This window comes from Tinamus guttatus, unplaced genomic scaffold (genome assembly GCF_059628265.1).
Source record: "Tinamus guttatus ecotype Peru unplaced genomic scaffold, ASM5962826v1 Tinamus_guttatus_pri_ptg000616l, whole genome shotgun sequence".
Lineage (NCBI taxonomy): Eukaryota > Metazoa > Chordata > Aves > Tinamiformes > Tinamidae > Tinamus > Tinamus guttatus.
Window position 1 is genome coordinate 130,347 of NW_028289150.1, and position 140,699 is coordinate 271,045.

Below are 140,699 nucleotides of genomic sequence, written 5' to 3' on the forward strand. Positions count from 1 at the left end.
CTGTGATTACTGGAATGATCTTTTGAATTTAGCATCTTCCCCAGCTGGGGTGGCTCTCCCAGCTTCTCTTGCTTGGAGCTGGGTGTGCTTTGGAGCAGGGATTCCCAGCCAGACCATCAAAGGGACCGGGCACCACGGCTGCCTTCTCCCTGGGATAGGGCAGGGGTGTGAAGCCAATGAGTGCACCCAGGTCTGCATGGGCTGCAATTCAGAGCAGTGTCCCTGTGCCGCAGGGTGCTGTGTCCCCAGGGCACTGCCACCTGCCTGTGACTGCAGCACTAACCCTGCCTGGGATATCCCCATGGTGCTGCAGGGAGAAGCTCTGGGTGTGAGGAGAGACTCCCATAAGGACAGGTTCATTTTCTGAAAGAGCCTTTTCAAGAGGACAGTGAAGGCAGTGTTAATGTCTAAGATCAGGAGATTTCTTGTGTCTGCTTTCCGAAAACCCGGGGGTGTATGGAAAGGAAATGTCAGGTTAGAGCAGGAACCTGACACTCTAGTCCTTTAAATGGAGAGATTTGTGAGGAACCTCAGAAAACCCCTGCCCCCCTCCCCTGATTGAAGACAGCACCAGCATCACCTTCTCTGGCCTCACCAGGGCTTGTCTGACCTTCTCCTTACTACCTGCAGAGAGATGTCCCTGGACAGCGCCCTGCTGCTGAGATACTGCTGTAGGGCAGAGTAAGTGTCCAGGGGGTGGGATGGGTTGTGCGGCACTGACAGGGAGAAGACATGGGCAAGAGCAACTGCTGCCATCAGGAAAAGCTCCAGCAGTGGAGATAAAATCAGCAAATGGGAGGGAACTAGAAACATAATCGCTGTGGGAAGGGGGGATTTGGATCACTCCCCACCAGTCAGTCCTTGCAACACAGATGTCTTCCTCTAAGCAAAGCCCCGTGTCCCCTCTCCCACCCCTCAAGGCCATGGGGTCCCAGCCATGAGTACTCTCCTTGGTAGAAGAGGGGCTGTGTCTCTACTGCAGCCTGGTCCTTTCCCACTGCAGGAGAAGAGGACTGAGAGGGACTGTCTGGAGATGTTGCTCTCTGGGAGGTGGCTTGCACAGCTTGGGGAGGGGAAGACTTTCCCCAGTGCTCCTCTGTCTGTTACTCCTTCCTGTCCCTTGGCATAAGGTTCATAGTGTTGCTCTACATTTCTTCACCTCTCGTTCTGGTCTGGTCCTTGCTCCCTCGAGCTAAGGACAGGGAGTCAGCTGCAGTTAAGGCAGAAACTTCCCTCTCCCACTGCATTGTGTCAAGCAAGAGTGAAGATATTAAGATGCTTAGAGGACAGGGTCCATTTCAGGCACTTCTGTTCAAAAGGGTAAGCTGGAGATGAATCCTTCCCCAAAATTTTTTCCTTCAAAAAGAGCTGTCATGAGTGATGCCATTTGCACAAGAGTAATTAGAGAATATTGCTATTGAGTCACTGGATCAAATCCCCTTCACTCAGTTCATGGTGCCCATCCCCTGGTCTCCTCACCAAATACATGAGGCAGTTGGACACCTCCATTTACACCACCCACAAGAGCAGGACTGACTGACACAAGCACAAATGAAGAGCACACTCAGCCAGCACAAACCAGAGGTCAGACAAGGGAGCTGAACAAGGTAAAGGAGAGAGGAAAATGTGGCTTTACTAAGAGGAGTAGAAGGAGTTTTGCTCAGAGAAGCGTATTCTAATGTGTTGATGCTTTTTCCTCATTGGACAGTGCTTCGAAACAACAGCAACTCCTTCAACGAGTTCCTCCTCCTGCCATTCGCAGACAGGCGGGAGCTGCAGCTCTTGCACTTCTCGCTCTTCCTGGCCATCTACCTGGCTGCCCTCCTGGCCAACGGCCTCATCATCACAGCTGTAGCCTGCGACCACCACCTCCACACTCCCATGTACTTCTTCCTCCTCAACCTCTCCCTCCTCGATGTTGGCTCCATCTCCACCACTCTCCCCAAATCCATGGCCAATTCTCTGTGGGACACCAGGGCCATTTCCTACTTAGGATGTGCTGCACAGGTCTTTATGTTTGCCTTTTTCATTTCAGCAGAGTATTCTCTCCTCACAGTCATGGCCTATGACCGCTACATTGCCATCTGCAGACCCCTCCACTATGGTATCCTCATGGACAGGAGAGCCTGTGTCAAAATGGCAGCAGCTGCCTGGGCATCTAATTTTCTCAATGCTCTCCTGCACACTGGGAACATATTTTCCATACCACTCTGCCAAGGCAATGTGGTGGAGCAGTTCTTCTGTGAGCTCCCCCAGATCCTCAAGCTCTCCTGCTCAGACTCCTATCTCAGAGAAGTTGGAGTCATTGTCGTTAGTCTTTGTTTAGCTTTTGGATGTTTCATTTTCATCGTGGTGTCCTATGTGCAGATCTTCAGAGCTGTGCTGAGGATCCCCTCTGAGCAGGGCCGGCACAAAGCCTTTTCCATGTGCCTCCCGCACCTGGCCGTGGTCTGTGTGGTTGTCAGCACAGGCATGTTTGCCTACCTGAAGCCTCCCTCCATTTCCACCCCAGCTCTGGATCTGGTTGTAACTGTTCTGTACTCAGTGGTGCCTCCAGCACTGAACCCTCTCATCTACAGCATGAGGAACAAGGAACTCAGGGATGCACTAAAAAAAATGATTCAGTTGGTAATATTTCAGCAGCAATAAGCTGAAATCCCATCCTTCTACTCAAGTGATATCTAATTTCTCTCAGACAACTCCTGTGATTTTGGCATTCTTGCTTTAATAATGAGGTTTCTGCACAAGTTTCTGAATTCATCCTACTTCTCCAGAGGTGTTAACCGTGTCTTTCTGACCCAGAGGTCTTTTTTAAATGTGTCTACCATTGTGTCAGAGCTGTCGTTCCCCTAATTAAAGGGCATGTTTTCAGTGCATCTTGTAGATTGGGCTCTTCTTCCAAAGCTGGTGCCAAGAATCTGCTGAGAATTTGCTGAATTTTCAGCCTGAAATATGCTTGTTGCTTTTCTGTGGCTCTTCATGGGCCCAAGGCAATGAGCTCCTGGGGGGATATGTTAGGGAATAAGGACTGGATTCAGTTCTCACTTGTGAGTGCTCGGTGCTCCTGATAGTGATGAATGGCCAAGTAGTATATGACTGGGCCTGTCCCCCGTATGGTGGCCTATGAGCATATAGGGGACCTTGCAGGCACAGGGAAAGGAACTTCAAGAGCTGCTCACAACAGCTTATACCTGAAGTCATGTTCTGGATCTAGGGACACATGAACACAGCTGAGCCATTTTATATGCCCTGTGATTGCTCAGAGCATCATCCACAGATAGAGGCCCCTTGATACGGTGTTCTCAGGTACAATGATGCCTGTCCAGCTGGGTCTGTGTCCAACCATGACCACAACAACTGCAGAGTGACCCTGTGCCCCCAGAGCACCACAGCCCACTCACTCTACAGAGCAGCACCAGCATCTCGGGGTCCTGCAGGGAGCACCAGGAAGGCTCTAGGACCTTCCAGGCAGACCATAACTAAGGAATTAACCTGGGGAAGGGTTTTCCAGGGAGCAGGGATATCCCTGGGGAAGGGGAAAAGGAGCAATTGTGCTCTTAGAAGGAGGAATAAATGGGGAAAAGAAATATATTTCTCTGCATGTCAGCTAAGGGATGGCTGCTGTGTCCCTGGCAGCAGGAGGTGCCAGCAGAGCCCCAGGGCAGGGAGCCTTGTGCTGTGCTGGAGAGAGTGGCTGGCATGGGGGCTGCAGGCAGCCCGGGGTAGGGAAGCTCTGGGATACAGGAACGAGAGGCACAGAGTGTCCCTGTCCTCTGTGTCCATATGGGGGCCAGTTCCAGCTTGGAATGGATTGATGGGGCACCTGACACACACAGCCCTGTCCCCTGGAGCTGCTGTGCCCACAGTGGGGCTTGGGCTCTGGGGTGAGTGCCCTGCGGGGGGCACTGCTGTGGGGCCACCCCCAGCCTGGTCTGCTCTGCTGGGTGGGCTGGGAGAGGGCAGGGCAGGTGGGGAGAGCTGGAGAGGGGCTGGGCTGGGCTGGAGAGGGTCCGGAGAGGAAAAGGACGTTTGCTGAGCTGGGTGTCCTTGGTTGCATGGCCTGGCTGTGAAGGGGCCACAGGGCATTTGTCACAGATTGGTCTGTCACTTTGGCCATTTCCAGCACTCGTCCGACATTGGACATTCACAGGAGTCAGCAGGGGCAGGTTGCAGGGGGTGGCTGCCCAAGCAGGAGGGCTGTGGTGGGCTGAGATACCAAGGGTTGTTGCTGGGTCCATGCTGGGGAGACCTTTCCCCATCCTGGAGTGCTCCCTGCCCCATGCAGTGCCTGCACATCAGGACCATGGGACGCTTGTGGTTCCTTCGGGATCTGAGGCTGACTTCTTGGCCTGTCTCCTGAAGCAAGAGCCATGCAGAGATGCGGCAGAAGCAGGACATCTTCTTTGGGGGAAGCTGAAGAGAGGGCTAAAGCAGTGAAGCAGGACTGGGGTGAGCATGTGCGTGAGAGCTGGTTCCTGCAGGTGGTCATTGGCCGCAATGAGCCAGGCTGTTGGGCGCACTCAGCTGCTCCCCGTGTGCCGCATGACTCCCGCTGGGCCTGGCACTGCTGCCTTCCATCTCATCTGCCAACAACCTCCTTGTCTTCTTCCTTGCTTGTCCTGCTTGTCAGGCACCATACACTTATTCCCAGCTCCATAAGGGAGCAAGAAATCCCACAGCCTGGCATTGGAATGGATGCATATTGCTGGAAAAGAACCATTGTTCCTTTGCAGGCCTGGCCTTGGAGGCTCCCTTCCTTTCCAGAGAGCAATGACTGCTCTCCTAGGATGAGCTTGTCCTCTCCTGGCACTGCTTCAGTGCAGGCATTTAGAAGGGGAGCGCCTGAGTGTTGAGCAGAGCTGCGATCCCCGCTGCCGGTCGGGAATGCTCTTTGGCTTCATCATGTCCTACACTCTTTTTCTGTGCCACAATTTCCAAGAAGGAAAAAAAAAATAAGAAGAAATAAAAAGAATTGGAAATGGAAAGAAGAAAGGGAAAAAGAGAAAAGAAAACAAAACAGCATTAGGAAAAGATTAAAAGGAAAACAAAAAAAAAAAGAAAAGGGAAAAGAAAAAGAAAATGAAGAATAGAATAAGTGAAAAAGAAGAAGAAAAAAAGCAGATGGAAAACTGGCTGGGACATCCCAAAGGGCCATGTGTGAAGAAAGTCCTAGAGGGAAACTTTGCAGGCCCTCCCTTGCTCCTAGGGTCTGAAATCTTAGCACTACACACACACATCTTCAGTGGGGATGATTTTAGTGCCTGACATCACTTGGATAAAACATACAACACTAAAACAATGATACAGGAATATATATTTAAACAACAACAAAAACAGAACAATATATTAAACGATAACAACAACAATAATAAAAACAATATCAATAAAACTAACAACAGGAATATCAACAATATCAACAGGAACAAATACTACTATAAAAGTCTCTAATGAAAAATCTAGATAAGAAGTTATTGCTGCAGTCCCTGGGCCCAGTGCTTCCCAGCAGCAGCCAGAGCGAAGGGGAGCTTGGTCTGCAAGGGAAAAGGAGGCGTGAGCAGGGCCGAGGAGCGGCTCAGGGGCTCCCGTGGAGCAGAGGCTCTTTGGCGGCTGCGCGGGCTCTTTGGCAGCAGCGCTGCCGTCATTGGTGCCCTGGCAGAGGCTTGGCGTGGCCAGCGCAGCCCAGAGGCCGGCAGAGGGGCTGAGGCAGCAGGTGCCCAGGCCTTGGGCGCTCCTGCGCCCTGTGCAGCTCTGCCCCGGCGCCGCGGCCCGCCAGAGCGCCCGCACACCTGGGCCAGGCTCCCGCGCGGCTGCTCCCCAAAGGCAGCGCGGAGCAGCGCCAAGGGGCCGGGCACAGCCCCAGCTGTGCCCGTGCAGCCGGCAGCAGGGGCCATACCTGGGGGCTGCAGCTGGAGCTCTCCCAATCCATCGGCTCTTCTTGGCTGCAGCCGACCAGGGTGATGCTCCCCACGGTCTGGAAGAGAGGAGGAGACCTTGGTGGGGACGGTGTGTGGGGAAGAGGAAGGGCAAGGGCATCCAGGGGCTACGGGGGCTGTACCTGGCTGCTGCCGTAACTGAGCCACTCCATAGGCTCAGGGTGGTCCCCTGAAGGCCCCCTATCCATGTGCGGAGCCTGTAAGAGAGAGGGAGGCATTTTCAAGACAAGTCCCAGAGCTGGGGAGTTCTGGCCCCAGGGCCCCTCTTCCTGCAGCGAGAATCAGGAAAGCGAGAAGGGGCCAACCCCATCCCCAGCTGTCCATGTGCACCCGGCAGCAGCAGCAATACCTGGAGGGCACAGCTAGAGGTCTCCCACTCCATAGGCTCTTCATCCTGGCTGCATCCAGCCAGGCTGTGGGTTCCTGGGCTCTGGAAGAGAGCAGGAGAGCATAGGGGGACAGTCATGGTGGCAGATCTGGCTCTGTGCATGGGGCCTCATTTCCCCTGCGTACACGGGGCAGGCGGTGCACAGAGCCAGGGCGCCAGGCTCAGGCAGCAGCCCCCGAGGCCTTGGCCGCTCCTGGCCCTGGCGCAGCTCTGCCCCAGCACCCAGGCCTGCCAGAGCTCCCTGCCACCTCTGCCACCAGCCCTGCGGCTGCTCTCGCAGAGCCAAGCGCCAGCCGTCCCCGCACAGCCTCTGCCTGCATGCACAGTACCTGCACTGAGCTCTCCCATTCCATTTCTTCGACTTCACATTTATCCATTTTTTTCACTGTCCTGAGTCTGCAACGGAATGGAATTGTTTACATTTGCAGCCATGAGAGCAGGGATCTCTGTCCCAGGAGCCTCTTGGCATCTCCATGTGCGGGAGCAGTGGGGCACAGAGCAGGAAGTGCTGGGCCAGCCTGCATCACTCCCCTTGCCTCCAGCAGGCCCTTTGGCAGGTAGGCGGGGAGCCCAGTGCCAAGTGGAGGAGAGAAAAGGGCAATGTCAGCGGTGTGAGCGCCAAGTGTCGCGCGGTGGCTTTGGGGCCTCCCCTGGGAGGCATCGCGCAGGCTACCCTGCAGCCCCGCAGCTCCCCTGCATCTTGTGGGCACCACGGGTGGCCCCTGGTGCTGCGCGGCCCTGCTGCTCACCTGGCCTTGCTGCTGCGTGGCCAGCACTGGGGCCACTGTGAGGCGCAGACCTGGGAAGCATCCGTGTTCCCGTGGCGATAACTGCCCCTCTGGGATGTTCCACTGCTGCGTGGGGGGAGGAGGGCAGCGGCAGGGGCCAGGGGGGCCGCCGTGAGGAAGGGTCTGCGTGTGCTGGACTCCCCCTGGCACTGCTGAGCCTGGTGGCAGAGAGCAGTGCGTGGCCTTGGGCTTCCTGGGTGCCAAGGAGGGCTCCTCACGCAGCCCCATGGTGCTGCTGGTGGCTGCCTGCCCAGAGGCCGGACTCCACTTGGGGCTCTGCTTACACCCCTGCAAGCAGCCTTGAATGCCTTCATCTTTCTTCCCTGCTCCACTCCTGCCCTTACCGCCTGATAGTCTCGAGACAGCTTTCTTTTCCATGCTCTAGACATGTTCCTTGGCAGTGCAATGAGTGCGAAGGGCAGTTGTGCCCAGGGCCGGGTGTGCATGTCCTCAACAGAGCCCTTGTGAGTTGGTGGTGGCCTGGGAGCCCCTGGTGCTGCTGGGCTCCTTCTCTTGTCCTGCCGTGCACCTTGCAGGTGCCATGTGCTGTGGCTGAGAGCAGCCTTGGTGCGGCTCCTGCACTGCTGCCCCTACCACGGCCTCCTCGGGCTGCAGAGGGCAGAGCAGGCACAAATGTGCCCTCAGCAGCAGCAGGGAGCTGCAGCTGCTGCAGCTCTGCCCAGCACTGGGCTACAATGCTCACTTGCTAATGGAGGTGATTTCCCAGCCTTTGGGTAAGGACAGGAAAGCCAAGGGCAGGTGGAGCAGGAGATCCCCCTCACGCAGAGGAAAATCCCTCCAAAATCAAGCAGTGCAACCCCTGCACCGAAGTGCTGGAGCCCAGAGGAGCATCTTGCTGCTCGCCAAGCTTGCTTGCTGGCATGCTGAAAGGGGCTCCCGCTGGACAGAGTAACCTCCTTCCTGGTCCCCAGATCTTGGCATCTCCCATGCCGACAGAAATGTTCTTCGCATCCCTGACATCACAAGCTCAGAAACAAGAACCCTGCTTATCCAGTGTCACCTTTTTCTAATTAAAGACCAAACTTCATAAATATATTTTAAAATTGCTGACTTTCCCAAGTATGGAAAAGCTGTGCTGTGCTTGCTGAAGCCAAGGTGCCTTCCCCCTTAACTCTACTGGTGCTGGGAGTGCAATTGCAGGCTGAGTGTTTGGCTCCAGTTTTATCTGGGGCAATGGGCCAGGGATTATAGACAAAGGGGATTTACCCTCCTCTCCCTCTGCCTTCCCCTTCCCCAAACACTGTCTCAAAATACAGAATTGGGATCGTGTCAAACCCTGGTTCCTTTGGTTCCAGCAGCAATTCAGCAGCACACAAAGAGTTAAATTATGGCATGAGAGTTTGGCCATGTGTTGAGAGGCCACTCTGCTTTTAGCGGAGGATCTCTAAGCCGTGCGCCTGTTCCTGTGCTGCTCACGGCGGCATCAGGGAGGCCGGTGCGCAGGACAGGAGCTGCTCCCTGGGGCAGTGCAGCCCCGCGGCGCAGGGGACAGGGACACTGCATCCTGGGCACCTGTGCAGAGCAGGGGGGGTCTTTTCTCCCCTTTGGAAGCAGCTTGGGAAACAGCCAAATACAGGGGTGGAAAGCAGGTTTGGTTGAACTTCCCAGCAAGTGAACAAACTCCCAAGAGCTGAGTGCTTAGCTCTAGGTTAGGGGATCAAGTGCAGCACGGGCAGGTACCAGGACACGTAGCCTCTCTTCCCCCGCACACCTCAGCCCCAGCCCAGCGCCCTCCTGCCAGCAGCCCGTGTGCTTGCGGTGCGCTCCGCGAGCCGCCGTGCCGGCCTCTTGTGCAAGCGCTGTGGTCTCCAGGGCCTCCGCTCCAAGGAGCCCCATCTCTATTGAAGCCATGGATGAGAAGCCCTGTGTCCCTGTCCACGTGGACGTCCATGGGAAGCCGTTGCTGTCCTTGGGCAGCACAGGGACACGCTGTCCTCACCAAACAGAGTCCCCACAAGGGGCCGCAGCACCCGCTCCCCACAGCCTCTGCAAGGGGCAGTGTGGGGCTGCTGGAGCAGCGCAGCAAGGTGTGCGGCCAAACGCACCCGTCTGCCAGCCAAGGCAGGCGCCCTCGCGCAGCGCCTCTCTGCAGGAGCACCGGGGCATGGCCTGGTACCAACTGCCGCCACCATGGCCAGGCCAAGCCCAGCATGCAGCTGCCACTCCTTCCTTCCCACCCATTTCAATTGCAGGGTTTTGGTGATATATCAGTGGAAAACAAACCTGGTGTAAATGTTTTTTGTGGAGCTTAACAATCTCTTTGCAAAGTTCCTCATTCCTTGAGCTTAAAAGAGCCAGGTTATTAACCACCATAGCAGCATTTCTAACCAAAACACTACGACTTAAGCAGGCCAGGAGTGCCAGGAGCTGCTGTCACTCTAACCCATTCCTGGCGCCCAACGCAGGGCTGGGACCGGCCAGGTGATGCCTTGAACTGCAGCTCCCCCCTCTTGAGAAGCAGGTGGAGGTGTTTAGGATATTCACCAAACTACAGCTGCTTGCAGTTAAGAAATGATGAGTTATGTGTGAAACTTATGCATTGATTCTTGGACAAAAGCATCTTGCAGCAGTTTGAAGGAGGGTGATCCAGTCTAGAAGAGACATGGTGTTATTGGAGTAAGTCCAGCTAAGGGCCCCTTAGATGATTAGGGGACTGGAGCCTCTCTCATATGAGGTGTAGCTGAGCGAGCTGGGGCTGCATAGCCTGGAGAAGAGAGGACGGTGGAGAGTTTTATCAATGTGCTTAAGTATCCAAAGGGAGGCTGTGATAAGGACAGGTCCAGATTTTTTTCAGTGATGCTCAGTGACAATGATGAAAGGTAATGGGCACAAATTGAAACACAGGAAGGTTTTTCTGAAAATAAGGAAGGTGTCTGAGCATAGGAACAGGCTGCAGAGGAAGGCAGTGGAGTTTCCAGCCCTGGCAATACTGAACAGGTGTCTGGGCAGGGTCTTGGGCCGCCTGCTGGAGGTAGCCCTGTCAAAGCGTGAGGATGAACAAGGTCTCTGAAGGCCCTTTCCAATCTGAGCCATCCTGGAATGTTTAAAGCTAGAATATATCCTTCATGCAGGCTACGTGGAACTTCAGTGTTTCAGAGTGAAACTGATACCCGAGCTCCTGCGTTGATATTTGTCCAGTGTAAGATGGTTATTGCAATCTATCTTATGACCTTGGCGTTTGCAAAAGTTTTGTTCTTTTCTTTACTTATTTACTTATTTTTCCTGGCCACGTCTGTCTATGATGTATGCTCTACCCCTTAGAAAACTCCTTATAGTCCATGAAAATGCAAATATTATTTTCTAGGAGTTCTCTGTAACATGACAAGTTCTACATTTTTTTTTATTTTTATTTACTGATTTTTTTTTCCTTACACTGACCAAGAAACCCTGAAGTGTTTTGACTTTTCTTTAGGAGGCCAAGGCAGGATGCCCCACACTGCCTCCTGAGGAGCTCTCAAATTGACTCAAACTGTCTCCTTATGTCCGCTGTGCAGCGCTTGAGGAGATACTTCCCAAGAAGCAGCTTGATATTCCTGACAGAACAGGAAATGCCTGCATGTCCCGGATGGAACCTGCCTCAGTGGGTGGATTCACATGCCACACTTGCCACCGTGTGCTCTGCTGGTCACTGACTCCTTGAGAGATGTTCTGCAGGTGTCCTCACTACTCCTCTAACTGCATCAGGGGGGAAAGGAAACAACGGAATCCTACCAAGCACTTAACCTGAGCAAACTCTGTGTCTCCTGGAAGTCAGGACATTGAACAGCTTCAGCAAAAGGTCTTCTGCTGTGCTGGAGAAGCAGATGGTGCCTACAGTGATGATCTGGAAATCACAAGAGCACTAGGACCTGCCATAGTCCCTGTTCCCCAAGGGGCTGAGGGACAGAGCAGCCTCCATCGTGGTCCCCAGTACGGGGCCCTTCCTGGCAGCAGCCCCTTTCTGCACCAGCTGCCTCCGGGGACACTGCCCCCCGTGACATGGTCCCTGAGCGTGTCCCAGCCCTGCTGGGCCCTGTGTCCCCCAGGGGCTCGTGGAGTTCGGCCCTGCATCTCCAGGCCCCGTATCCCTGGGGCGGGACAGCTTCCCTATGCCTGTGGCTTGCGCCCTGAGGGGACCCATTGTGTGCGGCACCCGGAGAGTTGAGAGCTGCCCCGCGGTGGGGCTGGGGGTTCTTTCCATTTGGGCATCCTGTGGGACACGTGTGCAGGTCAGGTGAAGGAAGGCCCTACACTTAGGGATTAATAGCAGGTTGATTTTTAATTGTCCTTGGTATAAGAATCTAATTTGACACATTTTGAGGATGCCCTGAGGCCTTCCCAAATCTCGTACACAGAATTGCTAGCATCATACATGAGGGAAGCACTACTTGTACGTGGTAAATGCTAGGACATTTCTTCCTGAATGTTCAGAGGATTCTCATCCTTGCAAGCAGTTTCCTTTAGTGCAGGGTGCCGGGTTAAGGGTAAGGGAGGGATTCTGGCGGTCCAGCCATAAGTGTTGGTCAGGTGTCATTCCCGATTCCTGCTCCGCTTATCAGTGCTAGGCCCTGTCATTTATACAATTAGGTGGAAGAAGACACGCCCATGATATGGTCATCCTCATAAGGTGATCCTTCCAGAATCTGCAGACAAGTTGCGTAAGATTCTCTACTCCCTGCAGCATGAGTGAGTGGCATTGTGCACTGCCAGTGGGTGCCTCTGCAAGACTTTCCAGATTCTTATTTGAGAAGTCCTTGAAAAGTGCATGCAAACTCCAGCATATGTTCTTGCTGCATCAGTGTCTGTGTGTGCCTTTTTGCTTGCTCATTCCATATGTATTGTTGGAGGGTGGTATTTGAGTAGGGCAAGTGGATTACTCTAGGCCTGAAGAGAAAAGTGTATTGTTGACAGAGATTTTATGTGGAATGTGTGGGTGTTGGGGACAGCTTTTTAGTAGGGAAATGCTGCAAAGGGAAATGCAGCTGTGGTGCCTGTGCTGGGAATGGATGAAAGGAAGCAGGGGCAATGTTTGGAGGCTTCGCTAAGCATGCAGTGGCTAGTGATTTTAGCTGTGAGGCCTGTCTTTTGTGGGAGGTGATTGAGCAGGGTGACCATGCTGGTAGCAAGGTGTGAGAATTGTGGTGTAATGGTTGGGAGGGAATGAAGCAGAGCAAGCAAGCGTTGTGAGGCTGCCCTCCTCATAGAGAGTGAAGGCTTTGTTCTGTCAGTCATTTACATATAAATCCCCCTTGCCGGTGCACATGTGCAGCATGAACAAAGAACTGTGTGAATGAAGCATGCAGCTTCCTGAGTGCATGAATGAAGCATGCAGCAACATGAATGAAGGGCAGCATGAATGAAGGACTAACATCTCTACATGTGCTTTGGTGAAATCCTGGCTCCAGAAATGACTTCTCAAGCAATCTCTCTTAAGCAGCTCTGTGGAGGGGAGTTTGGGAGGTCTGCTTGACAACAGGTCAAGCAGGAGGCAGCAATGTGCCCTTGTGTCAAGGATGGCCAGAGGGATGCTGGCCTTCACGAGGAGGAGTGTTGGCAGCAGGTGGAGGGGGCTGATCGTGCCCCTCTCCTCAGCTCTGCTCAGGCCACACCTGGACTCTTGTGTGCAGAAATATTGTGGGCTGCCCAGGACAAGAGGGATGTGGAACTTGCAGAGAGTGACCAGCTCAGTGCCACAAAGATGATGAAGGAACTGGAGCGTCTATCTTATGAGGAAAGAGTAAGCGATTTGGGCCTGTTTATCCTGGAAAAAACAAGAGTGAGAGGGGAACTTATCAAGAGGTACAAACAGCTGAGGGGAGGATGTAAAAAGGACAGGGCCAAACTCTTCTCGGTGGTGCCCAGCAATAGCCCAAGAGCTAAAGGGTGTAGATTGCAACACAGTTACAATGGATGCAAATTGCTACAAACTTTCAATGTGCATATGAGGAAGGGCTTTTTGACAGTTAGGGTGACGGAGCACTGGAAGCGGGTGTCCAGCGAGGTTGTGCAGGCTCCTTCTTTGGAGCTCTTCCAAAGCCTCCTGGGTGTGATCCTGTGCAACGCGCTGTAGGAGTCCCTGCTTGTGCAGGAGGGGGTTGGACTGATGATCTCGAGAGGTCCCTTCCAACGTCAACCCCTGTGTGACTGTGTGACTTGGGAGGGCTCCGTGGGCACCCAGGACGGCAGTGATGTTGGAAGGGCAGTGGTGGGGTTTTGTCAGGCCGGAAGGCCTCTTCTCTTGTGGCACTGAGTTGTCACCATGAGCAACTGGCAGATGGCCCTGCAGACGGCAGAGGGACAGAGCAGCCTCCATCGTAGTCCCCAGCACGGGGCCCTTCCTGGCAGCAGCCCATTTCTGCACCAGCTGCCTCCGGGGACACTGCCCCCCGTGACATGGTCCCTGAGCGTGTCCCAGCCCTGCAGGGCCCTGTGTCCCCCAGGGGCTTGTGGAGTTCGGCCCTGCATCTCCAGGCCCCGTGTCCCTGGGGCGCGACAGCTTCCCTTTGCCTGTGGCTTGGGCCCTGCGGGGACACGTTGTGTGCGCCACCCAGAGAGTTGAGAGCTGCCCCACAGTGGGGCTGGGGCTTCTTCCCCAGGGCCACATGTGAATGGAATTCCAGGAAGGAATTTTTTGCTGTTGCTCCCATGCCCCTGGTGCACACAGGGCTCCACACACACACCTGCGGTGGGGATGGTTTTTTGTGCCTGAGCTCACTTGGAAAAAACTGGCAACATATGAGCAATGATACAGGAATATATATTTAAACAAGAGCAAGAAAGAATAACAAAAACAATAATAACGACAACAATATCAATAACAGTAACAACAACAATATCAAAAACAATATAAACAATATCAACAACAACCAAAAACTACTGTGACGCTACATAGAAAAAAATCCAGAAAAGAGTCCAGGGCTGGAGTCCTCATGCCCAGCGTTTCCTGGTAGCAGCCTGGGTGAAGGGGAGCTTGGTCTGCAAGGGAAAAGGAGGCATCAGCAGGGCCAAGGAGCGGCTCAGGGGCTCCCGTGGAGCAGAGGCTCTTTGGCGGCTGCGCGGGCTCTTTGGCAGCAGCGCTGCCGTCATTGGTGCCCTGGCAGAGGCTTGGCGTGGCCAGCGCAGCCCAGAGGCCGGCAGAGGGGCTGAGGCAGCAGGTGCCCAGGCCTTGGGCGCTCCTGCGCCCTGTGCAGCTCTGCCCCGGCGCCGCGGCCCGCCAGAGCGCCCGCACACCTGGGCCAGGCTCCCGCGCGGCTGCTCCCCAAAGGCAGCGCGGAGCAGCGCCAAGGGGCCGGGCACAGCCCCAGCTCTGCCCGTGCAGCCGGCAGCAGGGACCATACCTGGGGGCTGCAGCTGGAGCTCTCCCAATCCATCGGCTCTTCTTGGCTGCAGCCGACCAGGGTGATGCTCCCCACGGTCTGGAAGAGAGGAGGAGACCTTGGTGGGGACGGTGCATGGGGAAGAGGAAGGGCAAGGGCATCCAGGGGCTACGGGGGCTGTACCTGGCTGCTGCCGTAACTGAGCCACTCCATAGGCTCAGGGTGGTCCCCTGAAGGCCCCCTATCCATGTGCGGAGCCTGTAAGAGAGAGGGAGGCGTTTTCAAGACAAGTCCCAGAGCTGGGGAGGTCTGGCCCCAGGGCCCCTCTTCCTGCAGCGAGAATCGGGAAAGCGAGAAGGGGCCAACCCCATCCCCAGCTGTCCATGTGCACCCGGCAGCAGCAGCAATACCTGGAGGGCACAGCTAGAGGTCTCCCACTCCATAGGCTCTTCATCCTGGCTGCATCCAGCCAGGCTGTGGGTTCCTGGGCTCTGGAAGAGAGCAGGAGAGCATAGGGGGACAGTCATGGTGGCAGATCTGGCTCTGTGCATGGGGCCTCGTGTGTCCTGCGTGCACAGGGCAGGTGGTGCAAAGAGCCAGGGCACCAGGCTCAGGCAGCAGCCCCCGAGGCCTTGGCCGCTCCTGGCCCTGGCGCAGCTCTGCCCCAGCACCCAGGCCTGCCAGAGCTCCCTGCCACCTCTGCCACTAGCCCTGCAGCTGCTCTCGCAGAGCCAAACGCCAGCCGTCCCCACGCAGCCTCTGCCTGCGCGCACAGTACCTGCACAGAGCTCTCCCACTCCATCTCTTCAACTGGAGAGTTGTCCATTTTTTTAAGTCTCCACCAACTGCAAAAGAAAAGGAGTCATTGTCATTTGCAGCCGTGAGAGCAGGTGTCTCTGCCCCAGCAGCCGCTTGGTGTCTCCGTGTGTGGGAGTGGTGGGGCACAGAGCTGGGCCTGCCCGCGGCAGCCTCCTTGTTCCCGGCAGGCCCTTTTGCAGTTGGGGAGCCGAGTGGCAAGTAGAGGAGAGAGAAGGGCAATGTCAGCGGTGTGAGCGCCAAGTGTCGCGTGGTGGCTTTGGGGCCTCCCCTGGGAGGCATCGCGCAGGCTGCCCTGCAGCCCCGCAGCTCCCCTGCATCTTGTGGGCACCACGGGTGGCCCCTGGTGCTGCGCGGCCCTGCTGCTCACCTGGCCTTGCTGCTGCGTGGCCAGCACTGGGGCCACTGTGAGGCGCAGCCCTGGGAAGCTTCCGTGTTCCCGTGGCGATAACTGCCCCTCTGGGATGTTCCAGTGCTCCGTGGGGGGAGGAGGGCAGCGGCAAGGGCCAGGGGGGCCGCCGTGAGGAAGGGTCTGCGTGTGCTGGACTCCCCCTGGCACTGCTGAGCCTGGCGGCAGAGAGCAGTGCGTGGCCTTGGGCTTCCTGGGTGCCAAGGAGGGCTCCTCACGCAGCCCCATGGTGCTGCTGGTGGCTGCCTGCCCAGAGGCCGGACTCCAATTGGGGCTCTGCTTACACCCCTGCAAGCAGCCTTGAATGCCTTCATCTTTCTTCCCTGCTCCACTCCTGCCCTTACCGCCTGATAGTCTCGAGACAGCTTTCTTTTCCATGGTCTAGACATGTTCCTTGGCAGTGCAATGAGTGCGAAGGGCAGTTGTGCCCAGGGCCGGGTGTGCATGTCCTCAACAGAGCCCTTGTGAGTTGGTGGTTGCCTGGGAGCCCCTGGTGTGCTGCTGGGCTCCTTCTCTTGTCCTGCCGTGCACCTTGCAGGCGCCATGTGCTGTGGCTGAGAGCAGCCTTGGTGCGGCTCCTGCACTGCTGCCCCTGCCACGGCCTCCTCGGGCTGCAGAGGGCAGAGCAGGCACAAATGTGCCCTCAGCAGCAGCAGGGAGCTGCAGCTGCTGCAGCTCTGCCCAGCACTGGGCTACAATGCTCACTTGCTAATGGAGGTGATTTCCCAGCCTTTGGGTAAGGACAGGAAAGCCAAGGGCAGGTGGAGCAGGAGATCCCCCTCACGCAGAGGAAAATCCCTCCAAAATCAAGCAGTGCAACCCCTGCACCGAAGTGCTGGAGCCCAGAGGAGCATCTTGCTGCTCGCCAAGCTTGCTTGCTGGCATGCTGAAAGGGGCTCCCGCTGGACAGAGTAACCTCCTTCCTGGTCCCCAGATCTTGGCATCTCCCATGCCGACAGAAATGTTCTTCGCATCCCTGACATCACAAGCTCAGAAACAAGAACCCTGCTTATCCAGTGTCACCTATTTCTAATTAAAGACCAAACTTCATAAATATATTTTAAAATTGCTGACTTTCCCAAGTATGGAAAAGCTGTGCTGTGCTTGCTGAAGCCAAGGTGCCTTCCCCCTTAACTCTATTGGTGCTGGGAGTGCAATTGCAGGCTGAGTGTTTGGCTCCAGTTTTATCTGTGGCAATGGGCCAGGGATTATAGACAAAGGGGATTTACCCTCCTCTCCCTCTGCCTTCCCCTTCCCCAAACACTGTCTCAAAATACAGAATTGGGATCGTGTCAAACCCTGGTTCCTTTGGTTCCAGCAGCAATTCAGCAGCACACAAAGAGTTAAATTATGGCATGAGAGTTTGGCCATGTGTTGAGAGGCCACTTGGCTTTTAGCGGAGGATCTCTAAGCCGTGCGCCTGTTCCTGTGCTGCTCACGGCGGCATCAGGGAGGCCGGTGCGCAGGACAGGAGCTGCTCCCTGGGGCAGTGCAGCCCCGCGGCGCAGGGGACAGGGACACTGCATCCTGGGCACCTGTGCAGAGCAGGGGGGGTCTTTTCTCCCCTTTGGAAGCAGCTTGGGAAACAGCCAAATACAGGGGTGGAAAGCAGGTTTGGTTGAACTTCCCAGCAAGTGAACAAACTCCCAAGAGCTGAGTGCTTAGCTCTAGGTTAGGGGATCAAGTGCAGCACGGGCAGGTACCAGGACACGTAGCCCCTCTTCCCCCGCACACCTCAGCCCCAGCCCAGCGCCCTCCTGCCAGCAGCCCGTGTGCTTGCGGTGCGCTCTGCGAGCCGCCGTGCCGGCCTCTTGTGCAAGCGCTGTGGCCTCCAGGGCCTCCGCTCCAAGGAGCCCCATCTCTGTTGAAGCCATGGATGAGAAGCCCTGTGTCCCTGTCCACGTGGACGTCCATGGGAAGCCGTTGCTGTCCTTGGGCAGCACAGGGATGTGCTGCCCTCACCAAACAGAGTCCCCACAAGGGGCCGCAGCACCCGCTCCCCACAGCCTCTGCAAGGGGCAGTGTGGGGCTGCTGGAGCAGCGCAGCAAGGTGTGCGGCCAAACGCACCCGTCTGCCAGCCAAGGCAGGCGCCCTCGCGCAGCGCCTCTCTGCAGGAGCACCGGGGCATGGCCTGGTACCAACTGCCGCCACCACGGCCAGGCCAAGCCCAGCATGCAGCTGCCACTCCTTCCTTCCCACCCATTTCAATTGCAGGGTTTTGGTGATATTTCAGTGGAAAACAAACCTGGTGTAAATGTTTTTTGTGGAGCTTAACAATCTCTTTCCAAAGTTCCTCATTCCTTGAGCTTAAAAGAGCCAGGTTATTAACCACCATAGCAGCATTTCTAACCAAAACACTACGACTTAAGCAGGCCAGGAGTGCCAGGAGCTGCTGTCACTCTAACCCATTCCTGGCGCCCAACGCAGGGCTGGGACCGGCCAGGTGATGCCTTGAACTGCAGCTCCCCCCTCTTGAGAAGCAGGTGGAGGTGTTTAGGATATTCACCAAACTACAGCTGCTTGCAGTTAAGAAATGATGAGTTATGTGTGAAACTTATGCATTGATTCTTGGACAAAAGCATCTTGCAGCAGTTTGAAGGAGGGTGATCCAGTCTAGAAGAGACATGGTGTTATTGGAGTAAGTCCAGCTAAGGGCCCCTTAGACGATTAGGGGACTGGAGCCTCTCTCATATGAGGTGTAGCTGAGCGAGCTGGGGCTGCATAGCCTGGAGAAGAGAGGACGGAGGAGAGTTTTATCAATGTGCTTAAGTATCCAAAGGGAGGCTGTGATAAGGACAGGTCCAGATTTTTTTCAGTGATGCTCAGTGACAATGATGAAAGGTAATGGGCACAAATTGAAACACAGGAAGGTTTTTCTGAAAATAAGGAAGGTGTCTGAGCATAGGAACAGGCTGCAGAGGAAGGCAGTGGAGTTTCCAGCCCTGGCAATACTGAACAGGTGTCTGGGCAGGGTCTTGGGCCGCCTGCTGGAGGTAGCCCTGTCAAAGCGTGAGGATGAACAAGGTCTCTGAAGGCCCTTTCCAATCTGAGCCATCCTGGAATGTTTAAAGCTAGAATATATCCTTCATGCAGGCAATGTGGAACTTCAGTGTTTCAGAGTGAAACTGATACCCGAGCTCCTGCGTTGGTATTTGTCCAGTGTAAGATGGTTATTGCAATCTATCTTATGACCTTGGCGTTTGCAAAAGTTTTGTTCTTTTCTTTACTTATTTACTTATTTTTCCTGGCCACGTCTGTCTATGATGTATGCTCTACCCCTTAGAAAACTCCTTATAGTCCATGAAAATGCAAATATTATTTTCTAGGAGTTCTCTGTAACATGACAAGTTCTACATTTTTTTTATTTTTATTTACTGATTTTTTTTTCCTTACACTGACCAAGAAACCCTGAAGTGTTTTGACTTTTCTTTAGGAGGCCAAGGCAGGATGCCCCACACTGTCTCCTGAGGAGCTCTCAAATTGACTCAAACTGTCTCCTTATGTCCGCTGTGCAGCGCTTGAGGAGATACTTCCCAAGAAGCAGCTTGATATTCCTGACAGAACAGGAAATGCCTGCATGTCCCGGATGGAACCTGCCTCAGTGGGTGGATTCACATGCCACACTTGCCACCGTGTGCTCTGCTGGTCACTGACTCCTTGAGAGATGTTCTGCAGGTGTCCTCACTACTCCTCTAACTGCATCAGGGGGGAAAGGAAACAACGGAATCCTACCAAGCACTTAACCTGAGCAAACTCTGTGTCTCCTGGAAGTCAGGACATTGAACAGCTTCAGCAAAAGGTCTTCTGCTGTGCTGGAGAAGCAGATGGTGCCTACAGTGATGATCTGGAAATCACAAGAGCACTAGGACCTGCCATAGTCCCTGTTCCCCAAGGGGCTGAGGGACAGAGCAGCCTCCATCGTGGTCCCCAGTACGGGGCCCTTCCTGGCAGCAGCCCCTTTCTGCACCAGCTGCCTCTGGGGACACTGCCCCCCGTGACATGGTCCCTGAGCGTGTCCCAGCCCTGCTGGGCCCTGTGTCCCCCAGGGGCTCGTGGAGTTCGGCCCTGCATCTCCAGGCCCCGTATCCCTGGGGCGGGACAGCTTCCCTTTGCCTGTGGCTTGCGCCCTGAGGGGACCCATTGTGTGCGGCACCCGGAGAGTTGAGAGCTGCCCCGCGGTGGGGCTGGGGCTTCTTCCCCTTTGGGCATCCTGTGGGACACGTGTGCAGGTCAGGTGAAGGAAGGCCCTACACTTAGGGATTAATAGCAGGTTGATTTTTAATTGTCCTTGGTATAAGAATCTAATTTGACACATTTTGAGGATGCCCTGAGGCCTTCCCAAATCTCGTACACAGAATTGCTAGCATCATACATGAGGGAAGCACTACTTGTACGTGGTAAATGCTAGGACATTTCTTCCTGAATGTTCAGAGGATTCTCATCCTTGCAAGCAGTTTCCTTTAGTGCAGGGTGCCGGGTTAAGGGTAAGGGAGGGATTCTGGCGGTCCAGCCATAAGTGTTGGTCAGGTGTCATTCCCGATTCCTGCTCCGCTTATCAGTGCTAGGCCCTGTCATTTATACAATTAGGTGGAAGAAGACACGGCCATGATATGGTCATCCTCATAAGGTGATCCTTCCAGAATCTGCAGACAAGTTGCGTAAGATTCTCTACTCCCTGCAGCATGAGTGAGTGGCATTGTGCACTGCCAGTGGGTGCCTCTGCAAGACTTTCCAGATTCTTATTTGAGAAGTCCTTGAAAAGTGCATGCAAACTCCAGCATATGTTCTTGCTGCATCAGTGTCTGTGTGTGCCTTTTTGCTTGCTCATTCCATATGTATTGTTGGAGGGTGGTATTTGAGTAGGGCAAGTGGATTACTCTAGGCCTGAAGAGAAAAGTGTATTGTTGACAGAGATTTTATGTGGAATGTGTGGGTGTTGGGGACAGCTTTTTAGTAGGGAAATGCTGTTAAGGGAAATGTAGCCGTGTTGCCTGTTCTGGGGAGGGATAAAAGGAAGAAGAGACAGTATTTGGGGGCTTTGCTAGGCATGCAGTGGCTAGTGATTTCAGCTGTGAGGTTTGTATTTTGTGGGAGGTGAACTCTCTCAGCATGGGCTCCTTCCCTTGGGCAGGTGGTGTGAGGAGCCAGGCGCAAATACTTGCTGAGCAGGAGGTGTGTGAGCACAGAGGTGTGCTCAGCAAGCTGTGCCAAGAGGCCGGCAGGAGCCTGCTCGCACTGTGCGTCAGGACTGCTTGCTGCCGGGTGCGAGCGCAGTGCCCGTTGTGGTCTGTGCAGAGCTGCAGTGGCCTTGCTTGGGAAGCTGCAGTCCTGCTGGCTTGCTGCGTATGGCAAAGGGGCCAAAGGAGGCCCTTGCTCCCTGCAGCTGTGGAAGATGAGGATATGGGTGGGTGCCTTTTGTTGTGCCTGGGGTGCCTGAAGAGAGGTCAGTTTGTGCCAAAGCTGCTCTCCTCCTTTCCCCTGGCCTCAGTGGTCCTGCAGCTCAGGTGCTGCTGGTGCTTTGCTTCCAAGGCCCAGTGTATCCCTGTGTTCCAGGTTGCTGGAAGGAGTTGACCTCATGCCCCACCCAGGACACTTGTGGTTCCTTCAGGATCTGAGGCTGCCCTCTTGGCCTGTCTCCCGAAGCAAGAGCCATGCAGAGATGCGGCAGAAGCAGGACATCTTCTCTGGGAGAAGCTGAAGAGAGGGCTAAAGCAGTGAAGAAGGACTTGGGCAAGTGTGTGCGTGAGGGCTGGTCCCTGCAGGTGGTCATTGGCTGCAATGAGCCAGGCGGTTGGGTGCACTCAGCTGCTCCCTGTGTGCAGCGCGATTCCTGCTGGGCCTGGCAGAGCTGCAGTCCCTGCTGCCTGTGGAGAAAACTCTTTGGTTCGGTGATGTCTTACACTCCTTTTCTCTGACACAATTTCCTCCCAGAGAACCATCTTGGAGGAAATAAAAGAAAAAAAGAGGTAGGAAAAAAAAAATAGGATAAAAACAAATTAAAAGAATTGCAATGAAAATAAAAAGAGGAAAAAATGGAAAAAAAAAAGAAGAGGAAAAGAAAAATAAGGAAAGATAAAGAAGAAAAAAATGTAAAGAACAAGAAAAAAGAAGAGTAGAAAAACAGGAAAAGAAGACATGAAAAAGGGTGGAAAATGAGTTGCGGTATCCGAAGGCCAATGTGTGAAGGGAAATCCTAGAGGGAAACTTTGCTGGCCCCCTCTTTCCCCTAGGGTCTGAAATCTTAGGGCTACACACACACATCTGCAATGGGGATGATTTTGTGCCTGACCTCACTTGGAAACACCACACAACAGTGAAAGAATGATACAGGAATATATATTTAAACAACAACAAAAATAACAATATAATAAACAATAACAGTAACAAGAAAAATTAGAACAATAAAATCAGCGATAACGACAATAAAACCAAGAACAATATTAACAAGAATAAATCTTAATATAAAAGTGTACAGAAAAAAATCCAAAGAAGAAGTTGCTGGTGTCCCTGGGCCCAGCGCTTCCTGGCAGCAGCCAGGGTGAAGGGGAGCTTGGCCTGCAAGGGAAAAGGAGGCGTGAGCAGGGCCGAGGAGCGGCTCGGGGGCTCCCGTGGAGCAGAGGCTCTTTGGCGGCTGCGCGGGCTCTTTGGCAGCAGCGCTGCCGTCATTGGTGCCCTGGCAGAGGCTTGGCGTGGCCAGCGCAGCCCAGAGGCCGGCAGAGGGGCTGAGGCAGCAGGTGCCCAGGCCTTGGGCGCTCCTGCGCCCTGTGCAGCTCTGCCCCGGCGCCGCGGCCCGCCAGAGCGCCCGCACACCTGGGCCAGGCTCCCGCGCGGCTGCTCCCCAAAGGCAGCGCGGAGCAGCGCCAAGGGGCCGGGCACAGCCCCAGCTCTGCCCGTGCAGCCGGCAGCAGGGACCATACCTGGGGGCTGCAGCCGGAGCTCTCCCAATCCATGGGCTCCTCTGTGCTGCAGCCGACCAGGCCACTGCTCCCCACAATCTGGAAGAGAGCAAGAGACCTTGGTGGCGATGTTGCATGGGGAAGAGCAAGGAAAGGGCATCCAGTGGCTGCGGGGGCTGTACCTGGCTGCTGCCATAGCTGAGCCACTCCATGGGCTCAGGTTCATTTCCTACTGGCCCTCTGTCCATATGAGGCGCCTGCAAGAGAGAAGGAGGCGTTTGCAGGGCAGGACTGAGAGCTGGAAGTGTCTGGACCCAGGATGTCTCCTTATGCAGTGAGAAGCAGGAAAGTAGGAAGAGTCCAGGCTCAACCCCAAATCTTCTGTTGCAGCCGGCTGCAGGGTTCAATACCTGAAGGGCAGAGCTGGAGTATTCCCACTCCATTGGCTCCTCATCCATGCAGCCAGCCAGTCCTTGTGTGCTTGCAGTCTGGAAGAGAGCAGGAGATCTTGTGGGGACGGTCATGGTGGCAGCGCTGGCTCTGTGCGTGGGACCTCGTGTACCCTGCATGTGCGGGGCAGGCGGTGCACAGAGCCAGGGCGCCAGGCTCAGGCAGCAGCCCCCGAGGCCTTGGCCGCTCCTGGCCCTGGCGCAGCTCTGCCCCAGCACCCAGGCCTGCCAGAGCTCCCTGCCACCTCTGCCACCAGCCCTGCGGCTGCTCTCGCAGAGCCAAACGCCAGCCGTCCCCACGCAGCCTCTGCCTGCACGCACAGTACCTGCACAGAGCTTTCCCACTCCATGTCCTCAACTTCACCATTATCCATTTTTTTCAGTTTCTAGGAACTGCAAGAGAAAAGAAGTCATTGTCATTTGCAGCCATGAGAGCAGGGGTCTCTGTGCCAGGATCCTCTTGGCGTCTCTGTGCGTGGGAGTGGTGGGGCACAGAGCAGGCAGTATTAGGCCTGCCCGCAGCAGCCTCCTTGCCCCCTGCAGTCCCATTGCCATGCAGGGAGCCCAGTGCCATGTGGAGCAGAGAAAAGGGCAATGTGAGAGGTGTGAGTGCCAAGTGTCGCGCGGTGGCTTTGTGGCCTCCCCTGGGAGGCATCGCGCAGGCTGCCCTGCAGCCCCACAGCTCCCCTGCATCTTGTGGGCACCACGGGTGGCCCCTGGTGCTGCGCGGCCCTGCTGCTCACCTGGCCTTGCTGCTGCGTGGCCAGCACTGGGGCCACTGTGAGGCGCAGCCCTGGGAAGCTTCCGTGTTCCCGTGGCGATAACTGCCCTTCTGGGATGTTCCACTGCTGCGTGGGGGGAGGAGGGCAGCGGCAGGGGCCAGGGGGGCCGCTGTGAGGAAGGGTCTGCGTGTGCTGGACTCCCCCTGGCACTGCTGAGCCTGGCGGCAGAGAGCAGTGCGTGGCCTTGGGCTTGCTGGGTGCCAAGGAGGGCTCCTCACGCAGCCCCATGGTGCTGCTGGCGGCTGCCTGCCCAGAGGCCGGACTCCACTTGGGGCTCTTCTTCCACCCCTGCAAGCAGCCTTGGATGCCTTGATCTTTCTTTCCTGATCCCCTCCTGCCCTTACAGCCTGATGTAATTGAGAAAGTTTTGTTGTCCATGGTTGAGACGTGTTGCTTGGTAGTGTGTGCCTGTTGTGACTTTTTCAGATGTTAACCCTTTACTCACCCCTTCCATATGTATTGTTGGAGGGAGGAGGTTGAATAGTACAGGTGGATTAGCCTGGGCCTGGGGAAAAATGTAGCTGTTGCCATTTTCATATAATGCGTGGGTTTTGGGGAGAGTTTTTTAGTAGAGTAATGCTGCTACGGGGAATGTGTGAATAGCCGTAGTGCCTGTGCTGGGAAGGGATGCAAGGAAGCAAGGGCAGTATTTGGGTGCTTCCCTAAGCATGCAGCGGCTGGTGATTTTTGCTTTGAGGCCTGTATTTTGTGGAGGGGAAAGAGCAGGGTGACCATGCTAGTAGCAAGGTGTGAGAATTGTGGTGTAATGGTTGGGAGGGAATGAAGCAGAGCAAGCAGGTGTTGTGAGGCTGCCCTCCTCATAGAGAGTGAAACTTTTGTTCTGACGTCATGCTGCCTGGGACACAATTAAGCAGAATGACACTCTAAGTAGCAAACGCTAAGCAGACATGCTATAAGAATCAAAAGGAAGAAAGAGAGGAGAATGAAAGAAAGGACAGATATGGGCCTGGGTTGCCTTGGGAAATATGTGGTGGTCTTGGTGTGTGAGATGAAAGGCTTGTGATGCCTGTTTCCTGGGGAAGATACGTGAGTAATGTAACAGTCCTATATGTAAATGTAGGACTAGCAATATGCTAGACTCTCTCCATGCGTCTCTGAGCAAGTGCCCAGCAGCTATCCCTGTCCCTAGCAAGCAATCTCCAGTACTGCAGATGGGCCGTGTGTGGGTGAGGTCCTCCCCTCATGTACCCAGCCAGGAATCCCAGCTTCCCATCCCACCCTGGATGGGCACTTGCCTTCAGGAGCTTCCTCTGCACCCATCTCTCCAGCCTGTCCAGGGCTCTCAGAAGGGCAGCCCAGAGCTCTGCTGTAGCAGCCATTCCTCCCACTTGTACATCACCATCCCCCTCGTGCAGGGGAAAACCCTCCAAAAGCAAGCAACGCAATCCCTACACCAAAGTGCTGGAGCCGAGAGGGGCATCTTGCTGCTGGCCAAGCTTGCTTGCTGGCATGCCGCAAGGGGCTGCTGCTGGACAGAGAAACCTCCATCCTGGTCCCCAGATCTTGGCATCTCTCATGCCAACAGAAATGTTCTTCGCATCTCTGACATAGCAAGCTCAGAAACAAGAACCCTGCTTCTCCAGCATCACCTTTTTCTAATTAAAGACCAAACTTGGTAAATATATTTTAGGTGATTGACTTTCTCAAGGAAAACCTGTGCTGGGCTTGCTGAAGCCAAGGTGCCCTCTCCCATGATTCTGTTGGTGCTGGAAGTGCGATTGCAGGTTGAGTGTTTGGCTCCAGGTTTATCTGGGGCGATGGGCCAGGGATTATAGACCAAAGGGGATTTAACCTCCTCTCCCTCTGCCTTCCCCTTCCCCAAACACAGTCTCAGAATACAGAATTGGGATTGTGTCAAACCCTGGTTGCTTTGGCTCCAGCAGCAGTTTAGCAGCACCCGAAGAGTTAATTTATGACGTGAGAGTTTGGCCATGTGTTGAGAGGCCACTTGGCTTTTAGCAGAGGATCTCTAAGCCGTGCGCCTGTTCCTGTGCTGCTCACGGCGGCATCGGGGAGGCCGGTGCGCAGGGCAGGAGCTGCTCCCTGGCGACAGGGGGACAGGAACATTGTGCCCTGGGCACCTGTGCAGAGCAGGGGGGGTCATTTCTCCCCTTCAGAAGCAGCTTGGGAAACAGCCAGATACAGGAATGGAAAGTAGGTTTTTGTGGACTTCCCCACTAATGAGTAAATTCCCAAGAGCTGAGTGCCTAGCTCTAGGTTAGGGGATCAAGTGCAGCACGGGCAGGTACCAGGACACGTAGCCCCTCTTCCCCCGCACACCTCAGCCCCAGCCCAGCGCCCTCCTGCCAGCAGCCCGTGTGCTTGCGGTGCGCTCCGCGAGCCGCCGTGCCGGCCTCTTGTGCAAGCGCTGCGGCCTCCAGGGCCTCCGCTCCAAGGAGCCCCATCTCTATTGAAGCCATGGATGAGAAGCCCTGTGTCCCTGTCCACGTGGACATCCATGGGAAGCTGTTGCTGTCCTTGGACAGCACAGGGACACGCTGCCCTCACCAAACAGTGTCCCCACAGGGGGCCGCAGCACCCGCTCCCCACAGCCTCTGCAAGGGGCAGTGTGGGGCTGCTGGAGCAGCGCAGCAAGGTGTGCGGCCAAACGCACCCGTCTGCCAGCCAAGGCAGGCGCCCTCGCGCAGCGCCTCTCTGCAGGAGCACCGGGGCATGGCCTGGTACCAACTGCCACCACCATGGCCAGGCCAAGCCCGGGACGGAGCTGCCGCTCCTTCCTTGCCATCCATTTCACTTGGGGGGTTTTGGTGAGCTGTCAGTCCTAAGCAAAGCACATGTAAATGCTTTTTGTTGAGCTTAACAATTTACCTGTAAAGTTCCTGATTCCTTGCAGTTAAAAGAGACAGGTTATTAACCACAAAAGCAGCATTTCTATCCAAAACACTACCAGGGTCTTATGCAGCCCGGAGTGCCGGGAACTGCTGCAGCGCTAACCCACTCCTAGCGTCCAAAGCAGAGCTGGGATGGGTCCGGTGTTGCCTTAAACTGCAGCTGTCCCATTTGGAGAAGGAGGTGGAGATACTTAGGATGTTCACCAAAAAACAGAGCTGGTGAAAGTTAAGAAATGATGTATAATGTGCTGTTTTGGGTGGAGGAAAGAGTCTTGTGGGAGATTGAAGGGGGATGATCCAGTGCAGGAGAGATGATAGGGTGTTACTGGATTGAGTGCAGGTAAGGGCCTCTGAGAAGATTAGAGCGCTGGAGCCTCTCTCATACGAGGGAAAGCTGAGTGAAAAGAGGATGGAGGAGAGTCTTATCAATGTGTTTAAGCATCCAATGGGAGGCTGTGGTAAGGTCCGTGCTGCATTATTTTCTTCTTCTTCCCATTTTCTTCTTCCCCTTTGGGCTATTGTGAAGGGAAGTCCTAGAGGTACCTTTCTGCTGGCCCTCCCCTACCCCTGGTGTCTGAAATCCTGGCCCTCCACACACACACGTGCAGTGGGGATGCTTTCTGTGCCTAAGCTCGCTGGGAAGGAACACGCAACACTTAAACAATGATACAGGAATATATATATATATATGTAAACAACAACAACAACAATAACAATAACTATAACAATAACAATAACAATAAAAAGAATAACAATAACAGCAACACTATCAATAAAAGTAACACAACAATATCAACAACAATATAAACCATATCAATAATAAAAAAATACTACTCTAACACGCTACAGAGGAAAATCTACACAACTATCTAAGGTCGGAGTCCTCGGGCCGGGCGCTTCCTGGCAGCAGTCAGGGTGAAAGGCACCGTGGTCTGCAAGGGAAAAGGAGGCATCAGCAGGGCCGAGGAGCGGCTCGGGGGCTCCCGTGGAGCAGAGGCTCTTTGGCGGCTGCGCGGGCTCTTTGGCAGCAGCGCTGCCGTCATTGGTGCCCTGGCAGAGGCTTGGCGTGGCCAGCGCAGCCCAGAGGCCGGCAGAGGGGCTGAGGCAGCAGGTGCCCAGGCCTTGGGCGCTCCTGCGCCCTGTGCAGCTCTGCCCCGGCGCCGCGGCCCGCCAGAGCGCCCGCACACCTGGGCCAGGCTCCCGCGCGGCTGCTCCCCAAAGGCAGCACGGAGCAGCGCCAAGGGGCCGGGCACAGCCCCAGCTCTGCCCGTGCAGCCGGCAGCAGGGGCCATACCTGGGGGCTGCAGCTGGAGCTCTCCCATTCCATGGGTTCTTCTTGGCTAGAGCCGCCCAGGCCATTGGTGTCCATCCCCTGAAAGAGCAGGGGACCTTGGTGGGAACGGTGCATGGGGAAGAGGAAGGACAAGCACATCTAGCAGTTGCGGTTCTATACCTGACTGCTGCCATAATTTAGCCATTCCATGGGCTCAGGAGTGTTGGATGCAGCTCCCCCATCCGTGCAGGGAGTCTGCAAAAGAGAAGGAGGCGTTTGCAGGGCAAGTCCCAGAGCCAGGAAGCTCTGGCCCCAGGGCCGCTCTTCCTGCAGCGGGAAGTCGGACAGTGGGAAGGGGCCGAGCCCAACCCCAGCTCTCCTCATAGAGCCTGCAGCCGGGCAATACCTGGAGGCTGTAGCACGAGCTTTCCCAATCCATTGGTTCTTCATTTTGGATGCAAGCATTCATGAACTGGGTGCCAAGAGTCTGGAAGAGAACAGGAGACTTTGCGGGGGACGGTGATGGTGTCAGCGCTGGCTCTGTGCGCGGGGCCTCATGTCCCCTGCGTGCGCGGGGCAGGCGGTGCACAGAGCCAGGGCGCCAGGCTCAGGCAGCAGCCCCCGAGGCCTTGGCCGCTCCTGGCCCTGGCGCAGCTCTGCCCCAGCACCCAGGCCTGCCAGAGCCCCCTGCCACCTCTGCCACCAGCCCTGCGGCTGCTCTCACGGAGCCAAGCGCCAGCCGTCCCCGTGCAGGCACAGTACCTGTCCACTGCACCACGAGCTCTCCCACTCCATGTCCTCAACTTGATATTTATCCATTTTTTTCATCCCTTAGTTCTGGAAGAGAAAAGGACTCGTTGTCATTTGCATCCCTGAGAGCAGGGGTCTCTGTCCCTGGAGCCTCTTGGCATCTCTGTGCACGGGAGCGATGGGGCCCGGAGCAGGCAGTGCTGGGCCTGCCCGCAGCAGCCTCCTCGCCCCCGGCAGCCCCTTTGGCAGTTGTGGAGCCCAGTGGCAAGTGGAGGAGAGAGAAGGGCCATGTGAGAGGTGTGAGCGCCAAGGGGCGCGCGGTGGCTTTGGGTCCTCCCCTGGGAGGCATCGTGCAGGCTGCCCTGCAGCCCCGCAGCTCCCCTGCATCTTGTGGGCACCACGGGTGGCCCCTGGTGCTGCGCGGCCCTGCTGCTCACCTGGCCTTGCTGCTGCGTGGCCAGCACTGGGGTCACTGTGATGCGCAGCCCTGGGAAGCATCCGTGTTCCCGTGGCGATAACTGCCCCTCTGGGATGTTCCACTGCTGCGTGGGGGGAGGAGGACAGCAGCAGGGGCCAGGGGGGCCGCTGTGAGGAAGGGTCTGCGTGTGCTGGACTCCCCCTGGCACTGATGAGCCTGGCGGCAGAGAGCAGTGCGTGGCCTTGGGCTTGCTGGGTGCCAAGGAGGGCTCCTCACGCAGCCCCATGGTGCTGCTGGCGGCTGCCTGCCCAGAGGCCGGACTCCACTTGGGGCTCTGCTTACACCCCTGCAAGCAGCCTTGAATGCCTTCATCTTTCTTCCCTGCTCCACTCCAGTGCCACTGCGAGGCAGAGCGCAGCTGCTTCGAAGGGGCTGGTGCCAGATGTGAGCAGAGGGCTCTGGGTGGCTCCCAAGCAGCCGCAGGGCTGGTGGCACGGGGAATTGCCGGCAGGCATTTGGCTGCTGCCCTGGGAATGCTGGAGGGGAAGTGTGAAGCAGAGCAGTGTTCCCTGGAGGGAGGCGCGAGCAGAGGGCTGGGCAGCCAGCTCAGCCCCGTGGCTGTGAGGGCAAGTGCTGGGAGCCCCCTTGCCTGCGCGCGTGACGCCTGCAGAGCCCAGGCGTGCGCAGTGCTCCCATCGGCAGGAAAGGCGCTGGGAAGCCCTTGCCCCATGCAGGTTGCTTGCAGAGAAGCTGCGGCTCCTCTACCCCTCCACCTGGGCACAAAGGCCCTTGCAAGCAATGTGTTTATTCTGTGCCCAGCTACTGCCCTCTCTCAGCACTTGTGTTGCCCTGGCGTGTTTGTCAGCGGCTTTACATAATGTGGGTCTCCACTGGGTCCCTTTCTGGGAAGCGGTGTTTGGAGGTGCAGGAGGGATGTGCTGCCTGGAGTCATGCTGAGCAGTGGAGGGGAAGAATCTCATGTGCTCCCTGTTTTCGCCTTTGGTAAAGTCAATGAGATATGGAGAAGGTAACCTCCCCTGCGCCAGAGAAGCTGCTATTGTCTGCAGTGATCAGGTGAAATTCTTAAAAACATACAAGAATGCTTGTTTGTAAAAGGTGGGCTGTGAAATAAGCTGCTCATTCCCATCATCTCCTGTAACATTGTTGTAGGGATGCTGGGAAGCTCAGGCAGTTTGATTTGGTTAAGTGCAGAGTGTGTCCATCAAGAAGTGGCTGGATGGCCAAGCTTAAAGAGTTGCTATCAGAGGTGCTGAATCTAGTTGAAGGCCTTTGGCCAGTGGTGTTTCACTGGGAAGAGTGGAATTAAAGGCAGGGGCAAAGTCTTTAAGATAAAGACAATCAGAGGACAAGATCTAAGGTCTATCATTCAGAGAGTGGTTTATATACATCTAGTTGTAGAAAATGTACAAAAAGCTCCATGATCTGAACAAAGAAGAAAGAATCAAGGACCATGGACCATAAATACATCACCTCAGAAAGCTGAATTGCGTGTTTTAACACAGACTCTGGAGTTACCTGAAGGAAAGTGGGCCAATATCTATGTGACTTGAAATAGACCTTTGGGGTTGTGCATGCACTTGCGGCCATTTGCAAAGAAAGGGGATTGTTCTCTTCACAAGGGAACGATATAATAGGGTAGAGAGATTAACGTTGTTGATAGAGATTTCGTGTACAAATGCTTGCTGAGCAGGAGGTGTGTGAGCACAGAGGTGTGCTCAGCAAGCTGCGCCCAGAGGCCGGCAGGAGCCTGCTCGCACTGTGCGTCAGGACTGCTTGCTGCCGGGTGCGAGCGCAGTGCCCGTTGTGGTCTGTGCAGGGCTGCAGTGGCCTTGCTTGGGAAGCTGCAGCCCTGCTGGCTTGCTGCATATGGCAAAGGGGCCAAAGGAGGCCCTTGCTCCTTGGAGCTGTGAAAGATGAGGATATGGATGAGTGGCTTTTGTTGTGTTTGGAGTGTCTGGAGAGAGGTCAGTTTGTGCCAAAGCTGCTCTCCTCCTTTCCCCTGGATTTGGTGGTCCTGCAGGGCAGGTGCTGCTGGTGCTTTGCTTCCAAGGCCCAGTGTATCCCTATGTTCCAGGCTGCTGGAAGGAGTGAACATCATGCCCTGCTCAGGACACTCGTGGTTCCTTCAGGATGTGAGGCTGCCCTCTTGGTCTGTCTCCCAAAGCAAGAGCCATGCAGAGACGCAGCAGAAGCAGGACATCTTCTCTGGGAGAAGCTGAAGAGAGGGCTAAGGCAGTGAAGCAGGACTGGGGCGAGCACGTGCGTGAGGGCTGGTCCCTGCAGGTGGTCATTGGCCGCAATGAGCCAGGCTGTTGGGCGCACTCAGCTGCTCCCCGTGTGCCGCGCGACTCCCGCTGGGCCTGGCACTGCTGCCTTCCAGCTCATTGGCTGTGGCAGACGGTGCAGCTTGAGATGGAACAGCGCTCTCCCATGACCTTGAGGGACCAGTGTATACTGGTCCTCCATTTGCTATTCCAATGCAAAACTTAATTCAGGGAGTAAATGGAGATGACACGGAGTCAGCCTGCTACTGGCACGTGTCAAGCCACGAATCCATAGCTGATGGAACGATCTTGCATGTAATTAGTTAGAATGCTGGCTCATTTAGCAACCGTCTTTGCATGATTTTTGCAAATAAGGAATTATATTCAGGACAATACGGTATGTAAGTTGTATCTGATGTTCAATAAAAGGTCTCTGGTGCATTACACTGGAGTCCATGCACATCATATGCTGCAAATGGAGCCCAATGTGGGGCATGAACAGGCAGGAAGCTCACGCAGTCTGAACTCATCAGCGCAGTCCAGGTGAACCACGAATGGAGCAGAAAGAGCTGCAGTGTGCACCCATCATGTGAGCGGCCTGGGAACCCTGGGAGGTGGAATGTCTCAAGAGCAGAAACACAGCCTGGATGTGCTGCAGCGCATGGTGTGCAAGCAGAACCGGGAAGTCTCCAGGAAACACCTAACAACTCTGTTAGAATGGATCCAGGATAAGGTACCTATCTTTCTGAAAGAAGGCCCATTCCAGCGAGAGGCGTGGGAAGATCTCGGAAATTGCCTTAAGGAGGCGATGGCAGATGGTGATGCAGCTGCAGTAAAACATGTGACCACCTGGTGGCAGATGATGCTTACCCTGAAGGTGGCGGGAGGCCCCCTCCGAGTGAGAAGAGTGACCAGAAAGAAACACCACCACCGTGAGCACCACCATATGAGGGGGTGGCTGACCCCCCAAGTGATGATCCGTTTGACCTTAGCTCTGAGGGCTTGGAGGAAGAACAACAGCTTCAAGCGTGGTGGAGACCTGTGACCTTCACCCACGACCAGGTCCTCAGCACAGTCATCACTAACGCACGGACAGTGGCGGATGTCACCATTGAGAAGGTTTACCCCATTGTAGCCCTGCAAATTAACACCAACGAATCTGTGCTCTAAACACCCACGTCCCTCTCTCCCCCCCATTCCCTGGACCACTGAATGTGGGCAAGTGTGTCTGATAAAAAATGCTAAAGAACGGCAATTGATAGATTTAGAAGCCTGTGTTTTAGTATCAGAGCTGGAGTTCATATGCGAAGATGATGCCCTTAAGGCGAGCAAAGTTTGCCTTGATACCAAGGAGGGCGTGTGCCATTTTGAGATCAATCCATAGAGTAATAATAAAACAGCACTAGCTTATGCAGGGAAAGGATGTGTGTGTTGTAGACCAATGTGTAAATGCTTGCTAATTAATTAATGAAATTTATGACCAGACTGTGTTTAATGACTCTAATACGTTTGCTTGCAATGTAGTTATTGTAGTTATCCTGGTGCTGTTTATTTGCGGCTGACTAAAGACGACTTTGTGGTATTAAATAGGAAATTCTTATGGATGCATGCGCTCTGGCTGATTATTTAAATGAGATACATTATACACCTGCACGACATAAGCTGTTACGTTCCCTCTCTCAAACTGCATTGCAGCCAAGGATCCCATGTGTTCCTGTTCCCGTTAAAGGTGCACATACATTGTTTCTGGACGGATCAGGGAAAACACATAGAGCTCTGGTTGTATGGAGACAAACAGATTCGTTATACTGGCAATCATCTATTTTAATGTTTGAAGGATCCACATAAACTGTTGAACTATCAGCGGCCTTGCATGCCACTGAATTGCTTTCACCTGGACCACTCAATGTTGTTGCAGATTCTGCATATGTTGTAGGTATTGCTCAACACATTGAAGATGCAATGATAAAAGAGGTCACTAACAAACAACTTTTTCCCTTGCTGCTGAAATTAGCTACGTTGCTTTAAAATCGTGTACGTTTATATTTTAAAACGGATATACGGTTCCATACTACTCTACCAGGAGCAATAACTGAAAGAAATGCTATGGCAGCAGTACTGCCATGCAGTTTTGAGCAAGCCCAATTATCTCACGACTTCTTTCATCAAAAGGCCTCTTCCTTGCATAAACAATTTCCACTGTCCCAAAAGCAAGCCTGGAAATTGTCCATGCATGCCCTGACTGTCAACGTATTACACCAGTATCATCACATACAGGAGTGAACCCTTGAGGTTTACAAGCTAATGAGTTGTGGCAGAGCGATATCACACATATATGGACATGGGGCAGACTGCATTATGTGCATGTTAGCGTGGAAACCTTCTCAGGGGGTCTGGTAGCCTCTGCATATACAGGAGAAGAGGCACACTTTGTGAAACACCACTGATTTTTTGCTGCTATGGGCCCTCTGAAAAGAATAAAAAATGATAATGGCCTTGCTTATGTTTTACAAACGATATCTACTTTACTACAACACTGAGGTATACAACATGTTACTGGTATCCTGCATTCTCTCACTGGAAAAGCCATTATCGAATGTGTCAATGGGACTCTCAAGGCTACGATAAATAAACAAAAAAGAAGGAATCCTATGGACCATGTTACTCCACAGGAACAGTTAGGCAAAGCATTATAAGTACTTAATTTTTTGAATCGTTCTGATCGTCAGTTATTTGCAACAGCAGCTGCCCAACAATTTGGGTGAGTCCCTCCATTTGTGGCTCAACCAAAGGTATGGTATAAAGAATGTGGGGAGTCGCAATGGATCAGCCCCATAGAACTAATAACGTGTGGAAGGGGATATGCATGTGTTCTTCTTCCCACAGGTCCTCCCTGGTTACCAGCAAAAACTGTAAAGCCTTACTTGACGACAGAGGAGTCACAGCCACAGGAGAATTGCAGCCAAGCACAGGAGTCGAAAACCAATGAGCCATTGGAGTGAATCATGGATCATTTTTCAACATTTGGTGCAGTAGGGAATAGATGTGGTGATGTTTGCAGTTTTATTCTGTTATGTACATTGATCTTAACCTGTATAATTAACAGCTTATGCTTTTATGTATGTGCATTGATCTCAACCTATATAATTAGTAGTTTATGCTTTTAACCTGTATGATTAATATGGATATCCAATATAGAATATTATGGATGTTTTTATGTGTGATGAGTATACCTATAACCTTCACACAAATTTACTGGATTCATAGTGGGATCTATCCTCTCCAATTGAGATGGCATATGGATTAAAAAAAAAAAAAAGAAAAATGTTCTCAATTATTGACTAATAGCAACCATTCTGAGGCTAATTTGAGCATTCTTCACACTCAGAAGGTTATGATATGCATTTCACATCCATGCATTTTTTTTTATTAGTACATAATCTGAGTATCACAAATTGTAATTTTTTTTTTTTGTGTAACAAGTAAGTATTAATCATAAAAAAGCAAAGAATGTGTATATGAATAAATATTATTATTCATATGAAGCATATATATTATGAATAGATATATTTTATATACATGGACAAATATAATTACTAATATAAACATATACATTATGAATAAATTTTATTATTAACATGAAACATATATTACGAATATATATGTAGGAATATATAGATAAATATAACTATTAATATAAAACATATATACTATGAATATATATACTTAATGAGTATGAAGATATATATATATATATAAAAATGCAAGTGTACATATATAAATAAGGTATATATATATATATATGGGTATGTATATGGAGATATGAGAAAATATATATGAAAATATATATATTCATATATATGTAAATCATATATGAATAGATATGAATATGTATGTGAATATATACGAATAAATAGAATTACTCATATACATGAAATATGCAGGCCTAGATGAGAAGACTGCAAAAGGCTGAAGCCCAAATCAGGGCAGCTCCTTTTGTCAGCGGCCTGGCTAAACAAAACAGGGGGAGCCGTGGCAGACGGTGCAGCTTGAGATGGAACAGCGCTCTCCCATGACCTTGAAGGACCAGTGAATACTGGACCTCCCTTCGCTGTTCCCATGCAAAACTTACTGCAGGGAGTAATTGGAGATGGCACGGAGCCAGCTGATTACTGGCATCTGCAAGGCCACAAATGCATAGCTGATGGGATAACCTTGCATGTAATTAGTTAGACTGTTGGCTCATTTAACAACCATCTTCACGTGCTTTTTGCAAATAAGGAATTATATCGAGGACAGTACGGTATATAAGTTGTATTTGATGCTCAAGAGAAGGTCTTTGGTACATTGCACTGCGTCATATGCTGCAATCTGCCAACATCCTCCTTCTCTTCCTCCTTACATGTCTGGTTTTGCCAGACACCACACTCTCATTCCCAACTCCATAAGGGAGCAAGAAACTCCACTGCCTGGCATTGGAATGGATACACATTTCTACCAAAGAAACATTGTTCCTTTCTGGGTGTGACTTCAGAAGTTCCCTTCGTGTCCAGAGAGTGATGGAACAAATGAAAGGAAGGAATGGAAAGAAGAGTAATGAAAGTAATGGAAAAAAGGGAAGAAAAACAGAATAATAATAAAAAAGGATACAAATAAAAAAAAGAAAATAATGAGAAAAAGAAAGGAAAAGAGAATGGAAAATAGAAAGGAAAAGAGAACGAGAACAAGAATGAGAAAAAGAACGGAAAAGAGAAAGGGAAAGAGAAGGAGAAAGAGAAGGAGAAAGAGAAAGAGAAAGAGAATGAGAAAGAGAAAGAGAAAGAAAAGAAGAAAAAGTAAAAGAGAAAGGAAGAGAAAGAGAAAAAGAAAAAGAAAAAGGAATGGAGAAAAAGAATGAGCAACCCTAGTTAAATATGAGAGTTTTTATAATAATCTATGACCAAATACGTGCTCAAAACTGCCGTGCATCAATTTCCTTCTGGCATCCAGACTGAGGAGTGAACAGCAGCAGACGGTCACAGTGACCCAGACTCTTGTGTCCACTCGTCTGGTCAACATCGGAAGGGCCCCAAGGGCCTGGGAGGCCGTTTCACCTCTCCCGGGCTCTCCAGAGCCAGGAGCCCAGAGCCGACCAGATCCATACGGAAGGTGATCGTGTGATTAAGGACCTCGAGCTTCTCTCTTATGAGGAAAGACTAAGCGAGAAGAATGAGACGAGATCTTCTCCACATGGACAGCTAGGTTAGAATGTATAGAGGATGGGGCAAACGTGTTCTCTGTGGTGCTGAGGGAAGGACACCTTCCCCCTGCATGTGGACACCTGGGCGGCTGCTGCACGCAGGGCCCAGCTGCACCCTGGGGACAAAGGTGCCTCTGGAAGCTGGTGCAGGGCAGAGAGCAGCTGTGGGAGACGCTCTGCCCTCGTGCGGCCCTGCAGCGCGGGGCCCTGCTCTTGGCAGCTCCTGCCTTCTCTGCGTGGCAGGGAGCTTGCAGCTTGCTTTGCTGCGCTCTGAGCCCTGCGCACAGGGAGGGCCCCTTGGCAAGGGCAGCTCCTCCGGCCCAGCGCTCACATGCAGTGCTCAGCACGGGCCTTCCTGGAGCTCTTTGTGCTGGAAATGGCAGGCGGCTCAGGCCACGGAAAGGCTGGGAAGGGCTGTAGGCAGCGCAAGGACAGGAGTGTCACAAATTGAGCAGAGCAAATGGCCCCTGCACAGGAAATGCCAGAGTCACTGTGGAGCTGGAGGACCTTCCTTGGTGACCTGGTCCCTGTTTCCGAGGCTGCCGAGGGACAGAGCAGCCTCCATCGTGGTCCCCAGCACGGGGCCCTTCCTGGCAGCAGCCCATTTCTGCACCAGCTGCCTCCAGGGACACTGCCCCCGTGACGCAGTCCCTGAGCGTGTCACAGCCCTGCGGGGCCCTGTGTCCCCCAGGGGCTCGGGGAGCTCGGCCCTGCATCTCCAGGCCCCGTGTCCCTGGGGCGCGACAGCTTCCCTTTGGCTGTGGCTTGGGCACTGCGGAGACACATTGTGTGCGGCACCTGGAGAGTTGAGAGCTGCCCCGCAGTGGGGCTGGGGGTTCTTCCCCTTTAGGCATCCCCAGGGCCACTTATGAATGAAGGTCCCAGAGGGACCTTTTTGCTGTCCCTCCCCTGCCCCTGGTGTGTGAAATCCTGGGGCTTCACACACACCTGCAGTGGGGATGGTTTTTGTGCCTGAGCTTGCTTGGAAACAACATGCAACATGTGAACAATGATACAGGAATATATATTTAAACAACAACAACAACAAGAACAACAACAGTAACAAGAATAACATTAACAACAATAATATAAAAAGAATATCAACAGTATAAACAAGAACAAATTGTAGTATATAGCTATCTGAAGAAAAATCCGGAAAAGACGTGATGAACTAATTCCATCTTCCTCAGCACTTCCTGGCAGCAGCCAGAGTGAAGGGGAGCTTGGTCTGCAAGGGAAAAGGAGGCATCAGCAGGGCCGAGGAGCGGCTCGGGGGCTCCCGTGGAGCAGAGGCTCTTTGGCGGCTGCGCGGGCTCTTTGGCAGCAGCGCTGCCGTCATTGGTGCCCTGGCAGAGGCTTGGCGTGGCCAGCGCAGCCCAGAGGCCGGCAGAGGGGCTGAGGCAGCAGGTGCCCAGGCCTTGGGCGCTCCTGCGCCCTGTGCAGCTCTGCCCCGGCGCCGCGGCCCGCCAGAGCGCCCGCACACCTGGGCCAGGCTCCCGCGCGGCTGCTCCCCAAAGGCAGCGCGGAGCAGCGCCAAGGGGCCGGGCACAGCCCCAGCTCTGCCCGTGCAGCCGGCAGCAGGGACCATACCTGGGGGCTGCAGCCGGAGCTCTCCCAGTCCATGGGCTCCTCCTGGCTGCAGCTGCCCAGGCCACTGCTCCCCATCATCTAGAAGTGAGCAAGAGACCTTGGTGGGGACAGTGCTTGGGGAAGACAAAGGAAAAGCGCGTGCAGGGGATGCAGGGGCTGTACCTGGCTGCTGCCATAACTGAGCCACTCCATCGGCTCCGACCCATTCCATGCCAGCCCCCCATCCATATGTGGAGCCTGTAAGAGAGAAGGAAGTATTTGCAGGACAGGTCACAGAGCTGGGTGTCTCTGGCCCGGTTCCTCTTGCAGCGGGAAGCAGGAAAGTGGGAAGGGGCCGGGCTGAGCCCCATTTTTCCCTGTTCAGCTGGAAGAAGGGGCAATACCTGGAGGCTGCAGGTCGAGGTCTCCCAATCCATGGGTTCCTCGTCGTTGTAGCCGACAAGATTGCCGGTGCTCGGATTCTGGAAGAGAGCAGGAGAGCTTGTGGGGACGGTCATGGTTGCAGCACTGGCTCTGTGCGCAGGGTCTCATGTCCCCTGCGTGCGGGGTCTCATGTCCCCTGGGGCAGGCGGTGCACAGAGCCAGGGCGCCAGGCTCAGGCAGCAGCCCCCGAGGCCTTGGCCGCTCCTGGCCCTGGCGCAACTCTGCCCCAGCACCCAGGCCTGCCAGAGCCCCCTGCCACCTCTGCCACCAGCCCTGCGGCTGCTCTCGCAGAGCCAAACGCCAGCCGTCCCCATTCAGCCTCTGCCTGTACACACAGTACCTGCACTGAGCTCTCCCATTCCATCTCTTCCACTGAGTTATCCATTTTTCTTCAGTCTCCAGAGACTGAAAGAAAAAAGGAGTCATTGTCATTTGCAGCCCTGAGAGCAGGGGTCTCTGTCCCAGGAGCCTCTTGGAGTCTCCATGCGCGGGAGCGGTGGAACAAGGAGCAGGCAGTGCTGGGCCAGCCCGCAGCAGCCTCGTTGCCCCCAGCAGTCCCTTTGGCTGACGGGGAGCCCAGTGCCAAGTGGAGGAGAGAAAAGGGCAATGTGAGAGGTGTGAGTGCCAAGTGTCGCGCGGTGGCTTTGGGGCCTCCCCTGGGAGGCATCGCGCAGGCTGCCCTGCAGCCCCACAGCTCCCCTGCATCTTGTGGGCACCACGGGTGGCCCCTGGTGCTGTGTGGCCCTGCTGCTCACCTGGCCTTGCTGCTGCGTGGCCAGCACTGGGGCCACTGTGAGGCGCAGCGCTGGGAAGCTTCCGTGTTCCCGTGGCGATAACTGCCCCTCTGGGATGTTCCACTGCTGCGTGGGGGGAGGAGGGCAGCGGCAGGGGCCAGGGGGGCCGCTGTGAGGAAGGGTCTGCGTGTGCTGGACTCCCCCTGGCACTACTGAGCCTGGCGGCAGAGAGCAGTGCGTGGCCTTGGGCTTGCTGGGTGCCAAGGAGGGCTCCTCACGCAGCCCCATGGTGCTGCTGGCGGCTGCCTGCCCAGAGGCTGGGCTCCCCTTGGGGCTCTGCTTCCACCCCTGCAAGCAGCCTTGAATGCCTTCATCTTTCTTCCCTGCTCCACTCCTGCCCTTACAGCCTGATGGACTCAAGACAGCTTTCTTTTCCATGGTATAGACATGTTCCTTGGCAGTGCAATGAGTGCGAAGGGCAGTTGTGCCCAGGGCCGGGTGTGCGTGTCCTCAGCAGAGCCCTTGTGAGTTGGTGGTGGCCTGGGAGCCCCTGGTGTGCTGCTGGGCTCCTTCTCTTGTCCTGCCATGCACCTTGCAGGCGCCATGTGCTGTGGCTGAGAGCAGCCTTGGTGCAGCTCCTGCACTGCTGCCCCTGCCACGTCTTCCTAGGGCTGTAGAGGGCAGAGCAGGCACAAATGTGCCCTCAGCAGCAGGAGGGACCTGCAGCTGCTGCAGCTCTGCCCAGCACTGGGCTACAATGCTCACTTGCTAACAGAGGTGAATTCCTGGCCCTTGCGTAAGGATGGGAAAGTCAAGAGCAGATGGAGCAGGAGATCTCCCCGGTGCTGTCAGGTGTTTACCTCACACAGAAGAAAGTCCTCCAAAAGCAAGCAGCGCAACCCCTGCCACCAAAGTGCTGGAGCCCGGAGGAGCATCTTGCTTCTGGCCAAGCTTGCTTGCTGGCATGCCGCAGTGCCCCTGCGAGGCAGAGCGCAGCTGCTGGGAAGGGGCTGGCACCAGAGGTGCGCGGAGGGCTCTGGGTGCTGGTGGCGCAAGGAATTGCCGGCAGGCATTTGTCTGCTGCCCTGGGAATGCTGGAGTGGAAGTGTGAAGCAGAGCAGTGTTCCCTGCAGGGAGGCGCGAGCAGAGGGCTGGGCAACCAGCTCAGCCCCGTGGCTGTGAGGGCAAGTGCTGGGAGCCCCCTCACCTGCACGCGTGACGCCTGCAGAGCCCAGGTGTGCGCAGTGCCTCCACTGGCAGAAAAGGCGCTGGGAAGCCCTTTCCCCACGCAGGCTTCTTGCAACGAAGCTACAGCTCGTCTGCCTCGCGGCTTGGCCACCAGGGCTCTCTTGGACAGTCCCCTCTCTGGGAAGGTGCTTTGCAGCTGCTTGAAGGGACAGGCTGCCTGGAATCCTGCTGACCCCTGGAGGGGAAGGGATCTCTCCTGCTTCCTGGCCTCCATTCAGGGTGATTTTTCAACACTGCAATACAAGGTCTGGTTGTGGGTGGTTGGGGTGAATCGAGGGGCTCCTACACACCTTTGGGTCTGCTCTGCGCATCTTGCTCAGAGCTTTGTCGCATGGATAGGAACAGGTGACCTGAATGTTCGCTTGCTGCTTCAACTTCTCTCCATGCTCTGGAAGTCTGGACATTGCTGGCAGGATGATAGGTGGAAGTTTTGTTCTTGGCTTACTCAGCTTGGATTCTCCCAGAGGAGTTGTCCTTCCTTCTGGCCTTTCATGGTCCTGCCTCGCATTGCTCCCCTCCCTGGGAATGGGCTCTTTTGCCACCCGCCTTGCCCAGTTCCCTGCTGAAGATGCTGCAGTCAGCAGCTGGCCAGGCTGCTCTCCTGGGTGCTGCACTAGCACCCTCTCTGCAGTGCTTTCTGCTGAGCTGTTTTGTAAGGGTCTTCCTTGGAAGAGTGGATGTCACTGTTCCAAATCCTTCTGCAGGCTTTCCAGATCATCACTGACAAAGGTCTCAGCATGCATGTGTAAATCTGAGCGGAGCTTGCTAAAGGAGCTGAGTTGCCAACTCTCAGGAAAAGGCAAGTTGGATGGAGCAGGAGATCTCCCCAGTGCTGGAGGAGGTGCCGATGTCTGAGCAGGCAGGAATAGAGGCATGGAAAAGCAGGGCTTTAAAGGAAGCTGCTCATTCCCTTGGTTGCCCCTAAAACTCCTAGGGAAGATCAGCAAGTGTGCTTCAGATGAGTGGACAGTGTGTGGTTGGAGAACTGTGTGGATTGCAGAGCTCAGAGGGTTGTGCTAATCGGTGCTGAGTCTAGTTGGAGGCCTGTGGCTAGTGGTGTCCCCCAGGGTGTCAGTGCTGGGTCCGGTGCTATTCACCTATTTCCTCACTGCCTTGCAAAAGGTGACAGAGTGTCCCCTCAGCAAGTTTGCACATGAGACAAAGCTGGGCGCACTGGCCGACACGCCAGAGAGCTGCGCTGCCTTTGAGAGGGACCTGCAGAGGCAGGAGAGCTGAGCAGAGAGGAACCTCCTGAGACTGAAGAAAGGCAAGTGCAGGGTCCTGCACTGGGGGAGGAAATACCTTGAGACTCCAGTACAGATTATGGGTGGAGCTGCTAGAAAGTATCAAGAGGTACAAACAGCTGAGGGGAGGATGTAAAAAGGACAGGGCCAAACTCTTCTCAGTGACACCCAGCAACAGCTCAAGGGCTAAAGAGTACAAATTGCAACACGGTTTCAATGGGTACAAATTGCAACACACTTTCAATGTGCATATGAGGAAGAGCTTTTTGACAGTTAGGGTGACAGAGCACTGGAAGCGGGTGTCCAGCGAGGTTGTGCAGGCTCCTCTTTGGAGATCTTCCAAACCCTCCTGGGTGTGATCCTGTGCAACGCGCTGTAGGAGTCCCTGCTTGTGCAGGAGGGAGTTGGACTGATGATCTCGAGAGGTCCCTTCCAACGTCAACCCCTGTGTGACTGTGTGACTCGGGAGGGCTCCGCGGGCACCCAAGGCGGCAGTGATGTTGGAAGGGCAGCGGTGGGGTTTTGTCAGGCCGTAAGGCCTCTTCTCCTGTAGCAGCGAGTTGTCACCATGAGCAGCTGGCAGATGGCCCTGCAGACGGCAGAGGGACAGAGCAGCCTCCATTGTGGTCCCCAGCCCGGGGCCCTTCCTGGCAGCAGCCCATTTCTGCACCAGCTTCCTTCAGGGACACTGCCCCCCGTGACGTGGTCCCTGAGCGTGTCCCAGCCCTTCAGGGCCCTGTGTCCCCCAGGGGCTTGTGGAGTTCAGCCCTGCATCTCCAGGCCCCGTGTCCCTGGGGTGCGACAGCTTCCCTTTGCCTGTGGCTTGGGCACTGCAGGGACATGTTGTGTGCGGCACCCGGAGAGTTGAGAGCTGCCCCACAGTGGGACTGGGGCTTCTTCCCCTTTGCTCATCCCCAGGGCCACGTGTGAAGGGAAGTGCCGGAAGGAATTTTTTGCTGCCTGTACCCTGCACCTGGTGCACACAGGGCTCCACACAGACACGTGCAGTGGGGATGCCTTTTGTGCCTGAGCTCGCTTGGAAAAAATACGCAACATATGAACAATGATACAGGAATATATATTTAAACAACAACAAAAAAGAATAACAATAACAACAATAACAACAATAACGACAACAACAACAGTAACAACATTATCAAAAATAATATAAACAATATCAACAACTAAGAACTGTGACACTACATAGAAAAAAATCCACAAAAGAGTCCAGGGCCGGAGTCCTCATGCCCAGCGCTTCCAGGCAGCAGCCAGAGTGAAGGGGAGCTTGGTCTGCAAGGGAAAAGGAGGCATCAGCAGGGCCGAGGAGCGGCTCGGGGGCTCCCGTGGAGCAGAGGCTCTTTGGCGGCTGCGCGGGCTCTTTGGCAGCAGCGCTGCCGTCATTGGTGCCCTGGCAGAGGCTTGGCGTGGCCAGCGCAGCCCAGAGGCCGGCAGAGGGGCTGAGGCAGCAGGTGCCCAGGCCTTGGGCGCTCCTGCGCCCTGTGCAGCTCTGCCCCGGCGCCGCGGCCCGCCAGAGCGCCCGCACACCTGGGCCAGGCTCCCGCGCGGCTGCTCCCCAAAGGCAGCGCGGAGCAGCGCCAAGGGGCCGGGCACAGCCCCAGCTCTGCCCGTGCAGCCGGCAGCAGGGACCATACCTGGGGGCTGCAGCCGGAGCTCTCCCAATCCATGGGCTCCTCTGTGCTGCAGCCGACTAGGCCGCTGCTCCCCATCATCTGGAAGAGAGCAGGAGACCTTGGTGGGGACAGTGTGTGGGGAAGAGGAAGGATAAGGGAAACCTCTGGCTGCAAGGACTTTACCTGGCTGCTACCAGAACTGAGCCACTCCATTGGCTCTGGCTGGTGCCCTGCAGAGCTCCCATTCATGCATGCAGCCTGCAAGACAGCAAGAGACCTTTGCAGCGCAGGTCCCAGAGCTGGCGGTCCCTGGTCCCAGGACCTTTCTTCTTGATTTGGGAAACAGGAAAGTGGCAAGGGGCCAGGCCCAGGCCCAGCTCTCCTCATGCTGCCAGAAGCAGGGGCAATACCTGGATGCCACAGCTGGAGCTCTCCCACTCCATAGGCTCCTCCTCGCAACACGGGCTGCTGGCAGGAGGGCGCTGGGCTGGGGCTGAGGTGTGCGGGGGAAGAGGGGCTACGTGTCCTGGTACCTGCCCGTGCTGCACTTGATCCCCTAACCTAGAGCTAAGCGCTCAGCTCTTGGGAGTTTGTTCACTTGCTGGGAAGTTCAACCAAACCTGCTTTCCACCCCTGTATTTGGCTGTTTCCCAAGCTGCTTCCGAAGGGGAGAAAAGACCCCCCCTGCTCTGCACAGGTGCCCAGGATGCAGTGTCCCTGTCCCCTGCGCCGCGGGGCTGCACTGCCCCAGGGAGCAGCTCCTGTCCTGCGCACCGGCCTCCCTGATGCCGCCGTGAGCAGCACAGGAACAGGCGCACGGCTTAGAGATCCTCCGCTAAAAGCCAAGTGGCCTCTCAACACATGGCCAAACTCTCATGCCATAATTTAACTCTTTGTGTGCTGCTGAATTGCTGCTGGAACCAAAGCAACCAGGGTTTGACACGATCCCAATTGCGTATTCTGAGACTGTGTTTGGGGAAGGGGGAGGCAGAGGGAGAGAAGGGTAAATCCCCTCTGCTCTATAATCCCTGGCCCATCGCCCCGGATAAAACTGGACCCAAACACTCAGCCTGCAATTCCATTCCCAGCACCAAAAGAGTCAAAGGAGAGGGTTCCTTGGCTTCAGCAAGCACAGCACAGGTTTCCATACTTGGGAAAGTCAGGCACTTAAAATATATTTACGAAGTTTGGTCTTTACTTAGAAAAAGGTGACACTGGATAAGCAGGGTTCTTGTTTCTGAGCTTGTGATGTCAGAGATGCCAAGAGCATTTCCATTGGAATGCGTGATGCCAAGATCTGGGGACCAGGATGGAGGTTTCTCTGTCCAGTAGCAGCCCCTTGTGGCATGCCAGCAAGCAAGCTTGGCCAGCAGCAAGATGCTCCTCTGGGCACCAGCACTTTGGTGGCAGGGATTGCGCTGCTTGCTTTTGGAGGGTTTTCCCCTGCGTGAGGAGGATCTCCTGCTCCATCTGCTCATGGCTTTACCGTTCATACCTGAGTGTAAGGAATTCATCTCCGTTAGCAAGTGAGCATTGTAGCCCAGTGCTGGGCAGAGCTGCAGCAGCTGAGGGCACATTTGTGCCTGCTCTGCCCTCTGCAGCCCTAGGAGGCCGTGGTAGGGGCAGCAGTGCAGGAGCCGCACCAAGGCTGCTCTCAGCCACAGCACATGGCACCTGCAAGGTGCGCGGCAGGACAAGAGAAGGAGCCCAGCAGCACACCAGGGGCTCCCAGGCCACCACCAACTCACAAGGGCTCTGCTGAGGACATGCACACCTGGCCCCAGGGCACAACTGCCCTTTGCGCTCATTGCGCTACCAAGGAACACGTCTCGACCATGGAAAACAAAATCTTCTTTAGGAAATAGGGCTGTAAGGACAGGAGTGGAGCAGGGAAGAAAGATGAAGGCATTCAAGGCTGCTTGCAGGGGTGGAAGCAGAGCCCCAAGTGCAGCCCAGCCTCTGGGCAGGCAGCCGCCAGCAGCACCATGGGGCTGCGTGAGGAGCCCTCCTTGGCACCCAGCAAGCCCAAGGCCACGCACTGCTCTCTGCCGCCAGGCTCAGCAGTGCCAGGGGGAGTCCAGCACACGCAGACCCTTCTTCACGGCGGCCCCCCTGGCCCCTGCCGCTGCCCTCCTCCCCCCACGCAGCAGTGGAACATCCCAGAGGGGCAGTTATCGCCACGGGAACACGGAAGCTTCCCAGGGCTGCGCCTCACAGTGGCCCCAGTGCTGGCCACGCAGCAGCAAGGCCAGGTGAGCAGCAGGGCCGCGCAGCACCAGGGGCCACCCGTGGTGCCCACAAGATGCAGGGGAGCTGCGGGGCTGCAGGGCAGCCTGGGCGATGCCTCCCAGGGGAGGCCCCAAAGCCACCACGCGACACTTGGCGCTCACACCGCTGACATTGCCCTTCTCTCTCCTCTACTTGCCACTCAGCTCCCCAACTGCAAAAGGGCCTGCCGGGGACAAGGAGGCTGCCGCGGGCAGGCCCAGCTCTGTGCCCCACCACTCCCACACACGGAGACACCAAGCGGCTGCTGGGGCAGAGACACCTGCTCTCACGGCTGCAAATGACAATGACTCCTTTTCTTTTGCAGTTGGTGGAGACTTAAAAAAATGGACAACTCTCCAGTTGAAGAGATGGAGTGGGAGAGCTCTGTGCAGGTACTGTGCGTGCAGGCAGAGGCTGCGCAGGGATGGCTGGCGCTTGGCTCTGCGAGAGCAGCCGCAGGGCTGGTGGCAGAGGTGGCAGGGAGCTCTGGCAGGCCTGGGTGCTGGGGCAGAGCTGCACCAGGGCCAGGAGCGGCCAAGGCCTCGGGGGCTGCTGCCTGAGCCTGGCGCCCTGGCTCTGTGCACCGCCTGCCCCGCACATGCAGGGGACACGAGGCCCTGCGCACAGAGCCAGCGCTGCCACCGTGAACGTCCCATCAAGCTCTCCTGCTCTCTTCCAGCCTCCTGGCACATGGAGTCTGGATGGCTGCAATGATGAGGAGCCCATGGAATGGGAGAGTTCAACATGCAGCCTCCAGGTATTGCCCCAGCTACAGGAGAAGACTTGGGGAGGGTCCTTGCCCGTTCCTGCTTTCCTGCTTCCCGCTGCAGGAAGACAGACCCTGGGGCCAGACATTACTTACTCTGGCATCTATTCTGCAAACGCTTCCTTCTCTCTCGCAGGCTCCGCACACAGCTGGGGGCAATGCACTGAATGAACCAGAGGCCATGGAGTGGCTCAGCTATGGCAGCAGCCAGGTACAGCCCCCACAGGCCTTGCACGCACTTGTCCTTCCTTTTCTCCACGCACCATCCCCCACCAAGGTCTCCTGCTCACTTCTAGATGATGGGGAGCAGTGGCCTGGTTGGCTGCAGCACGGAGGAGCCCATGGACTGGGAGAGCTCCGGCTGCAGCCCCCAGGTATGGTCCCTGCTGCCGGCTGCACGGGCAGAGCTGGGGCTGTGCCCGGCCCCTTGGCGCTGCTCCGCGCTGCCTTTGGGGAGCAGCCGCGCGGGAGCCTGGCCCAGGTGTGCGGGCGCTCTGGCGGGCCGCGGCGCCGGGGCAGAGCTGCACAGGGCGCAGGAGCGCCCAAGGCCTGGGCACCTGCTGCCTCAGCCCCTCTGCCGGCCTCTGGGCTGCGCTGGCCACGCCAAGCCTCTGCCAGGGCACCAATGACGGCAGCGCTGCTGCCAAAGAGCCCGCGCAGCCGCCAAAGAGCCTCTGCTCCACGGGAGCCCCCGAGCCGCTCCTCGGCCCTGCTGATGCCTCCTTTTCCTTTGCAGACCAAGCTCCCCTTCACTCTGGCTGCTACCAGGAAGCGCTGGGCATGAGGACTCCGGCCCTAGACTATTTTGTGGATTTTTTTCTGTGTAGTGTCACAGTAGTTCTTAGTTGTTGGTATTGTTTATATTATTTTTGATATTGTTGTTACTGTTGTTGTTGTCGTTATTGTTGTTGTTATTGTTGTTATTGTTATTCTTTTTTGTTGTTGTTTAAATATATATTCCTGTATCATTGTTCATATGTTGCTTTTTTTTTCCAAGCAAACTCAGGAACAAAAGGCAACCCCACTGCACGTGTCTGTGTGGAGCCCTGTGTGCACCAGGCGCAGGGGAGAGACAGCAAAAAATTCCTTCCGGCACTTCCATTCACACGTGGCCCTGGGGATGAGCAAAGGGGAAGGAGCCCCAGCCCCACTGTGGGGCAGCTCTCAACTCTCCGGGTGCCGCACACAACGTGTCCCCACAGTGCCCAAGCCACAGGCAAAGGGAAGCTGTCGCACCCCAGGGACACAGGGCCTGGAGATGCAGGGCCGAACTCCATGAGCCCCTGGGGGACACAGGGCCCAGCAGGGCTGGGACACACTCAGGGACCGCGTCATGGGGGGCAGTGTCCCTGGAGGCAGCTGGTGCAGAAATGGGCTGCTGCCAGGAAGGGCCCCGTGCTGGGGACTACGATGGAGGCTGCTCTGTCCCTCTGCCGTCTGCAGGGCCATCTGCCACCTGCTCATGGTGACAACTCGGTGCCACGGGAGAAGAGGCCTGACGGCCTAACAAAACCCCACTGCTGCCTTTCCAACATCGCTGCCGTCCTGGGTGCCCGCGGAGCCCTCCCCAGTCACACAGTCACACAGGGGTTGACTTTGGAAGGGACCTCTCGAGATCATCAGTCCAACCCCCCTGCACAAGCAGGGACCCCTACAGCGCGTTGCACAGGATCACACCCAGGAGGGTTTGGAAGATCTCCAAAGAGGAGCCTGCACAACCTCACTGGACACCCGCTTCCAGTGCTCCGTCACCCTAACTGTCAAAAAGCTCTTCCTCATATGCACATTGAAAGTTTGTAGCAATTTGTACCCATTGAAACTGTGTTGCAATTTGAACTCTTTAGCCCTTGGGGTGTTGCTGGGTGCCACTAAGAAAAGTTTGGCCCTGTCCTTTTTACATCCTCCCCTCAGCTGTTTGTACCTCTTGATAAGTTCCCCTCTCACTCTTGTCTTCCCCAGGATAAACAGGCCCAGCTCGTTTACTCCTTCCTCATAAGATAGACGCTCCAGTTCCTTCATCATCTTTGTGGCACTAAGCATGTCGCTCTCTGCAAGTTCCACGTCCCTCTTGTCCTGGGCAGCCCACAATATTTCTGCACACAAGAGCCCAGGTGTGGCCTGAGCAGATCTGAGGAGAGGGGCACGATCAGCCCCCTCCACCTGCTGCCAACACTCCTCCTCGTGCAGGCCAGCATCCCTCTGGCCATCCTTGACACAAGGGCACATTGCTGCCTCCTGCTTGACCTGTTGTCAAGCAGACCTCCCAAACCCCTCTCCACAGAGATGCTTTCCAGCAGCTCCACCCCTAATCTGAACTGGAGTCTCAAGGTATTTCCTCCCCCAGTGCAGGACCCTGCACTTGCCTTTTTTCAGTCTCAGGAGGTTCCTCTCTGCCCAACTCTCCTGCCTCTGCAGGTCCCTCTCAATGGCAGCACGGCCCCCTGGAGTGTCGGCCACTGCGCCCAGCTTTGTCTCATGTGCCAACTTGCTGAGGGGACACTCTGTCACCTCCTGCAAGGCACTGAGCAAACAGGTGAGTAGCACCGGACCCAGCACTGACCCCCTGGGGGACACCACTAGCCACAGGCCTCCAACTAGACTCAGCACCGATTAGCACAACCCTCTGAGCTCTGCAATCCACAGAGTTCTCCAGCCACACACTGTCCACTCATGTGAAGCACACTTGCTGATCTTCCCTAGGAGGTTTAGGGGCAACCGTGGGAATGAGCAGCTTCCTTGAAGCCCTGCTTTTCCATGCCTGTATTCCTGCCTGCTCAGACATCAGCAGCTCCTCCGGCACTGGGGAGATCTCCTACTCCGTCCACCTTGCCTTTACCTGAGGGCTGGCAACTCAGCTCCTTTAGCAAGCTCAGCTCAGATTTAAACATGCATGCTGAGACCTTTGTCAGTGATGCTCTGGAAAGCCTGCAGAAGGATTTGGAACAGCGACATCCACTATTCCAAGGCAAGAGCCTTACAAAACAGGTCAGCAGAAAGCACTGCAGACTGTGCTAGTGCAGCAGCCGGGAGAGCAGCCTGGCCGGCCTCTGACTGCAGCAGCTTCAGCAGAGAACTGTGCAAGGTGGGGGGCAAAAGAGCCCATCCCCAGGGAGGGGAGCAATGCGAGGCAGGACCATGAAGGACAACTCCTCTGGGAGAATCCAAGCTGAGTAAGCCAAGAACAAAACTTCCACCTATCGTCCTGCCACCAATGGCTAGACTTTTGGAACATGGAGCAGAAGCTGAAGAAGCAACAGGGGAACATTCAGCTCACCTGTTCCTATCCATGCAACAAACCTCTGAGCAAGATGTGCGGAGCAAGCTTAAAGGTGTGCAGGAGCCCCTTGCTTCCCCCTCACTAACTGAATCAAGACATTATTCTGCATTGCTGAAAATTCACTCTGAATGGAGGCCAGGAAGCAGGCGAGACCCCTTCCCCTCCAGGGGTCAGCAGGATTCCAGGCAGCCTGTCCCTTCAAGCACCTTCTAGGCAGCCTGTGCCTTCAAGCACCTTCCCAGAGAGGGGATTGTCCAAGAAAGCCCTGGTGGCCAAGCCGCGAGGCAGAGGAGCCGCAGCTTCTCTGCAAGCAGCCTGCGTGGGGCAAGGGCTTCCCAGAACCTTTTCTGCCAGGAGGGGCACCGTGCATGCCTGGGCTCTGCAGGCGTCACGCGCGCAGGCAAGGGGGCTCCCAGCACTTGCACGCACAGCCACGGGGCTGAGCTGGCTGCCCAGCCCTCTGCTCGCGCCTCCCTGCAGGGAACACTGCTGTGCTTCACACTTCCCCTCCAGCATTCCCAGGGCAGAAGACAAATGCCTGCCGACAATTCCCCATGCCCACCAGCCCTGGAGGTGTTTGGGGGCCAACCAGAGCCCTCCGCGCACCTCTGGCGCCAGCCCCTTCCCAGGAGCTGTGCTCTGCTTGCTTTTGGAGGGCTTTCCTATGCACAAGGGAACACCCGATGGAACTGCGGATATGTCTTGCTCCATCTGCCCTTGGTTTTCCTGCCTTACACAAGGGGTTAGAATTCGCCTCTGTTAGCAAGTGAGCATTGTAGCCCAGTGCTGGGCAGAGCTGCAGAAGCTGCAGGTCCCTGCTTCTGCTGAGGGCACATTTGTGCCTGCTCTGCCCTCTGCAGCCCTAGGAAGCCGTGGCAGGGGCAGCAGTGCAGGAGCCGCACCAAGGCTGCTCTCAGCCACAGCACTTGGCGCCTGCAAGGTGCATGGCAGGACAAGAGAAGGAGCCCAGCAGCACCAGGGGCTCCCAGGCCATCACCAACTCACAAGGGCTCTGCTGAGGACATGTACACCTGGCCCTGGGAAAAACTGCTCTTCGCACTAATTGCACTTCCAAGGAACACGTCTCGATAATGGAAAACAAAACTTTCGCGTGTCCATCAGGCTGTAAGGGCAAGAGTGGAGCAGGGAAGAAAGATGAAGGCATTCAAGGCTGCTTGCAGGGGTGGAAGCAGAGCCCCAAGTACAGCCCGGCCTCTGGGCAGGCAGCCACCAGCAGCACCATGGGGCTGCGTGAGGAGCCCTCCTTGGCACCCAGAAAGCCCAAGGCCACGCACTGCTCTCTGCTGCCAGGCTCAGCAGTGCCAGGGGGAGTCCAGCACACACAGATCCTTCCTCACGGCCGCCCCCCTGGCCCCTGCCGCTGCCCTCCTCCCCCCACGGAGCACTGGAACATCCCAGAGGGGCAGTTATCGCCACGGGAACACGGATGCTTCCCAGGGCTGCGCCTTACAGTGGCCCCAGTGCTGGCCACGCAGCAGCAAGGCCAGGTGAGCAGCAGGGCCGCGCAGCACCAGGGGCCACCCATGGTGCCCACAAGATACAGGGGAGCTGCGGGGCTGCAGGGCAGCCTGCGCGATGCCTCCCAGGGGAGGCCCCAAAGCCACTGTGCGACACTTTGTGCTCATGGCTGCAAATGTAAACAATTCCATTCCGTTGCAGACTCAGGAAAGTGAAAGAAAATGGATAAATGTGAAATTGAAGACATGGAGTGGGAGAGCTCAGTGCAGGTACTGTGCGTGCAGGCAGAGGCTGTGCGGGGACGGCTGGCGTTTGGCTCTGCGAGAGCAGCCGCAGGGCTGGTGGCAGAGGTGGCAGGGAGCTCTGGCAGGCCTGGGTGCTGGGGCAGAGCTGCGCCAGGGCCAGGAGCGGCCAAGGCCTCGGGGGCTGCTGCCTGAGCCTGGCGCCCTGGCTCTGTGCACCGCCTGCCCCGCACATGCAGGGTACACGAGGTCCCACGCACAGAGGCAGCGCTGCCACCATGACCGTCCCCACAAGCTCTCCTGCTCTCTTCCAGACTGCAAGCACACAAGGCCTGGCCGGCTGCATGGATGAGGAGCCAATGGAGTGGGAATACTCCAGCTCTGCCCTTCAGGTATTGAACCCTGCAACTGGTTGCAACAGCAGATTTGGGGTTGAGCCTGGACTCTTCCTACTTTCCTGCTTCTCACTGCATAAGGAGAGATCCTGGGTCCAGACACTTCCAGCTCTCGGTCCTGCCCTGCAAACGCCTCCTTCTCTCTTTGGCTCTTAGCTCTGTTTACCTTCCTTTCCTCCTTCCTTAAGTTTGAATCAGTTGTGACCCACTCGTCCTGACTAGTGTCTGATCCGGAGTCGGAACTCGACTGACTGGTCACTTCCGGGCTCCGGTACTTTCTCGTTGGGCTCCGGCCCCGCCTACTTCCGTCCCGCCCACTTCCGTTGCGGGCGGGCTGTTCCCCCCTCCTTGGCTCGCCCCGCCTCCTACTCACAGAGGCGTTTTGTGAAATGGCCGCTCTGATCGGTTCTCAGCGCCTCGCTCGGGCCTCCCTCACCTGTCCAGTCACCCGAACCACCTTTCTCCTCCTTGTTGTCCTCCTCTCTTGTTTATCTAACGGTTCCCGTCTGTTCCCGCTGGGAGCATCCTCGCCCCGACCTTCTCCTTGTGGCTCAGCGCCATTTTGGGGGGCATAGGGTGGTGGCCTGGCCCAGACGTCCCCAAGCTCTGACTTCTTTTCAATGTTCCTAGCTTCCTTGGCTAGCTCGCCCCAAACAGATTTCGGCTGTTTTTGCTCCTCTGTAAGTGGGACGGGGTTCGGGGATTGAGGGGATGTATCGCCCTCTTGCAGATCTTTAGGCTCAGCACAATCACCATCATCTGGGGGGTGCAAAGTCTGTGCGGTTGCCCCAACTCCCATTTTCAGGGTGGCCAACAAACAGTCCCTTACCGCCACCCAGGTCTCCTGCTCCTTTATAGCCTTCTGCAACGCCTGTACAACTTTTCCCCAAGCCTTAAGGTTTTTCCCACAACCCGAAGACATCGTCTCCTCAGCTAACGCCTTAGTACATTTGTCCCACAGTTTAGGGACACACTTCAGGGACTTCAGAATATCCACCGGCTGGTCTATAACCTTAATTTTTAAAAGCCTCGCAACAGCGAGAGTAAAATCTTTTGGCTTACAATCAATCCCCCAATATTTATGTAATTGCGATACAACCTTCACAAGGGCTTCCATCCTCCTTGTTGCTCTGGTAGTGTCCTCTCCGCTGGGCTGGTCCAGCCGCTCCGGCCGCCGTTCACCCGTCCAGGCGATGATTCCCAGGTTTCGGCACCACTTGTTGCCGTTCAAACGGCGTGGCGACCTGGTTCAGGAACGGCACGGCGACCACCCCCAGGCCGCTCGGGCCATCAGCTCGCTAACACCAATGTGGTGGACGGCAAATGGCGTTTATTGATGGGTAACAAGGTGTTATATAGCTAGGTTTACAACGTCACATCCATCTGCTTACATCATAAACTAAACGCTATTGGCTATCTTTCCGTACAGCACGATATCTTCCGGCCGCCGGACCCTAACTATCTGCAACACCTCAGTGTCCGGTGGTGACAAGCCAGAAAAGGCCCATGGTTTGGATGTTGGTTGTGTTGGCCTTTCTGCTTCAGGACCTGATAGACCAGCAGCAGGTAAATGGCCTGGATGTTTGTTAGTGAGGTCACTGCTGTGCCTGTTCCTGTTAGGCCAGAAGCAGGGATATGGCCTGGATAGTGGTAGTGAGGTCACTGCTGGGCCAGTCCTTGACAGCCCAAAAGCAGGGATATGGCTCTGAGGGTGACTGTGAGGTCACATCCTTCTCTGTAGACTTGATGCCATCAGGAGGCTCTGGGTTGCTGAGGTTTCTTGTGACGTCACCTCTGTTCCTGCTGCTGATAGGTCAGAGCCAGTTGAAGGTTCCAGGGCACATTGTGAGGTCACTGCTGCCCCGTGAGGGATTGGCCGGCAGCAGAACCAGCCCCAGCCAAGGGCCTGTGAGGTCCCCTCAGTGTGAGCAGCTGATCAGAGGACAGGGCTGTGACATGGACTGTGAGGACGTGTCTGTCTGTGTAGAGGACAGGCTGGAAACGAGCTGGCCGTGCAGAGCTGTCCCCAGAGCGAGTCCTGGAGATGGAGAAGGAGCAGCAGGTGAACGGCTGTTCCTCATCCATGGACGGGATCCCTGGAGCGCAGGAGCGCACGAGGGAGGTGAGCCGTGGGGCTGGAGGGAGAGGTGGGCGGCAGGGATGGGACCTGCCGGGAGGGCACAGGGATGGTGGGGAAGGAGACCTGGGCCAAGATAGCCAGGCTGGAGCTTCTCCAGCGAGGGGACATGTATTCCTGGCCATGGGCATTTCCTCTCACACAAAGCAGACCAACGGGCACTCTCTCCTGTGCCTGACGCTGATTCGGGAAGAACAAGGTGCCACTGAAGATGTCCATGGGCCTTGACAGCCTTTGATGCAGCCACCCAGAGGTCCTCATTAGCCCATTACCTGTTCATGTCATGTGGGGGGATGAAGAGGAGCTCAGGGGAGGAGAGCTAGAAGGGTTTGAGGGTGCAGGGCCTGGAGCAGAGACATGGCAGGGCCAGGGTGCCTCCCATTTATGCAGCACCCTGGATGTAGACGGGATGGGCTTTCCCTACAGCCAGTGCTGGAATGTCTTTGTTTGGGTACAGGATGGAAACGCAGGATGTCCTGGGGCACTTATCCAGCAATCACTCCAAGGGGACGTGGTTTTCCTGTAGGTCCCTGGCTTTATCTGCTAGACACATGCGGTTGTGCTGGACACCCTGGCATCTGACAAGGCCCTGCCAGCACTTTTCTGTGACATCAAATCAAGGCTCTGCATTGAATTACAAGAGCTGCTGGTTAATCCTCGAATCTTCCCATACCTCGACTTCATAGGTAGGGTGGCTGTTGTCGTAGTTGTCATCTGGGGTCATTTCAGATGAGCAAGGCAATTCCCCACCTGGACCCCCACTCATGCTCTAGGATGATGCAGGTCTCCCAGTAGCTACATTGGAGCAAGCAGACACTGGCACATGCCTTGGACCTCCTCAGTCTCTTCCACTGTCACCAGATGTTTCTGTGGGAGCTACTGACTCTCACCCTGCATCTCCAGTGATTATAGCAGAGCTTTGACAAGGAGCTCGTGGGCAGATTGCTGTGCTCTGCTCACTTCAGTTTTGGCAAGGGGAATCCCACCACTTGTGTTTTTGTGGAGTTTACAGGAGGGATCTGAATACGACTTCAGGCTCAGATCTAAGCAGGTACAGCCCAGAGTGATATTTCTGAATCAGCACCTGAACCCCGTGTCAATGAACTCCCCACTTGTTCACTCCTCGGTCTCCTGTCTAGTTAAGGGATGTGAAATGAGCCTTCCAGAGTGAGAGGTTTCCAATTTTGATAGATCTTCACTCTCTGATGAAATAAATTGCAATATTAGAATCTCTCTCTCTCCACTTGTTAGCAAAGGACAACAGATGATTATTTTAGTTTATTGAAGTGCACATTTCCCAGGAGGAAGGGAGACCAAGGACAGAGAAACTGGTGAGTTCAGCTGGGCCTCTGCTCCTGAGCGGGGCCAGGCTCCTGGGACGGAGGCAGCTCGTGGCAGCCTGGCAGCACTGCCCAGAGACAGCCGAGTGCAGGAGCAGCTCCTGTGCCAAGAGCAGCAGGGCTGCGGGCACTGCCTGCTGCTGCGGACAGCAGAGGAGAGAAGGCAGCGAGAGGGGAACGGCAGTGTGGAGCGGGAGGACAGAGGAGAACTGGCAGAGAAATCATCACTCCCTTGACATGGTGAGTCTCTGGCTGCAGGGCAATGCTACTGAGGTTCCTGGAGCAGTCTTCTGACCCCAATCCATGCCATTACAGATCGGCATGGGTTCTCTTTTTTTCTCCTGTGCAGAGAATGGGGAGATGCTTCAGAGCAGCGTTCCTGCTACTCCAACACAGGGACTGGATATGCTGCTCTCTTCTCCTGGGGATGGCTGCAGGGTGCAAAGCTGGGGTGTGCACAGCAGTGTCCTTGTGCTCCATGGTGCTGTGTGCCCGGGGCAGTGACTCTGCCACCTGTAAGTGTCAGTGCTCAGCCAGCTTGGGGAGCTCCCCATGGTGCTGTGGGGAGAAGCTCTGGGTTAGAAGAGAAACCCCCAGCAGGGTAGCTTGAGCCTCCCATCAAGAGGATGCTGTATTTTCTGCCTTGGGGACATACCAGAGGTGACTTTTCATCAAGAACACCAAGGCAGGGAACCCCTGATAGAGAGGGAGTTGTCATGACTCTGTCCTCTCACTTTTTTTCTCTTTGGGTGGGGGTGAAACAGGCATGGATTTGTCAGGTTTATACAGAGGTTGGAGGCTCATAAACGGTGACACTGAGATAAGAGCAGTAGTGGGACGACCTGAGCAAATGCCTTCACCCACCCCTCAGCCTACAGACAGAGCCAGCATCCCCTTTCCAGGCTCAGCAAGGTCTGTCTCACCCGCAAACACGGAGGTGCCCTGGGCAGGATCCTGCCTCCAGAAGGTGTCTGCAGGGCAGAACGGAGGAGCCAGCGGTTGGGATGGGGTCTGGGAGAGTCTCTGGCCATGTGAGGGCAGACACTCAGATGGAGGAACAGCTCCCACAGGGGATGGCTCCCCAGGCAGCAAGGTCATGGCCAGAGGGTTTGAGGAAACTGCCATTTCCAGGACCTCCTCCGCTCTCCCCACCAGCACAACCCTCTGCTCTGCAAGCTGCAGCATCCAGACCATATTTCCTTGGCAGATGGATGTGAAGGAGACACCTCTGAGAGCTCCCTTCTCCCAGGCCTGTCTGGCCCTTCCTCTCTTGGCACAAATCAGGGTGTTGCTCTGTGTTTCATCATGTGCTTCCCTTGGACTCTCTGGGCAGGGGGTTTCTGCTGCAGTCCAGACACTGACCCTGTGGGTCCTGCCATGCAGATGTGTCCTTGAGTGGAAGGTGCCCAATGCCCCTCGCCCTGTGGTGCTTGGAGCCAGGTACTGTGAGGGTTTGGGAATGAGCCAACTCTCTCTTTGGGTCTCTTTAGGACACCCAATTTTTAAGACATTAGACCTTTTCTCTTTATTTTTGTTGGGCTGCAAGCTGCCCTTCCAGAGGGCACAGCTTCCCCATTACGGGTGAGTCTTATGGAGGGGCTCCAAGGAGAAGCTCTCTAGGTACTGAGGCCACAGCACTGCTGCTGGGCAGGTGCATGGGAACAGCTGGAATAAGTCCAATGTGCTTCTGGCTTGAAGAGGAGGGCTGAGACCTCCCTCAGGGACTCTCAGAGAGGGCACGGGGTTGGGCGATGAACCTGGATTTGAACCTAGATTCCTCTGCACTCCGTGGAGTGATTTCTTTCTATGATAAAATGAGTGAAATGGTCCTCTATATCAGAGGTGTGAACACAGGGCAGCTGGGAACGGGTCAGCTCTTCTCATTCTGCATTAATGCTACAGTGAACCAGTTTGCCCCTCTATAACCACCACCATTTACTCAGAGTGCAGTAGCAGTGCTGAGGATTTCTGTCTCCTCATGGCAAACTCACCCATCATCAAGCACAGCTCAAGACATGGACCTCAATGATGGTTTGACTGAGATGGGACTTAAAGTGTGTTAGAGGAGGGTTTATGAGAAAAAATTGCACATGGAAATCTGTTCTAATTTCTCAACAACTCCTTTTACTCAGACAGTCCTGCAGTGGCCTGAAGGAGCTAATGACCAACAGCAGCTCATTCAATGAGTTCCTGCTCCTGCCTTTCACAGACACGCGGGAGCTGCAGCTCTTGCACTTCTCGCTCTTCCTGGCCATCTACCTGGCTGCCGTCCTGGCCAACGGCCTCATCATCACAGCCGTAGCCTGCGACCACCACCTCCACACACCCATGTACTTCTTCCTCCTCAACCTCTCCCTCCTCGATGTTGGCTCCATCTCCACAACTGTTCCCAAATCCATGGCCAATTCCCTGTGGAACACCAGGGCCATTTCCTACTCGGAATGTGCTGCCCAGATATTTTTCTTCGTGTTCTTGTTGGGAGGAGAGTTTTCCCTACTCACAGTCATGGCCTATGACCGCTACGTTGCCATCTGCAGACCCCTGCACTACGGGACCCTCCTGGACAGCAGAGCTTGTGTCAAAATGGCAGCAGCTGCCTGGGGCTGTGGGTTTCTCTATGCTCTCCTGCACAGTGGGAACACATTTTCCATACCACTGTGCCAAGGCAATGTGGTGGAGCAGTTCTTCTGTGAGATCCCCCAGATCCTCAAGCTCTCCTGCTCACAATCCTACCTCAGGGAAGTTGGATTTCTTGTTGTTAGTGTCTGTTTATTCTTCGGGTGTTTCATTTTCATTGTGGTGTCCTATGTCCAGATCTTCAGAGCTGTGCTGAGGATCCCCTCCAAGCAGGGCCAGCACAAAGCCTTTTCCATGTGCCTCCCGCACCTGGCTGTGGTGTCCTTGGTTGTCAGTACTGTATTGTTTGCCTACCTGAAGCCCCCCTCCATTTCCTACCCACTTTTAGATATGGTTGTGTCCATTCTGTACTCGGTGGTGCCTCCAGCCCTGAATCCCCTCATCTACAGCATGAGGAACAAGGAGCTCAAGGAGGCACTGAAGAAACTCATCCAGTGGGTACAAGGTCAGTGGTAACAAATGTTTCATTCACTCACCAGGATATCTGGCATCAAGGCCGTATTTTATCCATTTCTTTCTTTTTTACTTCTCTCTTTTACACCAATCTTAAAATAATAAATAATAAAATAAAGACACCTAGTTTTTGTCACATCTGCACAGGAATCTCTCATTCAGCACTTAAACATAGATCGTGATTCAGCAGGAAGCCAGGGTTCCCCCTTCACTAGCAGAGAGGGGGGATTCTCTGAGCTGCTTCTTTGAGCTCCTTTGGATGTGCCCAGTGCAGGGAGGAGAGTTTCCCTCTGCAGGGTCTTTTCCAGCACTGACACCAAGGGACCTCTGAGGTACAGAGTCACGGCAGGACGAGGGCAGCTTGGGTGAGACCAGGGGTCCAGTGTTGTTTAGGAGATCTCAGCTCTCTTGGCTATGGTTAGAGTGTGATCTCAAATCTCTCTAATATGACAGAAATGGCAACCAAATGTCACCACAGGTTTCCATGGTTCCATGCAAAGCTCCAACATACAAAACTAAACATGAGTGAATTGAAGGAAAGTCTAGAGGCAGCCTTCCTGTGGCAGTTCATCTTTCCTGAAGACAAATTCAAGGAGGGCAGCAAGACTTTCTGTATTTAGAGTTGTCCTCCTCATTTCCATGCTGTCCTTCCACCCTTTATCCTGCAGATATGGCCCAGGAACTCTCATAACCTGGCAGAGAGAGGCTTGTTTTTCCTCGTACCCTGGAAGAACAGGCAGGACCAGTCCTTGGGCTCCCTTAAGACACAGCTGGATTCCAGAATAACATTTCCATAATAAAAGGGGATCTGCCCTATGATGGTCCTGAATCTGGCCTCTCTTTAGAAACTGGAATCAAAAAATATGCCCTAGGGTGTGCAACCACAAATGGGCCTGCTCTTCTGCTTGTGAACTCCATGAGATCCAGCGGATGACCTCAGCATTCCAGGGTGATCTGTTAGCCTCAATCTAGGGTTCATCTCTCACTGACCACTGCAGATGAGCAATGGTTTCTGCATTGCCTGTGCCAGGCTGCCCCACACGTGACTGTGCTGATGAGGGAACCCCCAGGGATCTCCAGGCACAGGGTTTGCCAGGGAGTGGGCATTGAGTGCAGCTTTAACGAAACAGGGATGACTCACAGTGCAGGGACCAGAAGGTAGAGCACTAAACCCAGGTGCACATGGGGAAAGGAGGGCTCTGCAATCCCCAGGGAGGCAGTGGGGACCCAGGAGGCCCAGGGAAGGGGCAGTGGAGGGCGATTCCTGCACCCGCAGTGAAACACCACAGCCTGGAGCTAGTGGCCACCCAAAGGCATCTCCTGCGCTTGCAATATTGTGGGGCACTCTGAATACCGTCAGACCTCAGCCACCAGTATCAGCGGCTACAAGGGCACACTGATGGCTCATGGTCAATTTGGTGCCAACCACGATTCCCAGGTCCCTTTTTGTGCAGCTGCTCTCCAACAGGTCAATCCCCAGCCTGTCCTGGTGCATGCGGTTATTCCTCCCTAGCTGCAAGACCCTGCATTTGCCCATGTTGAACTTCATGAGGTTCCTCTACCCGCCAATCTCCAGGCTGTCCAGGTCCCTCTTAAAGCCTGCACAGACCTCTGGACTATCAGCCATTCCTTCCAGTTTTCTATCCTCAGAAAACTTGCTGAGGGTGCACTCTGTCCCTTCAGGCCACTGATTAATAAACTGAACAGATTTTGACTGACTCCTGATACCAATAGTTGCAGGTCTCCAACTAGGCTCTGCGTCCCTGATGAAGGGACGAAGGGGCCTGCGGTTGGGAGCTCGAGGTCGAGGTGCCCTGATGGGAAGTGTCCCTGAATGAGGGGTCCTGAGGTTGAGGGCCCGAAGGTGACAGGTCCTGCTGGTTGGGGCCCAGCAGTGAGGGCTCCTGGTGCTGGTGGCCCCCCAGAGAGGGCTCCTTGTGCTGGGACCCCCAGGGTGGCAGGTCCCGGTGTCAGCGCCCCAGGGAAACTGGGTGCCGGGGGCCACAGGGCGAGGGGCACCTGTGCAGGGGCTCGCGGGGCCACGTGGGCCCCTGCCATGGGGAGACAGGAGCGTGCCCAGCACATGCGCACACACAGACGCATGCACTCATGGGTTCACATGCACGTCCAAGCACACACATGTCCGAGCACATGCATGTACATGCACATGCATGTCTGAGCACACAGAGAAGCTCCTGGGATGGAGCGGGATTACGAGACCATGTCTGTAAACCAGATCCCATTCAGCCTCTCCAGTTCTGCGCAGGCACTAACAAGTGAGAGGGAGTCCAGCACAGGGACAAGAAGATGGTCAGGGGCTGGAGTGTGGGGCAGAAAAGGAGATGCTGGGAGAGCAGGGTTTGTTCAGCGTAGACCAGAGAAGTCCAAGGGGGATCTTCATGCTGTGCACAACTGCCTTGTGGAGGGCACAGAGCAGTTGGATATTCTTGGAGGGTCACACAAATGGCAGGTGAGGCAATAGTGAGAGAAAAAGAAATGGACAATGGGAAATGCTCTTAGATGTTAAGAACCAATCTTTTTGTCTATGAGCATGGTCAAACTCTGGCACAGGATCCAGAGAGATTCTCAGGTCTCCATCCTCGGAGATAACCCAAAGTTCACTGGAAAAGGCCCCAAGGACCTGCCTGCTGGGACCTGCCTTCAGCACGGCACTGGATCCCCTGCTGCAACCTCAAGGAATCTACTCTTCTGAAAAAGGATCTACAGGCTCTGTGCTTTTAAAAGCCCTCAGGAAGGTTTCTTGATCTGTGATAAGATAGAGATGATATGTCAGAAAAGAGCAAATATATTCTTAACACATGTCTTCCCTCCAGAGGGCTTGAGATGGGACATTGGTTCCTGACAGGCTCCAAAACCATGGGTCAGGCCAGGTAGAAAATCTGAAGAAGTTTCTCCAAATCCTGTGAATTTTGCACAGCTTTCTTTCATCTGACCCTGAGGAAAGCTATTTCTCTTTTGCACCTTACTTATGCTTTGGGGTTTGCCATTACACCTCCAAGTAGTGTTTCTCCCGTGGGTATAGTTTTTGGCACCTGCCTGTCTTTGGGATCTGTAGAGCCCTGCCACCCTGCATCTCCCACACTTTTGACCCTGGGTGTCTCAGGACAGGCCCACACACTGCATCCCTCTGTCCAGACTCCCGTATGGAGCCTGTAAGGCACTGCCGTGCCTCAGGAGCTGCATTTTGGCTTGTTCACAAGTCAGTGAGATGACCATCTCCCCATTCCCCTACTGCGGAAGCTTCCAACAACCAACATTCCTCTTCCTGTAGTTTTTTCACAGTCCTGGAGCAAATCTTGCAGAAGGGGGATGGCATCCCTCTTGAAGCTTTCAGATATGTGGCATTCCAGACCCTGAAAAGCAAAGCACGCCTTTCCTCCTTTCTTTCAGTTGCCTATTCAGCCTCTAGCATCCTGTCTTTGGCACAGGAAGGCCCATTCTGGACCCAGGGGTCTCTCCCCTTTCTCTCTTCTGTCTCCTCTGTGTCTGCTCAGTCTGCTCAATGCACTAGGGTCATGGGAAGTGTTGGTTTAGGGAGCTTCCCTGAAGCCATGAGAAGCTGCAGAGCTGGAGGCCTAATGGAGGACGTCTGGGACGTGGCTGTTTTCCCTGTCCCATCCTGCTCCCAAACGAAGGGTTGAGGAAGGTCCAGTGCTTTTGCTGTTGGTGGGTTGGGTTTCCTTTGACATCCCCAAGTCCTTCTTTGTGTTGCTCTGAGCAGCCAGGAAAATCCCTGTTCTCTAAGGTCTTGCATCAGGGCCTTTTCCCTGCTTTTGTAGAGAAGCTGAGGCAGGTCTGGGATCTCCAAAAGCAGCATGGCCCACATCATGACCCAGGACACACAGGAGCTGTGTGGCTCTCCCATTCCCACATGTCCTGCTCAAACTGACAATTTCTAACACCATCTTTACAGGCCACAAGTTGGCCATTGTAGAACCGCAGTATTGTGACTCCCCCTGTTACTCTTTGCTCACTTCAGGACCCAGCTGCTGGTTTGCACTTCAAGGAGTTTAAAGGTTGCTCTGTCTTTGAGGAAGGGTGTCCCTTGTAGCAAGGGAACCTCATTGTTGACACGTTGGGCTTAGCCTACACTCAAAGAGCACAATTATTATTTGTGAAATTATTTCAAGCTTTATTTCTGTTTCTTTGCAATTAAGAAAAACCCTGTGTTTGTTTGCAGCTAGTTCTCTAAGAAACTCTCTAAGGAAAGCAGTTGGCAGCTGCAGCAGATGAGCTCTAACTTTCAGTTGCTGATTTCAGTAGAACAGAGAACCTTCTAACAAGAGTGATGGAAGTCCCAGGTGGCTGATGTGAGAAATGGCAGGTTGGGGAGGGAAGGAAGAGTGTCCATACAGTGCTTGAGCTCTGGGACACGGGTTCTTCTAGATGTCCACACTTCATTGGGAGTCATTCTGGATTGATTCCAATTCCAGAATATTGCTGTCGATTACTCTGAAAGCTGGATGTTAATAGTAACAATAAAAACCTGTAAAATCAGAAATGCTTGTATATTACTGATGTCTCCAACTTTCAGCTACAGTCCCCAAACCTCTCCAATTAGTCATGCAAGCCTAGACAAAAATTGCAGGGAGAGACATGGTTTGTGAGAGCTTTTTGCATTTTTATGAGCCCCATGGTATATTTCATGCTGAATCCATGAACCTCAGTTACTGAGAGGAGAATTTAAAGTCAAGATCAACCCACAACATTTTGTTGAGTTTTAATGGGTCCCACTGATAGTTGTTAGCAGTAAAGACTACCCAGGGACTGATTAGAACAGAAAATTGTCATCACTGATAACAGGTAGGCAGAGAATCATGCAGGAGGCTCTGATGCCACATTAACCCTTGGTGTGTTTTATCAGTCAAAATCTCCAAGCTCAGCCCCTGCGCTTCTGGGAAGGGAGATCCTTTCCCCCACATGTTTTACAGGTCCTCCTGAGGACAGTGTGTGTGTGGGGGGGTGTACAGTGCTCAGTGCAGGACAATGATACGACACCTTTCAGGGTATCAGCAAGAGGGACACTGAGGCTCCAGTGTCTCCTGACAGGCCTCAGTGGCAGAGACAACAGCCATAGCCAAGAGGATGAAGGCCTCCTCTGGTGTCTGTGAGCCCAGGCAGGGCCTTTGTCTGTCTCCACCTGAGCCTGTCCCATGCTGGTTCATACCTGCAGCTGTGTCCATGCATCCTACAGACACCCAGCCTGCTTCCCCAGTCACAGCCCTGAAGCCCCAGAAATGCCTGAAGGCTGCAGAGGAGACAGAAATTATTCCATCTTAAGCTTGGTCCCTGCTCCTGAGCTGAGCCTGGCTCCTGGGACTGCAGGAGCCCATGGCAACCTGGCAGGTGCTGCAGAGAGACAGCTCTGCCCAGGAGCAGCTCCTCATAAAGGAGCAGCAAGACTCAGGGCACTGCCCACAGGCACCAGGCTGCGATGAGTTGCTCGTAAGTGAGGGACAGGTGAGGGAGAGTTGGGAATGGGAGGGCAATTGAGAACTCACTGCAGGGAGAAATCTTACCAGCCCAAGATATGGAAAGTGTCTGTCTGCAGGACAACACTGCTGTGATTACTGGAATGATCTTTTGAATGTAGCACCTTCCCCAGCTGGGGTGGCTCTCCCAGCTTCTCTTGCTTGGAGCTGGGTGTGCTTTGGAGCAGGGATTCCCAGCCAGACCATCAAAGGGACCAGGCATCACGGCTGCCTTCTCCCTGGGATAGGGCAGGGGTGTGAAGCCAATGAGTGCACCCAGGTCTGCATGGGCTGCAATTCAGAGCAGTGTCCCTGTGCCGCAGGGTGCTGTGTCCCCAGGGCACTGCCACCTGCCTGGGACTGCAGCACTAACCCTGCCTGGGATATCCCCATGGTGCTGTGGGGAGAAGCTCTGGGTGTGAGGAGAGACTCCCATAAGGACAGGTTCATTTTCTGAAAGAGCCTTTTCAAGAGGACAGTGAAGGCAGTGTTTATGTCTAAGCTCAGGAGATTTCTTGTGTCTACTTTCCGAAAACCCGGAGGTGTATGGTAAGGAAATGTCAGGTTAGAGCAGGAACCTGACACTCTAGTCCTTTAAATGGAGAGATTTGTGAGGAACCTCAGAAAACCCTTGTCCCCCTCCCCTGATTGAAGACAGCACCAGCATCACCTTCTCTGGCCTCACCAGGGCTTGTCTGACCTTCTCCTTACTACCTGCAGAGAGATGTCCCTGGACAGCGCCCTGCTGCTGAGATACTGCTGTAGGGCAGAGTAAGTGTCCAGGGGGTGGGATGGGTTGTGCGGCACTGACAGGGAGAAGACATGGGCAAGAGCAACTGCTGCCATCAGGAAAAGCTCCAGCAGTGGAGATAAAATCAACAAATGGGAGGGAACTAGAAACATAATCGCTGTGGGAAGGGGGGATTTGGATCACTCCCCACCAGTCAGTCCCTGCAACACAGATGTCTTCCTCTAAGCAAAGCCCCGTGTCCCCTCTCCCACCCCTCAAGACCATGGGGTCCCAGCCATGAGTACCCTCCTTGGTAGAAGAGGGGCTGTGTCTCTCCTGCAGCCTGGTCCTTTCCCACTGCAGGAGAAGGGGACTGAGAGGGACTGTCTGGAAATGTTGCTGTCTGGGAGGTGATGTGCACAGCTTGGGGAGGGGAAGACTTTCCCCAGTGCTCCTCTGTCTGTTACTCCTTCCTGTCCCTTGGCATAAGGTTCATAGTGTTGCTCTACATTTCTTCACCTCTCGTTCTGGTCTGGTCCTTGCTCCCTCGAGCTCAGGACAGGGAGTCAGCTGCAGTTAAGGCAGAAACTTCCCTCTCCCACTGCATTGTGTCAAGCAAGAGTGAAGATATTAAGATGCTTAGAGGACAGGGTCCATTTCAGGCACTTCTGTTCAAAAGGGTAAGCTGGAGATGAATCCTTCCCCAAAATTTTTTCCTTCAAAAAGAGCTGTCATGAGTGATGCCATTTGCACAAGAGTAATTAGAGAATATTGCTATTGAGTCACTGGATCAAATCCCCTTCACTCAGTTCATGGTGCCCATCCCCTGGTCTCCTCACCAAATACATGAGGCAGTTGGACACCTCCATTTACACCACCCACAAGAGCAGGACTGACTGACACAAGCACAAATGAAGAGCACACTCAGCCAGCACAAACCAGAGTTCAGACAAGGGAGCTGAACAAGGTGAAGGAGAGAGGAAAATGTGGCTTTACTAAGAGGAGTAGAAGGAGTTTTGCTCAGAGAAGCCTATTCTAATGTGTTGATGCTTTTTCCTCATTGGACAGTGCTTCGAAACAACAGCAACTCCTTCAACGAGTTCCTCCTCCTGCCATTCGCAGACAGGCGGGAGCTGCAGCTCTTGCACTTCTCGCTCTTCCTGGCCATCTACCTGGCTGCCCTCCTGGCCAACGGCCTCATCATCACAGCCGTAGCCTGCGACCACCACCTCTACACCCCCATGTACTTCTTCCTCCTCAGCCTCTCCCTCCTCGATGTTGGCTCCATCTCCACCACTGTCCCCAAATCCATGGCCAATTCTCTGTGGGACACCAGGGCCATTTCCTACTTAGGATGTGCTGCACAGGTCTTTATGTTTGCCTTTTTCATTTCAGCAGAGTATTCTCTCCTCACAGTCATGGCCTATGACCGCTACATTGCCATCTGCAGACCCCTGCACTATGGTATCCTCATGGACAGCAGAGCCTGTGTCAAAATGGCAGCAGCTGCCTGGGCATCTAATTTTCTCAATGCTCTCCTGCACACTGGGAACATATTTTCCATACCACTGTGCCAAGGCAATGTGGTGGAGCAGTTCTTCTGTGAGCTCCCCCAGATCCTCAAGCTCTCCTGCTCAGACTCCTATCTCAGAGAAGTTGGAGTCATTGTCGTTAGTCTTTGTTTAGCTTTTGGGTGTTTCATTTTCATCGTGGTGTCCTACGTGCAGATCTTCAGAGCTGTGCTGAGGATCCCCTCTGAGCAGGGCCGGCACAAAGCCTTTTCCATGTGCCTCCCACACCTGGCCGTGGTCTGTGTGGTTGTCAGCACAGGCATGTTTGCCTACCTGAAGCCTCCCTCCATTTCCACCCCAGCTCTGGATCTGGTTGTAACTGTTCTGTACTCAGTGGTGCCTCCAGCACTGAACCCTCTCATCTACAGCATGAGGAACAAGGAACTCAGGGATGCACTAAAAAAAATGATTCAGTTGGTAATATTTCAGCAGCAATAAGCTGAAATCCCATCCTTCTACTCAAGTGATATCTAATTTCTCTCAGACAACTCCTGTGATTTTGGCATTCTTGCTTTAATAATGAGGTTTGTGCACAAGTTTCTGAATTTATCCCACTTCTCCAGAGGTGTTAACCGTGTCTTTCTGGCCCAGAGGTCTCTTTTAAATGTGTCTATCATTGTGTCAGAGCTGTCGTTCCCCTAATTAAAGGGTATGTTTTCAGTGCATCTTGTAGATTGGGCTCTTCTTCCAAAGCTGGTGCCAAGAATCTGCTGAGAATTTGCTGAATTTTCAGCCTGAAATATGCTTGTTGCTTTTCTGTGGCTCTTCATGGGCCCAAGGCAATGAGCTCCTGGGGGGATATGTTAGGGAATAAGGACTGGATTCAGTTCTCACTTGTGAGTGCTCAGTGCTCCTGATAGTGATGAATGGCCAAGTAGTATATGACTGGGACTGTCCCCCATATGGTGGCCTATGAACATATAGGGGACCTTGCAGGCACGGGGAAAGGAACTTCAAGAGCCGCTCACAACAGCTTATACCTGAAGTCATGTTCTGGATCTAGGGACACATGAACACAGCTGAGCCATTTTATATGGCCTGTGATTGCTCAGAGCATCATTCACAGATAGAGGCCCCTTGATACGGTGTTCTCAGGTACAATGATGCCTGTCCAGCTGGGTCTGTGTCCAACCATGACCACAACAACTGCAGAGTCACCCTGTGCCCCCAGAGCACCACAGCCCACTCACTCTGCAGAGCAACACCAGCATCTCGGGGTCCTGCAGGGAGCACCGGGAAGGCTCCAGGACCTTCCAGGCAGACCATAACTAAGGAATGAACCTGGGGAAGGGTTTTCCAGGGAGCAGGGATATCCCTGGGGAAGGGGAAAAGGAGCAATTGTGCTCTTAGAAGGAGGAATAAATGGGGAAAAGAAATATATTTCTCTGCATGTCAGCTAAGGGATGGCTGCTGTGTCCCTGGCAGCAGGAGGTGCCAGCAGAGCCCCAGGGCAGGGAGCCTTGCGCTGTGCTGGAGAGAGGGGCTGGCATGGGGGCTGCAGGCAGCCTGGGGTAGGGAAGCTCTGGGATACAGGAACAAGAGGCACAGAGTGTCACTGTCCTCTGTGTCCGTATGCCACTGGGGCCAGTTCCAGCTTGGAGCCTGATGGGGCACCTGACACACACAGCCCTGTTCCCTGGAGCTGCTGTGCCCACAGTGTGGCTGGGGCTGTGGGGTGAGTGCCCTGCGGGGGGCACTGCTGTGGGGCCAACCCCAGCCTGGTCTGCTCTGCTGGGTGGGCTGGGAGAGGGCAGGGCAGGTGGGGAGAGCTGGAGAGGGGCTGGGCTGGGCTGGAGAGGGTCCGGAGAGGAAAAGGACGTTTGCTGAGCTGGGTGTCCTTGGTTGCATGGCCTGGCTATGAAGGGGCCACAGGGCATTTGTCATGGATTGGTCTGTCACTTTGGCCATTTCCAGCACTCCTCCGACATTGGACATTCACAGGAGTCAGCAGGGGCAGGTTGCAGGGCGTGGCTGCCCAAGCAGGAGGGCTGTGGTGGGCTGAGACACCAAGGGTTGTTGCTGGGTCCATGCTGGGGAGACCTTTCCCCATCCTGGAGTGCTCCCTGCCCCATGCGGTGCCTGCACATCAGGACCATGGGACGCTTGTATTTCCTTCGGGATCTGAGGCTGCCTTCTTGGCCTGTCTCCTGAAGCAAGAGCCATGCAGAGATGCAGCAGAAGCAGGACATCTTCTTTGGGGGAAGCTGAAGAGAGGGCTAAAGCAGTGAAGCAGGATGGGGCAAGCATGTGCGTGAGAGCTGGTTCCTGCAGGTGGTCATTGACCGCAATGAGCCAGGATGTTGGGCGCACTCAGCTGCTCCCCGTGTGCCGCATGACTCCTGCTGGGCCTGGCAGTGCTGCCTTCCATCTCATCTGCCAACAACCTCCTCGTCTTCTTCCTTGCTTGTCCTGTTTTGTCAGGCACCATACACTTATTCCCAGCTCCATAAGGGAGCAAGAAATCCCACAGCCTGGCATTGGAATGGATACACATTGCTGGAAAAGAACCATTGTTCCTTTGCAGGCCTGGCCTTGGAGGCTCCCTTCCTTTCCAGAGAGCAATGACTGCTCTCCTGAGGATGAGCTTGTCCTCCCCTGGCACTGCTTGAGTGCAGGCATTTAGAAGGGGAGCGCCTGAGTGTTGAGCAGAGCTGCGATCCCCGCTGCCGGTCGGGAATGCTCTTTGGCTTCATCATGTCCTACACTCTTTTTCTGTGCCACAATTTCCAAGAAGGAAAAAAAAAATAAGAAGAAATAAAAAGAATTGGAAATTGAAAGAAGAAAGGGAAAAAGAGAAAAGAAAACAAAACAGCATTAGGAAAAGATTAAAAGGAAAATAAAAAAAAAGAAAAGGGAAAAGAAAAAGAAAATGAAGAATAGAATAAGTGAAAAAGAAGAAGAAAAAAAACAGATGGAAAACTGGCTGGGACATCCCAAAGGGCCATGTGTGAAGAAAGTCCTAGAGGGAACCTTTGCAGGCCCTCCCTTGCTCCTAGGGTCTGAAATCTTAGCACTACACACACACATCTTCAGTGGGGATGATTTTAGTGCCTGAGATCACTTGGATAAAACATACAACACTAAAACAATGATACAGGAATATATATTTAAACAACAACAAAAACAGAACAATATATTAAACGATAACAACAACAATAATAAAAACAATATCAATAAAACTAACAACAGGAATATCAACAATATCAACAGGAACAAATACTACTATAAAAGTCTCTAATGAAAAATCCAGATAAGAAGTTATTGCTGCAGTCCCTGGGCCCAGTGCTTCCGAGCAGCAGCCAGAGCGAAGGGGAGCTTGGCCTGCAAGGGAAAAGGAGGCATCAGCAGGGCCGAGGAGCGGCTCGGGGGCTCCCGTGGAGCAGAGACTCTTTGGCGGCTGCGCGGGCTCTTTGGCAGCAGCGCTGCCGTCATTGGTGCCCTGGCAGAGGCTTGGCGTGGCCAGCGCAGCCCAGAGGCCGGCAGAGGGGCTGAGGCAGCAGGTGCCCAGGCCTTGGGCGCTCCTGCGCCCTGTGCAGCTCTGCCCCGGCGCCGCGGCCCGCCAGAGCGCCCGCACACCTGGGCCAGGCTCCCGCGCGGCTGCTCCCCAAAGGCAGCGCGGAGCAGCGCCAAGGGGCCGGGCACAGCCCCAGCTGTGCCCGTGCAGCCGGCAGCAGGGGCCATACCTGGGGGCTGCAGCCGGAGCTCTCCCATTCCATGGGCTCCTCCGTGCTGCAGCCGACCAGGGTGATGCTCCCCACGGTCTGGAAGAGAGGAGGAGACCTTGGTGGGGACGGTGTGTGGGGAAGAGGAAGGGCAAGGGCATCCAGGGGCTACGGGGGCTGTACCTGGCTGCTGCCGTAACTGAGCCACTCCATAGGCTCAGGGTGGTCCCCTGAAGGCCCCCTATCCATGTGCGGAGCCTGTAAGAGAGAGGGAGGCATTTTCAAGACAAGTCCCAGAGCTGGGGAGGTCTGGCCCCAGGGCCCCTCTTCCTGCAGCGAGAATCAGGAAAGCGAGAAGGGGCCAACCCCATCCCCAGCTGTCCATGTGCACCCGGCAGCAGCAGCAATACCTGGAGGGCACAGCTAGAGGTCTCCCACTCCATAGGCTCTTCATCCTGGCTGCATCCAGCCAGGCTGTGGGTTCCTGGGCTCTGGAAGAGAGCAGGAGAGCATAGGGGGACAGTCATGGTGGCAGATCTGGCTCTGTGCACGGGGCCTCGTGTCCCCTGCGTGCGCAGGGCAGGCGGTGCAAAGAGCCAGGGCGCCAGGCTCAGGCAGCAGCCCCCGAGGCCTTGGCCGCTCCTGGCCCTGGCGCAGCTCTGCCCCAGCACCCAGGCCTGCCAGAGCTCCCTGCCACCTCTGCCACCAGCCCTGCGGCTGCTCTCGCAGAGCCAAGCGCCAGCCGTCCCCGCACAGCCTCTGCCTGCATGCACAGTACCTGCACTGAGCTCTCCCAATCCATTGCTTCAACGGGAGAGTTGTCCATTTTTTTTTTAGTGTTCAGAGACTGCAAGAGAAAATCAGTTGTTGTCATTTGCAATTCTGAGAGCAGGGAGGGTCTCTGTCCCAGGAGCCTCTTGGCGTCTCCATGCGTGGGAGCGGTGGGGCATGGAGCAGGCACTGCTGGACCTGCCTGCAGCAGGCTCCTTGCTCCTGGCAGACCCTTTAGCAGGTGGGGAGCCCAATGAAAAGTGAAGGAGAGAAAAGGGCAATGTGAGAGGTGTGAGTGCCAAGTGTCGCGTGGTGGCTTTGGAGCCTCCCCTGGGAGGCATCGCACAGGCTGCCCTGCAGCCCCGCAGCTCCCCTGCATCTTGTGGGCACCATGGGTGGCCCCTGGTGCTGCGCGGCCCTGCTGCTCACCTGGCCTTGCTGCTGCGTGGCCAGCACTGGGGCCACTGTGAGGCGCAGCCCTGGGAAGCATCCGTGTTCCCGTGGCGATAACTGCCCCTCTGGGATGTTCCACTGCTGCATGGGGGGAGGAGGACAGGGTCCTCTGCAAATTGCTAGCATCATACATGAGGAAAGCACTACTTGTACGTGGTAAATGCTAGGACATTTCTTCCTGAATGTTCAGAGGATTCTCATCCTTGCAAGCAGTTTCCTTTAGTGCAGGGTGCCGGCTTAAGGGTAAGGGAGGGATTCTCACGGTCCAGCCATAAGTGTTGGTCAGGTGTCATTCCTGATCCCTGCTCCGCTTATCAGTACTAGGCGCTGTCATTTATACAATTAGGTGGAAGAAGACACGCCCATGATATGGTCATCCTCATAAGGTGATCCTTCCAGAATCTGCAGACAGTTGCGTAAGATTCTCTGCTCCCTGCAGCATGAGTGAGTGGCATTGTGCACTGCCAGTGGGTGCCTCTGCAAGACTTTCCAGATCCTTATTTGAGAAGTCCTTGAAAAGTGCATGCAAACTCCAGCATATGTTCTTGCTGCATCAGTGTCTGTGTGTGCCTTTTTGCTTGCCCATTCCATGTGTATTGTTGGAGGGAGGTATTTGAGTAGGGCAGGTGGATTACTCTAGGCCTGAAGAGAAAAGTGTATTGTTGACAGAGATTTTATGTTGAATGTGTGGGTGTTGGGGACAGCTTTTTAGTAGGGAAATGCTGCAAAGGGAGATGTAGCTGTGGTGCCCGTGCTGGGAAGGGATGAAAGGAAGCAGGGGCAATGTTTGGAGGCTTCGCTAAGCATGCAGTGGCTAGTGATTTTAGCTGTGAGGCCTGTCTTTTGTGGGAGGTGATTGAGCAGGGTGACCATGCTGGTAGCAAGGTGTGAGAATTGTGGTGTAATGGTTGGGAGGGAATGAAGCAGAGCAAGCAAGCGTTGTGAGGCTGCCCCCCTCATAGAGAGTGAAGGCTTTGTTCTGTCAGTCATTTACATATAAATCCCCCTTGCCGGTGCACATGTGCAGCATGAACAAAGAAATGTGTGAATGAAGCATGCAGCAACATGAATGAAGGGCAGCATGAATGAAGGACTACCATCTCTACATGTGCTTTGGTGAAATCCTGGCTCCAGAAATGACTTCTCAAGCAAACTCTCTTAAGCAGCTCTGTGGAGGGGAGTTTGGGAGGTCTGCTTGACAACAGGTCAAGCAGGAGGCAGCAATGTGCCCTTGTGTCAAGGATGGCCAGAGGGATGCTGGCCTGCACGAGGAGGAGTGTTGGCAGCAGGTGGAGGGGGCTGATCGTGCCCCTCTCCTCAGCTCTGCTCAGGCCACACCTGGACTCTTGTGTGCAGAAATATTGTGGGCTGCCCAGGACAAGAGGGATGAGGAACTTGCAGAGAGCGACCAGCTTAGTGCCACAAAGATGATGAAGGAACTGGAGCGTCTATCTTATGAGGAAAGAGTAAGCGATTTGGGCCTGTTTATCCTGGAAAAAACAAGAGTGAGAGGGGAACTTATCAAGAGGTACAAACAGCTGAGGGGAGGATGTAAAAAGGACAGGGCCAAACTCTTCTCGGTGGTGCCCAGCAATAGCCCAAGAGCTAAAGGGTGTAGATTGCAACACAGTTACAATGGATGCAAATTGCTACAAACTTTCAATGTGCATATGAGGAAGGGCTTTTTGACAGTTAGGGTGACGGAGCACTGGAAGCGAGTGTCCAGCGAGGTTGTGCAGGCTCCTTCTTTGGAGCTCTTCCAAAGCCTCCTGGGTGTGATCCTGTGCAACGCGCTGTAGGAGTCCCTGCTTGTGCAGGAGGGGGTTGGACTGATGATCTCGAGAGGTCCCTTCCAACGTCAACCCCTGTGTGACTGTGTGACTTGGGAGGGCTCCGTGGGCACCCAGGACGGCAGTGATGTTGGAAGGGCAGTGGTGGGGTTTTGTCAGGCCGTAAGGCCTCTTCTCTTGTGGCACCGAGTTGTCACCATGAGCAACTGGCAGATGGCCCTGCAGATGGCAGAGGGACAGAGCAGCCTCCATCGTGGTCCCCAGTACGGGGCCCTTCCTGGCAGCAGCCCATTTCTGCACCAGCTGCCTCCGGGGACACTGCCCCCCGTGACATGGTCCCTGAGCGTGTCCCAGCCCTGCAGGGCCCTGTGTCCCCCAGGGGCTCGTGGAGTTCGGCCCTGCATCTCCAGGCCCCGTGTCCCTGGGGCGCGACAGCTTCCCTTTGGCTGTGGCTTGGGCCCTGCGGGGACACGTTGTGTGCGCCACCCGGAGAGTTGAGAGCTGCCCCACGGTGGGGCTGGGGCTTCTTCCCCAGGGCCACATGTGAATGGAATTCCAGGAAGGAATTTTTTGCTGTTGCTCCCATGCCCCTGGTGCATACAGGGCTCCACACACACACCTGCGGTGGGGATGGTTTTTTGTGCCTGAGCTCACTTGGAAAAAACTGGCAACATATGAGCAATGATACAGGAATATATATTTAAACAAGAGCAAGAAAGAATAACAAAAACAATAATAACGACAACAATATCAATAACAGTAACAACAACAATATCAAAAACAATATAAACAATATCAACAACAACCAAAAACTACTGTGACGCTACATAGAAAAAAATCCAGAAAAGAGTCCAGGGCTGGAGTCCTCATGCCCAGCGTTTCCTGGTAGCAGCCTGGGTGAAGGGGAGCTTGGTCTGCAAGGGAAAAGGAGGCATCAGCAGGGCCGAGGAGCGGCTCGGGGGCTCCCGTGGAGCAGAGGCTCTTTGGCGGCTGCGCGGGCTCTTTGGCAGCAGCGCTGCCGTCATTGGTGCCCTGGCAGAGGCTTGGCGTGGCCAGCGCAGCCCAGAGGCCGGCAGAGGGGCTGAGGCAGCAGGTGCCCAGGCCTTGGGCGCTCCTGCGCCCTGTGCAGCTCTGCCCCGGCGCCGCGGCCCGCCAGAGCGCCCGCACACCTGGGCCAGGCTCCCGCGCGGCTGCTCCCCAAAGGCAGCGCGGAGCAGCGCCAAGGGGCCGGGCACAGCCCCAGCTGTGCCCGTGCAGCCGGCAGCAGGGACCATACCTGGGGGCTGCAGCCGGAGCTCTCCCAGTCCATGGGCTCCTCCGTGCTGCAGCCGACCAGGCCGCTGCTCCCCATCATCTAGAAGAGAGCAGGAGACCTTGGTGGGGACGGTGCGTGGGGAAGAGGAAGGATAACGGAAACCTCTGGCTGCAAGGACTGTACCTGGCTGCTGCCAGAACTGAGCCACTCCATTGGCTCTGGCTGGTCCCCTGCAGAGCTCCCATTCATGCATGCAGCCTGCAAGACAGCAAGAGACCTTTGCAGCGCAGGTCCCAGAGCCGGCGGTCCCTGGTCCCAGGACCTCTCTTCCTGATTTGGGAAACAGGAAAGTGGCAAGGGGCCAGGCCCAGCCCCAGCTCTCCTCATGCTGCCAGAAGCAGGGGCAACACCTGGATGCCACAGCTGGAGCTCTCCCACTCCATAGGCTCCTCCTCGCAACTGCAGCTGTCCAGGCCGTGGGTTCCCAGAGTCTGGAAGAGAGCAGCAGAGCTTGTGTGGACGGTCATGGTGGCAGCACTGGCTCTGCGCACAGGGCCTCGTGTCCCCTGCGTGCGCAGGGCAGGCGGTGCCCAGAACCAGGGCGCCAGGCTCAGGCAGCAGCCCCCGAGGCCTTGGCTGCTCCTGGCCCTGGCGCAGCTCTGCCCCAGCACCCAGGCCTGACAGAGCTCCCTGCCACCTCTGCCACCAACCCTGTGGCTGCTCTCGCAGAGCCAAGCGCCAGCCGCCCCTGCGCAGCCTCTGCCTGCGCACACAGTACCTGTATGCTGCAAATAGAGCTCTCCCACTCCATCTCTTCTACTGAATTATCCATTTTTAATGTCTAGAGTGACTGCAAGAGAAAGGGAGTCACTGTCATTTGCAGCCCTGAGAGCAGGGGTCTCTGTCCAGGAGCCTCTTGGTGTCTACGTGCATGGGAGCGATGGGACACGGAGCAGGCAGGTTCAGCACTGGGCACAGCGGCCTCCCTGTCCCCAGCAGCCCCTTTAGCAAGTGGGGAGCCCAGTGAGAAGTGGAGGAGAGAAAAGGGCAATGTGAGATGTGTGAGCGCCAAGTGTCGCGTGGTGGCTTTGGGGCCTCCCCTGGGAGGCATCGCGCAGGCTGCCCTGCAGCCCCACAGCTCCCCTGCATCTTGTGGGCACCACGGGTGGCCCCTGGTGCTGCGCGGCCCTGCTGCTCACCTGGCCTTGCTGCTGCGTGGCCAGCACTGGGGCCACTGTGATGCGCAGCCCTGGGAAGCTTCCGTGTTCCCGTGGCGATAACTGCCCCTCTGGGATGTTCCACTGCTGCGTGGGGGGAGGAGGGCAGCGGAAGGGGCCAGGGGGGCCGCCGTGAGGAAGGGTCTGCGTGTGCTGGACTCCCCATGGCACTGCTGAGCCTGGCGGCAGAGAGCAGTGCGTGGCCTTGGGGTTGCTGGGTGCCAAGGAGGTCTCCTCACGCAGCCCCATGGTGCTGCTGGTGGCTGCCTGCCCAGAGGCCGGACTGCACTTGGGGCTCTGCTTCCAGCCCTGCAAGCAGCCTTGAATGCCTTCATCTTTCTTCCCTGCTCCACTCTTGCCCTTATAGCCTGATGGACTCGAGACAACTTTATTTTCCATGGTCTAGACATGTTCCCTGGCAGCGCAATGACTGCGAAGGGCAGTTGTGCCCAGGGACGGGTGTGCATGTCCTCAGCAGAGCCCTTGTGAGTTGGTGGTGGCCTGGGAGCCCCTGGTGCTGCTGGGCTCCTTCTCTTGTCCTGCCGAGCACCTTGCAGGGCCATGTGCTGTGGCTGAGAGCAGCCTTGGTGCAGCTCCTGCACTGCTGCCCCTACCACGGCCTCCTAGGGCTGCAGAGGGCAGAGCAGGCACAAATGTGCCCTCAGCAGAAGCAGGGACCTGCAGCTGCTGCAGCTCTGCCCAGCACTGGGCTACAATGCTCACTTGCTAACAGAGGTGAATTCCCAGCCCTTGGGTAAGGACAGGTAAGGTGCCTTTGGGTAAGGTGCCATCAGGTTAGTCCTCACATTGGTGAAAACCCTCCAAAAGCAAGCAGCACAACCCCTGCCACCAAAGTGCTGGAGCCCAGAGGAGCATCTTGCTGCTGGCTAACCTTGCTTGCTGGCATGCCGCAGTGCCCCTGCGAGGCAGAGCGCAGCTGCTGGGAAGGGGCTGGTGCCAGAGGTGCGCGGAGGGCTCTGGGTGGCTCCCAAGCAGCCGCAGGGCTGGTGGCACGGGGAATTGTCGGCAGGCATTTGGCTGCTGCCCTGGGAATGCTGGAGGGGAAGTGTGAAGCAGAGCAGTGTTCCCTGCAGGGAGGCGCGAGCAGAGGGCTGGGCAGCCAGCTCAGCCCCGTGGCTGTGAGGGCAAGTGCTGGGAGCCCCCTTGCCTGCGCGCGTGACGCCTGCAGAGCCCAGGCGTGCGCAGTGCTCCCATCGGCAGGAAAGGCGCTGGGAAGCCCTTGCCCCATGCAGGTTGCTTGCAGAGAAGCTGCGGCTCCTCTGCCCCTCGACCTGGGTACACAGGCCCTTGCAAGCAATGTGTTTATTCTGTGCCCACCTACTGCCCTCTCTCAGCACTTGTGTTGCCCTGGCGTGTTTGTCAGCAGCTTTACATATGTGTGTCTCCACTGGGTCCCTTTCTGGGAAGTGGTGTTTGCATGTGCAGGAGGGATGTGCTGCCTGGAGTCATGCTGAGCAGTGGAGGGGAAGAATCTCGTGTGCTCCCTGTTTTCGCCTTTGGTAAAGTCAATGAGATATGGAGAAGGTAACCTCCCCTGCGCCAGAGAAGCTGCTATTGTCTGCAGTGATTGACTGAAAATTTTTTTAAAAGGCAGGAACACTTGTTTGTAAAAGCTGGGCTGTGAAATAAGCTTCTCATTCCCATCATCTCCTGTAACATTGTTGTAGGGATGCTGGGAAGCTCAGGCAGTTTGATTTGGTTAAGTGCAGAGTGCGTCGATCAAGAACTGGCTAGATGGCAAAGCTTAAAGAGTTGCTATCAGCGGTGCTGAATCTAGTTGAAGGCCTGTGGCCAGTGGTGTTTCACCGGGAAGAGTGGAATTAAAGGCAGGGGCAAAGTCTTTAAGATAAAGGCAATCAGAGGACAAGATCTAAGGGCTATCATTCAAAGAGTGGTTTATGTATATCTAGTTGTAGAAAATGTACAAAAAGCTCCATGTTATGAACAAAGAAGAAAGAAGCAAGGACCATGGACCATAAATACATCACCTCAGAAAGCTGAATTGCGTGTTTTAACACAGACTCTGGAGTTACCTGGAGGAAAGTGGGCCAATATCTATGTGACTTGAAATAGACCTTAGGGGTTGTGCATGCACTTGTGGCCATTTGGAAGGAAAGGGGATTGTTCTCTTCACAAGGGAACGCTATAAATACAGTAGAGAGATCAGTTGTGCTACTTGAGGGGAGGTGAGGGATTCTCGTGGTCTAGCCTTTGGACTTGGTCAGATGTCATTCCTCATCCCTGCTCAGCTTCTCACTGCTAGACCCTGTTATGTATACCTTCAAGAGGAAGAAGGCATGACTGTGATATGGTCATCCTCATAAGGTGATCCTTTCAGAATCTGCAGGCAAGTTCCATAAGATACTCTGCTCCTTGCACCATGAGAAAGTCGAGTTATGCACTGTGAGTAGATGCCTCTGCAAGACTTTCCAGTTTCCTGTTTGAGCAGTCCTTGAAAATACATGCAAATTCGAGCACATGTTCTTGCTGCATCAGTGTCCATATGTGCCTTTTTACTTGCCCATTCCACATGTATTGGTGGAGGGACGAAGTTGAGTAGGGCGAGTGGATTACCCTAGACCTGAGGAGAAAAGTGTGTTGTTGATAGAGATTTTGTGTGTGAGCACAGAGGTGTGCTGAGCAAGCTGTGCCAAGAGGCCAGCAGGAGCCTGCACGCACTGTGCGTCAGGACTGCTTGCTGCCGGGTGCGAGCGCAGTGCCCGTTGTGGTCTGTGCAGAGCTGCAGTGGCCTTGCTTGGGAAGCTGCAGCCCTGCTGGCTTGCTGCATATGGCAAATGGGCCAAAGGAGGCCCTTGCTCCCTGCAGCTGTGGAAGATGAGGATATGGGTGGGTGCCTTTTGTTGTGCCTGAGGGGCCTGAAGAGAGGTCCGTTTGTGCCAAAGCTGCTCTCCTCCTTTCCCCTGGCCTTGGTGGTGCTGCAGGTCAGGTACTGCTGGTGCTTTGCTTCCAAGGCCCAGTGTATCCCTATGTTCCATGCTGCTGGAAGGAGTGAACATCATGCCCTGCTTGGGACACCTGTGGTTCCTTCAGGATCTGAGGCTGCCCTCTTGGCCTGTCTCCCAAAGCAAGAGCCATGCAGAGATGCAGCAGAAGCAGGACATCTTCTCTGGGAGAAGCTGAAGAGAGGGCTAAAGCAGTGAAGCAGGACTGGGGCAAGCGTGTGCGTGAGGGCTGGTCCCTGCAGGTGGTCATTGGCCGCAATGAGCCAGGCTGTTGGGCGCACTCAGCTGCTCCCCGTGTGCTGCTTGACTCCCGCTGGGCCTGGCACTGCTGCCTTCCAGCTCATCGGCTGTGGCAGACGGTGCAGCTTGAGATGGAACAGCGCTCTCCCATGACCTTGAAGGAGCAGTGTATACTGGTCCTCCCTTCGCTGTTTCCATACAAAACCTACTTGAGGGAGTAACTGGAGATGGCATGGAGTCAGCTTGTTACTGGCATCTGCAGGGTCTCGAATCCATAGCTGATGGGATAATCTTGCGCGTAATTGGTTATACTGTTGGCTCATTTAGCAACCGTCTTTGCATGCTTTTTGCAAATAAGGAATTATATTCAAGACAATACGGTATGTAAGTTGTATCCGATGCTCAATAAAAGGTCCTTGGTGCATTACACTTGAGTCCATGCACATCATACACTGCAAATGGAGCCCAATGTGGGGCATGAACAGGCAGGAAGCTCACGCAGTCTGAACCCGTCAGCGCAGTCCAGGTGAACCACGAACGGAGCAGAAAGAGCTGCAGTGTGCACCCATCATGTGAGCGGCCTGGGAACCCTGGGAGGTGGAATGTCTCAAGAGCAGAAACACAGCATGGATGTGCTGCAGCGCATGATGTGCAAGCAGAACCAGGAAGTCTCCAGGAAACACCTAACAACTCTGTTAGAATGGATCCAGGATAAGGTACCTATCTTTCCAAAAGAAGGCCCATTTCAGCAAGAGGTGTGGGAAGATCTCGGAAATTGCCTTAAGGAGGCGATGGCAGATGGTGATGCAGCTGCAGCAAAACGTGTGACCACCTGGTGGCAGATGATGCTTACCCTGAAGGCAGCGGGGGGCCCTTCCGAGTGATAAGACTGACCAGAAAAAAACACCACCACCGTGAGCACCACCATATGAGGGGGTGGCTGACCCCCCAAGTGATGATCCGTTTGGCCTTAGCTCTGAGGGCTTGGAGGAAGAACAACAGCTTCAAGCGTGGTGGAGACCTGTGACCTTCACCCATGACCAGGTCCTCAGCACAGTCATCACTAACGCACGGACAGTGGCGGATGTCACCATTGAGAAGGTTTACCCCATTGTAGCCCTGGAAATTAACACCAACGAATCTGTGCTCTAAACACCCACGTCCCTCTCTCCCCCCCATTCCCTGGACCACTGAATGTGGGCAAGTGTGTCTGATAAAAAATGCTAAAAAACGGCAATTGATAGATTTAGAAGCCTGTGTTTTAGTATCAGAGCTGGAGTTCATATGCGAAGATGATGCCCTTAAGGCGAGCGAAGTTTGCCTTGATACCAAGGAGGGCGTGTGTCATTTTGAGATCAATCCATAGAGTAATAATAAAACTGCATTAGCTTATGCAGGGAAAGGATGTGTGTGTTGTAGACCAATGTGTAAATGCTTGCTAATTAATTAATGAAATTTATGACCAGACTGTGTTTAATGACTCTAATATGTGTGCTTGCAATGTAGCTATTGTAGTTATCCTGGTGCTGCTTATTTGCAGCTGACTAAAGACGACTTTGTGGTATTAAATAGGGAATTCTTATCGATGCAAGCCGCTCTGGCTGTATTACAGCAGTATTACAACGTATCACACCAGTATCATCATATACAGGAGTGAACCCTTGAGATTTACAAGCTAATGAGTTGTGGCAGGGCGATGTCACACATATATGGACATGGGGCCGACTGCGTTTTGTGCATGTTAGCGTGGATACCTTCTCAGGGTGTCTGGTAGACTCTGCACATACGGGAGAAAAGGCACACGATGTGAAATGCCACTGGTTAAGATGTTTTGCTGCTATGGGCCTTCTGAAAAGAATTAAAACCGATAATGGTCCTGCTTATGTTTCACAAACAATATCTATTTTACTACAACACTGGAGTATACAACATGTTACTGGAATATTGCATTCTCTCACTGGAAAAGCCATTATCGTATGTGTCCATGGGACTCTCAAGGCTACGATAAATAAACAAAAAAGAAGGAATCATATGGACCATGTTACTCCACAGGAACAGTTAGACAACCCATTGTATGTACTTAATTTTTTGAATCGTTCTGATCGTCAGTTATTTGCAACAGCAGCTGCCCAACAATTCGGGTGGGTCCCTCCATTTGTGGCTCAACCAAAGGTATGGTATAAAGAATGTGGGGAGTCGCAATGGACCGGCCCCGTAGAACTAATAATGTTGGGAAGGGGATATGCATGTGTTCTTCTTCCCACAGGTCCTCGCTGGTTACCAGCAAAAACTGTAAAGCCTTACTTGACGACAGACGAGTCACAGCCACAGGAGAATTGCAGCCAAGCACAGGAGTCGAAAACCAATGAGCCATTGGAGTGAATCATGAATCATTTTTCAACATTTGGTGCAGTAGGGAATAGATGTGGTGATGTTTGCAGTTTTATTCTGTTATGTACATTGATCTTAACCTATATAATTAACAGCTTATGCTATGTGCATTGGTCTCAACCTATATAATTAGTAGTTTATGCTTTTAACCTGTATGATTAATATGGATATCCAATATAGAATATTATGGATGTTTGTATGTGTGATGAGTATACCTATAACCTTCACACAAATTTGCTGGATTCATAATGGGATCCATCCCCTCCAATTGACAATAACGGCATATGGATTAAAAAAAGAAAAATTTTCTCAATTATTGACTAATAGCAACCATTCTGAGGCTAATTTGACCATTCTTCACACTCAGAAGGTTATGATATGCATTTCACATCCATGCGTTTTTTTATTAGTATCTAATCTGAGTATCACAAATTGTAATGTTTTTTTTTGTGTAACAAGTAAGTATTAATCATAAAAAATGTGAACAATGTGTATATGAATAAATATTATTATTCATATGAAGCATATATATTATGAATAGATGTTTTTATATATGGACAAAAATAATTGTTAATATAAACATATACATTATGAATTAATGTTATTATTAACATGAAACATATATTATGAATATATATGTTTAGGAATATATTAATATATGGATAAATATAACTATTAATATAAAACATATATATTATGAATATATATAGTTCATGAATATGAATATATATAAATAAATACAAATGTACATATATAAATATGGTATATATATATGGGTATGTATATGTAGATATGAAAAAATATATAATTCATATATGTAAATATATATGAGAAAATATATATGAAAATATATATTCATATATATGTAAATCATATATAAATAGATATGAATATGTATGTGAATATATACAAATAAACATAATTACTCACTCATTATTCACTTCAAAACTTACCGAAAATTGTGACTGGGGATTAAAGAGGCAAACAGACTGCCTGATGCCTCTTATCACATAGGCACAACCAAGCTATCTGTCCTTTCAGCCTTCGTTCCTAAGTTAAGTTTCTGATCATGGAGGCGGAGGGGGCGGGGGGGAAAAGTTTGGAAAGCTCAGTTAAGTTTTAGCCTATAAAATGCGCTGTAGAATGCCTCCGTGTGTTTGTCAGTGTGATGTGACTCAAACTTTGATTCCTCATGACCTGTATTTTTTCTTAAAATCTCCTCACTTTGCAAAGAATGTCCTGTATCGTGTAGTTTAGTCAGCTGTGAAAGGCAAATGTAGCATGTAAGCATTTTCTTAAGTCAACTTAAAGCCCATTTTAGAATATTCACTGATTAAAAGCCATTTCCAGAGTTACCTTTTTAGGGTTTTGAAGCCTTCTAATTTCTAAACCACATTTCCTGGTGGCTGCTTTCTGTGTATTTGTTGCTGTGCCTGCATTGCACGTCATCTTAAGTAGTCTTGTGCCCCTGGAGGAGGTGCTGTTGAAGCACACAGCAATCCTTATTGCCTCCTTCTGCTGGTAACTGGAATTCTTCGTTTGGGATGCTGAACACTTCCTTTTGTGAGCAGGCTAGAAAGTTGCCTTCATAGCTTCCCGCTTAGGTCCAAATTCCTTTTCTTCAAGTAGAGCAGAAAAAAATGGATCTTTTGTGTATATGCAGTGCCTTGATAAAGTTTCTATACAGGCACAAAGTACGTGCATGTCAGGTGCTCTGCATATTTGTGACTGATTTTCTTGGTTCTTTTAAGCAGGGAAACTTGAGGTATGCTTCCAAGAAGAATGAAGCTGCTGGAAAAGCTTATGCAACTCAGGAGATAGGTTAATTCTGTCTTTAAGTTATCTTTACTGCTCACAGAAGTGAGCTAACTACTGGATAATTTCCATGTGTGCATAATTCTCTATTGCCATCGGGGTTACAAGCCAGAGGGATGGATGTCAGGGCTGGGCTGGGCTGGGCTGAGCTCAGGACAGATGCTCAGAAAAATAAAGGAACACATTCACAACATGCTCACAACCAAACACAAATAAAAGGCAACAGATGCCACAGACAGGTGGGAAGTCAAGTAAATGGGCAGTATTATTCAGCATGGGAAACAGTGCTCTTGCTACAGCAATAGTGGGGCAGTTTTCCTGGTTTTGTGCAGCACAGCAAGAATTTTCAGGAAGGGAGATGTGCATGAGAGCTCCTCTGAAGTGTATCCTCCTGCTGTAGTTATAGAATCATCATCATCGTCAGAAGCAGCTGATGTTCGTGATGCTGAGGAAGGTGAGGATCCTCAGAAGCGTTACGGCCTCAGGCAGAGGAAAACTGTCATATGCTACCAAGCTCCTTTGGAAAGTAGGTTATGTGCACAGGTACTCTCCAGGGCTAAATGATTGCATATAAATGAGGTACAATTTCTTGAATATATTTATATACACACACACACTCAGCTTTGATTTAAATTTCTTCTGCAAGTGCATTTTGCTGCATTTATTGCATGCATGTAACCTGTGCACATTGCATTTCTTTGCCACTTCACTTGCTCATTGCCATTTCTGTCAATGCCCCATTACAAATGGGCTGCTAAAGGGTCACTTCAGAAGGTCTACTTTTTATAAATCTGTTTCTACTTGTAGTTTAGTTTATAATGACTTTTTTTCTTTCATTGCACTGTTTTATCAAAAACTTAACCTTTAAGTTTTGTTATTTCCATATCCAAACTTACTGATTTTAATTTAAAGATCTCCACTGAGAAGTATAAAAAGATATATGTACATATCCTTCAAAGAAAAGTCATAAACCCAACATGGTACTCTTACCCTCTTGTCACTTTGTGTCCTGAAAAAAGCTACTGTGTGTGTTTCCCTTGTACTATGCATTGAGAAAAGACACTTGAAACTGCTTTCTGGAGTTATAAACGGTGAAATATCACTTTCTGCCATTTTATTTCATTTTATAGAATCATCATCGTCAGAAGAAGCTGAGGTTTGTGATGCTGAGGGAGGTGAGGATCCTCAGATGTGTCACGAATGCAGGCAGAGGAAAACTGTTGTATGCTACGAAGTTCCTTTGGAAAGTAGCTTATAAGCACTGTAGAGTAATTGATGGGCCAATGGTCTTCAGCCAAAGGCTGAAGGGTTGGTATAAAAACCCAACCAGGGTTGGGTATTCATATAACCTTCACACATCTTAACCCACCAATCCTGGAGCGTCAGCATCCCCGTGACAAATCCTGGATCTCCTCTGCTTCACCAGCAGTTCCTCAGTCCTAGTTTTGCAATCTTCAACAGGTTCCCTTCATGAACCTTTTATCCTATATATTCCCACACCCAAAGTCTTATGTGAATTCTATGCCCCTGTCCCCTCAAGGTCCTGCTGTGTTCCATTAGTCTTGCATTCTTCATTCCACGCATGTCCTCGGTTCTCTATGTTTCCCTCCCCTGTCCTCTGTATCCCTAATCCCACATGCCCCCTGTGTCCCTGATACCATCTGTGCCCAATCTCCCATGTGTCCCTCATGCCCCAGGTGTCCACCCAATACCCCGTGGCCCCCAATGCCTTGTGTCCCCCCGCGTCCCTGCACTGTCCCCGACCAAGGTGACGCACCTGCAGCACGAGGAGGCAGCGCAGACAGCCCGGCCACTCGGCACGGCGGGTGCCCAGCAGCAGCCGCCGCAGGAAAAAAGGCAACAGGGGGCTGTGCCCCCTGTGCACCCACCACCACCACCTCCACCGCCTGGAGCACCTCTGTCCTGCGCTGGCAGCTCTGGGGCAACGAGGGCACCACTCAGGACATGCAGGGGACGCTTGGGGTCCCCTTTGGGCCCAGAGCAGGGTCACGGGGGAACCCAGCGGTTCTCATGTTGGGTTGGGAGTGGGCACCCAAAGTGGCTCCCACTGTGTGCGGGGGGGTACCAGGTTGGGGGAGCCCACTGGGGATCCCATGGAGCGTTGGGGCATGTTGGGGTGGGTGGGGTCACCCAATGGGGTCATGGGGACCATGGGCACACAAAACATGGCACAGGGGGGACCTGGGGACCAGGAGCACCCCAACAATGACATGGAGGGGACATGGGCAACATGGGCACCCCAGGCCTGGCACAGAGGAGACATGGAAACTACTGAGGGTGACTGGAGTAATCCTGGGGACCCAGCGGTGACACTCACTGGTGCTGGATGCGGGTGAGGACGTCCGAGAGCTCGGCCTGCACCTTGGCAGCAGCCACCAGTGGCTTCTTCTGCTCCTGCAGCAGGTCCCCAACAAGCTGGGGACAGACAGGGGTGGTTGTGCAGAGGGGTCAGCATGTGCCCAGCAGGGTCCCCGTGTCCCCCTGCTCCCAGCAGGACCTGGGGGTGCCCCGACGCTCACCTGACCCTGCCGCTCGGCCGTCTCTACCACAACGATGCTCTCGGGAAGGGCTGTCTCACACCCAGAGCGGCTTGAGCTGCTCAGGGAGCACCTGGCGGGAGCCCTGTGGGGGCCCCAACATGCTCAGCATCCGCGGGGGCACCCAGGAAGGTGGGGACAACCGGGAAGTCAGCGCTGGTGGCTCCCAGGGTGTCCCCACACTGTGCCCACACTGGTGTCACCACCCCACGGACCACCATAGTGCCCATGGCTGGGACAGGGGAAACTCGGGCTGTCCCTGTCTTGTTACAGACCCACTGCTCCAATCCCTGCTGTGACGTCCTGCATCCCTGGCGTGTCTCCTTCCCCGGCAAGTCACTGAATGTCCTGCATGTCTCTAACTTGCCATGTGTCCTCGATGCACCATATGTCCACCCAATGCTCCATATGTCCCCCAATGTTCTCTGTGACCCACCAACGTCCCACATGTCCCTGATACTCCACGCGTCCCCAGTGCCCCATGTCCCCCCTATCTCCCATGTGTCCCTAATGTCCTGTGTCCCTAATGCTCCACATGTCCCTCATGCTCTGGCTGTCCCCTGATGTCCTGTGTCCCCCGATTCCCCATGTGTCTGCCCATGCCCTGGGTGTCCCTAATGTGCTATGTACCTGGTGGCAAACGTGTTCCCAAGCTCTGTGTGGCCCCAAATATCCTGTGAACCCCTGATGTTCTGTCCCCCTGATGGCCCATGTGCCCCACATCATCCTTGTGCACCCAGTGTCTCGTGTTCCTTATGACCCAAATTCTCCTCATTTCCTATGTATCCCTAATATGCTCTGTGCCTCATGTCCTCCATATCCCCAATGCTCTGTACATGCCATCATGGCCTCTGTCCTGACAATGCTCCATGTGTCCACACGTGTCTTGTGTCCTCTTATGTCCCGTACTCTCCATTAGCTCTTGTTTCTCTCAATGCCCTGCATGTTCCCAGATCTCCTATGTCTCCTCCTGTTCCCCATCTTTCTCCAATTCCCCATGTGTCCCCAAAGGCTTGTGTGCCTTCTATGCCCTTGTCCCCTCGATGCCCTGATGTGTTCCTAATGTCCTGCACTCTTCATGCCACGCATGTCCCCAGATCTCTAGGTTTCCCTCCCTGCCCTCTGTCTCCCTGATCCCACATGTCCCCAGTCCCCTCTGTGTCCCTGACCATGTGCTCCCAATCTCCCATGTGTCCGTCATGCCCCTTGTGTCCACCCAATATCCCATGGCCCCCAATGTCTTGTGTCCCCCCACGTCCCTGCACTGTCCCCAACCAAGGTGACGCACCTGCAGCACGAGGAGGCAGCGCAGACAGCCCGGCCACTCGGCACGGCGGGTGCCCAGCAGCAGCCGCCGCAGGAAACAAGGCAACAGGGGGCTGTGCCCCCCTGTGCACCCACCACCACCACCTCCACCGCCTGGAGCACCTCTGTCCTGCGCTGGCAGCTCTGGGGCATCGAGGGCACCACTCAGGACACGAAGGGGCCTGAGATGACCCCTGTCCTGAGATGCAAAATCCCCCCAACCCCACAGATCCCTTCTTGCTTCCTCGACAGGGAGCCCCAAGCCCTCTTGGGAACCCAGTTTCCCCCCTTTCTCCTGCACTCCAAAATCCCTCATCCACTCGGGGACCCCAAATCCCACTTTAGGGACCCCAAATTTCTCCTGCAACCCCAATGTCCCCACACCTCAGGAGCCAAGGACCCCAACTCAACCCATATCCCCCCTCTACCCCAAACCCCAGCCTCGGTTGCCTGGCACCCTCCACCCCAGCTTGCCCCTTACCTGGCTGATGTCAGCTCCTCTTGGCTGCTTTTCACTTGGGTCTTCAACTTTTCGGGGATTCCTCCAGAATCCATGAGCTTTTTATGGTCCTGGTCCTCCTCCTGCAGCCTGTGCAGGGAAAGGTCACTGGGGGGGTTAGGGCACTCAGTTGGGGCACCCCAATATGGGGGGGAAATTACGCATCCCCATTTGGGGAGAAAAGGGAGCTGGGGGCACCCAAACCTGGGGCGGTGAGTCCAGAATACCCCAATATTATGGGTGAAATTCTCTAGGGCACCCCAATATTGTTGGTTTGTTTGTTTTGAGGGAGAAATATTGGGTAGGGTCTCAAAAAACTAGGAGCGACTCCAATATGTGTGTGGCGGGGGGGAATTTGGGGCACCCACATACTTGTCAAAAGGGTCAGGGCACCCCAACTTCTGAATGAAGGCAGCTGGGAGCATCCCCAATACTGGGGGATTCCAGGGAACCCCAATACTGGCAGCCAGGGGTGCTTTGGGCACCCCAATGTTGGGGGGATCTGGGGCACCCCAGTATTTTGGGTGAAGGGAGCTGTGGGCACCTGCACTACAGGGAGGGGTCTGGGAGATGTCGGGGGCACCTCAGTATTGGCCGTGCAAGTAGCTGGGGCCCAACAATACCTGGGCTGAAGGGAGTCTGGGGCACCCCCAATACTGGGGAGGGCTCTGGGACACCCCAATATCCAGTGTAAATGGAGCAGGGGGCAGATGCATATTAGGAGGAGCCTGGCAGAAGTTGGGGACACCCTAACACTAGGGGTGTACAGAGTGGGGGGGATCACCAATGCTGGGGGGGTCTGTGGCACCCCACAACTGAGGGGAAAGGGAACTGGGGGGCACCCTCAAAACTGGAGGGCTCTGCGGTAACCCAGGACAGGGGTGAAAAGAGTTGAGGGAACCACCAGAACTGGGGGGGTCTGGCAACAATACTGGGGTCTCTGGGGACTCCTAATATTAGGGATGAAGGTTTCTGGTGGCATCCTATTACAGAGGTGGCCCAGGGTAGCCCAAAATTGTGGATGAAGGGATTTGGGAGCAACCCAAACCTGAGTGGGAAGTGGGGCAATTCCCTCCCATATCAGGAGATGGAACCTGGGGAACTCCATTATGGGAGGGTCTCACCCTTCTATTGGGTTAAAGGGAGCTGGGGGAACCCCGATACTGGGGGAGTCTGAGCTACCCCAATATGGGAGGAAGGCATTAGAGGGCAGCCCAGCACTTAGAAGATCCTGGGGCACCCCAGTACTGGGGGGAGGCAGATGGGAGGCACCTCAATAGTGAGGGGAGTCTGGGGTACCCCAGAATGTTGGATAAAGGGGAACCTCATATTGGGGGGGAGATGAGCATCCTGATATCCATATTAAAAGGTGCTGGGGGTCCTAGGGCACCCAATATTAGATGTGAAGGGATTGGGGCACCTCAGTATTGGGGGTGAAGGGATTTGGGGGCACTGCAATCCTGAGGAGGAACTGGGACACCCCAATATTGGCTGAAAATGTGGCTTGGGGCACCCCAATCCTGGGCAGGGTCTGGGAAAGGTTGGGGGGAACTAAATACTGTGGGGGTGAAGGGAGGTGGATTCACCCCAATACCAGGGGTGTCTGGGAGAGGTTGGGGACACCTTAATAGTGGGAGTAGAGGGAGCTGGGGGGTGTTTGGGACCATCTGCAGAGCCCCATTTTCCACAGGGAGCCTGGGGGCCCAGGGCCACCCATGGGTGCCTGGGGGGACACCCTACCTCACCCAACACTTTGAAGTGTCTCAGCAAGGCCAACAATTTCTGTTTGATGTTGGGCTGCTGTTGCGGAGAGCGGGTAGGTCAGGGCAGAGGCAGGGGCACCCTGGGGACCCAGCACCGCTGGGGACATCCTGGGCACAATTCTAGGACCTGTCACCCTGGCACGTGGGGGAGCATCCTGGGTACTGCCCCCAGCTCCTCCTGCGGCACCCACAACACCCAAGGCTGCAGCAGGACCCTCCGGGCACCCTGTCACCTCCACCCTGGAGAGGCACCTGCTCACCTGGGTCCAAGCAGAGCCTGGGAGCGTCCTCCTCCTCTTCTTCACTTTCTGCAGCTCCTCTTTCTTGTAGAAAAGGTCCTGGGGGACAGTGTGACAGGGTGGCACCATCGGGGGCACCTGTGGGTGCCGTGCAGGCAGTGGGACACCTGTCAAGCACCCACCTGCCGTGCAGAGCATCGTCGCTGCCCTCCTGCTCCAAGCAGATGCTCTCCTCCTCTGAACAGTTGTCCATGTCAGCAGAGTGGTCTTGGGGCACCCATGGGTGAGCACCTGGCTGGGCTGCCCACCCCGGGGATGCTCCCGTGCCCCTTTTCGGCGGGTGCTGCCCCTGCTGGGGGAGCTGCCCCATGCCCTTGGCCATCCCCATTCCTTGCCCTTCCCCTCTGACTCCAGTGGTGTCAGCGGGGACTCGGGGCACCCGTGGGTGCCTCGGGGGCCTCACCTGGCATCCTGCTCTTGTCCTTGTGGTCCATGCGCCGCTTGAGACTTCATCCGAATCTCGGTGTGGGGCACTGCCACGTTCTGCGCGAGCACCTGCAAACCTTGGGCGCTGGGCACCCAGGAGCTCCACGCTCGCCTCCGGCCTCCCGCATGCACCACGGACCTGGGTGTCTGCAAGCTCGCTGCTCACTCTGGACACCCGCAGGCACCCGAGGACCCCTGGGCACACACCCAAGGGCCCAGGCATCCGGGCGCCCGCATGAACCCAAGGGCCCAGGCTTGCAGGTACTGGCCTGCAGGCACACTGGGGACAGGCACCCGCACGCACCCAGGTGTCCCAGCACCCGCACGCACCCCAGGCACCGGGGCACCAGCCTGAGGACACCCGAGGGGCGCACGCGCTGGGGCAGCCGGCAGGCACCCGCCGGCACGTGGGCACCCAGGGGTGCAGGGCACTCGGGACACACGGCCCCGCAGGGACAATGTGGGCACCCCTGCCCTGAAGGCTGCAGGGGCTCGGGCACGAGCTCTGGACATCCAGGCTGCACGGGGGAGGCTGCTGTGGGTGAAGGGGCCAGGGGAAGGGCGGCTGGAGGGTCCCGGGCGCCTGTGGCAGGAGGGATTGGGGGCTGTTGCGGGGAGCGAGGGGCGCTGGGGGCAGGAGCTGTGTGGGTGAAGGGTGCTGGGGTGAGGGCCAGGCGGGGAAGGGTCCTGGGCACCGGAGTCTGTGGGTGAAGGGGGCTGGGGGCAGCTCAAGGGGGAGGGGTCCTGGACGGGGGCTGGGAGGGAAGTGTCCTGGGGGTGGGGGGTCCTGGCAACAGGGCCCTGCGGCTGCTGGGGGGAGGATCAGGCTGGGGAAAGGGAACCCAAGGGTCAACAGTCCTGGGGGTGGGGGCACAAGGGGGAAGGCTCATAGGGCCTATGGATCAACTGTGCTGGGGGGGGACCACAGGGGATGGGCACTGAGGACAAGGACACCCAGGGGAACCGTTCTGCAGGTGGGAGCCCGTGGGTGGTGGCTCCGGGAGGGGAGGAACTGAGCAGATGGGGACCCCCTGGCTGAAGTGTTCAGTGGGTCGGGGCCCTATGGAAGAAAGGTCCGGGGAGCCGGGACCCACGGGGAAAGTGCTCGGGAGGTGAGGGCCCATGGGGGAAGGGGCCGCGAGGTTGGGGCCCATGGGGGAAGGGTCCAGGGAAGCGGGGCCCGCGGATAAAGGGTCCAGGGAAACAGGGCCCATGGGTAAAGGGTCTAGGGAAGCGGGGCCCAGGAATAAATGGTCCAGGGAAGCAGGGCCCACGGATAAAGGGTCCAGGGAAGCGCGGTCCATGGGTAAAGGGTCTAGGGAAGCGGGGTCCACGGGTAAAGGGTCTAGGGAAGTGGGGTCCACGGGCAAAGTGTTCGGGATGTGAAAGTCCATGAGTGAAGGGCCCAGGGTAGGGGGACCTACGGATGAAGGACCCAGGGGATGGGGGCCCATGGATGAAGTGTTCAGGGCCTGGAGCCCTATGAATAAAAGGTGGAGGGGCCTGGGGTCTTCGTGTGCTGTATCCACGAGGTTGGGGCCCATGGGGGAAGGGTCCAGAGGTTTGGGCCCTTTGGAAGGGCTCAGGGAACCGGGCCCCAGGGGTGAGGGCTTCAGGACGCGGGGGTCTACGAATGAAGGGTTCTGGGAACCAGGGCCCAGGGGTGAAGGCTTCAGGAGGCGGGGGTCTACGAATGAAGGGTTCAGGGAATCGGGACCCAGGGGTGACGGGCTCCATAGGTGGGGGTCGATGGATAAAGGGACGTGGAGGTGGGAGCCCATGGGGGAAGGGTCCAGGTGATGGGGCCCTATGGGAGAAGCATGCAGGGGATCAGGGCCCATGGGGAAAGGGCTCAGGAGGTGGGGGTTGATGGGGGAAGGGGCCAGGAGGTGGAGGCCCACGGGTGAAGGGTTCAGGGGAGGGGACCCTTCCGAGGACGGGTGCAGGGAAGAAGGGTCCAGGGACGACGTGTTCAAGAGTTGGGGGTCTACGAATGAAGGGGTCAGGGAACCAGGGACCACGGGTCATGGGTGAAGGGAAACGGGGCCCACAGGGGAAGTATTTGGGAGGTGGGGGCCCACGGGGTAAGGGTGCTGATGGGGGGGGACCCTTAGTGATGGGTATGGGAGTTTTGCGCCCGTGAGAATTGGGTCCTGCAGGTTGGGGAATACAAGTTGTGGGGTCTGGGGTCTGGGGTCCACGGGGGATCGTTACTGGGGGTGGGGGCCCACGGGTGAAGGGTCCAGGGCAGGGGGCACTACGGAAGGAGGACCCAGGGAAGCAGGGCCCATGAGTGAAGGGTTTGACAGTTGGGAGCCCATGGGGAAAGGGGCCGGGAGGCGGGGGTGCATGAATGAAGGGTCGAGGGGAACAGGGTCTTCGGGTAAAGCATCCTGCAGGTTGGGGCCTTCGGGTGAAGGGTTCAGGGGAGGGGACCCTTCCGAGGACGGGTGCAGGGAAGAAGGGTCCAGGGACGACGTGTTCGAGAGTTGGGGGTCTATGAATGAAGGGGTCAGGGAACCAGGGACCACGGGTGTTGGGTTCCATATGTGGGGGTGGATGGATAAAGGGATGTAGAGGTGGGAACCCATGGGGGAAAGAGCCGGGTGATGGGGCCCTATAGGAGAAGGGTGCAGGGGACCAGGTCCCATGGGGAATGTTTTCTGGTGGTGGGGGTTGTTGGGGGAAGGGGCCGGGAGGTGGGGGCCCACGGGTGAAGGGTTTAGGAAAACAGGGACCACAGGGGAAGTATTTGGGAGGTGGGGGCCCACGGGGTAAGGGTGCTGATGGGGGGGGACCCTTGGTGATGGGTGCTGTAGTTTTGCACCCGTGAGAATTGGGTCCTGCAGGTTGGGGAACACCGGCTGTGGGGTCTGGGATCTGGGGTCCACGGGGGATGGTTACTGGGGGCAGGGGCCCATGGGTGAAGGGTCCAGGGCCGGGGGCACTACGGAAGGAGGACCCAGGGAAGCAGGGCCCATGGGTGAAGGGTTTGACAGTTGGGGGACCATGGGGAAAGGGGCCGGGAGGTGGGGGTCCAGAAATGAAGGGTGCCGAGTACCAGGGCCCACGGGTGATGGGTTGCATAGGTGGGGGTCTATGGGCTCCTGGGAATGGGGGTCCATGTTTGAAGTGGTCCTGGGGGGGCCGTCCCATGGATGAAGGGTCCCCTGGGCCTAGCCGTGGGCCTGAAGCAGCCTGATGTTTAGAGCAGGCGGCTGAGGGATCCTGGGGACTTGTTCCCACGGGTGAATGGTCACTGGGACATTGGCCTGGGGTGGGGGGTCTTGTGGGTGGGGGTTCTATAACGATACACACATAGTCAGATGTTTTGGGGATGAAGGGGCCTGGGGTTGGGAGCCCAAGGTTGAGGTGCCCAGGTGGGACGTGTCCCTGAGTGGGGGGCCCTGGTGTTGAGGGCCCGAAGGTGACGGGTCCAGCTGGTTGGGACCCAGCAGGGAGGGCTCGTGGTGCAGGTGGCCCCACAGCAAGGGCTCCTCGTGCTGGGACCCCCAGGGTGGCAGGTCCCGGTGGCAGCGCCCCAGGGGCACTGGGTGCCGGGGGCCGCAGGGCGAGGGGCGCCGTGCGCGGGGGCACCTGTGCGGGGGCTCGCGGGGCCGCGGGCCCCGTCTGCAGCTGCAGCTCCAGCGTGGGGGGGGCGCTGGGCCCCACGGCCCCCTCCAGCTCCTTGGAGCGCAGCACCCGCGGGGAGCCCTGTGCCGGGCTCGGTGTCACCAGGAGGCACCCAGCAGTGCAGGGGGGCAGGGCCCCCTTCCCCCTGGAGCCCCAGCCACTCCATGGAGTTTCCCTCCTGCCCCAGGAGCCCCTGGCAGCTCTCCAGACTCACTGGAACCCCCAGCTGCACCACAGGGCACTTATGGGATCCCCTCCAGACCCATGTCTGCACCCCAGGGCAACCACTGGAGCCCCAGGTGGCTTGGGACCTGCCTGCACCCTGGGGCAGCCTGGGAACCCCACAGACCCACTGGGATCCCCCTATTGCACCTTGGGGAATCCTTGGTCTTGCCCAGACTTCTTGGTACTCCCACCTGCCCCTGGAGCTCCATGGGACCCCCAGACCCTTTCCGACCCCCTGTGGCACCACAGGACACTCTGGGGATCCCCAGTCCCTTGCAACCTACTGCCTGCACCCTGGAGCACACAGGGGACTCCACCAGATCCTTTGGGACCCCCTGTTGCAGCACAAGGCACCTTTGCCCCCCTGCAGCCCTCTTGTCACTCCCAGGCCTGCACCCTGAGACACCCTTGTTGCCCTCCAGACCCATTGGGACCCCCCACCAGGTACCCTGGGACTCCCTTGCTCACCCAGACCCTTTGGGACTCCCCTGCTGCACCCTGGGGCACCCATGGAACGCCCAGAGACCTATCAGAACCCCCTGCCTGAACCTTGCGGCACTCATGGGACCCCAACAAACCCCTTGGGATTCCCCTCTTGCACCACAGGGCACCTTTGGAACCCTCCGCCTGCTACAGATGACTCATAACCCCCTGCCTGCATTCTGGGCACCCTTGACCTGCCCCCCTGCCCCACACACACCCATTGGGACCCACTCTAGCACCCTGGGCACCCTTGGAACCTCCCAGACACACTGAGATCCCCCTGCCTGCATCCCAGGCCACCATTACCCATTGGGATCCCCATGTTGCACCATGGCAACGCCAGGCCCCTTGGAACCCCCATGTTGGACCCTGGGACACTCATGGGATCCCCAGATCCCTTGGAATCCCTATATCGTAAACTGGGGTACCCACGGGACACTGCTGACCCCTTGGGACACCCCAGCCTACACCCTGAGGCACCCATGGGCCCCACCAGACCCTTTGCGGCTCCTGTTGCACTCTGGGGCATCCTTGGGGCTCCCAGACCCCTTGGGTCCATCCTGCCCATGCTCGGGGGTACCACTGTGCCCCTCAAGACCTGTTGGGACCCCCTGTGTGCACCCTGGAGGACCCGTGGTCCCTTTGGACCCTTTGGGACCCCCCCGTTGCACCATAGGGAACCACTGAAATCCCCACTCCCACCCCAGACCACTTGGGACACCCTTGTTGCATCCTGGGATCTCCCCAGGCCCATTTAAACCCCCATGTGGTACCCTGGGGCACCCACGGGACACCATCCCCCCAACTCCTTGTGACACCCACGTTGCACCCTTGGAATCCCCTTGGGACCCTCCTGCCTGCAGCCTGGGGCACCCCTGGGCCCCTCCAGGCCCCTCGGAATCCCCCTCTTGCACCATAGGGCGTCTTGGGAAGCCCCTGGAACCATTTCCCAACCCCTGCCTGCACCCTGGGACAGGACCCTTGTGCCCTTTGGACCCCGCAGTGCTCTGGGACCCTCGCCAAAAGCCCCGACGATCCATCCCATTGGTACCCCCTCCCACCAGCTCTGCCCTGCGACAGCGATGGGACCCCCCAGACCTCAAGTGCCAGGGGCCCCTTCGGCACCTTCCCCACAGACCTCTTTGAGCCCCCCAGATACCCTGGTGTCCCCCCCGGGGGTAGGAACCCTTTGGTCCCAGCTCTCCCACCAACAGGACCCCCTTGGGTCTCACCTGGGGCTCGGCAGTGGTGGCGTCGGGGTTCTTGACCACTCTGCGCACAATCCGCAGCCTCTTCAGGAAGGCTCTGAAGAACCTGGGGAGGATGGGGGGGGCAGTCAACGGACAGAGCGGGGCCCCGAAGCCTGGGCCCATTCCCGTAATCCCAGCAGGAGAGATGGGGACCCCGGGCAGGGCGCGCACGAGCACACGTGTGTGCTGCAAGCAGGTGTCATGGGCATGTGCACGAGCACCAGCGTGTCTCACACACGGGTGACGTGACGGTGATCACAGGCACTCATGTGTCTCACACACGGGTGACGTGACCATATGCATGAGAACACGTGTCCTGCACATGCAGGACGCGAGTGTGCTGACGAGCACACACGTGTCACAGGAGGCACGGGTGGCCGTGAAGACTCGCACGCCTGGGGTGCATCTCCCGTGTGCAGCGCACACACTCGCCAGCTCGCAGGCACCACGCGCACGGATGGCCGGGCTCACGCGCAGCCCCGGGGCCACGCGGGCCCCTGCCACGAGTTGGCAGGAGCGGGCGCAGCGCACACGCACACACGGGCGCGGGCACTTCCGAGCACGTGCACACCCGAGCACACGCGCGTCCCCGTGCTCGCTTACACACACGCACTTGTGCGCAGGCATCTCTCCGTGTCTGCAGACAGGCGGGTGTGTTTGTGGGGCCGTGTCACATGGGGAGGGGACGCTGGGAGGACAATAGTGGCAGGTCCCTGCACCCCAGGGCAGGGTGGACAGTGACAGGGACCAGGGGTGGGGGTAGATGGGGACTGGTGGGACCCTGCACTCAAGGGCGGGGGGGACACGGCCCCCACAGGAAGAGGCACTGGGGGGAAGAGACACCCGGGGTGTCTGGCACTCAAAGCAGGGGGGTACCCGGCCCCAAGGGGGCGGCTCTGGGGGTGCCACGGGGGACGGCAGCACCCAGCGGGGCCCAGCGGGGCCGGCACCTGCGGGGCCGCTCACCTCGGCACGCAGCCGGCCGAGCTCCGCTTCCCCATGGCGGCCGCGCGCAGCTCCCTGGCACCAGGCGCCGCCGCTCCCGGGGGACCGCGCCAGGCCGGGCTGGGCCAGGCGGTTGCAGCTGCGGGGCCGCCGCCTGCCGGACCGGCCCGCCGGGGCCGCGCGCTCCTCCGCCGCCTGCCACGCGCTCCCGCACAGCCCAACGGCCGCTGCCCACAACAGCCAGCAACGGCCCCAGCCTCCGGCTGCGAGGCCGCGGGGCCCCGGCCGGCCCCTCGCGCCTCTGGCCGCCTCCAGCCGCCGCCTCCCGCGCTCCCGAGCGCCTCTGGCCGCACGGGGATCGCGCAGGGATCGGTCGTGCGGGACTCGCGCCGCCCGCAGCCGCCGCCGCCCGCCGCGCGCCTCGCTGCGGCCCCGGGGCCGCCGCCGCCTGCAGCCGCCGCTGCCCAACGGCCGCGTCACACGCTGGCCCCGCCCACGGCACGCGCCGCCACGCCCCCAGCCTCCCGCCGCGCGCTCATTGGCTGCTTCTGCCGCTGCCCCGCCCACCTGCCAGCAGCAGTACCTGCCCCGCCCCCGGGCCCCGCCGCCGCCACCTGATTGGCTGCGGATTAATGAATATTCGATAACATCGGTAACATTGGAGCCCAGCGCTGTGGCTGGTGCCAGCAGGGGACGATCCTCTGTGGGCTGGAAATGTCCCACTGCAGAAGCCTCTGCTCCCGCCACGGAAGAGGACAGGACACCTGCCCAGGAGCAGGAAGTTGGTTCGTTTCCTCCTGCTCCTCGGGCTCTTCACGGGGAGTTAATCCATGCACCAAATGCCCATGGAGAAGCTCCTGGGATGCAGCGGGATTCAGTTCCCTCCTCTGTGCTCCGCAAGTTCACAGGAGGTTTCCCCTTGACTAAATTTTATGTCTCTCTGCATAGGAGCTTCTTGTCTAAGCTCATAATCCACAGGGATGGAGAGAGGGTGGCGGCTGGACACACACAGACACCTTTGGACTTTTGAAGGGACAGAGTGGTGGTGGGGTTGTGTTTCCATGTGTTTCCTGAGTAAAGCAGGACAAGGCAATGGGCAGCCTTACGCCAGACTTAGCCTCCAGAAAAACATTAAGTTTGTGTCTTTCTTCTGAAGCTGGGGTCAACAGTACACCAATGCACCCAAGGGATTGCAGCATGAAAGGGCCTCTGCTCTGCCTGTGCGCTCTGTGGGCTCCAGGGGAGGAGGTCAGAGGCCCAGCGTGGTCTTTCAGGGACCAAGGGCTGCATTCGGGGTTCATGTCCCTGGGAGCACTGCCATGGGAGGTGCAGAATGGTCTCTGCATTGAATGCCTGGGGCTGTCGCACAGGTGACAGTGCTGATGACAGATGCCCATCCTTGTGGAAGGGAACCTGAGGCTCCAGGATGCCTAGGGGTGGCAGTGAGTGCAGTCTCACCAAACACGAGGCAGCCCATGGTAGAGTCCCCCAAAGACCGCGCAGCAAATGCAGGCATGCCTGGGGAAAGGAGGGCTCGGCAGTCCCTGGAGAAGCAGGGGGGACCCAGGAGGCGCAGGGAAGGAGAACTGGAGAGTGATTCATGCACTCGCAGTGAAACACCACAGGCCGGTGCTAACGCACACCTGAAAACATCTCCTGCTCTTGCAAGAGCCCAGGGGTCACTCTGAGAACCATTCAAAAGCCTGGACACGTGCCAGCCGTGCCAGTCGTGAGCAGCCCTGTTTGGCCAGGTCTGCTCCCCACCCCAGCCACCAAGGCCAGTGCGGAGTCAGGAGTCACCCATGGCCTTAGGGCCCCACAGCCCCACTAGTCTTTTCATGGAGATTTTCTGACAACAACTGACAAGGGGAGAAAAACCTTCTGAGGGGTTTATTTGGAGTTGACAATGGCTGTTGCCACCTAGGGCTTGTGTGGGCACATGGCTGCTATGGGGCATGACACAGCAGCCTCTCTGTAGCCCCCAGGACACAGTGTCCATCGCTCTGCACCAGCCCCGCTCCAGGGATCCTGCCGGGCTCTTTCACCTGCGCCGCTCCTCTTGCTGCCCCGCGATGCAGCGGCAGCAGAACGCTCTGCTCAGAGCCCGAAGTGCCGTCCTGAGCCGTGAGCGCCATCGCCGGGGAGCCGCGATGTCCGGAAGGGCAGCGGTGCCTGCGGTGGGAAGCAGAGCTGTGGGCAACGGGCTGCACGGGCGCAGGGCTGCACCTGCCTGTCCCTGCCGCCGAGGGCTTCCCAAGGGGCTGTGGCCTCAGCACAGCAGCCCCCGAGCACTTCCTGCTGCCGGCCCCGGTGCCGCTCGCTGTCCCAGAGAGACCCGCCGTCCCCAGCAGGGCTCTCCACTCGGGTACGTACCTGGCTCAGTGTCTGCCGTGGGGCTGCAGGAGGATGAGGACTTCTCCTCTTGGGGCTCCGAGGCCTCCTGCATGGACAGAGCAAGAACACGCACCCGTCGGCCATCAGCTGCTGCTGATCAGGGTACCGGTGCCCCTGGTTACACAGGGTCAAAGGGTTCGGGGCTGGGGGAGGCTTCCCGGGGCTGTGCGTCCCACGGGAAGGGACCTGCGGCTGGCACGGCAATGGGACACGGCTCGTTGCGGGGCCACAGCAGCAGGGCTGGGCAGGGGCCGTGATGCACAGGGGAACAGAGGCAGATGGGGGCGTGTGTGGCACAAGGGGGTTCGTGCACTGTGTGCGGAGGGGGCTGCTGCTGGGGCTGCCCCTTCCCTCCTCGCTGGGCATCCAGGCCCCAGGGCTGAACGTGGTGCAGGGGTGGAGGGGATGTCAGCCCTGCACCTTTGGCACTTGGAAATGGAGAGGACCCATCATCTCCCCATGGCAGACCACACAGGGCAAATGGCTGGGGGTGGCAGTGGGGCACCGTGGACAGGGGGATCCCTTGGGATGGGGCAGCTCTGGGCATCCCCTCTGCACCCCCCCTCACACAGCCCACATAGGAGCTCCCTTGGGTCGTGGGGACAGGGGAGGCGCTGCTTGCTCACCTGGGGAGCGGGGCCTGCAGCCAGGAGAGAAGCTCCTGGTGTCCTTTCCTGCAGCAGGGCTTCCTTGGGAGATGCACTGCTGCTAATCTCATCCCAGGGTTCTTCAGCTAAGGCAGAGGCCTCTGGTGCGACTTCATCAAGAAGCGATGGCAAGGAAGGCACTTTATCTCCTGAATTCTGCGGATCACTGGGTGCAGGGAAAGCCTCTGGTTCTGTTGTTGCTGATGTTTCCGGAAAGGTGTTGGGCAAAGCAGGTACTGCTGCCTCAGCAACTCTGAGCACTGCTGGCTCAACAGAGGGGCTCTCCACTTCACCAGATCCCTCTCTGGTAGCCTCTGTTTCCTTGATGTCAGGTGAGCAGGGCACATTCTGGAGGTCCGTCTCCCTTTCCTCAAATAGGCTGCGGAGGCTGGGTCTGACCCAGGGCAGGGAGCTGCTTTCCTCCAACTCCTGCCCTTGCAGAATCTCTTCATCCTCAAGATCATCGCTCCACTGTGCTCTCTCATCTAGGCCGCTATTTTCTACTTTCCCCTTCTGCACAGGGCCATGAGCATAGAGCCGCTCCAGCACCTCCCACTTGGTCTTGGCGCCCTTCAGGAGCTCCACCTGCGTGATCTCTGGTTTCCACAGGTTGTGGAAGGAGTTTCTGGCAAGGAGCTAGGAGAAGAGAGGTAGAATTTGTGAAGGGAGCTTCTTTTCCCAACAGGAAAAGTCTCTTGGGGGTTTTTCTGCAAGTGCTGGGACAACCCGGCTGTCACAGTGTGGCACTGGGGCTGGCCCCAGCACCGGGAGGGCTCCCACCTGGCCCAGCCCTCCCTTGCACTCACCTCCTTGGGTCTCACATTGAGGGATCCTGATGCTGACAGGGAGAAATGCTCCCCATGGCCCTCCTCTTCCTCGCCCTGGCTCTCCTGCAGGCTCTGCTCCTTCTTCAGGAAAGTGACTTCCCGGATCCGTGCCAAGCTCTGCCCCGTGCGGGCCAGGCAGCTCCTGTCGAGCTCCTCCAGCGCCTCCGTCTTGACGCTGAGCACCCCCAGGTACCGCGCGGTGTTGTCTTCGTGCACACGCAGCGGCCTTCCTTGCACGTGGCAGGTGATGCCCACAGGCTGTTGTTTCGGGTCCTGCCCTGCTGGTGCTCGTCGTGGTGTCCCTGTCCCACCATCCTTGCCTGGGGAAGCTGGTGTCCCAGCCCTGCTGACCTCCCTTTCTTCCCCATGAGTGCAGGGATAAGGCCCTTCCTCAGCTGCAGGGGCTCTTCCTTGGTCACACTCCATGGTCTGGAGCAGCCACGAGCTTGCCTGTGTGCCTTGATCGACGGTGTGTGCCAAGGCATCAGGCTGTGCTGGCTGCTGGCTGGCTCCAGGGCTCGCATCATCAGGATGGCTTAAGGGGGCAGACCCCAGCCCCACGCCTGCCTCCTCCAGACCCACAGCAGGAGGTGTGGGGCCATGTGGGACAGGCCCCTGGCTCTCAGATCTCAGTTCTGCGCCAGTTTCTCCATCAACGCTCTGAACGAGGCTGACAGGCTCAGGCGAGAAGGGCGATGGGGATTCCAGTGGGGCCATTTCACTGCAGCACCCGGCAGTGACGTCTTGTGCAGAGCTGGCTGGCAGCACTGCAATGGAGGAGCTGCTGAGTCCAGCCTCCTCCGAAACACCTTCAGCTGCCATCGCACCCTGCTCGGGATCATCCGGGGCAGAAGAGGCCGCTGCTTCTTGAGGATTCTCCATCGCAGGCACTTGCCCTTCAGGAGGAATGCTCTGTGCTCTCAGGAAAAAGGAGGAGCTTCCCAAGAGCTGCTGGCTTTTCAGGGATAGACTCATCCTCTCATCATCCCCTTGAAATATCCTGCCTTCTCCCACTGATGATGTTGAAGACTCAGGCCTGGATTGAGGCAGGAACTGCACATGCTCTTGATTTACCTGGATGAGAGCACTAGTTTCTTGCTGGGGTCTTTGAAGTGGAGGCAGGGCAAGACGCGATGGCTTGAGCTTCTGCTCTTCCCTTCTCTTCCCTGAGTCCAGAGCCACCCCAGCACCAGGAACAGGTGAGAAGCGTTCCCTGGCAGCAGCTTTGCTGGAATTTGCAGCCACCCTCTCCAAAGCCATGTTCATTCTGTCCAGGACTTTCCTGGCCACCTCTTCCTTGTCCAGGGCAAAGGCCCTGCCTTTGGGTGAAGACCTGCAGGACGTTTCCAGAGCAGGCAGCTTGGTGTGACTTGCAGATCCTGCTGGTTTCACTGCAGAGTCCTCCAAGCCTCCCTGTGTCTGCCAAGCTGCCTTGGCTGGGAGAGGTGGGAAGCTGGGCACGTCTGATGTCCCCGCTTTTCCAGGAACCCTGCCAAGACGTGTCCTGCTGGGTCCTAAAGAACTCTTCCTTACAGGGCCGGTGGAGGGATGCAGATCTTGCACTGTGCAGAAGACATCACTGGCCTTGTCCTCCACCGCCTGCAATCGAAGCCCACCACACAGGCCAGATTACTTTTCCTTTTCCCTCCCTCCATGCTTCCCAGATGGATGCTTGGCTGTCACCGCCGCTCAGCTCTGTACCTGTGCGATGCCATGTTGGGAGCAGCGTGAGCCCTGAGGGCTGGGCAGCGGCGACAGCCAGTCCCTTCGGTGGGACGAAGCTGGGGTCCGTCTGCGCTGCACTGGTGCAGGCAGCTCCTGCTGGCCCACCTGTGGGGAGAAGGAGGCCTGTGATGGGGACACTTGTGTTGGTACGAGCAGCTCCTAAGCACAGGAAACCCCAGCGTCGTGTCGAAGGGAACCTCCTGGCTGAGCAAAATCCGGCTGAGCTTGGCCTGGACCTGTTTTCTGCCCTCAGCACAGAGCTCATGGGGTTCATGTGGGCCTTGGGGCATCCAGATCATGGAATCATTATGTTTGGGAAAGATTTTCAAAACCATCAAGGCCAACTGTAAGCCCTTCAGCACCACACCTGCTATACATATCCCTACATGCCTCATCTACACGTTTCTTGAACACTGCCAGGAACAGTGACTCCACCACCGCCCTGGGCAGCCTCTTCCAATGCTTTACAATTCTTCCCATGTGGAAAGTTTTCCTAGTATCTAACCAGTTCCTCTCCTGGTGCAACCTGAAGCCATTTCTTCTTTTCCTATCAGTATGTTAGAGATCAGCCTCCCCTCACTGCACCCTCCTTTCAGGTAGTTGTAGAGAGCAATAAGGTCACCCCTGAGCCTCTCTTCTCCATACTAAATAACCCCAGCTCCCTCAGCCGCTCCTCATAAGGTCTGTGCTCCAGACCCTTCACCAACTTTGTTGCCCTTTGGAAATATTCCAGCACCTCAACGTTTTTCCCATGCCCAAATCTGAATACAGTATTCAAGGTGCGTCCTCACTGGCACTGAGTACAGTGGGAGGGTGTCGGTCAGACTGCTTTTCCCACGCCCAGGAATACAAGTCCCCTCACTGGAGGAGCTCCTGCCCCACTATCGTGACCCAGGGCTCCTTCCTCGCCATCCTCGTGCTCTCCATGTGGGTCCTGGCCCTGCCTCCCACCTCTCCCTCCAGCCTCACCACTCACCTCACTCGTGCAGTCTTGTGCACTGGAATTCCTTTCCGTGGATGAGGAGCAGGAATTACCCTGCTGTTCCTTCTCCATGTCTAGGAACCTCTCTGAGGACCTCTTGCACGGGCACCAAGGGGAGTTGCTCCCTGCTGGTTGCGCCGCTCTCCTCAGAGTGAAGACCCCAGCAGGGACACGGTCACCTTGGGGACTGCCCCATCACAGTGGCCTGGGGGTGTGATGCCACCCCCATCACAAAGCCCTGGGAGTCGCCATGGGGACACCAGGCACCTCCTCTCCCCACTCCTGAGCAGGTCCCTGGGGTGCAGGACGAGTTGTCCTCTCCACAGCTCTGCGCTCCCCGGGCCTTGCAGAGGCTGCCCCTCGTCAGGCGCTCCATAGCAGACACCCACCATGAGGCCACCCCCGTCCTCGCCCCTGTGCTCTCGATTGCCTCTTGGTTCACCCCAAGGCAGAGCTCCCTGCATCCCGCTGCTCCCTCCCTGAGCTTCTCTTTCCCACATCACCCCGTGGCTATTCCTTGCCATCCCAGGCCATCACTTCCTCACTCTTTTTGGAGTCCTCCTCCTCCCCGAGTTGCTCCCACTTTGAGGCTCTCCTCACCAGCGTGGCCACCTGCTCGACCATCAGGTCAGCACATGGGAACAGCCGCGTTTTGCACCCCCCCAGCTCCATGTGACACCAATCCCAACCGGCCACCAGGAAAAGACAAAACACTTGGGACTCTTGTGCTTAGGTTCCCAACGTGGGCTTGTTTCTGCCCACACTCATTTACCACCCCCGAAATTCCTGCCCTGTGGGTGCAGCACTGAGTGGCAAGAGTGGAGAGGGAGTTAATACCATTTATTAATTGCAATCAATATGTAAAGAAATTGTTCTTGTCCCCATCTAGTTGCCCTGCCTAGCTAAGAGACATTAGCTATCATCTTAATATGTAAGAAATCATTTTCGGTTTTATTGGTATGTACAGGGTTTTTAACAAGGTTCTAGAAGGGGAAATGCGTGGGAAGAATATGGCAAGTGTAGGAGAACAGTTAAAGGAAGGGAAAGAAGGGAACGCATGGAAAAATTACTAAAAGCATAGGGAAAAGTGCGAAAGTGTGGCAAATGAGCGCAAGAGTTGGAAAATAATAGATGGCAAATGTAAGCTTTGGAAAAGAAATTGAAATGGCGGGAAGAGGTGCAAAAATATTTTGAGAAGTGTCCAGATCATGGAAAACAGGGAAAAACATGGGTAAGGAACGATAGTGTAGGAATATGGTCAAAAGTGTGGGAATGGTTACAAAAGTGGAAAGAGTGTGAAGTGATGGGAAAAAAGGAAAGCGCAAGAACACCAAGAGCTCAGTAATATCGAGAACACATGGGAAAAGAAGGAGAGGTTGGGTAAAAGATGGAAGGGTAGGAAAATCTTCACAAGTGTGGGAAAATGGTCACAAGCATGGGAGGGAATAATTGTGAAAGAGAAGGAAAAAAAGTCAAAGTGTGGGAAAACTATCAAAGTAGTGGAAAATGTGAGAAAAATGTGGGAAGAAGTGGCAAAGTGCAAGAATACTAGTGAAAATGAATCTGTGGGGAAAACAACCAAAGCAGGAGAAAAACAGACCGTGTGTGAAGCCTTGTGGAAGGGTCCAGGGTCCCCCACATCTCCAGTGTGCCCTTGCCCTCAGAAGGCGTCTGCCTCCATGGAGGAGGGACGCTCTTGCCTTCTTGTCACCGCCAGGTGCCTGCAATGTGCCCCTGCTCTGCTGCCTGTTGCTGAGGGTCCCCAAGGCAGCCCCACTGTCTGCAGACCCCTCTCCTACCATGGAGCAGGCCTGCCTGCGCGGTGCCTGGAGACCCCAGCAAGGCTGCGCTTAGAGGTGAAGGTGTCACTGTCCTCGGTGAAAGTCTGATTGGGGCCAAGGTCAGGAAACGACAAGAGACAACAAGGACAAGCAGCAGCAAAGGGAATTTCAAGAGAGTTTAAGGACAAACTAATAATAATTTTTGTAGCTGAGCAGCACTGGGACAGGAGCCAGGAGTTTTCCCTGGTGAAACCACCTACCAACCTGATACAAGAGTAAAGTTAGCCCTTCCCAGAGCAACCTGGTTGCCTTCCACCTCAAGAGGAATGCCTGTGTGCAAAAGGACAAAGCAGGGGATTTTGTGAACTCTCGCTTTAGCAAGGGCATTGGAAAGGTTTCTTATAGTCTCCTTCTAGTCGAATTGTGAACTGATCTGCAGAGTGGACCATAAAGCAGGTGGATGGAGTATCAGGCTCACTGAAAACAGTGATCAGCAGTGCAGTGCTGCCAAGCGGCAGCTGGCTATTAGTGGCATCCCTCAGTGATCAGCATGTGGGACAGAATGGCTTCATCATAATATCGAGTTAGTGAAGAAGTCCCTGGATGTGGGCAGCCTGTGATTTGGCAGCCTGAGGTCACCTTTAGCCCATTTCCTCTTCATTTCCTCTAGAGGTGTGAAGAGTTTCTGGGGAGGGAGTGATAGAAGGTGTTAAGGGTGCAGCGACTAGAGCAGAGACCTTGGGGTGATGTGCCTCTCCCATTTCTGAAGCACGCTTGACTGTAGATAAGGAGGACTAGGCCTAAGGCAGTGGTGGCATCCAGTTGTTTGGACGCTGTCAGGAAACCACTGCAAAGGGTCCTGGTTTTCCTATAGGTGCCCTGCTGTATCTACTAGAGACATGGGGTTGTGCTGGACACCCCAGGCAGCCCACCTGTCCCTGTGGGCCTGTTTTGGTGTCACTGAGTCAGGTGCCTGCACTGATCGACATCAAGTGCTTGCAGTGTCTGCATGTGCCTCAGCTGCCTAGTCGAGGAGCTCTAGTGGCAGTGGGCATCCGGTGTCCTTTCATGTCAACAACTCCCTACCTGGTCCCCAGTTCACGCTCTTGACGGAAGTAGGTGCATGCCTTCAAGCACCTCGCTCGCTTTCAGTGTCACCATGTGCTTGTGTGTGAGCAACTGGCTTTCTTCCTCCATACCGAGTGATATTAAAGGGCGCATAGAGCAGGATCTTGCCTGCACACAGCCTTGCTGTGCTCCCTTCTGCCTGCACAAGGGGAATCCCACCTCCTGGGTGCTTTGGTAGAGCACATGGGAAGGATCTGAATTCGCCTCCAGCCCAGGGACTCCTAGGCCAGCCTGAAAAGCCCAGCCTGGCTCATCTGAGTCAATACCTGAACTCTGGGAAAATGAGCTCTCTTCTTGTCCCCATCTAGGTGTCCTGCTCACCCAAGAGATGCCAATAGGGTGTTCCAGAGTGGGATGTTTCCACCTCTTGCAAATAACCGTCCTCTGATGAGACCAGCTGCAATGCTGGCATCAAGCTTCCTTCAGTGCTTAGACAGGGACCACTGTTGATTATTTCAGTCTATTCCAGTGCACGTTCCCCAGGAGGAAGGAGCACGAGGGATGGAGAAATTCATGAGTCCAGCTGGGCCTCTGCTCCCAAGCAGGTGTGCCGGATGGGCTCGGGATTCAGCAATAAAATCACATCTGATGAGACAGACTTACTGACACTGATGCCTTTAATCAAAGCAACATAGCTACAAGTACAAAGGAATAGGAAACAGTTACTTACTGAATAACACTTGCCAGCAGAACTATGAGACCACACATTTCTCCAAGAGAGCGGAGTGGAGAGGCTGGCAGGCTCTCAGTTATAGCGGGCATCCCTGCAGGAGACAACGTTCACCTCGATGTTGGGAGTCTCCATCCCACCGGAGTCTGCCCTCATGTTTTATTCCTGGGGCATCCTGTCACGTAAGGCCAGTACATGCCAGGAGGCTGCCCAGGGGTGGGCAAATCTCCACCTTCCTGTCATAGAATGCTTCTAAGACTGTGCACGCGCACATTCCAGAAGGGGGTCTCATTCCTCAATGTGGTGGTCCCGCTTTCCTTATCCTTCTCATTCTCACATTCTCAAACATCCTTAGACAGCATTTGTAGTTAGGCTGGCAGCCTTGGGACCTGTGACAGAGGTGAACCAATCTCCAGGAAGGACAAGATGCCAGCGAAAAGTCCCTTGGCCTGAGTTCACAGCCTGAGGTCATCATTGGCCCAAGTCCCGTTCATGACATCTAGGGGTGTGAAGAGTTTCAAGAGAGGGAGAGCTAGAACGTATGAAGGATGCAGAGACCTTGGTGTGATGTGCCTCTCTCATTGATGAAGTAAGCTTGGCTTAGACTGTTAGGACTTGGCTGAAGGACAGTGGTGGGATCCAGATGTGTGGGCAGTGTTAAGAAACCTGAGTGCCCAAAACCACTTGAAAGGGACAAGTTCCTGAACAGAATAAGATGAATTGTTTGAATGTCGGCATCTGCTCGTGTCTCAGCTTCCTAGTGAGTAGAGCTCTGGTAGCAGTGGGCATCTGATAACATTTTGGTGGACGAAAGCAATTCCCTACCCGGTCCCAATACATGCTCTAGAAGAAAGTAGGTATGGTGATCATAGCAATCAGACACTGGCACATGCCTTCAACCACCTCTGACCCTTCCAGTGTCACCAAGGGTTTGTGTGTGTGCAGCTGACACCCACCCTGAACGACCAGTGGTTGCGAGCATAGAGCAAGACCTCCCATCCAGGCATCCCTGCTGTGCTCACTTCAGCTTGGGCAAGGGGAATCCCACCTGCTGTGTGTTTCTGTGGAGCTCACCACAGAATACCATGGTAGCCCAGGGTCTTCTAAACCAGCCTGAGAATCCCAAACTGGGTGACATCAACCAATACCTGAACACTGGGAAAGTGAGCTCTATTCTTGTATTCATTTATCTTGCCCAGCTAAGAGTTGGGAAGAGGAGCTTCCTGAGTGGGACATTTTCAGCTCTTCCAAGTAAGCATGCTCTGATGAAACAAACCACAGTGCTGACACCAGTCTTTCCTAGTGTTTAGAGAGGGACAATCAGGGATTATTTTAGTTGACTACAGTGCACATTTCCCAGGAGGAGGGAACACGAGAGACAGAGAAATTGATGAGTTCAGCTGGGCCTCTGCTCCTGAGCAGGGCCAGGCTCCTGGGACGGAGGCAGCTCGTGGCAGCCTGGCAGCACTGCCCAGAGACAGCCGAGTGCAGGAGCAGCTCCTGTGCCAAGAGCAGCAGGGCTGCGGGCACTGCCTGCTGCTGCGGACAGCAGAGGAGAGAAGGCAGTGAGAGGGGAACGGCAGTGTGGAGCGGGGGGACAGAGCAGAGCTCACTGAAGGAAGAAATCTTCACAACCCCTTGCGTGGTAAGTCTCTGGCTGCAGGGCAATGCTGCTGAGGTTCCTGGAGGGATCTTCTGAACCCATCGCACCCCATGACTGATAGGACTTGTCTCTCCGGGAGTATCCAGGGCATGACAGGAGAAGGAGCTGATCCAGCTCAGGGATTCCCTGATGCACCTTCACGGGGCAGGGCATGCTGCTCCTTTCTTCCAGGTATAGCTGCAGGGGTGTCAAGTGCTGGGTGTGCACATAGGTCTCTCCAGGTTTCTGAATCACAGCAGCATTCCTGCACCCGAGGGAGCACCCTGGGCAGTGACTCTGCTGCCTGCAAGGGTCAGTGCTGCACAGAGAAGCTCTGACAGGGCTGGCTCCCAGTCAGCCACGATCATCTTCCTGTTGAGACTGTGCTGCCTCCGTCAAGTCTGTTCACCTTGTTCACGTGCAGGACATGTCCCAAGAGTCTTTTCAAGAGGAAGATCAAGAGAAGGGCTACTTCCAAGGGCAGGAACTTTCCTCTTCCTGTCTGCACTTTCAGTTATCTCCTTAACTGCTGCAGGGAGAAAAGAGGAGTGTATTCTGTTTTGCCAAGCAATTGGGACTCAAGCCTTCCCTCTCAGAGATCAATAGGTCTGTGAGAAACTTTATAGAGCCTCTTCAACCCACCTTAGTCTGCCGACAGCATCAGCATCACCTTTGTGCAGTTTATTTTACTTGCTCCGTAAAGTGCCTGCACAGCGATGCCCCTGGACAGTGCCCTGTCCCCAGAGGCTTCTGTAGGGCAGAAATGAGCACACAAAAGTGATGTCTCTGTGAGCACAGACTGACAAAAATTGTTGGGGCAGAGTAAGGTGCCATCAGGGACTGCTGTGGGCAGCAGAGATGGTCAGGGAAGGAGAGGGAAGTGCCCACCGTGATGGGAGGATGGATTTGGGGAAGTCATGCTCAGTCCTTCCAATGCGGACACCTTCCCCTTAGCAAGCCCTGCCACGTCTCCTCTGCCACCCAGCAGCCTCTCCGCGCTGACAGCCTTGGGGTCCAGGGTATCAGCCCACTCCTCTACAGCCAGATCCCTGGCAAAGGACAGGGGCATCCCTCCTGCTATGGGCACATTTCCTGCTGCCCAATATAGGGGCTTCAGATGCATGGCCTGCAATGTCACCATCTGTGAGGTAGCATTCCCAGATAGGTGAGGTAAGGGTGTTCCAGGGTGCCCCTCTGCCTGTCTTTCATTTCTCCCCTTGGCAGAAGGATCGCAGGATTGCTCCTTGTTCCCCCTCCTGTTCTTCTCTTGGGCTCCCTGGGGTTGCAGAGTTTTCAGATGCAGTTCAGACACCTACCCTACAAGCTGTGGAAGAGAGGAATATGCATGGGAGTGAGGCATCTCCAGTCCCCTCTAACCTGTGTAACTCCAGGAAATGCAGTCCAGGGGTTTAGGAACTGAGCTAACTCTCCCTTAAGCACAGTCCATCTTCAATGAAACTTCATTTGACCCTTTTGCCTGTAATGTCTTAACAGACTCGGAGGTGCCCTCAGGAGGGACATTGCTGCCTCCTGCCATCTCTGTGATGTCCAGGAGACCTCTGAAGAATCCGTTACAGAGACTGAGAGTATGAAAAAATGGTTTGGAAACTGCATATGGGCAGCTGGAAAGAGCCCTGCATATTCTTGGCTAGAAGCGAAGCTTGGAGACCTCCCTTGGGTGCCCTGAGAAAGGGAGACAAGTTGGAGATTCGAGGTTTAGAAACTGGACTTGTCTGCTCTTAGGAGGGGCTGGGTTCTTTCTAGGGCAACTGATTAGGGTGATCACCATGCACCTCAAAGAGGTTTGGGCACACAACAGCTGCAATCAAGGCTAATAGGCAGAGGAGCTCTCCTCACTCTGCATAACATGACTATAAATCCATTTTCTCACGATTCCCAGTAGAAATGCTGAAAAATTCTGCCTCTGAGGAACACTCTGCAGAGGGGAGAGGGGCATCCCAAAGAAAATACATGTCAAAATAAATGTCAAAAATCCCCAAATTGTGCTCTCAATACACATTCATTTGAAGTGGTGCTGTAGATACTGAAAAGCCCTTTTACAAACCAGGAGATGTTTAACTTTAAAAATCTGGGATAACTGCTCAATATCTTTTCTTTTTTGAACAATCCACAAAGCCTGGAGAGAGAGAAATGTCCAACATCTCCCTCAACGAGTTCCTCCTCCTGGCGTTTGCAGACACACGGGAGCTGCAGCTCTTGCACTTCTCGCTCTTCCTGGCCATCTACCTGGCTGCCCTCCTGGCCAACGGCCTCATCATCACAGCCGTAGCCTGCGACCACCGCCTCCACACCCCCATGTACTTCTTCCTCCTCAACCTCTCCCTCCTCGATCTTGGCTCCATCTCCACCACTGTTCCCAAAGCCATGGCCAATTCCCTGTGGAACGCCAGGGCCATTTCCTACTCGGAATGTGCTGCCCAGGTGTTGTTCTTTGTCTTCTTGATTGGAGGAGAGTTTTCTCTCCTCACAGTCATGGCCTATGACCGCTACGTTGCCATCTGCAGACCCCTGCACTACGGGACCCTCCTGGGCATCAGAGCTTGTGCCAAAATGGCAGCAGCTGCCTGGGCCAGTGGTTTCCTCAATGCTCTCCTGCACATTGGGAACACATTTACCCTGCCACTCTGCCAAGGCAATGTGGTGGAGCAGTTCTTCTGTGAGATCCCCCAGATCCTCAAGCTCTCCTGCTCAGACTCCTACCTCAGGGAAGTTGGCCTTCTTGTTGTTAGTACCTCTTTAGTCTTTGGGTGTTTTGTTTTCATTGTGGTGTCCTACGTGCAGATCTTCACAGTTGTGCTGAGGATCCCCTCTGAGCAGGGCCAGCACAAAGCCTTTTCCATGTGCCTCCCGCACCTGGCTGTGGTGTCCTTGTTTGTCATTACTGTATTGTTTGCCTACCTGAAGCCCCCCTCCATCTCCTCCCCACTTCTAGATATGGTTGTGTCCATTCTGTACTCTGTGGTGCCTCCAGCCCTGAATCCCCTCATCTACAGCATGAGGAACAAGGAGCTCAAGGAGGCACTGAAGAAACTCATCCAGTGGGTACAAGGTCAGTGGTAACAAATGTTTCATTCACTCACCAGGATATCTGGCATCAAGGCCGTATTTTATCCATTTCTTTCTTTTTTACTTCTCTCTTTTACACCAATCTTAAAATAATAAATAATAAAATAAAGACACCTAGTTTTTGTCACATCTGCACAGGAATCTCTCATTCAGCACTTAAACATAGATCGTGATTCAGCAGGAAGCCAGGGTTCCCCCTTCACTAGCAGAGAGGGGGGATTCTCTGAGCTGCTTCTTTGAGCTCCTTAGGATGTGCCCAGTGCAGGGAGGAGAGTTTCCCTCTGCAGTGTCTTTTCCAGCACTGACACCAAGGGACCTCTGAGGTACAGAGTCACGGCAGGACGAGGGCAGCTTGGGTGAGACCAGGGGTCCAGTGTTGTTTAGGAGATCTCAGCTCTCTTGGCTATGGTTAGAGTGTGATCTCAAATCTCTCTAATATGACAGAAATGGCAACCAAATGTCACCACAGGTTTCCATGGTTCCATGCAAAGCTCCAACATACAAAACTAAACATGAGTGAATTGAAGGAAAGTCTAGAGGCAGCCTTCCCGTGGCAGTTCATCTTTCCTGAAGACAAATTCAAGGAGGGCAGCAAGACTTTCTGTATTTAGAGTTGTCCTCCTCATTTCCATGCTGTCCTTCCACCCTTTATCCTGCAGATATGGCCCAGGAACTCTCATAACCTGGAAGAGATAGGCTTGTTTTTCCTTGTACCCTGGAAGAACAGGCAGGACCAGTCCTTGGGCTCCCTTAAGACACAGCTGGATTCCAGAATAACATTTCCATAATAAAAGGGGATCTGCCCTGTGATGGTCCTGAATCTGGCCTCTCTTTAGAAACTGGAATCAAAAAATATGCCCTAGGGTGTGCAACCACAAATGGGCCTGCTCTTCTGCTTGTGAACTCCATGAGATCCAGCGGATGACCTCAGCATTCCAGGGTGATCTGTTAGCCTCAATCTAGGGTCCATCTCTCACTGACCACTGCAGATAGGCAATGGTCTCTGCATTGCCTGTGCCAGGCTGCCCCACACGTGACTGTGCTGATGAGGGAACCCCCAGGGATCTCCAGGCACAGGGTTTGCCTGGGAGTGGGCACTGAGTGCAGCTTTAATGAAACAGGGATGACTCACAGTGCAGGGACCAGAAGGTAGAGCACTAAACCCTGGTGCACATGGGGAAAGGAGGGCTCTGCAATCCCCAGGGAGGCAGTGGGGACCCAGGAGGCCCAGGGAAGGGGCAGTGGAGGACGATTCCTGCACCCGCAGTGAAACACCACAGCCTGGAGCTAGTGGCCACCCAAAGACATCTCCTGCGCTTGCAATATTGTGGGGCACTCTGAATACCGTCAGACCTCAGCCAACAGTATCAGCGGCTACAAGGGCACACTGATGGCTCATGGTCAATTTAGTGCCAACCACGATTCCCAGGTCCCTTTTTGTGCAGCTGCTCTCCAACAGGTCAATCCCCAGCCTGTCCTGGTGCATGGGGTTATTCCTCCCTAGCTGCAAGACCCTGCATTTGCCCATGTTGAACTTCATGAGGTTCCTCTACCCGCCAATCTCCAGGCTGTCCAGGTCCCTCTTAAAGCCTGCACAGACCTCTGGGCTATCAGCCATTCCTCCCACTTTTCTATCCTCAGAAAACTTGCTGAGGGTGCACTCTGTCCCTTCAGGCCACTGATTAATAAACTGAACAGATTTTGACTGACTCCTGATACCAATAGTTGCAGGTCTCCAACTAGGCTCTGCGCCACTGATGAAGGGATGAAGGGGCCTGCGGTTGGGAGCTCGAGGTCGAGGTGCCCTGATGGGAAGTGTCCCTGAATGAGGGGTCCTGAGGTTGAGGGCCCGAAGGTGACAGGTCCTGCTGGTTGGGGCCCAGCAGTGAGGGCTCCTGGTGCTGGTGGCCCCCCAGAGAGGGCTCCTTGTGCTGGGACCCCCAGGGTGGCAGGTCCCGGTGTCAGCGCCCCAGGGGCACTGGGTGCCGGGGGCCACAGGGCGAGGGGCACCTGTGCAGGGGCTCGCGGGGCCACGTGGGCCCCTGCCATGGGGAGACAGGAGCGTGCCCAGCACATGCGCACACACAGACGCATGCACTCATGGGTTCACATGCACGTCCAAGCACACACATGTCCGAGCACATGCATGTACATGCACATGCATGTCTGAGCACACAGAGAAGCTCCTGGGATGGAGCAGGATTACGAGACCATGTCTGTAAACCAGATCCCATTCAGCCTCTCCAGTTCTGCGCAGGCACTAACAAGTGAGAGGGAGTCCAGCACAGGGACAAGAAGATGGTCAGGGGCTGGAGTGTGGGGCAGAAAAGGAGATGCTGGGAGAGCAGGGTTTGTTCAGCGTAGACCAGAGAAGTCCAAGGGGGATCTTCATGCTGTGCACAACTGCCTTGTGGAGGGCACAGAGCAGTTGGATATTCTTGGAGGGTCACACAAATGGCAGGTGAGGCAATAGTGAGAGAAAAAGAAATGGACAATGGGAAATGCTCTTAGATGTTAAGAACCAATCTTTTTGTCTATGAGCATGGCCAAACTCTGGCACAGGATCCAGAGAGATTCTCAGGTCTCCATCCTCGGAGATAACCCAAAGTTCACTGGAAAAGGCCCCAAGGACCTGCCTGCTGGGACCTGCCTTCAGCACGGCACTGGATCCCCTGCTGCAACCTCAAGGAATCTACTCTTCTGAAAAAGGATCTACAGACTCTGTGCTTTTAAAAGCCCTCAGGAAGGTTTCTTGATCTGTGATAAGATAGAGATGATATGTCAGAAAAGAGCAAATATATTCTTAACACATGTCTTCCCTCCAGAGGGCTTGAGATGGGACATTGGTTCCTGACAGGCTCCAAAACCATGGGTCAGGCCAGGTAGAAAATCTGAAGAAGTTTCTCCAAATCCTGTGAATTTTGCGCAGCTTTCTTTCATCTGACCCTGAGGAAAGCTATTTCTCTTTTGCACCTTACTTATGCTTTGGGGTTTGCCATTACACCTCCAAGTAGTGTTTCTCCCGTGGGTATAGTTTTTGGCACCTGCCTGTCTTTGGGATCTGTAGAGCCCTGGCACCCTGCATCTCCCACACTTTTGACCCTGGGTGTCTCAGGACAGGCCCACACACTGCATCCCTCTGTCCAGACTCCCGTATGGAGCCTGTAAGGCACTGCCGTGCCTCAGGAGCTGCATTTTGGCTTGTTCACAAGTCAGTGAGATGACCATCTCCCCACTCCCCTACTGCTGAAGCTTCCAACAACCAACATTCCTCTTCCTGTAGTTTTTTCACAGTCCTGGAGCAAATCTTGCAGAAGGGGGATGGCATCCCTCTTGAAGCTTTCAGATATGTGGCATTCCAGACCCTGAAAAGCAAAGCACGCCTTTCCTCCTTTCTTTCAGTTGCCTATTCAGCCTCTAGCATCCTGTCTTTGGCACAGGAAGGCCCATTCTGGACCCAGGGGTCTCTCCCCTTTCTCTCTTCTGTCTCCTCTGTGTCTGCTCAGTCTGCTCAATGCACTAGGGTCATGGGAAGTGTTGGTTTAGGGAGCTTCCCTGAAGCCATGAGAAGCTGCAGAGCTGGAGGCCTAATGGAGGACGTCTGGGACGTGGCTGTTTTCCCTGTCCCATCCTGCTCCCAAACGAAGGGTTGAGGAAGGTCCAGTGCTTTTGGTGTTGGTGGGTTGGGTTTCCTTTGACATCCCCGAGTCCTTCTTTGTGTTGCTCTGAGCAGCCAGGAAAATCCCTGTTCTCTAAGGTCTTGCATCAGGGCCTTTTCCCTGCTTTTGTAGAGAAGCTGAGGCAGGTCTGGGATCTCCAAAAGCAGCAAGGCCCACATCATGACCCAGGGCCCCCAGGAGCTGTGTGGCTCTCCCATTCCCACATGTCCTGCTTAAACTGACAATTTCTAACACCATCTTTACAGGCCACAAGTTGGCCATTGTAGAACCGCAGTATTGTGACTCCCCCTGTTACTCTTTGCTCACTTCAGGACCCAGCTGCTGGTTTGCACTTCAAGGAGTTTAAAAGTTGCTCTGTCTTTGAGGAAGGGTGTCCCTTGTAGCAAGGGAACCTCATTGTTGACATGTTGGGCTTAGCCTACACTCAAAGAGCACAATTATTATTTGTGAAATTATTTCAAGCTTTATTTCTGTTTCTTTGCAATTAAGAAAAACCCTGTGTTTGTTTGCAGCTAGTTCTCTAAGAAACTCTCTAAGGAAAGCAGTTGGCAGCTGCAGCAGATGAGCTCTAAACTTTCAGTTGCTGATTTCAGTAGAACAGAGAATCTTCTAACAAGAGTGATGGAAGTCCCAGGTGGCTGATGTGAGAAATGGCAGGTTGGGGAGGGAAGGAAGAGTGTCCATACAGTGCTTGAGCTCTGGGACACGGGTTCTTCTAGATGTCCACACTTCATTGGGAGTCATTCTGGATTGATTCCAATTCCAGAATATTGCTGTCGATTACTCTGAAAGCTGGATGTTAATAGTAACAATAAAAACCTGTAAAATCAGAAATGCTTGTATATTACTGATGTCTCCAACTTTCAGCTACAGTCCCCAAACCTCTCCAATTAGTCATGCAAGCCTAGACAAAAATTGCAGGGAGAGACATGGTTTGTGAGAGCTTTTTGCATTTTTATGAGCCCCATGGTATATTTCATGCTGAATCCATGAACCTCAGTTACTGAGAGGAGAATTTAAAGTCAAGATCAACCCACAACATTTTGTTGAGTTTTAATGGGTCCCTCTGATAGTTGTTAGCAGTAAAGACTACCCAGGGACTGATTAGAACAGAAAATTGTCATCACTGATAACAGGTAGGCAGAGAATCATGAAGTAGGCTCTGATGCCACATTAACCCTTGGTGTGTTTTATCAGTCAAAATCTCCAAGGTCAGCCCCTGCGCTTCTGGAAAGGGAGATCCTTTCCCCCACATGTTTTACAGGTCCTCCTGAGGACAGTGTGTGTGGGGGGGTGTGCAGTGCTCAGTGCAGGACAATGATACGACACCTTTCAGGGTACCAGCAAGAGGGACACTAAGGCTCCAGTGTCTCCTGACAGGCCTCGGTGGCAGAGACAACAGCCATAGCCAAGAGGATGAAGGCCTCCTCTGGTGTCTGTGAGCCCAGGCAGAGCCTTTGTCTGTCTCCACCTGAGCTTGTCCCATGCTGGTTCATACCTGTAGCTGTGTCCATGCATCCTACAGACACCCAGCCTGCTTCCCCAGTCACAGCCCTGAAGCCCCAGAAATGCCTGAAGGCTGCAGAGGAGACAGAAATTATTCCATCTGAAGCTTGGTCCCTGCTCCTGAGCTGGGCCTGGCTCCTGGGACTGCGGGAGCCCATGGCAACCTGGCAGGTGCTGCAGAGAGACAGCTCTGCCCAGGAGCAGCTCCTCATAAAGGAGCATCAAGACTCAGGGCACTGCCCACAGGCACCAGGCTGCGATGAGTCGCTCGTAAGTGAGGGACAGGTGAGGGAGAGTTAGGAATGGTAGGGTGATTGAGAACTCACTGCAGGGAGAAATCTTACCAGCCCAAGATATGGAAAGTGTCTGTCTGCAGGACAACACTGCTGTGGTTACTGGAATGATCTTTTGAATGTAGCACCTTCCTCAGCTGGGGTGGCTCTCCCAGCTTCTCTTGCTTGGAGCTGGGTGTGCTTTGGAGCAGGGATTCCCAGCCAGACCATCAAAGGGACCAGGCATCACGGCTGCCTTCTCCCTGGGATAGGGCAGGGGTGTGAAGCCAATGAGTGCACCCAGGTCTGCATGGGCTGCAATTCAGAGCAGTGTCCGTGTGCCGCAGGGTGCTGTGTCCCTAGGGCACTGCCACCTGCCTGGGACTGCAGCACTAACCCTGCCTGGGATATCCCCATGGTACTGTGGGGAGAAGCTCTGGGTGTGAGGAGAGACTCCCATAAGGACAGGTTCATTTTCTGAAAGAGCCTTTTCAAGAGGACAGTGAAGGCAGTGTTAATGTCTAAGATCAGGAGATTTCTTGTGTCTGCTTTCCGAAAACCCGGGGGTGTATGGAAAGGAAATGTCAGGTTAGAGCAGGAACCTGACACTCTAGTCCTTTAAATGGAGAGATTTGTGAGGAACCTCAGAAAACTCCTGCCCCCCTGCCCTGACTGCAGACAGCACCAGCATCACCTTCTCTGGCCTCACCAGGGCTTGTCTGACCTTCTCCTTACTACCTGCAGAGAGATGTCCCTGGACAGCGCCCTGCTGCTGAGATACTGCTGTAGGGCAGAGTAAGTGTCCAGGGGGTGGGATGGGTTGTGCGGCACTGACAGGAAGAAGACATGGGCAAGAGCAACTGCTGCCATCAGGAAAAGCTCCAGCAGGGGAGATAAAATCAGCAAATGGGAGGGAACTAGAAACATAATCACTGTGGGAAGGGGGGATTTGGATCACTCCCCACCAGTCAGTCCCTGCAACACAGATGTCTTCCTCTAAGCAAAGCCCTGTGTCCCCTCTCCCACCCCTCAAGGCCATGGGGTCCCAGCCATGAGTACCCTCCTTGGTGGAAGAGGGGCTGTGTCACTCCTGCAGCCTGGTCCTTTCCCACTGCAGGAGAAGGGGACTGAGAGGGACTGTCTGGAGATGTTGCTCTCTGGGAGGTGGCTTGCACAGCTTGGGGAGGGGAAGACTTTCCCCAGTGCTCCTCTGTCTGTTACTCCTTCCTGTCCCTTGGCATAAGGTTCATAGTGTTGCTCTACATTTCTTCACCTCTCGTTCTGGTCTGGTCCTTGCTCCCTCGAGCTCAGGACAGGGAGTCAGCTGCAGCTAAGGCAGAAACTTCCCTCTCCCACTGCATTGTGTCAAGCAAGAGTGAAGATATTAAGATGCTTAGAGGACAGGGTCCATTTCAGGCACTTCTGTTCAAAAGGGTAAGCTGGAGATGAATCCTTCCCCAAAATTTTTTCCTTCAAAAAGAGCTGTCATGAGTGATGCCATTTGCACAAGAGTAATTAGAGAATATTGCTATTGAGTCACTGGATCAAATCCCCTTCACTCAGTTCATGGTGCCCATCCCCTGGTCTCCTCACCGAATATATGAGGCAGTTGGACACCTCCATTTACACCACCCACAAGAGCAGGACTGACTGACACAAGCACAAATGAAGAGCACACTCAGCCAGCACAAACCAGAGTTCAGACAAGGGAGCTGAACAAGGTGAAGGAGAGAGGAAAATGTGGCTTTACTAAGAGGAGTAGAAGGAGTTTTGCTCAGAGAAGCCTATTCTAATGTGTTGATGCTTTTTCCTCATGGGACAGTGCTTCGAAACAACAGCAGCTCCTTCAACGAGTTCCTCCTCCTGCCATTTGCAGAGAGGCGGGAGCTGCAGCTCTTGCACTTCTCGCTCTTCCTGGCCATCTACCTGGCTGCCCTCCTGGCCAACGGCCTCATCATCACAGCCGTAGCCTGCGACCACCGCCTCCACACCCCCATGTACTTCTTCATCCTCAACCTCTCCCTCCTTGATGTTGGCTCCATCTCCACCACTCTCCCCAAATCCATGGCCAATTCTCTGTGGGACACCAGGGCCATTTCCTACTTAGGATGTGCTGCACAGGTCTTTATGTTTGCCTTTTTCATTTCAGCAGAGTATTCTCTCCTCACAGTCATGGCCTATGACCGCTACATTGCCATCTGCAGACCCCTGCACTATGGTATCCTCATGGACAGCAGAGCCTGTGTCAAAATGGCAGCAGCTGCCTGGGCATCTAATTTTCTCAATGCTCTCCTGCACTCTGGGAACATATTTTCCATACCACTGTGCCAAGGCAATGTGGTGGAGCAGTTCTTCTGTGAGCTCCCCCAGATCCTCAAGCTCTCCTGCTCAGACTCCTATCTCAGAGAAGTTGGAGTCATTGTCGTTAGTCTTTGTTTAGCTTTTGGGTGTTTCATTTTCATCGTGGTGTCCTACGTGCAGATCTTCAGAGCTGTGCTGAGGATCCCCTCTGAGCAGGGCCGGCACAAAGCCTTTTCCATGTGCCTCCCACACCTGGCCGTGGTCTGTGTGGTTGTCAGCACAGGCATGTTTGCCTACCTGAAGCCTCCCTCCATTTCCACCCCAGCTCTGGATCTGGTTGTAACTGTTCTGTACTCAGTGGTGCCTCCAGCACTGAACCCTCTCATCTACAGCATGAGGAACAAGGAACTCAGGGATGCACTAAAAAAAATGATTCAGTTGGTAATATTTCAGCAGCAATAAGCTGAAATCCCATCCTTCTACTCAAGTGATATCTAATTTCTCTCAGACAACTCCTGTGATTTTGGCATTCTTTCTTTAATAATGAGGTTTCTGCGCAAGTTTCTGAATTTATCCCACTTCTCCAGAGGTGTTAACCGTGTCTTTCTGGCCCAGAGGTCTCTTTTAAATGTGTCTATCATTGTGTCAGAGCTGTCGTTCCCCTAATTAAAGGGTATGTTTTCAGTGCATCTTGTAGATTGGGCTCTTCTTCCAAAGCTGGTGCCAAGAATCTGCTGAGAATTTGCTGAATTTTCAGCCTGAAATATGCTTGTTGCTTTTCTGGGGCTCTTCATGGGCCCAAGGCAATGAGCTCCTGGGGGGATATGTTAGGGAATAAGGATTGGATTCAATTCTCACTTGTGAGTGCTCAGTGCTCCTGATAGTGATGAATGGCCAAGTAGTATATGACTGGGACTGTCCGCCATATGGTGGCCTATGAACATATAGGGGACCTTGCAGGCACGGGGAAAGGAACTTCAAGAGCCGCTCACAACAGCTTATACCTGAAGTCATGTTCTGGATCTAGGGACACATGAACACAGCTGAGCCATTTTATATGGCCTGTGATTGCTCAGAGCATCATTCACAGATAGAGGCCCCTTGATACGGTGTTCTCAGGTACAATGATGCCTGTCCAGCTGGGTCTGTGTCCAACCATGAGCACAACAACTGCAGAGTCACCCTGTGACCCCAGAGCACCACAGCCCACTCACTCTACAGAGCAACACCAGCATCTCGGGGTCCTGCAGGGAGCACCGGGAAGGCTCCAGGAGCTTCCAGGCAGACCATAACTAAGGAATGAACCTGGGGAAGGGTTTTCCAGGGAGCAGGGATATCCCTGGGGAAGGGGAAAAGGAGCAATTGTGCTCTTAGAAGGAGGAATAAATGGGGAAAAGAAATATGTTTCTCTGCATGTCGGCTAGGGGCTGGCTGCTGTGTCCCTGGCAGCAGGAGGTGCCAGCAGAGCCCCAGGGCAGGGAGCCTTGTGCTGTGCTGGAGAGAGGGGCTGGCATGGGGGCTGCAGGCAGCCTGGGGTAGGGAAGCTCTGGGATACAGGAACAAGAGGCACAGAGTGTCACTGTTCTCTGTGTCCGTATGCCACTGGGGCCAGTTCCAGCTTGGAGCCTGATGGGGCACCTGACACACACAGCCCTGTCCCCTGGAGCTGCTGTGCCCACAGTGGGGCTGGGGCTGTGGGGTGAGTGCCCTGCGGGGGGCACTGCTGTGGGGCCACCCCCAGCCTGGTCTGCTCTGCTGGGTGGGCTGGGAGAGGGCAGGGCAGGTGGGGAGAGCTGGAGAGGGGCTGGGCTGGGCTGGAGAGGGTCCGGAGAGGAAAAGGACGTTTGCTGAGCTGGGTGTCCTTGGTTGCATGGCCTGACTGTGAAGGGGCCACAGGGCATTTGTCACGGATTGGTCTGTCACTTTGGCCATTTCCAGCACTCGTCCGACATTGGACATTCACAGGAGTCAGCAGGGGCAGGTTGCAGGGGGTGGCTGCCCAAGCAGGAGGGCTGTGGTGGGCTGAGATACCAAGGGTTGTTGCTGGGTCCATGCTGGGGAGACCTTTCCCCATCCTGGAGTGCTCCCTGCCCCATGCGGTGCCTGCACATCAGGACCATGGGACGCTTGTAGTTCCTTCGGGATCTGAGGCTGCCTTCTTGGCCTGTCTCCTGAAGCAAGAACCATGCAGAGATGCAGCAGAAGCAGGACATCTTCTTTGGGGGAAGCTGAAGAGAGGGCTAAAGCAGTGAAGCAGGACTGGGGTGAGCATGTGCGTGAGCATGAGCTGGTTCCTGCAGGTGGACATTGGCCGCAATGAGCCAGGCTGTCGGGCGCACTCAGCTGCTCCCCGTGTGCCGCATGACTCCCGCTGGGCCTGGCAGTGCTGCCTTCCATCTCATCTGCCAAGAACCTCCTTGGCTTCTTCCTTGCTTGTCCTGTTTTGTCAGGAACCATACACTTATTCCCAACTCCATAAGGGAGCAAGAAATCCCACAGCCTGGCATTGGAATGAATACACATTGCTGGAAAAGAACCATTGTTCCTTTGCAGGCCTGGCCTTGGAGGCTCCCTTCCTTTCCAGAGAGCAATGACTGCTCTCCTGAGGATGAACTTGTCCTCTCCTGGCACTGCTTGAGTGCAGGCATTTAGAAGGGGAGCGCCTGAGTGTGGAGCAGAGCTGCGATCCCCGCTGCCGGTCGGGAATGCTCTTCGGCTCCGTGATGTCCTACACTCTTTTTCTGTGCCACAATTTCCAAGAAGGAAAAAAAATAAGAAGAAATAAAAAGAATTGGAAATGGAAAGAAGAAAGGGAAAAAGAGAAAAGAAAACAAAACAGCATTAGGAAAAGATTAAAAGGAAAACAAAAAAAAAAAGGAAAAGAAAAAGAAAATGAAGAATAGAAGAAGTGAAAAAGAAGAAGAAAAAAAAACAGATGGAAAACTGGCTGGGACATCCCAAAGGGCCATGTGTGAAGAAAGTCCTAGAGGGAACCTTTGCAGGTCCTCCCTTGCTCCTAGGATCTGAAATCTTAGCACTACACACACACAACTTCAGTGCGGATGATTTTAGTGCCTGACATCACTTGGATAAAACATACAACACTAAAACAATGATACAGGAATATATATTTAAACAACAACAAAAACAGAACAATATATTAAACAATAACAACAACAATAATAAAAACAATATCAATAAAACTAACAACAGGAATATCAACAATATCAACAGGAACAAATACTACTATAAAAGTCTCTAATGAAAAATCCAGATAAGAAGTTATTGCTGCAGTCCCTGGGCCCAGTGCTTCCCAGCAGCAGCCAGGGTGAAGGGGAGCTTGGTCTGCAAGGGAAAAGGAGGCATCAGCAGGGCCGAGGAGCGGCTCGGGGGCTCCCGTGGAGCAGAGGCTCTTTGGCGGCTGCGCGGGCTCTTTGGCAGCAGCGCTGCCGTCATTGGTGCCCTGGCAGAGGCTTGGCGTGGCCAGCGCAGCCCAGAGGCCGGCAGAGGGGCTGAGGCAGCAGGTGCCCAGGCCTTGGGTGCTCCTGCGCCCTGTGCAGCTCTGCCCCGGCGCCGCGGCCCGCCAGAGCGCCCGCACACCTGGGCCAGGCTCCCGCGCGGCTGCTCCCCAAAGGCAGCGCGGAGCAGCGCCAAGGGGCCGGGCACAGCCCCAGCTCTGCCCGTGCAGCCGGCAGCAGGGACCATACCTGGGGGCTGCAGCCGGAGCTCTCCCAGTCCATGGGCTCCTCCTGGCTGCAGCTGCCCAGGCCACTGCTCCCCATCATCTGGAAGAGAGCAGGAGACCTTGGTGGGGACAGTGCGTGCAGAGGAGGAAGCATAAGGGCATCTAGTGGCTGCAAGGGCTGTACCTGGCTGCTGCCAGAACTGAGCCACTCCATGGGCTCTGGTTCATTCAGTGCAGGACCCCCAGCTGTGTGCAGAGCCTGCAAGAGAGAAGGAAGAGTTTGCAGAACAGGTGCCAGAGCAAAGTAAGGTCTGGCCCCAGGGTCTGTCTTCCTGCAGCGGGAAACGGGAAAGCAGGAACGGGCAAGAACCCGCGCCAGGTCTCCTCGGGTAGCCAAGGCAATACCTGGAGGCTGCAGGTCGAACTCTCCCATTCCATGGGCTCCTCGACGCTGCAGCCATCCAGGCTCCAGGGGCCAGGAGGCTGGAAGAGAGCAGGAGAGCTTGTGGGGAGGGTCATGGTGGCAGCACTGGCTTTGTGCAAGAGGACTCGTGTCCCCTGCGTGCACAGGGCAGGCGGTGCCCAGAACCAGGGCGCCAGGCTCAGGCAGCAGCCCCCGAGGCCTTGGCCGCTCCTGGCCCTGGCGCAGCTCTGCCCCAGCACCCAGGCCTGCCAGAGCTCCCTGCCACCTCTGCCACCAGCCCTGTGGCTGCTCTCGCAGAGCCAAGCGCCAGCCGTCCCCGCACAGCCTCTGCCTGCACGCACAGTACCTGCACAGAGCTCTCCCACTCCATGTCCTCAACTTCAGAGTTATTCATTTTTTTTCACCCTCCTGAGTCTGCAACAGAATGCAATTGTTTACATTTGCAGCCATAAGCACCAAGTGTCGCGCAGTGGCTTTGGGGCCTCCCCTGGGAGGCATCGCGCAGGCTGCCCTGCAGCCCCGCAGCTCCCCTGCATCTTGTGGGCACCACGGGTGGCCCCTGGTGCTGCGCGGCCCTGCTGCTCACCTGGCCTTGCTGCTGCGTGGCCAGCACTGGGGCCACTGTGAGGCGCAGCCCTGGGAAGCTTCCGTGTTCCCGTGGCGATAACTGCCCCTCTGGGATGTTCCACTGCTGCGTGGGGGGAGGAGGACAGCGGCAGGGGCCAGGGAGGCCGCCGTGAGGAAGGGTCTGCGTGTGCTGGACTCCCCCTGGCACTGATGAGCCTGGTGGCAGGAGGACGTGAGGAATGAATGGTGAACAAACTGGAGAGAGGAGATGGAGGAGGTGAAGTGATTGGAGTCACCCAGTAGCCCTGCTCTTGGCTGCCTTGCGTGTTGTCTGCTCTGCTTCCATGACACTTCTGCCTGTTACGGCGGACTTGTTGGCCCCTTCTCCATGCCTGAATGTGCAGAAAGCTCAGTTTGCAACTAGAAACAAAAAGATCCTGTTCCAGGAGCTCCCTGCATTGTCATGCTTTGAGAAGCCACTGTCCAGGATGGAGAAGGGGTACACCCGGAGAGAAGGGCTTCCCTCAGAACTCCCAGAGGGTGCTTGGGGATGACTTTCCCCCCATTCCCAAATTCTGCACCCTGCATCAGCTCAGCACAGACCCACACACTCATTTCCAGGCCACAAGGGCTCTCCTGCCAGCGCAGTCTTTCCCGCTCCTGCAGCTCCTGCCTTGCTGGGAGAAAACAAGGGAAGCCCCAACCCTCTGCAGCACCAAGCGTCCCTGTGAACCCTGAGCTTTAGCTCCTTGTTATGGCCCACGTGTCTTGTCGAGCTCTCTCCTGAGCGCGGCCAGGTGCTTCCTGTGCTGGCTGCAGTGGCGCAGGTTGCAGACGCCCCATGGCGAGATGAGGGCAGCAAGGAGGCGGCGCTCGTGGCGCTCCCGCGCAGGCTGCCTTGCCAGGAGGAGCGCTGGCCCCGCGGGAGCTGCTCCCCTGCGCGCGCGGCCCTGCCCAGCGCCGGGGGCCTTGGCTCCCAGCAGCCAGCGCGGAGCCGTGCTCCTCGCTGCGCCGCCTGGCCACGCACCCGCTGCTGCGGCAGCGCCGCACAGCCTCGCAAGAGCAGCTCGCAATGCCCGCAGCGAGCGCTGGGCTCCTCCTGCCCCTGCAGGGACAGCAGCACAGCAGCCCTGCGCCCTGCACGCGCACGGGGCGGCTGCAGCCAGCGCTCTCCCAGCCTCCCCCTCCCACGGAAACTCCTCTGCTCACCCACATGGACAACCCACTTGGCCATCCTTGCTCATGTAGCCTCCTCTCCTCAGTCTGTGCAGGTTGTCTTTGTGGTTGGAGTACTCCCACAAATGGGGGTCCTGCAGACACTTGTACTCATTGCCCAGTACGTGACAGGGTAGACGTGCAAGAGCAAAGAGACCAGATGTCTGTGGAAGCTTTAAAACGCCTTGTGCATGTCAAGATGAGGGTAGGGTGGATGAGGGAAGAGACCAGGACACTTTGGAGCTTTGCTCCAAAGGGGGAATCATACCCAAAGGAAAGCTTATTCTTTTTGGGAGACTCTTCACTGTAGGAGAATCCTCAACTCTACAGCTCCTGTCTCATGGCTGTGTCTAGAAGCATCCTTGACCCGTTTCCCCAGCAGAGAACTCCTGGCATTTACAGCTTTGCAAAGACAGAGCTCACAAGAAGTTTTTGGTCCCTGCAGAGAGTCTTTTGGGGCTGCATGCGCATCGCTGGCCCTGCTGGAAGGACCCCGTCCCCTGGCCGCCTTGCTGCCTGCTGCACGCAGGGCCCCGCTGCACACTTCTCCAGGGCCACACGCCAGGCTGCCCTTGGCTCTGCAAGCTCCTGCCTGGGCACAGAGCTGTGCTGGATCCTGCTCTCCCACCTCCTGGACACCACCTGGCTCCTGCTCCTGCCACCTCCTGCCTCCTCACAGCGCATGCACCAGCCCCTGTCCCACTGAGGACTGCAGCTCCCACTGACAGCAGCATTTCCCCCTGCTTTGCTCTGGGAATCTTGCAGGATGCTCGCTGTGTCAGGGCAAGGAAAGGAAGAAGAGGAGGGGACTTTTCTAGCCTCTTTTGACTGCTTTTACCTCTTTCCCCAGCTTAGTCATGTAGAAGACAAGGCTGCAGCTTGGCTCCAAAGGGATCTTGACCTCACGCGGCAAGTTCAGCAGCTCAGTTGAATTTCCCTGAGTTGCTGCCTGCTGTGCGCAGGCTCCAAGACAGAGGCGCTCCTGGACCTTTGGAGCGCAGGCTGCAGAGCCTTCCTGCAGAGCAGCTCCCAGGAGGGCTCTGGGAAGGCCCTAGCAAGGAGAGTGCCAAGAGGGGCCCATGCAAAAGGCGCTCTCTGCTTCTCTGCAGACTCCTCTCCCTGCGTGAGCAGGTGACTTGTGGCTCCCGCTGCCCGTGCTTGGCTGAGCAGGGCTTGGAGCTCCCGCTGCTCGGCCTCCATTTCACAGAGCCGAGAGGCGCTCCCAAAATAGGCCCCGCACAAGAAACCCCGGAGGCTCCAAGGCCCCTTTGCAGCCCCAGCTCCTCTTGCCCCATGGTGCAGGCAGTGGCCAGAGAGCGCAGAGAAGGACCTGGGGTGCACAATAAGTTGACCAAGAGCCAGCAATGTGCCCTTGTGGCTGAGACGGCCCTTGCTGCCTTGGGCTGTAGTAGGAAAAGTGTTGGAAGCAGGTCGAAGAAGGGGATCCTGCCCATCTGCTTAGGCCCTGGGGACGCCACATGTGCAGGGCTGCAACCAGCTGTTTGTTCCCCAGGACAGGAGGGGCATGGAGCTACTGGGGAGAGTGCAGCATAGGGCTCTGGAGATGATGAGTGGACTGGAGCGTCTTTGCTGTGGGAAAAGTGGTTTGAGGAATTAAAGTAAGGGAGATGAATTACCTTAGGCTTGAGGGGAAAAGTATGTTGTTGGCAATGACTGAGTGCAATGTGTGGGTGTTAGGGATGGCTTTTTATCAGGGTAATGTTGCTAGGGGAAATGTGTGAGTAGCCGTGGTGCCCATGCTGGGAAGGGATGAAAGGAAGCAGGGGCCATATTTGGAGGCTTTGCTAAGCGTGCAGTGGCTAGTGATTTTAGCTGTGAGGCCTGTCTTTTGTGGGAGGTGATTGAGCAGGGTGACCATGCTGGTAGCAAGGTGTGAGAAGTGTGGTGTAATGGTTGGGAGGGAGTGAAGCAGAGCAAGCAGGTGTTGTGAGGCTGCCCTCCTCATAGAGAGTGAAGGCTTTGTTCTGTCAGTCATTTACATGTAAATCCCCCTTCCCAGTACACATGTGCAGCATGAACAAAGAACTGTGTGAATGAAGCATGCAGCTTCCTGAATGCATGAATGAAGCATGCAGCAACATGAATGAAGGGCAGCATGAATGAAGGACTACCATCTCTACACGTGCTTTGGTGAAATCCTGGCTCCAGAAATGACTTCTCAAGCAATCTCTCTTAAGCAGCTCTGTGGAGGGGAGTTTGGGAAGTCTGCTTGACAACAGGTCAAGCAGGAGGCAGCAATGTGCCCTTGTGTCAAGGAGGGCAGAGGGATGCTGGCCTGCATGAGGAGGAGTGTTGGCAGCAGGTGGAGGGGGCTGATCGTGCCCCTCTCCTCAGCTCTGCTCAGGCCACACCTGGACTCTTGTGTGCAGAAATTTTGTGGGCTGCCCAGGACAAGAGCGATGTGGAACTTGCAGAGAGTGACCAGCTTAGTGCCACAAAGATGACGAAGGAACTGGAGCGTCTATCTTATGAGGAAAGAGTAAGCGATTTGGGCCTGTTTATCCTGGAAAAGACAAGAGTGAGAGGGGAACTTATCAAGAGGTACAAACAGCTGAGGGGAGGATGTAAAAAGGACAGGGCCAAACTCTTCTCGGTGGTGCCCAGCAATAGCCCAAGAGCTAAAGGGTGTAGATTGCAACACAGCTACAATGGATGCAAATTGCTACAGACTTTCAATGTGCATATGAGGAAGGGCTTTTTGACAGTTAGGGTGACGGAGCACTGGAAGCGAGTGTCCAGCGAGGTTGTGCAGGCTCCTTCTTTGGAGGTCTTCCAAAGCCTCCTGGGTGTGATCCTGTGCAACGCGCTGTAGGGGTCCCTGCTTGTGCAGAGGGGGTTGGACTGATGATCTCGAGAGGTCCCTTCCAACGTCAACCCCTGTGTGACTGTGTGACTTGGGAGGGCTCCGTGGGCACCCAGGACGGCAGTGATGTTGGAAGGGCAGCAGTGGGGTTTTGACAGGCCGTAAGGCCTCTTCTCTTGTGGCACCAAGTTTTTGCCATGAGCAGGTGGCAGATGGCCCTGCAGACGGCAGAGGGACAGAGCAGCCTCCATCGTGGTCCCCAGCACGGGGCCCTTCCTGGCAGCAGCCCATTTCTGCACCAGCTGCCTCTGGGGAAACTGCCCCCCGTGACGTGGTCCCTGAGCGTGTCCAGCCCTGCTGGGCCCTGTGTCCCCCAGGGACTCGTGGAGTTTGGCCCTGCATCTCCAGGCCCCGTGTCCCTGGGGCGCAACAGCTTCCCTTTGCCTGTGGCTTGGGCACTGCAGGGACACGTTGTGTGCGGCACCTGGAGAGTTGAGAGCTGCTGTGCGGTGGGACTGGGGCTCCTTCCCCTTTAGGCATCCCCAGACGTGTGAATGGAAGTGCTGGAAGGAATTTTTTGCTGTCTGTACCCTGCGCCTGGTGCGCACAGGGCTCCACACAGACACGTGCAGTGGGGATGCCTTTTGTGCCAGAGCTCGCTTGGAAAAAATACGCAACATATGAACAATGATACAGGAATATATATTTAAACAAAAACAAAATAGAATAACAATAACAACAACAATATCAAAAACAATATCAACAATATTAACAACCAAAAGCTAGTGTGATGCTACAGAGAAAAAATTGCACAAAATAGTGTAGGGAAGGAGTCTTCATGCCCAGCGCTTCCTGGCAGCAGCCAGAGTGAAGGGGAGCTTGGTCTGCAAGGGAAAAGGAGGCATCAGCAGGGCCGAGGAGCGGCTCGGGGGCTCCCGTGGAGCAGAGGCTCTTTGGCGGCTGCGCGGGCTCTTTGGCAGCGGCACTGCCGTCATTGGTGCCCTGGCAGAGGCTTGGCGTGGCCAGCGCAGCCCAGAGGCCGGCAGAGGGGCTGAGGCAGCAGGTGCCCAGGCCTTGGGCGCTCCTGCACCCTGTGCAGCTCTGCCCCGGCGCCGCGGCCCGCCAGAGCGCCCGCACACCTGGGCCAGGCTCCCGCGCGGCTGCTCCCCAAAGGCAGCGCGGAGCAGCGCCAAGGGGCCGGGCACAGCCCCAGCTCTGCCCGTGCAGCCGGCAGCAGGGACCATACCTGGGGGCTGCAGCCGGAGCTCTCCCAGTCCATGGGCTCCTCTGTGCTGCAGCCGACCAGGCCGATGTTCCCCATGGTCTGGAAGAGAGCAGGAGACCTTAGTGGGGGATGGTGTGTGGAGAAAAGGAAGGACAAGTGCGTGCAAGGCCTGTGGGGGCTGTACCTGGCTGCTGCCATAGCTGAGCCACTCCATGGGCTCTGGTTCATTCAGTGCAGGACCCCCAGCTGTGTGCGGAGCCTGCGAGAGAGAAGAAAGCGTTTGCAGAATAGATGCCAGAGCAAGTAATGTCTGGCCCCAGGGTCTGTCTTCCTGCAGTGGGAAGCAGGAAAGCAGGAACGGGCAAGGACCCTCCCCAAGTCTTCTCCTGTAGCTGGGGCAATACCTGGAGGCTGCAGGTCGAACTCTCCCATTCCATGGGCTCCTCATCATTGCAGCCATCCAGACTCCATGTGCCAGGAGGCTGGAAGAGAGCAGGAGAGCTTGTGGGGATGTTCACGATGGCAGCGCTGGCTCTGTGCATGGGGCCTCGTGTGCCCTGCGTGCACGGGGCAGGCGGTGCACAGAGCCAGGGCGCCAGGTTCAGGCAGCAGCCCCCGAGGCCTTGGCCGCTCCTGGCCCTGGCGCAGCTCTGCCCCAGCACCCAGGCCTGCCAGAGCTCCCTGCCACCTCTGCCACCAGCCCTGCGGCTGCTCTCGCAGAGCCAAGCACCAGCCGTCCCCGCACAGCCTCTGCCTGCACGCACAGTACCTGCACTGAGCTTTCCCATGTCCTCAACTTCACATTTATCCATTTTCTTTCACTCTCCTGAGTCTGCAACGGAATGGAATTGTTTACATTTGCAGCCATAAGCACCAAGTGTCGCGCCGTGGCTTTCTGTCCTCCCCCGGAAGGCAGCGCCCAGGCTACCCTGGAGCCCCGCAGCTCCCCTGCATCTCATGGGCACCACGGGTGGCCCCTGGTGCTGCGCGGCCCTGCTGCTCACCTGGCCTTGCTGCTGCGTGGCCAGCACTGGGGCCACTGTGATGCGCAGCCCTGGGAAGCATCCGTGTTCCCGTGGCGATAACTGCCCCTCTGGGATGTTCCAGTGCTCCGTGGGGGGAGGAGGACAGCGGCAAGGGCCAGGGGGGCCGCCGTGAGGAAGGGTCTGCGTGTGCTGGACTCCCCCTGGCACTGCTGAGCCTGGCAGCAGAGAGCAGTGCGTGGCCTTGGGCTTGCTGGGTGCCAAGGAGGGCTCCTCACGCAGCCCCATGGTGCTGCTGGTGGCTACCTGCCCAGAGGTCGGACTCCACTTGGGGCTCTTCTTCCACCCCTGCAAGCAGCCTTGAATACCTTGATCTTTCTTCCCTGCTCCACTCCCCTTACAGCCCGATAGACCCAAGGAAGTTTTGTTTTCCATGGGCGAGATGTGTTCCTTGGTAGCGCAATGAGCGCAAAGGGCAGTTGTGCCTCAGAGCCAGGTGTGCATGTCCTCAGCAGAGCCCTTGTGAGTTGGTGGTGGCCTGGGAGCCCCTGGTGCTGCTGGGCTCCTTCTCTTGTCCTGCCGCGCACCTTGCAGGCGCCATGTGCTGTGGCTGAGAGCAGCCTTGGTGCAGCTCCTGCACTGCTGCCCCTGCCCTGGCTTCTTAGTGCTTCAGAGGGCAGAGCAGGCACAAATGTGCCCTCAGCAGCAGCAGGGACCTGCAGCTGCTGCAGCTCTGCCCAGCACTGGGCTACAATGCTCACTTGCTAACAGAGGTGAATTCCCAGCCCTTGGGAAAGGCGGGAAAACCAAGAGCAGAAAGAGCAGGAGATATCTGCGGTTCCATTGGGTGTTCCCTCGCGCATAGGAAAGCCCTCCAAAAGCAAGCAGCACAACCCCTGCCACCAAAGTGCTGGAGCCCAGAGGAGCATCTTGCTGTTGGCTAACCTTGCTTGCTGGCATGCCGCAGTTCCTCTGCGAGGCAGAGCGCAGCTGCTGGGAGGGGGTTGGTGCCAGAGGTGCGCGGAGGGCTCTGGGTGGCTCCCAAGCAGTCGCAGGGCTGGTGGCACGGGGAATTGCCGGCAGGCATTTGTCTGCTGCCCTGGGAATGCTGGAGGGGAAGCGTGAAGCAGAGCAGTGTTCCCTGGAGGGAGTTGTGAGCAGATGGCTGGGCAGCCAGCTCAGCCCTGTGGCTGTGAGGGCAAGTGCTGGGAGCCCCCTTGCCCGCGCGCGTGACGCCTGCAGAGCCCAGGCGTGCGCAGTGCTCCCATCGGCAGAAAAGGCGCTGGGAAGCCCTTGCCCCATGCAGGTTGCTTGCAGAGAAGCTGCGGCTCCTCTGCCCCTCGACCTGGGTACACAGGCCCTTGCAAGCAATGTGTTTATTCTGTGCCCAGCTACTGCCCTCTCTCAGCACTTGTGTTGCCCTGGCGTGTTTGTCAGCAGCTTTACATATGTGTGTCTCCACGGGGTCCCTTTCTGGGAAGTGGTGTTTGCAGGTGCAGGAGGGATGTGCTGCCTGGAGTCATGCTAAGCAGTGGAGGGGAAGAATCTCGTGTGCTCCCTGTTTTCGCCTTTGGTAAAGTCAATAAGATATGGAGAAGGTAACCTCCCCTGCGCCAGAGAAGCTGCTATTGTCTGCAGTGATTGACTGAAAATTTTTTTAAAAGGCAGGAACACTTGTTTGTAAAAGCTGGGCTGTGAAATAAGCTTCTCATTCCCATCGTCTCCTGTAACATTGTTCTAGGGATGCTGGGAAGCTCAGGCAGTTTGATTTGGTTAAGTGCAGAGTGCGTCGATCAAGAACTGGCTGGATGGCCAAGCTTAAAGAGTTGCTATCAGTGGTGCTGAATCTAGTTGAAGGCCTGTGGCCAGTGGTGTTTCACCGGGAAGAGTGGAATTAAAGGCAGGGGCAAAGTCTTTAAGATAAAGGCAATCAGAGGACAAGATCTAAGGGCTATCATTCAAAGAGTGGTTTATATATATCTAGTTGTAGAAAAAGTACAAAAAGCTCCATGTTGTGAACAAAGAAGAAAGAAGCAAGGACCATGGACCATAAATACATCACCTCAGAAAGCTGAATTGCGTGTTTTAACACAGACTCTGGAGTTACCTGGAGGAAAGTGGGCCAATATCTATGTGACTTGAAATAGACCTTTGGGGTTGTGCATGCACTTGTGGCCATTTGGAAGGAAAGGGGATTGTTCTCTTCACAAGGGAACACTATAAATACAGTAGAGAGATTAGTTGTGCTACTTGAGGGGAGGTGAGGGATTCTCATGGTCTAGCCTTAGGACTTGGTCAGATGTCATTCCTCATCCCTGCTCAGCTTCTCACTGCTAGACCCTGTTATGTATACCTTCAAGAGGAAGAAGGCATGACTGTGATATGGTCATCCTCATAAGGTGATCCTTTCAGAATCTGCAGGCAAGTTCCATAAGATACTCTGCTCCTTGCACCATGAGAAAGTCGAGTTGTGCACTGTCAGTAGATGCCTCTGCAAGACTTTCCAGTTTCCTGTTTGAGCAGTCCTTGAAAATACATGCAAATTCCAGCATATGTTCTTGCTGCATCAGTGTCCGTATGTGCCTTTTTACTTGCCCATTCCACATGTATTGGTGGAGGGACGAAGTTGAGTAGGGCGAGTGGATTACCCTAGACCTGAGGAGAAAAGTGTGTTGTTGATAGAGATTTTGTATGTGAGCACATAGGTGTGCTCAGCAAACTGTGCCAAGAGGCCGGCAGGAGCCTGCTCGCACTGTGCGTCAGGACTGCTTGCTGCCAGGTGCGAGCGCAGTGCCCGTTGTGGTCTGTGCAGAGCTGCAGTGGCCTTTCTTGGGAAGCTGCAGCCCTACTGGCTTGCTGTGTATGGCAAAGGGGTCAAAGGAGGCCCTTGCTCCCTGCAGCTGTGGAAGATGAGGATATGGGTGGGTGCCTTTTGTTGTGCCTGAGGGGCCTGAAGAGAGGTCCGTTTGTGCCAAAGCTGCTCTCCTCCTTTCCCCTGGCCTTGGTGGTGCTGCAGGTCAGGTACTGCTGGTGCTTTGCTTCCAAGGCCCAGTGTATCCCTATGTTCCATGCTGCTGGAAGGAGTGAACATCATGCCCTGCTCGGGACACTTGTGGTTCCTTCAGGATCTGAGGTTGCCCTCTTGGTCTGTCTCCTGAAGAACGAGCCATGCAGAGATGCAGCAGAAGCAGGACATCTTCTCTGGGAAAAGCAGAAGAGAGGGCTAAAGCAGTGAAGCAGGACTGGGGCAAGCATATACATGAGGGCTGGTCCCTGCAGGTGGTCATTGGCCGCAATGAGCCAGGCTGTTGGGCGCACTCAGCTGCTCCCCGTGTGCCGCGCGACTACCGCTGGGCCTGGCAGTGCTGCCTTCCAGCTCATTGGCTGTGGCAGATGCTGCAGCTTGAGATGGAACAGCGCTCTCCCATGACCTTGAGGGAGCAGTGTATACTGGTTCTCCCTTTGCTGTTTCCATACAAAACTTACTTCAGGGAGTAATTGGAGATGGCACGGAGTCAGCTTGTTACTGGCATCTGCAAGGTCACGAATCCATAGCTGATGGGATAATCTTGCGCGTAATTGGTTATACTGTTGGCTCATTTAGCAACTGTCTTTGCATGCTTTTTGCAAATAAGCAATTATATCCAGGAGAGTGCAGTATATAAGTTGTATCTGATGCTAAATAAAAGGTCTTTGGTGCGTTACACTGAAGTCCATGCACATCATACACTGCAAATGGAGCCCAATGTGGGGCATGAACAGTCAGGAAGCTCACGCAGTCTGAACCCGTCAGCACAGCCTGGGTGAACCACGAACGGAGCAGAAAGAGCTGCAGTGTGCACCCATCATGTGAGTAGCCTGGGAACCCAGGGAGGTGGAATGTCTCAAGAGCAGAAACACAGCCTGGATGTGCTGCAGTGCATGAAGTGCAAGGAGAACCGAGAAGTCTCCAGGAAACACCTAACAACTCTGTTAGAATGGATCCAGGATAAAGTACCTATCTTTCCAAAAGAAGGCGCATTCCAGTGAGAGGTGTGGGAAGATCTCAGAAATTGCCCTAAGGAGGTGATGGCAGATGGTGATGCAGCTGCAGTAAAACGTGTGACCACCTGGTGGCAGATGATGCTTACCCTGAAGGCAGCGGGGGGCCCCTCCGAGTGGAAAGACTGACCAGAAAGAAACACCACCACCGTGAGCACCACCATATGAGGGGGTGGCTGACCCCCCAAGTGATGATCCGTTTGACCTTAGCTCTGAGGGCTTGGAGGAAGAACAACAGCTTCAAGCGTGGTGGAGACCTGTGACCTTCACCCACGACCAGGTCCTCAGCACAGTCATCACTAACGTACTGACAGTGGTGGATGTCACCATTGAGAAGGTTTATCCCATTGTAGCCCTGGGAATTAACACCAATGAATCTGTGCTCTAAACACCCCCGTCTGCCTCTCTCCCCCATTCCCCGGACCACTGAATGGAGACAAGTGTGTCTGATAAAAAAAAGGTAAAAAATGGCAATTGATAGATTTAGAAGCCTGTGTTTTAGTATCGGGACTGGAGTTCAAATGTGAAGATGATGCCCTTAAGGCGAGCGAAGTTTGCCTTGATACCAAGGAGGGCGTGTGCCATTTTGAGATCAATCCATAGAGTAATAATAAAATTGCATTAGCTTATGCAGGGAAAAGATGTGTGTGTTTTAGACCAATGTGTAAATGTGTGCTAATTAGTGAAATTTATGACCAGACTGTGTTTAGTGACTGTAATACGTGTGTTTGCAATGTAGTTATTGTAGTTATCCTGGTGCTGTTTATTTGCGGCTGACTAAAGACGACTTTGTGGTATTAAATAGGGAATTCTTATCGATGCAAGCTGCTCTGGCTGATTATTTAAATGAGATACATTATATAACCCCACGACATAAGCTGTTCCATTCCCTCTCTCAGATTGCATTGCAGCCAAGGAACCGATGTGTTCCTGTTCCCATTAAAGGTTCACACACATTGTTTCTGGACGGATCAGGGAAAACACATAGAGCTTTGGTCGTATGGAGACGAACAGACTCGTTATAGTGGCAATCATCTATTTTAATGGTTGAAGGATCCACACAAACTGTTGAACTATCAGCGGGCTTGCATGCCATTGAATTGCTTTCACCTGGACCACTCAATGTTGTTGCAGATTCTGCATATGTTGTAGGTATTGCTCAACACATTGAAGATACAATGATAAAAGAGGTCACTAACAAAAAACTTTTTCCCTTGCTGCTGAAATTAGCTACACTGCTTTAAAATTGTGTACCTTTATATTTTAAAATGGATATACGGTTGCATACTACTCTACCAGGACCAATAACTGAAAGGAATGCTATCGCAGACAAACTGACAATGGCAGCAGTATTGCCATGCAGTTTTGTGCAAGCCCCATTATCTCACAACTTCTTTCATCGAAAGACCTCTTCATGGCGTAAACAATTTCCTTTGTCCCAAAAGCAAGGCACGGAAATTGTCCGTGCATGCCCTGTCAACATATTACACCAGTATCATCATATACAGGAGTGAACCCTTGAGGTTTACAACCTAATGAGTTGCAGCAGAGCGATGTCACACATATATGGACATGGGGCTGACTGCGTTTTGTGCATGTTAGCGTGGAAACCTTCTCAGGGTGTCTGGTAGCCTCTGCACATACAGGTAAAAAAACACAATGTGAAATGCCCCTGGTTAAGATGTTTTGCTGCTATGGGCCTTCTGAAAAGAATTAAAAATGATAATGGTCCTGCTTATGTTTCACAAACAATATCTATTTTACTACAACACTGGGGTATACAACATGTTAGTGGTATATTGCATTCTCTCACTGGAAAAACCATTATCGAATGTGTCCACGGGACTCTCAAGGCTATGACACATAAATAAAAAAGAAGGAATCCTATGGACCATGTTACTCCACAGGAACTGTTAGACAAAGTATTACATGTACTTAATATTTTGAATCATTCTGATCATTACTTATTTGCAACAGCAGCTGCCCGACAATTGGGGAGGGTCCCTCCATTTGGGGCTCAACCAAAGGTATGGTATAAAGAATGTGGGGAGTCGTGATGGACCAGCCCTGTAGAACTAATAACGTGGGGAAGGGGATATGCATGTGTTCTTCTTCCCACAGGTCCTCGCTGGTTACCAGCAAAACTGTAAAGCCTTACTTGACGACAGAGGAGTCACAGCCACAGGAGAATTGCAGCCAAGCACAGGAGTCGAAAACCAATGAGCCGTTGGAGTGAATCATGAATCATTTTTCAACATTTGGTGCAGTAGGGAATAGATGTGGTGATGTTTGCAGTTTTATTCTGTTATGTACATTGATCTTAACCTATATAATTAATAGTTTATGCTTTTTTGTGCATTGATCTCAATCTATATAATCAGTAGTTTATGCTTTTAACCTGTATGATTAATATAGATGTGCAATATAGAATATTATGGAGGTTTGTATGCGTGATGAGTATACCTATAACCTTCACGCAAATTTACTGGATTCATAATGGGATCCATCCCCTCCAATTGTGAATAATGGCATATGGATATTAAAAAAAAAAAAAAAAGAAACGTTTCTCAATTATTGACTAATAGCAACCATTCTGAGGCTAATTTGACCATTCTTCACACTCAGAAGGTTATGGTATGCATTCCACATCCGCGTGTGTTTTTATTGGTATCTAATCTGAGTATCACAAATTGTAATGTTTTGTTTTGTGTAACAAGTTAGTACTAATCATAAAAAAGCGAAGAATGTGTATATGAATAAATATTATTATTAACATGAAGCATGTATTATGAATATATATGTCTTATATATATATGGACAAACATAATTATTAATATAAACATATATATTATGAATAAATGTTATTATGAAACCTATATTATGAATATATGAATAAATATAACTATTAATATAAAACATATACTATGAATATATATAGTTCATGAATATAAATATATATAAATAAAGTGTACATATATAAATAAGGTATATATATGGGTATGTATATCGAGATATGAAAAATATACAATTCATATATGTAAATATATATATGAGAATATATGCAAATATATATGCAAATATATATATTCATATATAAAAATCATATATGAATATATATGAATATATATGTGAATATATATGAATAAATTTAATTACTCATATACATGAAATATGCAATCCTAGATGAGTACAAAAGGCTGAAGCCCAAATCAGGGCAGCTCCTTTTGTCAGCGGCCTGGCTAAACAAAACAGCGGGAGCCGTGGCAGACGGTGCAGCTTGAGATGGAACAGCGCTCTCCCATGACCTTGAAGGACCAGTGAATACTGGACCTCCCTTCGCTGTTCCCATGCAAAACTTACTGCAGGGATTAATTGGAGATGGCACGGAGCCAGCTGATTACTGGCATCTGCAAGGCCACGAATCCATAGGTGATGGGATAACCTTGTGTGTAATCAGTTAGACTGTTGGCTCATTTAGCAACCATCTTCACGTGCTTTTTGCAAATAAGGAATTATATCCCGGACAGTACAGTATATAAATTGTATTTGATGCTCAAGAGAAGGTCTTTGGTACATTACACTTGAGTCCATGTGCATCATATGCTGCAATTTGCCAACAACATCCTCTTCCTCCTTACATGTCTGGTTTTGCCAGACACCACACTCTCATTCCCAACTCCAGAAGGGCGCAAGAAACTCCACTGCCTGGCATTGGAATGGATACACATTTCTACAAAAGAAACATTGTTCCTTTCTGGGTGTGGCTTCAGAGGTTCCCTTCGTGTCCAGGGAGTGATGGAACGAATGAAAGGAAGGAATGGAAGGAAGAGTAATGGAAGTAATGGAAAAAAGGGAAGAAAAAAAGAAAAACAATAAAAAAGGATATGAATAAAAAAAGAAAATAATAGGAAAAAGAGAAAAAGAAAGGAAAAGAGAAAGGAAAAGAGAAAGGAAAAGAGAACGAGAACACGAACGAGAACACGAATGAGAAAGAGAAAGAGAAAGAGAAAGAGAAGAAGAGAAAGAGAAAAGAAAGAAAAGGAAAAGAAGAAAAAGAGAAAGGAAAAGCAAGAGAAAAAGAAAAAGAAAAAGGAATAGAGAAAAAGAATGAACAACCATAGTTAAATATGAGAGTTTTTATAATAATCTATGACTGAATATGTGCTCAAAACTGCCATGCATCAATTTCCTTCTGGCATCCAGACTGAGGAGTGAACAGCAGCAGATGGCCACAGTGACCCAGACTCTTGTGTCCACACAGCTGGTCAACATCGGAAGGGCCCCAAGGGCCAGGGAGGCCGTTTCAGCTCTCCCGGGCTCTCCAGAGCCAGGAGCCCAGAGCCGACCAGTTCCATACGGAAGGTGACCGTGTGATTAAGGGCTTCGAAAATCTCTCTTATGAGGAAAGACTAAGCGAGAAGATTGAGAGGGGATGTTCTCCACATGTACAACTGGCTGAGGGGAGAATGTAAAGAGGATGGGGCAAACGTGTTCTCTGTGGTGCAGAGGGAAGGACACCTTCCTCCTGCACGTGGACACCTGGGCGGCTGCTGCACGCAGGGCCCAGCTGCACCCTGGGGACAAAGGTGCCTCTGGAAGCTGGTGCAGGGCAGAGAGCAGCTGTGGGAGACGCTCTGCCCTCGTGCGGCCCTGCAGCGCGGGGCCCTGCTCTTGGCAGCTCCTGCCTTCTCTGCGTGGCAGGGAGCTTGCAGCTTGCTTTGCTGCGCTCTGAGCCCTGCGCACAGGGAGGGCCCCTTGGCAAGGGCAGCTCCTCTGGCCCAGCGCTCACATGCAGTGCTCAGCACGGGCCTTCCCGGAGCTCTTTGTGCTGGAAATGGCAGGCGGCTCAGGACAGGGAAAGGCTGGGAAGGGCTGTAGGCAGCGCAAGGACACGAGTGTCCCACAGTATGAGCAGAGCAAATGGGCCCTGCACAGGAAATGCCAGAGTCACTGTGGAGCTGGAGGACCTTCCTTGGTGACCTGGTCCCTGTTCCTCGGGCTGCCAAGTGTGTCCCCCAGGGGCTCGGAGAGGTCGGCCCTGCATCTCCAGACCCCATGTCCCTGGGGCACAACAGCTTCCCTTTGCCTGTGGCTTGGGCCTTATGGAGACACGTTGTGTGCGGCACCTGGAGAACTTGACACCTACCCCGTGGTGGGGCTGAGGCTTCTTTCCCTTTGCACATCCCCAGGGCCACATGTGAATGGAAGTCCAGGAAGGAATTTATTGCTGTTGCTCCCGTGCCCCTGGTGCACACAGGGCTCCACACACAGACCTGCGGTGGGGATGGTTTTTTGTGCCTGAGCTCGCTTGGAGAAAACAGGCAACATATGAGCAATGATACAGGAATATATATTTAAACAAGAACAAGAAAGAATAACAAAAACAACAATAATGACAACAATATCATTAACAGTCACAACAACAATACCAAAACCAATATAAACAATATCAACAACAACCAAAAACTACTGTAACGCTACATAGAAAAAAATCCAAAAAAGAGTCCAGGGCCGGAGTCCTCATGCCCAGCGCTTCCTGGCAGCAGCCAGAGTGAAGGGGAGCTTGGTCTGCAAGGGAAAAGGAGGCATCAGCAGGGCCGAGGAGCGGCTCAGGGGCTCCCGTGGAGCAGAGGCTCTTTGGCGGCTGCGCGGGCTCTTTGGCAGCAGCGCTGCCGTCATTGGTGCCCTGGCAGAGGCTTGGCGTGGCCAGCGCAGCCCAGAGGCCGGCAGAGGGGCTGAGGCAGCAGGTGCCCAGGCCTTGGGCGCTCCTGCGCCCTGTGCAGCTCTGCCCCGGCGCCGCGGCCCGCCAGAGCGCCCGCACACCTGGGCCAGGCTCCCGCGCGGCTGCTCCCCAAAGGCAGCGCGGAGCAGCGCCAAGGGGCCGGGCACAGCCCCAGCTCTGCCCGTGCAGCCGGCAGCAGGGACCATACCTGGGGGCTGCAGCCGGAGCTCTCCCAGTCCATGGGCTCTTCTGCGCTGCAGCCAACCAGGCCACTGCTCCCCATCATCTGGAAGAGAGCAGGAGACCTTGGTGGGGACGGTGCTTGGGGAAGAGGAAGGACACACGTGTCCAGGGGTTGAAGGGGCTGTACCTGACTGCTGCCATAGCTCAGCCATTCCATTGGCTCAGGAGGGTCCCCTGAAGGCCCTCCATCTGCACGTGGAGCCTGTAAAAGAGAGGGAGGTGTTTGCAGGGCACGTACCAGAAACGGAGGACTCTGGCCCCAGGGCCCCTCTTCCTGCAGAGGGAAGCAGAAAAGTGGGAAGGGGCCAGGATGAGCTCCGGCTCTACCCATGCAGCTGGGGCAATACCTGAATGCCACAGTGGGAGATCTCCCACTCCATTGACTCTTCATCCTGGCTGCATCCAGCCAGGCCTTGGGTGCTTGCAGTCTGGAAGAGAGCAGGGAGTTCTCGGGATGCTCATGGTGGCAGCGCTGGCTCTGTGCGTGGGACCTCGTGTACCCTGCATGTGTGGGGCAGGTGGTGCACAGAGCCAGGGCGCCAGGCTCAGGCAGCAGCCCCCGAGGCCTTGGCCGCTCCTGGCCCTGGCGCAGCTCTGCCCCAGCACCCAGGCCTGCCAGAGCTCCCTGCCACCTCTGCCACCAGCCCTGCGGCTGCTCTCGCAGAGCCAAGCACCAGCCATCCCTGCACAGCCTCTGCCTGCGCGCACAGTACCTGCACCGAGCTCTCCCACTCCATGTCCTCAACATAACATTTCTCCATTTTTTTCACTCTCCTGAGTCTGCAACGGAAAGCAATTGTTTACATTTGCAGCCATGAGCACCAAGTGTCGCGTGGTGGCTTTGGGGCCTCCCCTGGGAGGCATCGCGCAGGCTGCCCTGCAGCCCTGCAG

At 54.8% G+C, this 140,699-nt stretch overlaps 2 protein-coding genes across 2 annotated transcripts; one reads left to right on the forward strand and one right to left on the reverse strand.

Annotated features, from left to right (window-relative positions):
- The first annotated feature begins 1,881 nt into the window (after positions 1 to 1,881).
- Positions 1,882 to 26,657, forward strand: LOC148592376 (olfactory receptor 14A16-like). The gene is made up of 2 exons (XM_088535111.1): positions 1,882 to 2,624; positions 26,654 to 26,657. The coding sequence occupies exons 1-2, from the start codon at positions 1,882 to 1,884 to the stop codon at positions 26,655 to 26,657; spliced, it is 747 nt and encodes a 248-aa protein (XP_088391237.1).
- Positions 26,658 to 27,520: 863 nt separating this feature from the next.
- LOC148592377 (uncharacterized) lies at positions 27,521 to 102,225 on the reverse strand. The gene is made up of 5 exons (XM_088535112.1): positions 102,217 to 102,225; positions 100,085 to 101,704; positions 99,390 to 99,914; positions 28,105 to 28,179; positions 27,521 to 27,583 (listed from the first exon to the last, which is right to left on the reverse strand). The coding sequence occupies exons 1-5, from the start codon at positions 102,223 to 102,225 to the stop codon at positions 27,521 to 27,523; spliced, it is 2,292 nt and encodes a 763-aa protein (XP_088391238.1).
- Positions 102,226 to 140,699: the final 38,474 nt, after the last annotated feature.

What these genes read in the sequence shown, in the direction of transcription:
- LOC148592377 (XM_088535112.1), bottom strand. An exon ending in TCAATGTGAGACCCAAGGAG is followed by an intron (nt 99,915 to 100,084) that starts GTGAGTGCAAGG and finishes CTCTTCTCCTAG; the next exon opens with CTCCTTGCCAGAAACTCCTT. An exon ending in TAAATTATGGCAGCAGTCAG is followed by an intron (nt 27,584 to 28,104) that starts GTATAGAACCGC and finishes TTTCCCTTGCAG; the next exon opens with ACCACGGTGCCTTTCACCCT.
- LOC148592376 (XM_088535111.1), top strand. Translation starts at nt 1,882, where the DNA reads ATGTACTTCTTCCTCCTCAACCTCTCCCTCCTCGATGTTGGCTCCATC.